We start from the raw sequence: 144179 nt of genomic DNA, 5'->3' as shown, positions 1-144179 counted from the left end.
TACTCACTGAAGATGTCTACCATAGAAAATATCTGCAAAGACCTGAAAGGACTTGATTGATTTTCAAAATCGGTCAAAACTTGTTCAAAATTTTGATCCCAAGGTTTACTCTAGCCACATCTTTTCTTTACACAGATGGCCCTTCTGTTCAACTGAGAAACAAATTTGGCAAGGAAGGAAAATATATTAAAACTCAATATATATTTTAACAGTTTTTAATGTTATTTGCTAACTGTGCCTACTTACCAAAATAAATTTGTAGGGTAATAACATTGAGACAAAACCAAGAAAATCACAGTTGGAAGCAAAAAAAGGAGGTCTCCAGTAGAGAGGTATTACTTCCTCTAAGTCAAAATGCTTTACTGTGAAGACTTACAACTTCCACCCACTTTTGAAACAAAACTCCCAGCAATCCCTGATGATAAGCAAAATGTCAGAACAGGGGCATACCACTGAACAAATGACAAGCCCAGGAAAAGAGGGCACCACCAGTACAATTTGGAATAGATGGAAATGCTCACAGTAGTAGCCCTTAAATTTATTGAAAAACACGTTTCTTTACAATACTACACTGTAAGAGAATAGTTTTCTTTCCCAAAGATTCCTAATTTCACAAGTACTAGTTTCCTCCCCTGGCACCGGTTATTTGTATGAATTTTTACATATACAGTACTCTGGTTTGCACTTCTTTGTTTTGTAAGAAGTTGGAGATGAAAAGTCTTTTGAAATCATTTCACTGCCAGAAGAGACTGACCGATGAGAGCACGAGCTTGGCAACATACCAGAGGAGAAAAACCTTGTTTGAGGACACAGAGAATCATGTGCATGTGCGACAGCAATCCAACCGAGATTTTATTAGTGGCAACATACAGATTTATTGCTGTGCAGCTGAGAACAGGTACTTGAGAAGAGTCTTTCCGAGTACGTCAGCCAGCGCTCACTGTGAATTGTGGGTTTCTTGTTAGGATGGCTGGTTCAGGCTCACTAAGATAAGCTCACCGGGTGGCCAACCCTACCTGGAGATTATCTAAACAACTATCCCAAGTAATACATCTACTGTAATTGAAAAGAACTGGAACAACTGAACTTCTGCTGCCTCTCTTGGATCAAACCTTCAAGAAAAACTTCACAAAACCAGTTTTCCACTGTAAGCAAAAAGATGATTCCAAATCACTACCTGCCTCACAGATCTGCTGAGAACCTGGGGATAAGGACTGATAAGCAGACAGAGTTTATTTCCCTTATTATCAGAAATGGGAAATAAGGCAAGTTGGAAAGGATATATGCCTTAAAAGGGAACCATGTTTGGAATGCCTTGAGTACAGGCTCCACGAGAGCACTCAGAATTGGCACTCTGAGCTAAACAAAACTCAAACTATTAGTCTGCTCTGAAAACTGAAACTGATGTGCTTTAGTCTAAAAATTAAAATACCACACAGTCTGCAGGACAAAGCTGAAATGTATCAGCAAATCTCTTTATAACTCTTAAGCATTTTAAGATTTTAAAAATTAACTGCTTATCCCATGCTTTATCTGAAGGAGACACGCCATTTCATGAGACCTATGCATATTCCTATATACACCTAACTAGTAGGATTTCTCTAGAAAATACTATTTGTAATAGTTAGGAATGCTAGTGTGCATCTGTTCCTTGTTCCTCTTTTGCTTTGCAGTGTTTTCAATAACAGACTATATCTGAATTCAATTTCCTGCTTCCACTGATCTCCTTGGTACTCAGAGAACCAAAGTCACCACTGAAATCTTGGCAGAGGCCAAGCTTTAAGGTGGAGTAATTCATCAGTAATGCAACCCATTAGAATTGCAGATAAACTGCTTAAGTGCTGGATACATTTATGCAAGTTGTATATGAGAACTGTTTGTCATTGATTTATCCTTTGCCAACCAGTTAAGCCTTCTGGAACAAAACACAGATTTCAAAAAGCTACTATCACTCCATTCAGCAACGCAACGCCTGTGAGTGAGAGTCAATGCTGCTTTTACAGGCGTTCTTCATTACCCTGAAAGGAACACGGCTTATTGGTAGGGAGAATTTTTACTGTTTATTTTTTATTTACTTTTATTTCATTTCTTGACTTCACAAAAACATTAACTCATTGAATTTTTGAAGTCAAAACCACTGATGAAAGGGTATCACCCTTTACTCTACTCTATAAAGGGCTGCCTGCCGCCCTCCAAAGGCGCTGCTCCAAATTAAAAGATGATTAGGCTCTCTAAGGTGACCTTGTGAAATAGCAGTAATGTGTTTACTTTCTCTGCCTTCCAAATCAACCTTGCTCGATTTAGAAGTAAAGAAAAAATGGTTTTCCTAATTGCCAGCCCTGAAAACTCAGTTTTCTGAGACTCCAACGGAGTCTTTCAGGCTTGTGCATCAGCAACAATACAGACAGGGAAACAGTTAACGATTCTCAATGAAGATAGCAAATAGTTAATGATTCTGGGAGCTACCTGCAAGCAGAATAGACTCCAGCTCACTCATCCACAGCTGTGCTGAATCTGCAAGGCTGGCAAATAAAAAGCAGTAAAAGGTTATTTTTGTCACCAAAACTATCAGGCATAATTCAAAACACACAGATACTTCAGAGCTGCTCTGCAAGAAAGTGACTTGTCTGCAGCTTAATTTCATACAGCAATAAACCAAAGCTTTTTCTCTGCCTTTTTCCTGAAACGGCACCCATCGTAGGAGATATTTGTTAGCATGGGCAGCAACTCACGAAATCCTCCCTGGGATGTGAGGCCGATTGGTTTTATTTTAGTGGAGTTCAACATGATCCCTAACAGTTGACTTCAGTCATGGCCAGTGCAATTGGCTCCCTATAATTGGGAAAATCTTGAATTCCCCTACAGAGCAAAAGACTAACCTGCATTCCCAGCAGGCTCAGAAAAGATTACCAAGAACCAGCATTCTTCCACCTGAGAAAAGAGAGCTAGAGGAACACAGCACTGAGTCACTAGTTAATCTCCTACTGAGACAGGAGCAGAAGTAGTCATTGTCAAATCTGCTTTCTACCATCATGCTTTGGCCATCACAAAACTGTCCCTAAAAGAACTTACTTGGCTGAAACTGCAAAGTTGAAAGCGCAGCATTGATGGTCCTGCACTCCCAAACACTGCTAGCAATCCCTGGGGACTCTGCACTCGCTGGACAATGGTAGCTGCCATCGTCCAGAATAAATCATCTTTAAATTACAGCCATTTTCCATCTACACATCAAAAGTCACAGGAGTATCTTTTCCACGACACCACTTATCTACTGTTGTCCCATGCTGCTCCGAAGAGCAGGAGACGAGCCTCCCTTCACAGTTGAGAGCTCGCCACTGATGAGTGGAAACTAAAATTGTAGTAGTCGTTAAGCTGGGAAAAATATATTCATTTTAAGAGATAAATATGACAATGCTTATTCCACCTTTTTCTACATAACACTCATTTAGTTACTCCTAACAAGATGCATGTTTCTTGCTCATGCACATACTCTTCCACATTCAAATACAGCCCCAGTCCGATTCCAAACTTGTGCTTGTGTCAGTGGGCTGTGGTGTGTTTTAAGACTGGTCATCTTTAACCAAGCCTGCTCAAGAGGGAATACGCTCTACATTTCTATATTCTCTATAGGTGGAAAAAAAGCATTTCCAACAAAAGAAATGTATACTTTTGCTTTTGTTGCCAAGGTCTGAAATGAAAGGTCACATGGAATGCAGCATGTGGAGCAAAATAAGGTACATCAGCTCGATTTTTTCATTTTGGTAACTAGAACAAAATTCACATACACACCAGTTTTGTTTTGTGGTTTTTTGTTTTGTTTTGTTTGTTTGTTTGGGGTTTTTTTAAATTTAACTAACAATCTGCTCAATTTTAGAGAAGGCTACCAAAGCGATCCAACTATAACACCTCTGATTGGTGGCATCCTCCTGAGCCCAGGTGCAAGTCAGAAGCAGACCTGGCCATTCATTTCCTCTTTATTTTCAGGTAAGCAGGCTGATCTGCCTAACTTTATTCACCACCCTTGGGAGGTGTTCCTCTGCTGCCTCGGTTTTAGGATGCCAAGAGGCAGCCTCTGTGAAGAGATCAATTTCCATACAGATAAAGGAAAGAAAGAAGTTCTCCTGGGGGGTAGTTCAGAGCAGGACCCGTAACTGGGCCCTCGGAATACCACTTCTGATAAAGCTCTTTCCCCCCACTGAGTAATCAGGGAGAGCAGAAAGGCTAACTTCTTAAATTATGTCCCTTAAATTAGGCAGTTTTAGTATCTTCTTATGGCTGAAATAGAACATTTTGGGTTTTGTAGCTTTTCCTGATTTTTTTATCCTTGAATTCAATCAAAACCAATCTATTTGCATAAAAAGCCTATTTGAAAATAACTAGCTAGAAGTGCCAAATTGCCAGCCCTGGAGGTGAAGCATTTTTTATGAGCAGTATGGAGTTCTCATGAGCAGAGGCAATGGAAAACTGTCAGCATAGTCACACTTTCAGTACACTTCATACATGCCTGCCATGTAAAGACCACCTAAAGCGATGGGAGGGAAGGATTAGTTTCAGTACTCTCCAAAATGGTATAATCTCTTCTAAAAATGGTAAAATAGGTGTAAACGTGTATTAGCATGGACTGCCCTTTATCAGGAACTAGCAAAACGTATTTTGATTCATTTTCCATAGAATTCTAACTGGTAATTAAGTTCACAGAGACCACAAGGTATGTAATATAACTTCTGACCGTTACCACCCTGAAATGTATCAGAAAAACAGGGAACTTACGGTAGAAACTTTTGGTAACTCAAGGCTGCTTTTTGGATTGCCAGAGTGAAGAATAAATGCAGTAACTTTATGGGAAAATAACAACCACTATGTACTTAACATTAGTTCATGTGCAGTTTCAGACTTGAGAATATCCTCATCCGGCAAAAGCAATTAAATACGTGCTTAACTTTAAGCAATCCCACTGGAATCTACTATAGCTGAAAAGTAAGCAATAATCACGAGGCAAAATGTTGCTCCTCATTCTGAAAGAATATTTCTATAACTGGATGTACTAAATGAGGCAAAGGAAGAATTTCATTGTGAATTTCTCACTGTTGAAATTATTTGCCTAATATTTGAACGATTTGTTTAAGTGAAGTGTGTGTGTAGGTATCTCTGTGCAAGAGGACGAAAAATGCCTTGCTTTCATCCTGGAACCCATTTGCTCACAAGTTGAAAACCCCAGAGTTTCTGGAAAGTGAAGCATGGGTTATGAGAGACCTCTGAATGACAACAAAATTAGTGGTAAGAAAAGTATTTTGCAATTATCTTTCTCGAGTACATTCCTAATTCTGATTCTTGGTCATCTTAAAGCCCACCCACTGACACCCTTGGCTTTTCCTCATATATCAGCTCTTCTGAGAAACAGTTGTTTTGTTGCACATTATCCTGTTCAGCCGTGGTTTGGTACAACCACTGCCTTTTTCACAGCACAGCCAAGACAAACACCAAGCATCTCTTTTGCTTTTCCGTGATAGAATTACTGGATGAAGAATTGGGGACACAGTGTATGGACATCTTATTTAAATAATGGATAAAGGAAGGTCCCTGTGATGGATGAGGTGCTCAGTGGACTAGCTTCCCTAATAACTCACTAAACCCAAAGAGCTCATGATTTTTTTTCCTCACAGAGCTCATAAAACCATGCATAACTCTCTATTTCAGGTGCTTTGAGAATGAACCACTGGAGGGTTGATAGAGGGTGGTAAATTGATGTTTCTCTCATAGGAGTTTTCTGATAATAGCAAGTGTAGAGAATATTTAGGATTACAGAAAGGTTTCTAGTCTGGGTTATATGAGATGATTAGAGTCAGCAATTTTTATGCGCTGAACAGATCATTCACCCAGGCAGTAAGGTTGGTGAGAACTGAGAGAATCAAAGATCATTCTTTTGGCTGCTGCTTGGACACAGCTGAGGTCAGGCCTATAGCACAATGCCCATTTTGACAGCATAGTAACAACAGCTACATCCTTGCAAGACATGTACCTTCTACTTGGCATCACAAGACTCCTCCCAGCTGCCTCTGGGCAGCCAACGTTGGTGTCTGTAACTCAGCGACAGTAGTGAACAGGGTCAGCACCACCAGCAGTCTGAAACAAAGGACGACTTTGTCATTATTCAGAAATTACATTTATAATAGAAAACTGAGAATCACACTTGTGCAGATTCTTATGAGTCATAAATCAGGTCCAGAGCATCACAGTCAGATGCTACCATGGTGGCTTGATCTTGCAAGTGGGCATAGCAAGTTCATGACCTTTGCTGCCTTCCCTGTCTGTCCAGGCAATGGAAAACTCCTCTTTGAAAGAAAAGTGACAACAGTCTGATAAGCAGTTTAGGATTTTGAGTTACTAGTAATCACGCATACTGCTAACAAAAAAGACACAGGGCAACCACCTTAAAGGCAAGAGTGCTTAGGGTTAAAGCTCCTCACACGTGCCAGACCTGCTGTTCCTGCTACAGCAACACACATCCTGGGGCTTCCTCCCTCCCCTTCCCCTTTTATCGTATTTTAAAAGGTACTAAGTCTGTTAATTAGTGTTGAAGAGACCATGCAAGCTAGCTGAAAGCAGCTTTTCTGCCACTGATCACTCACAAGCTATTAGGCCTGACATTTCCTTCAGCACAGTATTCCTTTGATTAATGCAGCTGCACAATTATTTTTTTTCAAAATTTGTGTAATACTCTCCCATGACAGGAATTGATTTATAAATATAAGACAAAGATTAAGAAGCGGTGGACTTTCAGTAGAGGGGAAAAAAGGTGTAACAATGTTCACAGCCACAGTCCGGGAGGCTGTTACACTGGCTGTGAATCTCGGGCAGCTTATTACTGACTAAGGTAATAGCAAGGATCTCTCAAAATGCAGAGAGGGGTCAGCTGCGCTTTCCTGTGATGGGGGCCTGTTGTTAAAAATGCTCAGAGGCCAGGAGAAGCATTTTACTTGTGGCAGATCACGTGCAGCAATTCTTCTTATCGACTGGACTACGAGGAAATGGTAACTGGTGTGGCAGATGCCTTGTGGCAACAAAGGCAGTCAGAAAGCAGCAGGCTGTGCCTCAGGCTCGCACCACCTTGTGCATCCTCACTCCCTCTCCCCTCCTGTGTACTGCCATCTCTCTCTTCTCCCATCTTGTTCTCTCAGACCCCTACCAAATGCTAGGGTCCTGTAACCATCAGAGGTCCTTCTTTTTCTGATAGTTAAACCAGGTCTTCAAAATTAACTACGGGTCTCTCTAAACCAAATTTCACATCAACCCTTAGCACACTGCCATACAAATCATGTCTTTATGAGCCATATATTCACATCCTGTTTTGTCCTACTGCTGCCTTTCCAGTGGCAAAGTGGGAGGAAGAGGACTGCCCTACCCACTGCGGTCATGCTACAACTCACAACAGGATCAGGATTCTGGCTTCTGTCCCTCCCTGCTGAAGTTCTTCTCTCTCTTTTTCTTTTGCCTTTCTGACTTGGGCTCAGCATAAAAAGGCGTACAAAGGCTGCCTCCTTGTCTTATCCCTTGAACAACCTCCCAGCTCTCTCTTATGTGAGACTGCCAACACTTCTTCAAAGGACTTGCATAAAAATAAACCCCGTCTTCAGAGTTTCAATCTGAATTATTGAAAATAAGTTGCTATTTTTTATTTATGTTGTTGTTCTCTGCTGAGTCAAGCTGCCTCCAGCTGTCTATCCCAAAGCTCAATGTATGCTCCAGCCTCCTTTGAGCAAAACAGATTTTCTTGTGTTCATGCTTATATACATGAAATGTAACAGAAACTTCACAGTTATTCTGCACTTTGTAGTTTCAAGTCTGAATGAATTTGCCGTATGAAACATTCAACCAGAGGGCTTTGGTCTGGATTTTTAATTTTCAGCTTTTTTTGGCAAAAAGGCACCACCCTCTCTCCATGTAAACATGATCCCTTCTCCAAAATCAACAACTGGAGATGTTGGACTGAAAAGTGGAACACTTGTTTGGTTGTTGTTGCCAAAGTTTCCTGTATGGGTCATAGTAAAACCAGAACCTTCTGACAACTCTGCTTGGGGTTTTTGAGAAAATATATCATACGTGACCTCACAGTATGCTTGTGACCATCTGTCCTTCTGCTCTCGTTCCTTCCTTTCCTCAAAGTATATTTTTAATCCATTACCAAGTTTTAATATAAGCAGTTCCAAAAAGTTGTATGAAAAAGGCAGCCACATAGAAGAGGGACTTCTTAGCTTTAAGTCTTAGACCCCAAAGAATTTTCTTTCCTACATACTAAAGCTATATAATCCACTATACTCCTTAAAAGCTATAAAACCCACTCACTCCTTAACACACAGAAAATTCAGTCCACACCAAGGATCAACCATGGGACCCAATTTTAACAGACTAAAACACTTCACTAGACCCACTGTTCATTGAGTTATCTGTCTGAGAAAGGCCATACTATGTCTGACTGGTGGGTACATCTGGCAACCAGGGGTATTCCCTTGCGGGAGACAGCTTCAAACTCCTTTTACTTCAGTCCTAAAAATTAAACCTATGTCTTCCCTGTCCACACAGGGTACCCTTGCCACCAGACTTCTAGCTACTCTTTTGCTACAGTGTCTGTCATTTTCATTTGCTTCTGGACCTGTGTAATTTCCTAGACACTAAGAACTTCCCTGAAAGGTTTCAGTTTCAGAGAATCAGCTTTTTCTCATGAAAAATGGCACTGACGGAAATTTTTCTGCCCACTCTCACATTGGATAACCTTCAGCAACTCAACCCACCTCTTTGTTTCTCCATCTTGAAACAGGGTAATATTACTGACCTCTTTCTTATAACCTTCTCTGAGATCTATGGACGAAAACATTGTGTAAGAGCAAAGTATCATTATTATTTATTATTCTAAGCATCACAGAGATGATAAAGGAAAAACAAAACACTAACTATGATATTCACTGAGGTAACAAAAAAAAGCCATTCCTAGCAACACTTCAACTGTTACAGCTCAGCCTTTTTTATTTATTTTTTTTTTCCTTTGGGTAGCTATCTAAAGTGTTGATATAATTCTCCAACAGAAAAACTGAAAAAAATATCACATAAAGTTACATAGGCGAAATAAACAGGAAAAAAAATAATATTTTGTAAGCATACAGACAGCCACTGATACTTCTGTCTCACAATAAGATTTTTGTTTCCGGCATTGTCTTGACCACACAAAGAATCAGTCTTGAAAAATATCTCCATATTGCAAATACAATATCCAGAAATTTACACTTTAGCGGTAAAATTCCTTGGTATCTCAGAATAAAACTTGAATTCTAGTAAGAAGAGCAAATTAAGCACTCAGTATCTTGCCACTCATATCATCAGCAAAAAATTCACACAGAACAACTTTTTATGGAATAAATTTCCATCTCAATAACCTATCTATGCATTTAAATATCATTCAGCAAAGATTACCACCCAAAGATATTTTTCCCCACATTTCAGTGAGATTGTAAAATTTTACATGGCACAGAAGTGTTCAAGACATAAAAAAAAAAAATTCCTCCCCTTTCTGTGGATAGCTCTGGAGATACAAAAATGCCACCTAGGCTCGTAGCAAGGCCGCTTTCTAAACACGGGTCCTATCAGGCTGCAGGGCCTGTAGTCAGAGAGACTGAGAGCTTCTCTGTAGCACCACTCTGTTAGAAAGGGTTAGATTTCTCCATTACTTACAAGGAACTATTTTTCCAGTAATTGTTCATCTACTGTGTTAAATTCTCTGGAAGATGAGCTCTGGCAAATGTTGTTGTAGTGATTTAAACCAGTCCCTCTTCTCACTAACTGTACCTGTCCTCACACCCTGTGCTGGGATTGTAGTGTGACTCCAGAGATGCTCCCTGTGTGGGAAACACCAGCACCAGCCCCAGCTGCTCCGTTTGAAACCTAAACTTAACTGAAATCAACAAGGGCAGCTTCCCACTCAATGCCCAGACTGTGAAGTGAACCAGAGAAGGTACAAGTGCAAGTCCCTATAGCCAGGTTGGCTAGGATGGAACTGGGACCTCAGGAAGAAAGGCACAAAAGTGTGGTGACATTTGAAGGCCCCAGCGTTTGGCGACATCAAGATAGATCAACTAGGTAAGATTGTGGCTGAGCGCCGACAAGCCCGTTGGTTTGAGATACCAAAGAAAGCACATACCTTCAAATCTCAAGAGAAAAGGCCTACTGCACTTGGCACAATCCTGACTTCCTCTGGAACAGGACAGAGACTCCACTTTACAATAGTACTTTATGTCATATTTCCTTGGTGTTTCATGACGATCAGGACTTAAACGTATGAACTCTTTCCTGTTGTAAAACCTTTGCGCAGAGCTGTTGCCAAAAAAGGTGCCCAAGTGCTTGCAAAAAGAACAGGAAGTTACATGTATCAAAATCCATTTTGTATGTACAAAGTTCCAGCTTACACGTCAATGTAAATATAGAAAGCGAGAACACCTAGCAAGTCAGGAAAGAAGAGTATTGTATTCACTGACACCCAGGCTGCTGCACTAGGTTTTGTCCTGATCTTCCTCTTCCCCACAGTTCCACCATCTTTCAATTACCCAAGTACCAAAGTATAAAAATCCCTTCCAGAATCAAGAGAAATATGACAAATTATGTCTTCTTTGCTACATCTCCCATTTCCAGTCTTTTTCAATTAAGAGGCAATATAGCATGACCATAAAAATTATCACAGGCTCCTAAAAGATCCACTTGCCTTTGGAAAGAGCCTTTAAAATGTTCAATAATTTCTGTCAGAGTGTTCAAAAGTCATTTAAAGCCTTTGGAAAAGAGTCAAACTCTGTGCCTGGGAGATTTCTGTAATGGAAAGAACAGCAAAACACGGGTTCCGTAATAGCACATGGACTCTTGGGAGATTAAACAATCAGCTACTTTGTCAACTCAAAACAAATTTCCTCTGCTTTTTTCTGCGTTTGTTGGTTTCAAGGTGATAACTTATTATTTAATAAAATGCAATTAGAGCATTTTGTGTAGGAAGTTCCAGATCCCTAAAAAAACTGCGTAGGAGCTGCCGAATCTTCACACGGAGATTAATTCGTAGGGAGGGGAAATGAAAGTTAGCCATCCTGCCAGCCTCTAAATAGTTTCATACTATCTACAAACTGAACGCATCTGCTTGTGCTACGCTGGGAGTTACTTGAATACCTTGGGCACAGCGTAGTTCATTTAGAGACTTATTTCTAGCTACCTATCCTTTCTCCCTAAGTGGCTGCTTCATAGAGTAGAGCCACGCATAGAAAGAAAGGTATCTAAATGCAATGACCCTCCTAGCAAAAGACGTCGATCACAGTCACAAAATAGGTCTCTGATGAGCAGCAGCATTAAGATGACATTATTGGGGCATGTATCTGGGCTTTCAATACCTTCAAATATGTTACTGAATTTCATTTGTCAGAAAAGCCGTATCTCCAGCTCTCAAACACGAGCGCAAGTATTTCCTTCTCTCAAGCAGGTTAGTCTGTTTCATCATTTCCATTCCATTCTGGGAAGACAGATAAAGAGAAGATGAATGAGACACTGAACTTTTGCGAAGTTCAGAAGTAATTCAGGGTCAATTTCTATCTATTTAAGGGGGGGTGTGTGTGTTTGTTTCCTTGTGTTGTTGGGGGGGGGGTTGTGTGGTGTTTGTTGTTGAGGTTTTTTTATTTTTTCTCTTGTTGTTGTTTTCTTGGGGTAGCTGTTGGGTTTTTTTGTTTGTTTGTTTTAAAATATTGTTTAAGTTGGTTTATCCAGGCCTAAACAAATCATGAAGTTTAGTCTGTCTCTTCTGGGTGTCTTTCTAGCAAATGTTCTCACTTTCTTTGGTAACTTATTGCAGCCTTCAGTCTCTAATTAGGCATGCAATCTGGTTTTTGCATATATAAACAGTTTCCATTCACATTAACTGGATCCATATTTGCAGAATCAGAGATGAAATGCAACCATTAGCTGTCTGGTTTTTGCTGGTTATGCTCATTCAGCATTTGTTGTCTGCAAGGCTGCTCTGGCATGCTAATGCTGATTCAAGGGATCAAAGCACTGCAACTTTTTTCTTCTTTTTTTTTTTTTTTTAAATTCAAAGCTTGTCTAGTGCCATTTCTCTATACAGCTTTTTACCCTGCACTATATCCCTGCAAGACAGAGACACAAATATTTGGAAGGTTTACAGGGCTGTGTATGTTTGTTCTTGTACAACCAAACTGATTGGGCTGCGAAGTCTGGTGCCTTTTCTTCATTAACCAGCACAAATGGGGAGAGATTAGTTAGTACAAAGAGACAAGCGCGGCAGAAGTAATTAAAACAAAGCACCTCATGCTGATCAAAGCTTATAGAAGGAAAGAGGGCAAAGTTATAGCACAGTAAGGATAAACTACCACAAAGCTGTGAAAACCAGATACAGGAAAAATAGTCACGATCCAGAAGACTTGCTTCCACTACAGGGACGTGTGTCTGAGGTAGCTTCTTAAAACAGTGCTGCTGTCAACTACAGAGACTGTGACTTGGCTACGTGTCTTTTATCATCACTTTTTGCATAGTGATCTGATTTTCCTCTCTCTCAAACTGGCAAGAAAAACTATTCAAAGCTGTTTTTTGGGGGGGTGGAGGGGAGTTCCTCCATGGTTATGTCTTTGAGGATGAACAAACAGCATCTTCCCAATGGTTCTGACAAGTGCAGTGACAGGGTATTCTTAGCCCACACTGACCTTACTTTAAATCACAGAGCCAGAGAGTATTAAAAGGACTACTCCATCGCCACAATGTCACTATGAAAACACAACTGTATTTTTGTTATAACCAGAAGGCCCTGAAAGTCATTGTTTCTTCTGAACTCTGCACTAATTTGCCACCATTAAAACTCAAACACAGTTTCAGATGCTTTATTTTTGTAGCCACCAAAGTATTCTCTGGGTGCTTTACTGTCCTCTCACAGGCTTCCCAATGTAATTTCACTTGCTCTGTGTTACCAGTATCCACCATTGCTCTGTAAGAGCAAGACCTAGCACTTCTCTTCATACTGTGGAACCAAACTGCACTTGTCAGGCTGTCTGGATAGATGGGTTTCATATACCCAAATGCCTTGCAGGGGGTAGAATACGACTCGCTCTACCTCCCTCTTCTCTACAGTGCAATGGATGATGGACTTGGCTGACAAATGCACAGATGACGAATAAGAAGGCGAGATAAAAACACACCAGTGGTGGTATACAGTCTCAAAAAACAATCATGGAGCTAACTACAGATTTCAAACTACTACTTTTTCAACATTTCTGTAAATTACCTAATTTTTCCAAATATCAGAAGACATTCCAGGAAAGATTTATACACCCATTGCCAGACAGTCTTAGAATATATACATATATACACACATACATAGACACATATATGTACACATAACTTTCCCTACAAATTTGCCATCATTTTATCCTTTGCCCACCATAACTACTTTTACAGAAAATACCATTTAAATTTGTTGTTTAGAGATTGTGTAATGTACAAATAAGAATAAAAGGCCAAACTGAAACGCAACATCTACTCCATATGCATGAAACACCATAGTCCCCGGGATACTTGGCATCTCTAACCCTCTGACCATGTCACAAAGCTTCAAGGACACTCCTACACCACAGTGTTGTAGGAGAATTTCAGAAAAGCTGCCCTTAACCTGCTTGCAGAACTCAAGTAAAATACCATCACAAGGCCCAAAACCATATCCAAGCACTATGCAACATACTATAACCTCCTACTGAAATAACCAAACAGCCTTAGACACAGCTAACACAACCACTACCACTCTGCCAATTTGGCAAATAAAGGACACTCTCTCTACACTGCTTCTCCTTTATATCTTTAGATTAATCAAGGCTACAAGAATCATCAGCTCGATTCTTCAAAGCCTAATGACAAGAAATTTTTCAGACTCTCACACTGGCAGGTGTCGGTCCCAGACAGAATGAGTCAGTAGCTTAATCCTTTACCTTTTCCTAGGGCTTTACAACACATGACCCACAATATAGTCCTCACAGAGTTGGTTTAGAATATCCAGGTCTCCTGAGCTTGTTTTAGTTATGTTACTGCTGTATGGCTGTAATTCTCAGGATATTAACTTCTCTGGAAATGGCAATGCTCAGCTGCACTGCTATAGTTGTCTTTCCCCCATCGAACATTGATGGTCAGTAAGATCCAAACCTCTGATAAGAGTTGCAAGGAGACAAAAGAAAAAAAAAAGGGGGGGTAGTGGGAATAATCACCAACATTTACAAGTGCTGCTCTGAGTAACCTTTTGCCTTTGAGAAGAGCAACCACACCTTTGAGAGTGAATAGTGAGGTATTTTGAGATGCTTGCTACTACATAGAATTAGTTTTAAGGCTGCATTCAAAAGAAAGGAAGGGGTCTAAAGTGACAAGTAACTTGAGAAGAGCAGAAGTCATAACAGAGAAAACTAGAGAGAATCTAATAGGAGAACTAGAAATAGAAATTAGAAATTTAATAGCTAGACTAAAAAAAAGAATCTAAAGAGGAATGAAAAGAGGAATGTAGCAAAGGAAAGTGGGCAAAGAGATGGGCAAGTTAGGGTTAATAAAATATTCAGAAAGGGTTCGTTTTTATCACTAGTAAATTATGAAAAAATGCAAGTGAGCCAAAATGTAGAAATGGAAGTAAATATACATGCGAAGTACTGACTGTCTGCTAAACCACATACTACTATGTTACAGAGCAAAAGCTAAGAGTGATATAGCTCTTGCTCATCAAGCACATGAACTACCCTATCTGTACATTACACCAATACACTATATTTTGATCTGTTGCACCCCAGGTAGAAACCTGCTACAAACAAAGAAATGATCCTGTTTGAATATTTTATCGGTGAAATATGAGCTTTTGGGGGGCTTTCCATAACATTCAAATCTTAATTTCAAATTTATTCTAGCTTTGATTCAAGTGCAGTGCCAGAGCACTTGCAAAACTATCACATTAGCAACGAGGCTTCTGCCTACCAAAATCTCTGAAGAATATTTATTTAATGCAATAAACCACAGCCTCCCCATATCCTCCTCTCATACTTTCTCCTTTATGTCCAAGTGAAAAACAGTGAGGCAGAGGATTATAAGGCCTGCTTTATCAGGAACATTCCTTCTGATCCCCTTTCTCAAAATTCTTACTGTAATAAGTTATCTCAGTGGTTGTTTTTTTTGTTTTTTCTTTTCTTTGCAGAGACATGTGTGGTACACAGCTACAGGACCTGCATACGTACTTCAGCATTTGCCTGCTGTCTCTTTCTGTCTCCATGATGTATGTGACTCCACTGCTGAGGACACTGATGATCCCCACAGTGATTGTCAAGTACTAATCTCCAGAGCAGGAACAGTTACAGTGATAGGAAGGACCTGGAGCTTGAGTACTTTTCTCTTTTACATGGCTCCCGTCTTCATCTTTCCAGGCACAAACAGCCTCGCTCCATCTTCTTTACAGCCTGCCTTCAGGTATTTGCACACATTTATGAGATCCCTCAAGCCTTCTCTTCTCCAGGTTTAACAGTCCCAGCGCTCTCAGCCTTTCCTCACAGGAGAGATGCTCCAGTCCCTTCACCACCTTCGTCACGCTTTGCTGCCACTCTCCCCAGTGAGTCCATGCCTCCTTTGCACTGGGGAGCCCAGAAGTGGACACGGTACTCCAGGCATGCCCTCTCCAGCCCTCACCTCCCTCCACCTGCTGACAACACTCCTCCTAACCAGCCCAAGATACCCTTAGCCGCTTTTGCCAGGAGGGCACGTTCCTTGTTCATCTTCAACTTGGTCCACACCGGGAACCCCAGGGCCTTTTCTGCCGAGCTTCTTTCCAGCTACTCAGCCCCCAGCACATACTGAAACTGAAAGGAACACTTCTCAGGATTTGCCTGGAGGTTATTATCACTGTTTAAAATTCAAGTCAATTTTCAAAGAAGTGCTGAGTATTAGATCTGACAGAAAAGCTTTAATATTTTTGAAGATTTTCTGTGCAAACTTAGTTTTCCATGTAAAGCCAAGACCTTTTGGAGAATTTCTTAAATAGAGAAGCCTATCACTTTAGAAGGGTTAACAAGAATTAGGATCCATGTTCAAGTCTCTCCAGTCCTTACCACAGACTTATGACCTTTTGGATTTCTTACTACCCAGGTGAAAGCCCTGACCACAGGAGTCCCGATGGTCACATTTTGCCCCGGCATAAGCACACACTGTCTCACAAACTATGCCAGACACAAGGAACTCCACGCAAAGGTCCCTAAAACCCAACACATTCTTAGGGAAGCTCTCCTAACCCACTCTAATCAGCATCACCTGAGATCCTGCCTGATAGATAATCAACATTTTATTATTTACCATAACTACCCAGTATAAACGACCCAACGAAAGGAAAAGAATCCCCAATTGCAAATTACATTAAACCACAATAAAAATCTCCTATCAAAGTCATTATCTGAACCACTGATGCAGTGAAGTGCACGACACACCTGATCTGTAAAAGGAATTTGTTTAGCCAGCAGGATTTCAAGTCTTTAAGAAAATAGCATCAGCAGGAAGAGTCTCGTAATTTAAATCCCAATGTAGAAGAATCTCAGATCCCAAGTAAACATTTTGACAACAATTAGTTAAATTCAAAGAGGCAGGAATACTTAACGCATAGGACTCCAACCATTTTTCTGCCTCTTAATAGCACAGAAGACTTTTAAAAGAGTTTTTTCCTTGCACTAATTCAATCAAGTAATTTAATAGTTTCATTTAGTCAGACCCCATAAATGTAACGCTCATGAATGTACAGTTCCTTTTCTCTCCTTTGCTATTCAAAGCATCGCCAGATTTCACTGCAGAGCTTCATGAAAGCAGCGAGATGCACAGAAGAAAATATACTCAACTTAAAATGATAAATGCTCGTCCAGAGCAACTGCATTTCCTGTTCATTGTTCCCCCTATATATTAAGCTTATTGCTCTCATTTTATCAAAATAGAAATTCTGTCACTGCAAACATAGTCTTAAAGTCTACAGCTGCCAAACTTGAAAATGTGTCTTGTCAATATATTAAACACGTATGTACACAACACATTAAAAAACTCCAGCCAAGCCACTGGGCTTTATATTTCTTTACTCATTGTTTCTCTATAACAAATGTGCTCTGGAAAATTGAAGTATAAATAAGGACGTGCAACTACCAACACCAATAGTGATTTACAATAAATAGCAAAAATGAGAGGTTCTCTCCGTATTTGCATCCAGCAGACTTAACCACTTAAGAAATCTGTTGTGCTCCTAACAGATCAGGCGCAGTCACAGGGAGGTCTGCTTACAGGTTATTGCATCATAAAATGATTAAAAAGCCCCCAGAAAAGTACCTGCGTTTGGGAGTTTGATTAAAATGTAACGGCAAGCATCTTTTAAAATACCTTTTCATTTTTCAATTAGGATCCCATACTTCTGCACTAAAGATGGGTGAATTTTCTGGAAGTCTGGAATTACCTTTCGGGTAATTGCTTATTTACCAGTACCAGAAGCAGATACAATATTGCACACATCTCCATGAAACCAATCATGGAGTCTCTCCATTGACTTCAGTTAACTTGGGCTTAAAACTTAAGCAACATTGGATACATTTCTGTGCAGAGTACAGGATTCTCTGCCTGACTTGAAGCCCTGAAGATGAGCGTTTCAGCATCAGTTTTGCATGCTTTCCAACCCAGGTCTGCTGAAGCAAGCTAATACACGCACTTGGAAATTTTCAAAACTATTTTGAGCTTTGGATCGAAATATCTTGGTCTCATTTTTTCCAGCTAAAAAATAACAACTGAAAGGTATTTGCACAAGTGGCTACCTTTTCTGAGGGGAACAGAAATGGGAAGTTATGTGTGAGGCAAATTAAGAAGGGGCAATGTTAGCACAATTACCTGGAGGTCTGTGATTTGGCCAGACAAGGCTGAAAGTCAGGAAAGTCTACACAGCACCTGCCCCTTATAACAGACTTGCCTCCAGCAGCAGATGTGGTACCTCACTCTTCCAAGTTATAAACTTCACCCATGCATTTTTCAAAGGAAGTAAAACCAACTATTTTATTGACGTAATACATGAGAGAATGGTCTGAGGAATCCAATACGCTATTGAAAGATGACTATTATTGAAGATCCCAGCAGTTCAACTAGATACTTTTCAGAAATGGATCTTGAAACTGCTCATCCCTGCCCCTTTATTCTTTAAGCGCCCATTGATTGAAAGTATAATGTGCATCCTTAAGCACAAAGGGTTAATTACTGTGTACCACCATTACTTAAAATAATTCCAGTAGAAAAGGCAGCTGTAATAGCCTATTGTGTACTTACTTTCAAGAAGTCTGAGCACATTTTCTTTAGCAACCATAGCAACTTTAATGTTCCTGGCAAACAAAGAAATAATTGCCCTTGCAGTCATTGGAATCAACAGTGTGCAGACAATGAAAAAAACAACTAGCAAAAGTATCCATTTCAGCCTACTTAAACTACAACAAATTCGCCAAACTTAAGGTACAGTCAACTTCAGCAACAAAACCTGGCAATCCTTTCTCTTGCTCTCTCTTTCTTTCATTTTATTAGGTAAAATATAGCTAAAATTTCTGTGAAAAAGCAAGGCCTTACAAGTACATGCAGGCATTTTAAAAGCAACCTCTCCATATATTCTAAGAGTCAGAGACAGGTATAGGAAAACACAAAAGGAAGACAGAAAAACAGAGAAAACAGAGGAAAACTTAAAGAGCGAAATCTTCTGAAATAAGCCTCTCCACAGCACTTTCTATAGAAGTGTTTGTTGGTGGGTAGCTTGGGAAGTATTCCTGCTTGTTCACAGAAATAAGAAACCCCCTTAAATGTGGGATTAATTCTAAGGAAATTCACAAACCCCACCAAGCAGTTCAGAGAAAACAGGAACAGGCTGCCCCTGTGGTAGGACAAATGTTTGCGCAATATTATGGAAATAATAATAAATAATAATCATTCCCAGGTTTTCTTGGTTTTATTCTCTTGCTCTGCAAACTTAGAAATGATGGAGAAAACAAATGTTCAGCTCTTCATTAATTCATTTGCAGGGATTCGTCCAGCCAAATCACAATATACAGACTGAGAAGACAGAATATAGTTGTCTCCCATAGAAATGCCAACAGCGCAGAGCTATGAGCTCAGCAGAGAGAACTTGATATGTACTACGGAAATTCAATGGAAAACCAGGCTTCTCCTACCACTGTGAGTCTTCGATTCAGCCAATGCCTCTGATTAGTATTTTCCCCAGTTTTACCTCAGATGACCTTCTTTCGCTGAGGATGAAGAGCAACCATTCTGCCGTGTTAGCAAGAAGTGCCCTGCTTGATAACGATACTCCATAAGAAATCGCTTCTTGATCCCGACAGGATCAGAGGGCAGTGAGGGTCAAATACGCTTTATTCATACACAAGGTCAATGGTCAAGCAGACTGTTACCTCCAAGTCACTGGTAAACTCAAATCCAATGCATAAACAAGGCTTTTTATACAAAGGAGAAATGGGCTTGAAGAAGTGAACATCGGTAAGAAGAGAAATAATTTCATTTCTTGGGGGAAGCAATTGTGTGTAAATTATCTCTCTTGTACAATTAAACATGTTTTTTTTTCTTAGCATGCTAATGTAAAAGGATGGACAACCTAACAAAATGGTTCGCAGAGGGAATGGGAAATAATACAGCTTATTGTATTTCAGATTAGCTATGCTTTCACAAAAAGACTGCTCCAGCATGCTGAACAAAACACCATTCCCTTGTGGATTAGGTAGGAGAAATTACCTTTTCAGGTTTTAATTTTAAACTTAAATTTATGAAACACTAATCCGTGCTCCATTAAAGATAGCATTTGCCAGTATAGCTAGCAAAGCAGGAATGCTTATGAGCTTTCAGAAGTGTATTTTTTTAGAGGAGAAAAATGATTAGAGTCAGCCTTTTCTACTGTTCACATTTGGCAACACTCCAAAAAGGAACTGGCATAAGAAACTGCACAATCTGTTCTCCTTAAATCAGCAAGAGATTTTGCTTTTTTCTTATTCTTCAGAATATAGGGACTTTTTGCAAGGGGAAGGAACAAAGTAGAAGTTAGAGCACTCTTTTTTTTTTTTTTTAATATACATCCAGATATAACCATGGATAGATTAAAGACCTTCCATGCCCAGTAGCCCAACCCCGCCTGGCTGATACTGGAGTACGTCACAGAACAACAACTACATGGGCAGGATAAATGTAGTGTTATTTCCCCAAAATACCCTTTCAGTCTCCAGCAAATTGCAGTTCAAAGATTTCTGGAGCTAGCAGCATTGTCTTGATATTTACAAGTTCTCAGAGGATTTGTCGCATTGCTTTTCTGAACGCGTGTAAACTTTCAACATTCAGAAAATTCTATGTGTTGTGTGATCAACTACTGCTTTTTATCAGTGCTGAACTGACCACCTGCTGATTCCATTTGCTGTCCTTTATTGCATCGGAGGAGAAAAAAAAGTGAACAAACTGTTCCCTGCTTCTGCCTCTCCATTATATTCTCTCTCAGACACCTCTTTTCTAACCTGAACAATCTTTCTTTGTATCATTGATTGTGTAGAAGTTTCAGGACCTTCTTAACACCCTCCTATGTATCTTTTCCAGTTATACACAGAAGCCTATTTCAATATTGAGGAGAGAGACCCAGGAATAGGCACAGTATTCTGGGTGGTTTCGATTTGCTCTGTCTTCCATAATATACCAAGCATATTATTTCGTTTTTAGGATAGTGCCGCGAATTGAGCTAATATTTTTACCCCACCATCGAGCAGGATGCTAAAATCTGATTCCTAATTGGAAACAGACAGCTCAGAAGCCATCATTTGGTATGTACAGGTGGGATTATTTTTCCTCTCACATGCATCACGTTACATTTATCTACACAGAGTTTCATCTGCCATTTCTTCCACTCAATGACTTCAGCTCATAAGATCTCTCTGCAATTCTTTGCAGTTGGCCTTTGTCATTAATATCTTGATATTCTTAGGATTGTCAATAAACTGTCATGTATATATTCACTCAATTTTCAATATTATTTTGGCCATGATAATTTTCAAGATTATATGTTGATCATCACCAACTCAAATACAAGCTTCTCTCTATCGACCCAAATACTTCTCCACTTTGAAAACTGATCACCCATTTCTATGTTCTTTCCACTTTTTAAACAATTATTTATCCATGTAAGAACAAGGATACGCAACTTATGGCAGCTCAGTGGGCATCTTCATTCCCTGAAGCCCCATTAGTGAAGGATAACTGTCAAGCACCTTCTCAATTTTAAATTAATCTGCACCATTGGGATTGCTCTTATCCACTTGCTTTTTTGCCTACTCAAAAACAATTTGACAAATTTGTGAGGCATAACTTCCCTTCACAAAAGTTATGCTAATTCTTCATCCTTTTGAACCCATTTCTGCAGAGTGATCTCCTTCAGAGCCTTGTCAGCGCTTCTCCTGATCACAGGGTCAATAGTTGATGTGCACTGATACAGGTTCAGCTTGCTCATGACACCCCAACTAAACAGCAACAAAATTAGAAAGACAAAACACTGCAAGCACTTAAAGAGGAAAAAACAAACAGCAATTAGAGTCTTCCAATGAGACACAAAGAAGGGAAAAAAAAAAAAGTAAATCAATAATGTTTTCTCTTTCTACTATGGCTTAAGCCCAGCTACACTTTTGTGTACTACACGCTCATTAGTCACAAGTCTTTGATCTTAACTAATAAACACAGGCATAGAATAGCTGAGTATTTAAAGGATCCAATTGGCTTCCCTGTAGCAGTGGTGATGATATTTGTCACTATTACCATAGAAACTGAGTCAACAATAATAGTACTTGCAAATAATATCTCACCTAAATACACTGTTATGCTATTCACAATCAATATTTGCAAAATAGCTGACAATGACCATCATGCTGGACAATTTCACTGGAACAAGAGGCTGGAGAAATTTACTCTTCTGAGATGATTGATATTTTAATGAGCATAGTCAAAACTAAGTATTTATCTGCAAATATATGTTTCTCAAACACATCTAGAAATTATTTCTGTATTTTTATGACATGATTAAGTAGCCTCAGTTTGCTAGTACTTGCCCACAAATCTATGATGAACAGCTGTTCAAAGAATGTTTAGAGAGGTTATTCTCCACTTAATTATTGTAGTGGCATGGAATTAGAACTCAACTATTTAATTTTATTTGATTTGCCATTGATTTTAAAATATTTAACTGGTTAAGCACCTTATTATCTCCCCCAAGCAATACAACCCCAGTTAAAGATTACTTAAAAGGGGAAGTATCTACTTCAAGATGCAACAGAGAATGTACAGAACAGATTGTTTGTGTCTCCATTTAATTACTGCTTAGATTTTTAACTCAATACATAACTCAAAATATTCATGCCTGCATATCAGAATTCAGAGAACTAGACAGCCCCAGACAAGATATATGGTTTGGTTGTTGTTTTTTTTTTCCTGAGGTACAATAGCAGTCAGATAAGGAGCTCCTTGAAATATTGTTGTTCTTTCCCCCGAATACCAGAGAGAACATATGAAGTCCCAGTAAAGTTTTCTAATTTCCTTTAAATGTTGTGTCTCTCACTTTTCCCCCCACTTCTGAATAATTCCCTCAGTGTTTAAAATGCATCACTCATCTTTTTAATAGCACCAACTGAAGGATTCATATAGACTGTTGCAGAAGAGCCTCTGTAAAAGAGATGCTGGGGAGCAAGTGAGCTGCTGATAATGGTCTTATCTCAATGCTTTGGAGTTTATGCTGAGGTTTTAGCATACCTTACAAAGGTTAGTCGAATCACCCATCTTACAGTTTGGGCTGCTGGACTGATGCGGCTGCAAGGCAGTTATCTTCTCTGTACCAGGATCGGAATGGTAGCTTTTGGCAACAGCACAACAGAGGCATTTGTTAAACAAACACATATCTGAAGCACAGTCAGTAAAAGTAAGTCTCTAGCTTAGCTTAACTGGCTTTGGAAGCGAACCGAGACAAACTGAATTAAAGTGCAGTTAATCATGTGAGAGAGCCTCCACAAAAGGATTAATGTGAAGTAACTATTCCAATGCAGAAGGTAATTCAGATTATTCCTTTTTGCTTGTGTCCTCCCCACAATGAAGCAGCCGTTTATAAATCAACCACCCTATCCTCCACTCAGCTAGACTTTCAAGAATATCTGGTTTAGAAACACAAATAATTCCATCGACTCCAATAACGCCACCCATGTGCTTAAAGGTGTTCACCTCTAAATGAACTAAATCAGGCCTTTTACTTATTTTGCATACTTTTCTCCTCCCCTTGGCAACAGGAACTTCTACATTAGTATTCAAAGAACCTAGAGTAAGGTAGCTGTGTATTTAAGTGTTCCACTCTACGGAACACTATTCATATCTTGTATTATTACCACCATACTCAAAAACTTGTACTTTTGAGAGAAAAGCTCTAGTCAAAACAGAAATTAGGGTTTCACACAGAGATTACTAGGAGAGATCCTTTGGTCTGTGTTGTGAGACAGTCTGATCAGACCCTTGCAGCCTTTCCTTCTGGCCTCAAATCTCCAGGAAATCGCTGGAAAACAGTTATTGTTTTAATCACAATTTTCAATTTAAATAAACAGTCAACCTTAGAGCAACGGCCGTACAGTAAGGATATAGCATTCCTTAAACTCTTCCATTAATAATATCTGTTAGAAACCAGAGGAAACAAGCCTGTGCGTTTTGTGCAACATTAAATTAGAAGTATCAAAATGTCTCCAGCTTCTTTTGGGTTTGCTTTTGCAAAGCTGGAGAGGAAAGTTTATCCAGTATTTATAACTTTAAAATGTATCTACTCAATGAAGAGTGTGAATCCAGAAAGAATTCTAAATGCCAAAGACCAGGTATTTTTTTTTTTAGTGAAAGAGAAATCAGCCTGTCCAAACCCTACTGGAAGACACTGTTTTTAATAGTCCTGTGGCACATGGTAGTACTCTAATGGATCTTCCAGTTGCCCATGTGGCCAATCAGCCCGAGCTTTTAATCATCGGACTGGATTGGTGCTCATCCTACATTGGCAGCCCTCGGACTCCCCTGGAGCCTGAGTGTCTGAGGGCACGGGCTGAAGTTGCAGCTGTAACACTAATATATTGCAAAACCATCTGTGCAGTCTCACAGCAACTGTTCATCTAAACATCTTCAAAATGTAATGCTGATGAGTCTTCTCACTTCTGCTCAGTAGGTGATGAGAGAGCACTTTACCCCAAACTGTGGCCCAGATGTATTGGACACTAAATGGATTACTTTTATTTTGATTTCATTTTAGGGTAAGAAATTAGAAAAGCTACCCTTTTCAACGGATCAGCTCACTCATCTGTTGGCTGCCATGGCATTTGCTGTGTTGCTCCTTCTAGTCACTCCCCAACACTGAGCTACTACAGGGTCATTCATAAACCTTCAAGGAATCTTCAGAACACAGGTCACTTTGCTTATTTTGAGAGTGAATTTTCTATCTGCATTGGAAAATTCCTGTACTTTCCCTACCACCTTCTCTCTGTCCCTCCCGGTTTCCAGAACTGACCTGGTTATTGTGCTATCTGTAAAAAAGACAGGAAGTCACCGTTTCACTGACTGACATCTCTGTTCTCTCCTGATATTGCCTGAACAATTTCATTCTCATGTACATACTTATCTTCCTATTGCATGTAATTGTGTGTCTATCTAAGTGGTTAATGCAAGTGTAATTATGCCAATTTCCAGCCTGACAAATTATTCCAGTGATACAGGTCAGTGGCTCTCCTATTCCTCCTCTTCACTGAGCTGATCGTTATAAACTCACCCTGGAGACCGTTAAGCTTGAGGAGAGCAAAAGTAAACCAGGCAGCAACTAAACCAGAAACTATGGGCAGCACAAAGAGCTGGGGAGGCTGGCAAAGCAGTTCACATCATCAGGAGCAGGTGATGGTTGCACAGTGGGGCTCCATTTTATGAAATATTTGATTAATTCATTTTCACTCCACTTGCTGTTCCTACTTACTCTAAACCTCAGAGCTTGTTCTGCTTCTTTGGTTTTCCTTTTAATTGTGGAGTAGAAGGTGAGAAAGTAGTACATTGTTTGTGCAACTAGAAATAGATGGGTTATCTATCTGAACGCTAGAAACATGCAGTTTAAGCACCAGCAAAAGGATGCTATATTTAGACTTCCTTCTTTATCTAGTGAGACAGTAGAGGCTCCAGAGGAGTGTTTTGTGGGAGCTGGGCAGAAAAAACAAGAAAATTGGGCCACAGGAAAAGCAAGATCGTAGAGTTCAATGGCATGTGGAAAACCTCCATGGAGAATTTACCTCATATACATGATGTTTACCAACACCTCATGGAGCTTAGAAACAGCCAGTGCCACAGCTCCAACAACAGAGGTAATTTTCAGTGCAGAAACGACCATATGCCAGTGCACAGACTGAAAGGTAGATACATACAGTAAGAGCTCAGACTGAGCACTGCCAGCCATGGAGAATTCCAAGTACAGCCTAGTACTCATCTGTCAACAGCTTAATGGCAACTACCTGTTCCAGATAAGAACAACCCACCCAGCTAGCTGAAGAAACATCTCTTTTTGCAAACAAGCTGTTTAGACAGGCCTTCCTGCAGTCCCCTGCCAGAATGGGATGAAGATAGCTGAGGGAGCATTAGAGCTTCTTTTATTTCTCTTGACCATTTCAGGTTTCTTTCTTTCAAGGGAATTCCAAGGAATTCCCTCTATAGATGACACCCAGTGCTTTCTGACAAAAATCAAGCAATTCCTTGACTTGCGCTGAAGATAGATGCAGTCCTGCACTCAAAAGCTCAACAGAGAGAATAGGAAGTAAAATAGAACAGCATTATAAAAACAAATTTGTAATGAAAATCCCCAAACACTAGTTTTAAACCTCTCTGCACTCCTGGGGATACAAGAAGTCACGTCACAGAAGAGAAATAAATAGCATTCTTCCTCAGCAAGGCAGTTCCAAACACTTTCCCAGACCCTCAACTATTCACTTTTCCACCTGGAAAGTAATAACCTGTAACAGCGAAAGGCTAAAAATCCGTACATGGATCCATTTCTGGTAACCACATCAGAGTTGCAAAAGGAGCACCGGAACTTACAGTGTGCTCCACTGATCCTCACTTTCTATTCAGATGACCTGTTTAATTAATAATCAGAGCTTGTTTCTTATGAGGTCTAAAGGTCCCATCTAAAAGCAGAGCCTATTTGTGCTCAATAACGTGAAAATACCTAGACAGATGTGCCAGCTGTGATACCCCTCAGCAGGAATGGTTAGCTTGATCAGAGAGGTTAAAGTATGCCAGTGACTCAAGCCAGGTGGTATGCAAGGGAGCAAAGTGGCTGTCATTCATATCTGCTCACCTTTAACGGCTCAGATCATAGAGAATGATAGAATCACAGAATAGTTTGGGTGGCAAGGGACTTTTTTAAAGGTCATATAGTCCAACCCCCCTGCAATGAACAGGGACATCTCCAACTAGATCAGGTTGCTCAGAGCCCCGTCCAACCTGACCCTGAATGTTTCCAGGGATGGGGCATCTACTACCTCTCTGGGTAGTCTGTGCCAGTGTTTAACCACTCTCATTGTAAAAAATTTCTTCCTTATACAAGGTCTGATTCTGTCCTCTTCTAGTTGAAAACCATTACCCCTTGTCCTATTGCTACAGGTCCTGACAAAAAGTTTGTCCCCATCTCTCTTATAAGCCCCCTTTAAGCATTGAAATGCCACAATAAGGTCTCCCCGGAGCCTTCTCTTCTCCAGGCTGAACAACCCCAACTCCCTCAGCACAGCTTCACAGCAGAGGTGCTCCAGCCCTTTGATCGTTTTTGTGGCCCTCCTCTGGACCTGCTCCAGCAGGTCCATGTCTTTCCTGTACCAAGAGCCCCAGAGCTGGACACAGGACTCCAGGTGGGGTCTCACCAGAGCAGAGTAGAGGGGCAGAATCACCTCCCTCACCCTGCTGGCCACACTTCTTTTGATGCAGACCAGGATACAGTTGGCTTTCTGGGCTGCAAGTGCATGTTGTCACTCTATATAACTAGTAGCCATCCACAGGCATGAAATCACTAAATGCTGGGGCAATTTACGCCAATGCATCATTCATGCTCCAAACGTTTCATAAATTAAGTAGTCAAGACCAAAAAAAAAAGTTATCCTCGCTAGAGCAATGAGGGCCAGGAAAAGTGACATAATATATTGCCATCACATCACACAGAGTCCACCAGAGATATGGAAACTGATGCCAGATTTCTGGGGGCCCCAACCCAGTGCCTTACAGCATGGGACCCCTTTTCCCTCACAACAGCCTGTCACCTGTGAATTACAGCAAGTCATTGCAGTTCCACATGAGGGGTAGGGTATGTGTAAGTGATGTATCAGGAAGAGTCATTAGGTTTTTGTAAGTCACTTGGCACAGAACTCAAGACTACCTAAACCATGCAGACTCAGATAATTTCCCTTAACCTAATAAATCTTTTCCACAAGAGAACGCACAAATGTGTACAGTGAATAAGAATGTGCCAAGTAAATTGCATTTGTTTTCCTCAGACTAAGATAGCAGAGAAATATTTAGAGCTGATTGTAGACCCTGGGTTAGTCTGGGTGCAGGTTTATCAGATGAGCCACTTTGGTTCTTCTGGATACCAGAAGACCTTTGAGTCTACTCCCTTCCCAGTCAAGAATATCTAGAAAGGCATCATGATATCATTTCAGAATTCATGGGAAGAAATGTATTTTCCTCCTCTTGTAAACTTGTAAGGTCCAAACAACCAATTATACCTGATGTCAGAATTTAACAACAGGTGTGACAAAACCAGTTCATCTCAAAAGCAAGAACACCTTAAGACGACAATCTGTTTCTAATTCGAGTTCAGATTTAATACACACATTTTTCATTTTCCCACATGGAGTAAGATGCCACAGGAAAAAAAAAAAAGTCTCTCACACACACAGTATTTGAATTTTGGAATTGGAAGCTTGCCACATTTTCATTTGCAGTAAGAAAAGTAACAGCAAGATAACATCTAGCATGTTTGAGCAGTTTTAGATGCAGTAGGTAAGGAAATCTTTAGTCAGACATGAGAGTCTGGAAGCATAAGCAATGATCATGTATTTGGAGCTGAAGGTTTTGACTTTCATTCCCAACTGTTGGTAAGATACTGCTTTATGACAGACAGCGTGTTAGAAAAGGCAACTCCAAGATATCCGTAGGCACTACAGGGACACAGAAAGTAGCATAATCAGGTCAAGCGTAAGAAGTTCTCTCCCTTTCTGAAGTGATGAATGGGATCGCAGCCCTTGTTTTGGGAAAGGCTCAAAGTTCTGAAGTCCATGTCCCAAAAGTTATCACAATTCAGCCTGAGAAAAAGTTCAGAGACATCGCTCAGGTGTTCCTACCCTGACCCAAAAGACAAAGCAGACCAATGCAATTCCTTTTTCTGCTGCTACTATTTCTAGCACTTTGCAAGAAAAGAACATGCCCCATCTGTGTTCACTTACAGAAACAAGAGAAACCACTACAGATGACAATGACAAGATGCCCCAAACTACCAAGGAACATAGATACATAAGAAAGTAAACCCTAATACCATTTACCTAATATCCCACCTTTTGTCAAAACACACATTACTGTATTTTTTCTGAGCTTGCAGCCTCATCCAAGACACTGACTGGGAGAATACAGAAAAACATCTAAACTAATAGTTTCCTTCAAAGCCAAAAATCCTATTAACACTAATGTAAAATGCCCAACAGACAACCAAAAATCAGAACACAGTAGGTCTATCACGTGCTTTCTTGGATAAACCCATAAGAATGAGGGCAACATTACAGACAAGATCATTAAAAGCAGAGTGCCAGGCCCTCTGGCCCCTGGCCAACAGCGCAACTAAGTGATAGGCTACGGTTTACTGCGAAACAATTAGGTTAAGTTTTATGGAGGACTGCCCCAGAGCAAAGCCTTTCCTACCCCAAGAAGAGAGACAGAGAATGTACAACTGCTACACTAACTCTGGGGAAAGTGACACTGCACTAATGGGTTTTGCTGAATGCAAATGAAATGGCAGGATAAATCTGCTGGAAGAAAAATTTTCTAACTCTGCGCTGATAAGGGCTTAGTGATTTAAACCCTCATCAGAAGGACAACCACTGAGGTCTTCAATTGCCTGTTTGGAAATAAATTGAGGAAGCTGTGATTTACAGAGATCCCAAAACTTGTCTGTTTGGGGTTTGTGTTTTTGTTTTGGGGGTTTGCTATTTTGGGTTGGGGTTTTTTGCTTGGTTGGGTTTTTGTTGTTGGTGGTGGGTTTTTTGGTTTTGGGGTTTTCTTTTTCATTTTTTTAAAGCTATTAAGAATTCCATTTTATTGGTTATAAAATAAAGTTTGGGACATTTTTTCTTCCTTAGGTCTGATACTATGTGACTGGCATTTTTTGTTTATTTCTTTGCTTGTGTTTATCTCTTCCTCCAAGAGAACCACAGCCATACCTTACTCTTTACCCAGCCTTGCCTTGCAACCTAGTATTTATAGCATTTATATCCTAACCTTTTATACCAGCAACTGTTGAGCTGTCTCTCTACCCTTTACTTGACTGTATTATATGCAGTGAGAACAGGGTGGACCTCATAAGTATTATATGCTCAGTAAAAAAAATAAAATTCACAGCTTTTTTTATTTGTCATGTGTCTCATTTTACCATCCTATGTCACATGCAATGATTTGTGCGTTTCTTATTTTTTGATTCAAAACTGCTTAAAGTTAATCCACTGATGTTACTCCCCACTGCCAGATAACTAATGGGTCTAATTCGCAGAGCACATCTGCTGAGTACATTGATGTTCTTCACAGGGAAAAAGGGTTTCTATGAGGTTAGTTTTCTGACAGTTTAGCTCTTGGAACTAAGCACCGCTGCACATGTAAGACAGGATCTCACCTGGAGGAAGGGGGGAAGAAGCAGATAGCTACTCATTAGACCAGGTCTGTGATCAATCTGCATCTCTCACAACAGCTTTACTGGAGACACAAGGTTTCAGGAAGACTTCAGGGCACCTCCTGAAGGGACCTGGTCACTGAAACTTTAGCTTTGCACTGTTGCGGCTCAGAACGCCACCTTCTTCCTGTTTGATGTGTCACAGTCATCACATGGAAGACAGAAAAATGGCCAAAGAGACACTCTGAAAAGTACAAATACTTTGGTGGTATGACCTTGCTTATGAATAGAACTTAATAGACAGACTGTAACTGCCTGATTCCAAATGCCACTTGTATTAGCAGGAATGGGAAATAAATGGGATCTAACAGTCTCGTAAGATTACATTTGCACATAAGGCTTGGCATAAGAGATAACTCAGTGGGATTTTCTTTCTAAACTACATATGAACTTTGATTAAGCAAATGAAAATCTTAAATCTAAGCTTCTTTAAGAGCAAACTGGGAAAAGGTTGACATGAGGAGCTACCAACAAAGTTGCTGTTGCTAACGCATTAGCAGACAGAGCACCAGTGGCTGAGAGCGTCATCATAAAACGTTTCTTAAAGCCATTTGCACAATGAAAGCACTAGATAGTGTTTTATAGAGTCTGCTTTTCTCCCTGCTCTCATGAATCACTGAATGGCTGCCACTCCAGGAAGCCATTCCAAAGTGGTTTACTCTTCTGAGTAAAGCCAGGCTACCACCAGGACAACCTTCTTCTTTCTGTATTTCTCCTTTCTCCTCTTCTTCCTTCTCACTCATTGCTTTGCCTCTTGTTATATGAAAATCAGATTTTATGTTTTATTATTATAGACGTTACCTTGGAAAACTGCTAGATGGTGCTAGAATATATACATATGCAATACTATGTTAATGGAGTGGCTTAGGCTACAATCCCCATCCCTAGATGCACACAGAGACTCAGCTGTAATCACATCAGGTCCCAGGTCAAGGAGACGAACTGACCTGTATGCTGCTCAGTAAGAACGTGCAGGTCACCATTCTACACACACGTAAAGCAAGCATGCAACTCTGTGGATTTTATATTCCTAAATGCAAGCCATCCTGCATAAAAAGAGCATCTTCCAGACACTGTTATGTTCTTTCTCAATGCAAATATTTTTGGAAGAAAATAAAAAGAAGAGGAAACAGGAGAAGGGAAAAAAACCAAAACAAACAGCCAAACAGAAAAAAAATCATCTCCAAAGCAGATCTACAGCAAAAGAGAATTTTGTCAACAGATACGCAACTTGTCTGCGACTCATGTTACCATTCTAACTGATGTCAGCAGCTTTGGAGTGGCTTGTGTGGGGAAGTTTAAACACGATATATCATAAATATATGTGATTATAAGTGAGAGATGCAGTTAAAAAGTAGCTCCATAACATACAGAGGAACACAGAATTACTCTGGAGCAACTGGGATTACGCAGCACAGACTTTGTCCATAATCTACTAGAGCTTTTATATGAAAAACCCCCAAACCATTTAAAAATGGTATTAATATACTTGATTCTTAACACTAATGGGTAAGCACGTGGACGCTGAGGGAAAAGAGAGCCCCAAGCAGACTAAGCCCAGCTTTAATTACCGTTAATCTGCAGAGACATTCGCATCAGAAATATCACCCTGGCATTTTCCTGTTTACCAGCTGCAGATCAAGCTCTGTAACATTTAATCTTTGTAAGTACTTGCCCTTTGAAAACCTTGCTTTCACTCAACAAATCACCTTCTCTGCTCACACTGCACAGCAGTTTCTGCCAGCCTCCCCCCGACTCGTCCCCCCCAAAGAGAGCCAGGGACTGCTCCTGCTTATCCCCTCTCCCCCTTTTGCAGTTTTTCCTTCCTGGGGTCCCACACCAGCGTTGGGGGTATCAGCTTTACCCTGACAAACGAGAACCCTGGGAGCCAGGGCAGTCATGGCCACACTCCTAGTGGTGGCCTCTGTATCTGGAAAAACAATGAGAATTTGCCCAGTAGAACTGTATGACTGTCATTAAAGACAAAGTGCCCAAGGAGCTGTCGAGATCCAAACAACATGTGGACCAGCCTAGTAGCACGCAAGCCACTTCAGGAGATCTAGAGCTACTTTGTTCCAAGATAAAAAGCAAAGTTAGCACCACCTCACTTTAATAAACCTACACTTAAGCATACAGCAAGCACCAATGACCACACTGGAACAATGTTTATCCTTTAGGCTAGCAACATCTGAGAAGGCTAATACCTCTTTGCATTCAATTTTGCCAAGCTACTGCATCCAATAAGTTTTAGGATAAATGGATTTTTTTTTTCCAGCTTCTTATGTATGGGAGAATAACACAAATTTAAGAGTTATTCAACAGAAAATTTCAGAGCACCAGGTGCCCCTGAAATCTTTCAGAATAAAAGGTAAAATAAGAACAGAAATGATAAAGCTAATTCACTTCTCAGAAATAACAGTCTTGGTTAATTGTGCAAGATTAATCCCTTTTCTCCAGGCAAGTAAGCCTTTATCACATACCTCCTTTCTCTTCTGCTCCTTCAGACCCATAGGTAACCAAACCTACCTCCAGAAGACTGCTAGAAGTTTCAGTTATGCTGCATGCTTTCCAAGACCAAAATTACATGGAACCAATTTTCCCATGACCTCTTGTTTTCCAATATGCTATTTCTACATTTTTGAAGAAACCACATATAATCATGATAAAAACACCTCTGAATACCAATTTCTATAGGTATTTCAACTTGAGCTTTTTAGCAGGCTGTGTGACATTATTCCTTTTTCCCAGAAAATTAACAACATCTCTTATATTTCATGTTGAAAGTACAAAAAAAAATTGATAAAAATCATTGTTGCCCTGTTGCTACTTAGACCAAGTTGAGCATTTGCTCTTTGCACTAAACACAAAAAAACAGAATGGTAAGAAAAAGCCCATAAGATTGGCACATTTTATCAAAAAACACAATTGCGAACAGAACTTCTGATCAAAAAGCATCTCAGGAGTATAGCACCCTTATTAGCTTTATTGACACTGTGACATTATTACTAATCTGCAAAACACCAATTATGAAGGATTTTAATTATTTTTCCTCTGTAAAAATACAGAAATCATTTGTTCAAGCAAGTCAAATTGAGGACTCAGGTCTTTATTTAGCAAAAGATTCAAGCATACTTCCAGCTCTTTACCTGTAATTGTTTTTGCAGTAATGCTGTATCGGCCCCTATCAGGCAATGTCAGTTTCCCATAGTTACTTTTTAGATAAATGACTGTACCCTGAGAGAGAAGCTCCTTTTAAATACAGCAGAGAGCACTGAAGTAGCAATAAAATGTCCAAATTCAGACAACTATAGCCTCTGGATGGTCAACAGAACTTTTTAGAGACTATGAATCCCCAGGTCACACAGCTAATGAAATCAGTACTTCATTGCCTGCTTTTCCAAATCGACAACCAAATCAGCAGAGGAAGTTCAGGTGGCAACTAGTAGAAAAAAATCAAGCTCATCTAGCACTCATCAAATGAAGACTCTGTTATTCCCAAAACAGTCTTCATATAAGGTTAATTCAGCATTAATGTCAACGTATTCATATTTCACTCCTTTCAGTCAATTCTGCCTGATATATATCATTACCTCAACATCAGCTAAGCACAACATCTCTTGCTCCCACACATCTGCACACCCTGTGGCTATGCTTTTTCCATGGCAATTAAAATAAAATTAGTAAAAAATTCATTTTGCCGCAGCTGAGTCTCTCTGTCCTGCTCCAGTCTATTCCTCCTTGCAGCTTCTTTTAGTAAAAAGTGTGACATGGATTAAACAGCAGTACTAGGCTGCAAACATTATGTTCCGCTAGACCCTACATTTATGCTCAGGTTCTGCTGGCTCAGAAGCTTACTATCTTATAGAAGACTGGGTACTTCCTTTGTTGCACAAAGCAGCTCTCGCCACAAAGCTCTCTAGAAGCCCATCATGAGCTGGGAGATGCTGTCTTGCAGGGAGCAGAGAACTGGCTATATCACCTGGCACCAGGTGGTGCTTAATTGGAGCTGCCTTACCAGGAATGCTTCTGCCTGGAGCTCAGCAGAGGCTGGCCTGGCCCTGGGCAAAGCCAGAGTTCCCTTGTCTGAACAAACACATCGGGAGCCCTGCTGAGTTTGGAACCCACCTCTTCCCTCATCCCATTTTGAGCACCAGCTTCCAACTCTCTTTTCCAGACCACACAAAGAGACTTGTTTTCTCAGGTCACCACCCTCTAAATCCTACCTCTCCACCCACCCTGCAGACCTGCTGGTCAGAATTACTTATTACTGGGCAATATGTGACCACAGGTCTTTCAAGTATCTGACAAAAGATGAAATATCCAAACATGAAGTCTGGCTCTCTTGTTTTCTTGTGTGGAAACAGCATGTGTTTTTACCCACGGACAGTAGTAAAAAGACTAGGCAAGAAAGAATGTCATGTGTTTTAACTAAAATTGTCTTACTCTGGTGCTCTAGCCACAAACATGCTTACTGCCTTACCGCTAAACCTTATCTTGCTGACAAAAGTTTCCATAATAGCCACAGGATACACAATGGGAAGCACATGGTCTGAATGTTACTAAAGGGTTACTGAAAGGCCAAATAGTCTCCTCCAAGTACTGACTTGGAAATAAAAGCCTGAACTGCAGGAAGAATGATGGAAAGGAGTGTCCAAGGTATGTAGGAGCATCCCGAGTACCTGTGAGTATCCAAGGCTGGGAGGACATGCAGAGAGGTAACAAGGATGTATATACTGAGAGGAATGGAAGGCTGCAAGCCACTCACAGTGAGAAAGTGTAGTCTCCCTTGCACGGGAGAGAGATCCCACTAGGGCTCTGGGCTACACCAAGAGGACAGGCCTGAACTATTCTAGGTGTCCTTACCCTCAAAAGGAGGAAGAGCATCTGGAAGCACACAGGCAGTAACCAGGATGGCTGCAGACTGGAGAGGAGCCCCAGTCCAGGCACAAGCACTAACTTACCACAATTGATGCCCTGCCACACACGCACATCCCTTTTCCCTCTCCCTTGGGAAAGGTAAGAGAACTCATCAATACAGAAATTAATTTGGCAATAACCTTGAGTGGCTTCGGGAAATTCTTTTCCTTGCCTAACGACTATAGAGAGATGTTTTGCACTGGGTTTTCATGTAATCTAAGTGTTTGCTATTTAAACAAAAAATAATCTTACAGAGCCTCTAACTACCTCAGACTGAGTCCCCCCACAATTACAAAAGTGATTGTGTTTGAATAGCTGGCTTTCTCCTTCACTGCTCTGCTTCTCTCCACTCTGGTGACTTCTACTGGGAAATCATGTCTTGGACATCACGGGTAGCTGCTTCAGGAGTTATTGGATTGTCAAAAACTCAGTATCTCAGCCTTACTGCTAGTACTAGTAAGGGCAGAAGAGAAATGGACTGTTACAAAGAAGGGCACTTGTTTAGATACCTTTGAGAGCCCTTATGCACACTGGAAAAGTCTATCAGCACTGGTAACTAGGAGTCACTTAACCTTTGACTGTTTCACACAATCAAATTTCATGATTTATTGGGTTGCCACTGTAGAAATAATTAAGACAGACAGTGTAGGAAATAATAATTTACACTGGCATGTCTGCAATCTCAGGTTCTCAATATGTTCTACAACTGTTAATGACAAATACGCAAAAGACAATGGGGTACGTGTTTAAGTATGATTAATGGTACAGTCCTTGCCAGTACATAAATGTCATGGGCAGAGGATGACACCATCAAAACCGAACAGAGAAGGGAGAATGCTGGGGGTAACGGAATGCACTTCTCTTGTTTTACAGATGTTACTTGCTTAGTTTCACTTTAAGCAGGAACAAAAGGCATGAGGCTGTTATAATTTCATGCAAGCTTGCAAAGTTGAGTGTCCTTATAAAAAGAGCAATTATACACACACTTTAAGCACGAAGCAGCACAATAATTAAATGAGTAATTACCTTCCCACTTTTAAGCTGTCATGCAATTAAACTTAATTAAACATTCTCTATACTTCACTAATCTTATACAAACAGAAGAAGGTAAGAAGGGTGTGGTAAAGAAAGGGCATTTGGCAGAAAGTTGAGCCTATTATTCTGCCTATAATAAAAAATACCACCATAGAGTCAGCACTGGACTCTCACATAATTGCCTTGTTCCTAGTCAGGATATAACCTGGCCTGAGCTGCAAGACAAACAATAGACTGAGACAATACAATATCATTTAATTTGATGTAGCATTCTTATATGTAACATTGCAAAATGCTCTTCAGAAGACACGATTTAAAGGAAAGGAAAATGCTGGCATTTTAGAGCAGAGGGAGTTAACTCCATACAGAAAGACCAGTGCAAATGTGAAACAAAACCTTTAATGTAAACAACAAGCCCAAGGTTTCTCTTTTCCCCAGCAGAGACACAACAGAGGAAGAGCCCAAATAAGACATAGGAATTTTGTTGACAGGGAGACAAGACAGCTATGGTGCAAGAACAATTGTGAACTTGCTCCTAGCCTGGTCTGAAATTCAATGAGCTTTGTAAGGGCACAGCCCACATACCACTGCTAATTATTTATTCATTCACAGATAGGCTGTCTCTAGCTGCATGTTATTCTTATGTTAAGTGATAAAATTAAGAGAAAAATAAATCCTCTCAAGTAACAAGAATTCTGTCTTCCATCACTCCTGGAGGCAAAGGACAAAAATAAAGGTACCGAAATAGGTACATCTAGAAGCAAAGCCTGACCACGCTCACTCTGCAAACACAATGTTTGTTAACTCCAGGTGTCCTCAGATTCTGGCCCACCCTCATACCTACATGCGTGCACATGCCTTTTTCCTCTTTTTCTCTTCTACTGAGTCCTGGTTCCGAATGCTACAGAACCAATTTGAGCACATCTGAGCAAAATGTAGCTGGGAACATCAATTTTTCCATTTTCCACCCTCTTCTGTTCAAGCATCCAGAGCAGTTCCACAGAACTAAAACCTGTCATTAATATTAGGCAGAGGGGGTTTAAATATGGATTGAGCCCACAGCACAAAGATGGGACACAAGCAGGATGCTTGAAAATAAATGTTGTTGTCAAACAATATTAGGTGTCATTATGGAAAAACGCGGGGGAAAAAAATAACAATATTGAGCAGCATTTCAAAACACTGAGTATGACTGAGTGCTGAGAAGCCTGAAAAACAGATGAAAAATACTGCGCCACACACCCCCTCCTGCTGCCCCACACAAAACAACTTTTTATTTATTTGCCATTGCCTGATGATAAACCACAAGTGCGGTTAAAATATATCAAGTAAAGTTTAAAATTGTGTTTGGTTCTCTTTCCACCTCCCACAGCAAATTAAAAAAATTATACTTTGATAAAGTCTAAAACATAAATTGTCATCCACATATTTGGACAAGAAAAGCTTAGGGAGAACATGAAGCACGTGCTATTACAAGGGTGTTTCCCCACCATTAAAATCTAAATAAATATGCAAAAGTGAACGATTTTTCATCCGTTCTTCTTAGTATTAACTTCAACTAAAAACACAAGCAAGGGTGTTTTCAGGATATCTAACAGCCAGAGTCTGTTCCCAGCATCCCAACACAACTCCAATACACAATACCACTGCTATTGCCTACGTGCCCCTGCCTGGCACCCAGCTGATGAGGCCATTCCTCCAGCACCCTTGCTGCATGGCTGATTTACAAGCCGAGGACACTGGATCCAGTCCCAGCTGCTGCACAACTGCAGGGAGCCTCCAGGAGCCTCCAGCCTCTGCCATTTAACCCAGCCTGACAAGTTCCAACTGATGTTTTATTTCTGGCCTGGGACGTTGTATCATTTTGTTAATGGATTGGAAGTCAACAGTCCTCTATAGCTGACAACCGTTAAGTGCTGTGTGATTTAAATTCACAATCAGCAGCATAGAAATGGTGTTAAAGTTATGGTTTCTGCTATATGATTGATCCATTGTCCCACCCATACCAGCACATCCAAAAAGAAATCCCAGCAGACCGGAACTCGTCCACAACTAATATGCACTTTGCTTTCTATGATTTAGGCTCTGGTTTGGAATTACTGATTTTTTACTTCCCTCACACCGTTTGTTTTGTTTCTACATTTTTCTCTTAGATTTGGCTATGTTACCTTAACTCCTCCTGCTGCTTTCTGACACAGATCCAGCACAGCTCCTTCCAGCCCCATGAGCATTACTATCATCTGCTGCTGAGGAGCTCTGTTCAGATGGACAGCTGCCACATTACCTTGTCTATGGGAGCAAAGGAAAGAGTCATATGAGACTAACTTGCAAAGAGGAACCCTCAAGGCAGTGCTGTGGAAAAGCAAGGTGAACTAACCCCCGCCATTCTGCACTGCTTGTCACACCCAGCCCAACTCATTTAAAGTTAGCTTTAGCACATCCGGAAAGGATGCGAGAGAGATCGTTTCCACACCATGATTTCCTTTTTGCATGGCTTCCATGGTTATCCTGACATATTTTACTACATATCTGCAAATATCAGAAAAACCACCCTCCTTCTGGACTTAGTGTGAAATGAGGCTGAGGCACAGGCAGCAGGGGGTTGTGTTTAAGGCGGAGGTGGCTGCCACAGGGATGTGCTTAACTCTAGGGGAGGGTGGTTGCCTCTTGCTGGTAGGAGCTAAAAGTATAGCAGGACTTGTTATTTGATGGGTTTCAAGGAGCACTTTGATTTATATCAGCCAATTTTGCACCACCACTAAAATATTTGCACAATGAACGGTTGGAGCCTGCTCACACTAGACTCGGCAGCATGCTTCCGTCTCTGCAATAGTTGTTTCCTCAGAAGGCGTAAGCAGGCTTCATTAAAGATAGCAGTGTTTTTCATCAACTGGGCTTTCCATACTGGTTCTCCAAAAGGCACAGAAACTACCAATGTGTGGTTAGGTTGTATAGCACAACTGTGGGAAATCTAGAAGCAAAAAAATATATCAAAAGTTAGTTTGGGAGGAATCTAGAGCTCTTCCAGTGCAACTTCCCATTCAATGCAAGGTCCTCTAAGGTCACGTTAGTTAGCTGAGCTTGCTTTCAGTGTAACCTATTCCAATATTTCATCACCCTTATGACCAATTTTTCTTTCCTAACACCTAATGAGAATTTCCCTTGTTGCAATTTGTCTCTAATGCCTTTCATCCTGTCATTAAACGCCTCCAGGAAGACATTGGGTCTGTCCTTTGTACACTCTCCCTGCCATTAGATTGCAATATGATCATCTTCTCATAGCCTTCTCTTCTCCAGGCTGGAAAAACCCAGCTCTCAGTCTCTCCTGTTCCAGCCACCAACCAGCTTGACGGAAACTGTGGGTTTGCCTCTGAGGAATACTCAATCCATGAACAGAGCAGGATCTCTGTGAGGCTTTGCTCACTCTTTGCTGCGTATCTCTTATAGCCTTTTCATCCAAAAGCTTTTCTTAAGACTCTCTGGCTTTCAAGATAACAGAGCCTTAGCTTCTTATGGAAAAAGACAGTGCTTCTGGGTTGAGTTCATAGCAAGACAGACCATTAGTGAAATAACCACATTGCCACTTCCATCTTCAGGGTGCAACTGCCATTCCACCACGGTCTTGCCTCTAATGTGCCTCTTTTCCATTGCACATGTAGGCAAGCCCTTGGACTGTGCTGTCCTTGTGACAGCTCAACAGACAACCTCAGCTCTAATCGCTAGCTAAAGAGCTGCAATTACCTACCTTACACTGGAAAACCATTGCAACTTCACAATTAATAACTGCACTAAACATCGAGTGAGAAAATGCGCAGACACGGATATGCCCAGTTTGAAACAGTCATGCTACCACATTAACTTATAGAAAAACAGAGTAATAAAGACCCCTTCTGGCTTCACTCACATGGAGTGACACGACGTCATGATCTGGCCTCAGCTGGGAACAAAGAACCAGTGGCTGCTCTCTCACCCCACCATGGCCATGGGGGAGAATCGAAAGAAAAAGGCAAAACTCGTGGGTTGAGACAAAGGCAGTTTAACAGAACAGAAAAGGGAAGAGGAAAACAGTAACACAGAGAGGAATGTACAAACACCATCCCTGCACCCTTGCTCACTGACAGGACCCAGGACACCCCAGTCTGGTCCAAGCAGCCACTTCCTGGCCCCTCCCCGGTAGCTCCCGGCATCCTCTCTCATGCAGTCCCATTTCCAAAGCTATGAAAGTAGCATTAAGCTCTCACACACTCTCCAGTAAACCCAGAATTCCGTTGCAGCGGTTCCCCATCATGATCATCAGACTACGGTAAGATACAGAAAGGCAACCTCAGGCACAGAGCAGTTTCACAGCCAAAAGCAACTCTCAAAGCAAATGGGGGCCACTGCTGAACACGTGTTAGAGGCCCATGTGCTTTAAGAGCACATGGGAGCTGAAAGCTGTTTCAAGCAAGACACAACAAAGAAATGCTGAAGAGCCAACTGAGGCAAGAAAAGAGAATATTTTGGGAAGCTTCCAACAAAAAGCTGTAGACAAGCAAAACTCCCTAGTGCCTCCTGTGGCCACTGGGATGTTAAGTGACCGTTGTCTCCACCTGCCATAGAAGCGTGGGCATCTGCAGACAATGAGTACTCATCAACATCAATTCATTAACTTGGAATTAAGGACATTGTTCATCACAGCAGCATAAATGCTAAAGCATGAGAGAAATTGTGCATTCGGCAGCATTTGCACTGATCAGAAAACAGGTTTAAGCTGCAAACAACTGTCTGTGAAAGGACTGGCACAGGTCAAAGGCCAAAGCAGCAGATGGACCCAGGTCTCATACAGCAAAGCAGATTCATTACTGACCCAGGCTCCATTCTTAATCACTTAAGACAGTAATCTAAAAGGTGGCAGATTTGGTCTATCACAGTCCTAATACTCTAAGGCAGCCACTCCACAGCTAAGATTTAAATTCAAGGGAACAGTTCAAAACGCTGTTAAGGCTTTTATTCAGTTGGTAGCTTTTCACGATCTAAAACTAATCAGCAAGCCTGGATCCCCGAGCATAATTTGGTCAGTTTAGTTTACAGACACAAAACTCAGGGAAAACAGAGAGCATGGCCTAAGGACTAGCAAAATAAGCTCTGGAAAAGGGAAAGTAGACCCATGCATCCAAAGCCATTTCAGAGATGTGTCTGACAATGCCCATATGTGCTGTCAGCCCTGACACATGGTTCAGCCATGACAGTTGTGGCAGCAGCTAAAAGCACGGTAACAGGTACTTCCTGGAGTGGAGAATGTACTATGGCCCATTCATGCCATAGTACATATCTTGCAACATATCCAGGACTAAACAGCAGAGTCAAATGAGAAGCAGATCTATGCAGCTCACACGGAAAGTTAGTTTTACGTAATTGTTCCTCAGGGTGATGCAGTGATAATGGCCAAGTTGTAAAGCCCTACCTTCTGGTTTGGTTGGATGCTCAGCTCTAAGGCTCTCAACTCCCCCCCCACAGAGAGTAAACAACAATCTCTTCTTGTGAATGGAAGAGCACATCATCAGTAACTTGCTTTTAAGGGGTGATAACTTGAATACTAAAAATGACCATTTCCTGTTTTGACGCTTTATCCTTATTCAGGCATATTACTTTGACACATTATTAAGTCTTGTTTTGTACCCACAATCAAGCTATGTGAAACCTAAGAACAGCAACAACACATTCGTCTTTAATAAATGTGCATGATTGGTAGACAAAAAAACCCTACTATATCTCCTGTCTTACCACTCTTTATAGAAGTCCTCCTCATGATTTCAGAATGGCAACAAATATACAGTGTACCCCACTGCTAACATCTGAAAAGGTCTGATTTGTGGTCCAGAAATACTGCAAATTTTATATCTATATCTATTTTATATCTATTAGTAACTAAAGTGCATCAGCATCCTCATCCTCTAATTGTCTCTGGTTTTGAAAGGATATAACATCTTACTTCCATAAGTTCTGTGAGGTCGATGAGCAGAATGAACTGTATACACATGAAAATATATCATCAAGTAAGACGGAATGAGCTTCTAGCATTTGTTGCACTCCAGGACTGAGAACAATAACAAAAATCAAACATAGACATCACTGGAAGTACCTGAGCATTCAAAATCCAAAAGGAAATCAGTGAGTAGCTTTCAGAGATGAGAAGGTCACACAGTGTCAATTGCAAGATTCGAACTGTCAAAAGGGAACTGGCCACTGATGAATCACACACAAACATGAGAAGATTCATAATATCAAGCAGAGGAAAAATCCTATAAACATTTACTAGCACTTTGCAGACTGCTTTGATTATCTTCTGTTGATAAGTACACGTCACACAGGTTTAATTTAGTTATGTTGCAATTAAGATGTCAAAAGCAGCCTCTGAAATGGACATCTATGAACTTTTTCAATAGTCTAATTAGGATTACAAAACAAGGCATACATCACAATGCAATGTAAGTCTCAGTCAGCTAAAAGCAGTAGCTGGCTGGAACTGAGATGGCATTACTTATTTTTTTTTAACAACTTGGAGAGAAATCCCCTAGGAAGCATTTCAACCTGGAATTTTAAGGTAATTCTTTTAAAAACACTTAGCAAATTAAAATATTTAGAGAGAAATTCTTCAGCGAAGTCATCTGTCCTACTTGACCCTTTCACATAAAATCCTAGTGGATCTATTCAAGTGCTGCTACAATCAAGTTACTCCATTCTAACAAGGCACGCATTTAGCCTGTAAATGTTCTTCCCCTAGAAAAATTTTCATCCAGCTTATACCAAGAAACAGTCTCTCTACCATTCATCCTGTAGCTGAGGTTCCCTCCCCTTCACTTTGTATTTGGCTAAAACACTTTCCAGTTAGAAAACCAACCTGAAAGCAAATCCATATTCAGTTGTTTTGAAGAGTGAAGATCAAAGATTGCCCAACAAGTAGTTGCTAGGACTACATCTACCTGGATAAACTCATGTCATGCAATCTCTTCCCACAGCGACTGCACCAATGCTGGCCCTGCAAATTTGCTATTTTCGGTAGAACAAAGAATGATGGCCATGCTAATACATTAGTACCACCAAGGCACTCAAGGCAAGGCTCAGTAGGCAGGCAGTTTGTGTACTAAACACGCTGTCACAGTTGCTGCTACTGTGCACAGGGACAATCCTGGAACACCACATGCCTAGAATTTAACTTCCCTTGACCTTTGCAGGTTTTCAAGTTCAGGATTTAGCTGCTTGGCTCCATCAGGAACAGCAAGAAGTGAGCAGTTAAAATCCCTAAAAAGGCTTTGAAGGCTACTTGTGAAGCATTCCCATGCCTCTCTGCAATCCAGAGGCTGGCGGGAGGGAGGGAAGGCCGAGGAATAGGGGAGCAGTTAGAGTAGGAAAGGGGACAGGAGGAACACAAGAGCAAAGTTTGGCTCTTACAAAACCACCAGCTCAAAAAAAGACCTTGAGGAAGAGTTTGGCAGCTCTGCTTCATGCTTTATTACACAGGGCCCTATTCTTCTGCTAAGCTTCCCAGATGTGGGAAAAGGTACTGAAACTTCCAAAGCAGCAGCCTATTCTGGTCTTCAAAGACAGATTAATTTGGGGGTTTTGCCAGCTTTTTGCCCACTGCATCATGCATTTTTACAGTTGGCCTGTGAAACTGCCTAAGCCTCTGCCAAAGCAGGGTGGATCCTCCAAACATCTCTGGCAGCAACTCAGCAGCTGGAAGTCCTGCAGCACATCTTGGCTAAGGCTGTTCTGGGATCTTGCTCCAGAGGCAGGTAAGAGCAGGGAGGAATGTCTTCCAATCCAACGTTTTTCAAACCCCAGAGAGGTGATGTGCCTTTTTAACAGGGTTGTTATCTCAGATATAGATATGCCTCTACACTCCCGGGCAATGCCTGCATTCTTCCTCTCACTGCCTTAGAGCCTCATTTGCCTCTGGTCAGTACAGCTCAATTATTTTCTTAGCCTCTTTGCAGATCAATTGTCCTGATTGATGCAGACTTCTGGATGCTAGGAACAAACTTAAAAAATTTGCATTGAAGGATGAATTCAGGTTCATTGTTATGGAAACATGTTCCCAGAAAGATCGCAGCAGAGACCCCACCACGGCCACTCCTGCAAAGATGGTTGGTTATTCTCTCAGTTGTTCAAGGACCTGCTGAGAAGGCCAGTAATGATTCCCAACAACACAGTAGCATTTTGAACCAGCAAGCTACAGGTCCTACAGACACGGGGAATTTGTTTGCATCTGATATAAGAAGGAAAGAAAACCACCAAAATATGCCAAATGAGACAAGTTTCACAGCCATTTTAGAGCAAAAAGCCCAAACTTGTACTTGTTGACTTAACAGCTATGCAAACCAAAGGAAGTAGAGTACTAGAGCTTTGCTTAGAGAACAGATAAAGGAAATCCAGTCAAAAAGGGGAGAATTAGAGATCTAAGACCTAAGCAGCATTGCCTCAATAAACATACAAAGCACTCATTTTGCCCTAATAGTGCTGGTGCAGATGTCACTGATCAGAACCCATTTACAGATGTTTTTGTTAAACACAAACCTGTGCAACTAAAAGCAAATCCCTGTTTGAACAGTAATAAAGAGAAACCACGTCCCGGTCCCACACAATTACCAGCCAGCACAATGCACAGGGTGACTAGACCAAGCCAGTTTATGAGGCAGTCAGAGGATTTGCTGATGTACCTCACTAAAGAGCCTGGCTCAGCACAGGCTGATGGGCTAGAGGTAAGGGATGTTTCCCCCGTCACTTCTCCAGGTATCAGATGACAGTAATTTTCCCTCGCAGTGCAGTGGGCTACTCACAAAGGAATGGAAGGTGTAGGGCACTTGTAAGCTACGTTTGGTCTCTCTCCAGATTTACTATTGCACAGCCTTTTCTGCAAAAGTCAGCAAGGAGCAGGATCTGGAATTTCTGTCCCCAGTGACGATTAACCATAGCAGCTGCTCCTCCCAGTTTATAGCTCCAGCAGATATCGCAAGACAAGGGACAACACAGTGTTCCGCACAATCTTCAGGAAACAACTGGTAGAAGAGGAAGGATAACATAATACTGTTATTGGCATTGGCCAAACTGTACAGAGAAATAATGGTAGCACTGATTCTGCAGCCCTCCTTATACTTGATTCTGAAGCTCCCCAGATGTGTTTCAAGACAAGACCCTGGCAACAAGCTCCATGGAAAGCCCAGGAGGCAGACAGTAATTTCATATTCTGCAGAGGGGCTGGAAAGGGTAAGGTGAGCAAGACCTGAACTGTCAGAATTACAGAAGTGCTGAATCATGTTCAGCGAGACCAGCCGTGCTGCATCTCCACACCAGAGGAAAAAACATGTGAGATCACCTAACAGATTACACAGGCAACAGCTTTCTAATTCTGAGTGCTCTGCATTGCAGTCTTAACAATGAGGGGAGGAAGTTACTGGGTTTATTTTAGTTATTGTTTTAGTAGGCACTTTCTCATTGCCAAGGAAATATATACATGTATTTAAATAAAGGATGCCCTCCCCTCCACAAATGCATAAGCTTTATGTCACTAGAGTGGCAATCTCAGATACTTAGAGATAGAATGAAAGATCTAGGATCTCTCAACATACTTAATGAGGTCAGGCTTTTTCCCCCTGGTTAGACAGGGAGAGTGTGTCTAACAGCTGCAAAGCCTCACTGGCTATTCATAGTGTCATGTAAAGCTCTGACCTACAGAAGCTGTAAAAGGAAACTAGCTGCTTCGCTGTATAAATCTTCACCATCAAAGCAGAGCTCAAATTGACAGGTTCCAGTTGATCTCCCTCCCCAGTCTCCATTAATTACAAGGTCTTTTAATTACTACATGCATGCAAGGGGTGGAAACAACTCAGCTGCTCCTCCAGGATTTAATTACCAAGCTCACACCAACCGCAACCCAGCTTGGCCCAGTGCAGCAGGAGCTGCTTGCTCTCACAAAATTCTGTTCGCCAACAGAGCAGCCTCTCCCTGCTGCGGTCAACCCAGAACACCAGCTCCTGGTGGAAGTGGGGAGAAGATCTCCTACCTGCCTTTTCCTCTTCCCATTCAGGCAAGAGGTGGGCACAGCTGGTCACCCACACAACTAGCGCCCTGTTGATGGCAAAGAAAAATCTTTGCAACCTTCTGGATGGGCAAGGTCCGTATTGATTCTCTCCCCCCCACTTCTTAGATTCTTTCCTTATAACTCCCCTGAAAGGTACAATACAATGTTCAAGACTCAAATGACTCATGAATGAGCCTGACTTCCAACAGCGTGCTTTTTTTCCTCCTAAAATACACCCATGGCTGATGTCTCAGGTGGACTTGAGCAAGAACAGACACATTGATGGCAGCTCAGAACCCTGAAATCGGTTATACTTGGGTGGGTGGCACAGAGGAACTCATGACATCTCCAGGCCAGTAGCCATTTTGCTATAGGTGGTTGGGCCCAGAAATATCCCTGGTGGGTCCAGCTGCCCTGAGGCAACAAACGGTCTATAAAAACTGCTAAACAGTGGAGAAGGGGGACCAACTCAGTCCACATCAAACATAGCAATGCATCCAGAAACAAGAATGCAAATAACTTCATTTTCATCTTTACAGCATGCTCTTGCATACCCTGCAGTCTGCAAGAACAGCCAGCAGTAACAAAGCCCAAAGAAAAGGCAGGGAATAATTTGGATTGAAAAAAGCAAGCCAGCACTGCTCAGCCCCTCTGAAGAGTGCATCCAGTCCAACTGCAGTTCTGTTGAGAAAATATTGTTCTGCAAACATTCAAAATGAGCTTCAGGTAGCAGCTTTATGGATCTCAAAATGCAACACAGTAAACAGCATGTACAGAAACCACTACAGTCTATCAGGAAGGACATTAAGACCTTCTGGTCGAGGAACTTCAGCAAACACTTAATCAGCCTGAATTTATGATCTGATCCTTCAGTTCCCTGCTCCAGAAGTTACTAGCCCTTGGCTTCTTCATACAAGCTGTGCTCATTCCTGAGTATGGCTTTTGGAAAAGACAGAAGGGAACTCAGCTGAGCACCAGCTCTAAACTCTCAGTTGGTGGTTTACTTACTGTTTTCTATTAATTCTTTTAAAAAAAATAATATTAATGCACAAGAGAGGAGGAGAATGAGCAATAAAGGCTGCTAAAAGAATAATTTGGAGCTGTGAACAGAGATCAATAAATAAATTGGAGCTCTGTTCAGTCAACACTTCCCAGAGCTGAGGAGAATTAAAAACCACACATCTGTCTCCCAATCATTCAAATGGGAAGTGAAGGACAATCATAGGGCAAAAGTTATCCAAAGAAAGTGGATGTTCCTGGACCACCTTTTATGGCTGATCATATAGCAATTAACTTACAAATAAAATAACCCCAAAGTCACTATATTATAAACCATTCGTTCTGGTTTTACAAAGCAGCAGACCCCTCTCCTCATTGATCATCCCAGCACAGTTAGTATTTGATTCATGAAGCTGTGCCTCAGGTTGCCAAGAACAGAGCTGCTCCTTAATTAACAATAATGAGCACTAGCTGAGGAGCCTCACACTTATCAGACCCTAAAGGAGCACCAGCTGAAGCAGGAATCTCAGTGGGCAACTTTTATTCAGCCAGAAGCAGAAGCACAAAGAGATTAGTAAGAGATAGTGTTTACAAGATGCATTAATCATCTTTGATGTTCATGCATAATATCACCAGCATTGTCAAAAATAACACCTTTTGGGGGTTTAGCAAAGCATTTGGTACCACAGCCCATGAAACTACCTGAAAGTGATTGCATCCATAAGTCTAACAGCCACAACTTGATAATTATCCATCAGACAGTAAAGGCACAAATTCATTGTAGCTGAGAAATAAGATGCATTTGTTTCACTGTGGCAGATTCTTGTGGAAAGTAGGAAAAATGAGGCCATTGCATGAGCAAATAACATGATGCAATATCATTTACACGCTAATAAAGAGTGAAAGACTATTGAATGCTCACATAAGGCAGGAATTATTCTGCTTTCAGGTTTAAGAGACCAAACATCAGCTATATTGCATACACCAGATCACTTGTTTGCAGAATTAAATCCACTAAAGCACAGGTGGCTGATGTAGGGGTCAGAATTTTGCCACCCCCATCCCCAGAGATACACCAGCAAAAGGTCCAAGTTTGCCACCGAGTCTGACATTCAGCAGTCTGCTTGGCTCAAAGAGTGCTGGCACCCAAACAGGGAAAAGTAGCATCTTCTAATCAGGGCACTCATGTTGGTAAGCTCTTCAAGAGCCCATGAGGCCCTACTTAACTTGTGGTGAAATAAATACAAATGTCACCTGAACGATCAATGCTGTCAAAAGTAAAAGGAAGCTGTACTGTCTTCCATAGAGCATCTGAAGCACCAGGTCAAGAAAATGAAAACCATTTTCTTTTTCAGAACTGAGTAATTTTTTTTTTATTCCTGTTATTTAGACGGGGAAAGTAACGGCCATTCAGAAGTACCAAGAAACCTTTTGTACCTTTCAAACCCCGCATGAATCACACCCACGTACAGTAACACACACTGCAAATCCTTTCCAAGAATCTGGTTATCCTAGTCTGGTTCGATACCAGGTGCTTCAACTGTACATTTTAGCTTACAAACTTCTGCACAAAGCATCATGGGCAGCAGGAATCCCCAGGACCACTAGCAGCTGTTTATTTACAGCCCTATGTGCACATGGTTTTTTTTCCTTTTTATTTTCTTCCCCCTACCTCCCCCCTTTCTCTTGAGAGCACCAAGACTTGTCACTCTCACCCTCAGAAGCACTCCAGTGTACCACCCAGCTCTCCCAAAGCAGCTGACTTAAATGGCCGATGGCACACATGCTAAATGGCTGTGGGAGCCATAGAAGCACAAAATTCAAGAGAGACCCCTGGGTTGCGGGAGTGAGTTTCCTGTAATCCCTGGCACTTTTACTGCTGGTCACATTCAGCATCACAAGATTTGTCAGGTCAATCGTGACAGGTGGTCGTTGCAACCACCGGAAAGCAAAAGTACTAGGGTGCATCCAACCTAAACTTAACAACTGCTGAACAGGCACATAAGAAATTCTGCAGGACATCCAACACCTGGGCAAGCAGCCAGATATTTGCATGTACCTTCCATCATGGTAGGAAGGCACCTTGGCTTTGTGCAGAAAAAAAATAAAAATATCCCAAAACAACTAAAGAGCCCAAGGAACCAAACCAACCAACACATGTTTGAATAAATGGCCTATTCTTGGAAATGGTCTGTTTGACCCAGGGCCGTTACTTTCCAAAAAAAGAAAAGAAAAAAAACCCCACAGCTCTGCACATAGCTATCAGCAGCTGGGCCAGCTGCTATTGGATTCAGGGCTGTGCATTTCCAGCAGAGCTCACTCAGGTTCCCTACCACGGCAGAAGGCTCCACTGCAGCTAGTCAGAACACAGGCAAGTGCCAAAGGTGTTCTGAGAGGTCACGCATGTTTTAATGCAGCAAGTTAAAGGAAGAAAACAGAGGTGGAACCCTTATCAAAGCTGCAGCTTCAAAGAGACTTATAAATAGCTGAATTAAAATTAATTCAGACAGTGTTTGCTTTGTTTCTCCACAAAACAATCCAAATGGCAAAGCTGAGGAGAACTAATTATTCCCATACCTTTGATAGCACAGAGGCTGACAATATGGCTTTAGACAGCAAGGAAAAACATCTCTGAGGAGCAAACTCAGGACTGAAAAGTGATTTCCTTGGTTCCTCTAGTAAGAGGTTAATTTATTGTCAGTGTGTACTCTGCTGTGTCCTCCGTAGTTACATGATGAAAAGACAAACTCAGTAACGCCCATGGGTCACTATGGAAGAGAGAAACAAGGAAATAGTTACCAATAATCAAACAAATAAATGCCAAGACCAATCTAGGAGTGACAGGAAAAGACGGTAAAATGATGTGGAGATCACAAGTTTGTCTAAGTTAATTGTCTGCAGATAGCTTTTTAAAAGAGAGAAAGGGAAAAGATTCAGAATTCTTTAAGTTACTGGGTTGATGCACTTATATTTAATTACAAGTAAAAGGATTCCACATATGTAAACAGCTAGGGGAACTGTGGAGATGCAAGGCAGGCAAGAGTCTGTACATGTATGAAAACATTCGGGGGCGGGGGAGTGGTGCGCAGGGAAACAGGCAAAGGATAAACCTGGTATGGTCATGTCTGCAGAGCTGCAGAATGCCAACTGTTTCCCTCCTCTATTCTCCCAACTTGGACAAGGCAGATCAGGTGGAACTGGAGATGTCAGTGAAGAAGAGACAACCTTCTGAAAATAGGGTCAAAATACTTCAGCAGATGGAACTGAATCTTTTCTTCCAGACCCTGCACCAGTATCACTTTGAGTATGATACAGTTGGCAAGCCAGTAAATATTAAAATGAATTTTCTACTGCCCCATTTTCTTTTTTTTTTTTGTTAGAAAATACATCCATATACATACAGTGATGTTCCAGCTTGGCTAGGTACCTCCTGCATCCATATGCGTCCTTTAAAAGTTCAAAAAGAATTGCTTTTGAGCTCTGCCCTGTTGTCTGTGATTCATTTTGCAAGGCCAGAAAAGGGAAATAGAGAGAAACAAAAGGCACATATGCCGGAACATGATGGCGGTTAACAGGTACCTAAACCAGCACCAACCTGAGCTGAGTTATTTTTTCAGCTACCATGCCTTGTCATTTATATGGAACAGGCATAGTCATTAACATAGTGGCTCTGCTTCTGGTCTTGAAAGTTACTGCAGTCTCAGGCAAGTCTGCAGCATATTCTGTTGCATGGCAAACAAGCTGATTGCGTGGCCAGTGCTTCCTCCAAGAGATGTTACAAGATTTGATGTAACAGCTTTCTCATACAGCTTCAGGAACGTAGCTTCCTTTTGGCCTCCAACAGCTACTGGCAAACCTTTCAGAATGGCATAATTCAGCACTACCTTCCTGTTCTTCATGCTTAAGTGGTACGTACCAACAATAACTCATATTATAGCCTCTGTGGAACACAGGAGAAAAAGCAGTCATTGCTTTTAAAAAGAGAGACCACAAAACTCCCTCTGCTGGATTCAGTCCGAAAAAATGAATTATTCTTCAGTAATGGTGCAAAGCACTACTATCCTGAGAAGATCACTCAGATGTGGCAATAGAAACCATGTTTGCCAAGTACCATGCTGTATTGCTATGGAGCTTTCACCCAAGGTGTAAAGCCTTGATTGCTTACTGTTAAAATTGATACCAGTTTTTCAGAGAAGAGAGGCCAGGAAAAATTTTCTGAATAAGCATTAAAAAGCAAAAGTCGTACAAGAACGTAGTGACCAGCTAACATGAACTCAATTGACTTGAAGGTTCAAAGGGAAATTTCCAAACAGTTGCACTTTAGGGGTCATTAAGAATCTTTTCCTTGTGTACTGGAACAGAACTGCAAGAAAACATGGTTGAGCCCAAGGTTTCCCTGAGCTACAACTCAAACAAGCAAGTTGCAATGTAAAGCCAAGGTCTAACACATCACTAATTTCATTCCCTGAAAAATTGCTTGCTTGTATCTATTCTAATTCAGGGCAGTAACATGTAATTCATAACAACTTCTAACCTTAATTCATACTCGCTCTACTTGTAGAAATGTTATCTTTAAATTAATATGATCGCAACAGGCCTCATGTTTCATAAAAATAAAATGCAAATAATTGAGTTTCGTCCCCGAGTTTGTTCCACATTAAATATTCTTACAGGATTTCAGTGCATTCTCAGTGGTAAGCAAATTAAGCCATGTTCTCAAACATGTTGGTATGCCAAAAAATCCTGCTCTGCAGACTGGAAGGCTTACTGCAGCGGGGCTGCTCGCTGCTATAGCCTCCACGTATCAAAGTGCAGATCCTAACAGCCGAGACTGATGGGCAATGAAACATGGTATGCAAATGAGTGACCGCTTCCATTACTGATGGTCTGAGGAGCAAGTGTTACCTGCTGGGTACTAAATTCAAGAAACCTTAGGAGTAATTTTTTTTTAAAGATGTAACAGAAGTATGCTCAAGAAATCAGGCTCATTTAAAGCATGCTGAAAACTGAGAACGCAATAGCATTAGTGATTTCTGATTATTTAATCTATGCTATATACCATAAATTTGATGCACAATTAGACAGGAAAGAAAACACGTGTACGTTCTCCCTGAGTAATTTTCCAGGGGTGACCACGAGCACAGCAAATTGTTGCAGCGTAGTGAAGAGAACACCTCTTCCCAGGCAGGCAGGATTTTCTCTGCAGGGTATGTTTGTGCACTGAAAGAGCAGTTAAAGATTTCTACAAGGGCTTGGAGTTGCAAACACATTTGCACGTTTAGTCTTTATCTCCTGTATCCCTTGTGGATTTCCAACCTGAGCAGTCAGTGAGCCGAATGATAAATACAGCCAGCTGAAACAAGACAAGCCTGTCACAGAGACTAAGCAGGGAAAACAACTAAATTATTCCAGTTCAAGTTAGACCCATGCTTCAGTTGAGGTTATCGATGCCTGGTTTACTTCCTCCACCTCCAAACAGATGATTGCTGCTTTTAATGGAACAATGTTGCTCCTGCTCGCTGAAAATAATAAATCAGTATAGCTCAGTTTGAGGCTGGCCCATCAAAGCAAACAGGACAGGGTGAGGAGACGAATGGTCTGTATGCTGCTCAAAAAGACATAGCCCCACCTATGCCTAGGAAGGTGTTTTGACATAGAGAGAAATTACATATACAGAAATCAGATGGTTATAAACGTGCAGTCTTTCGGCTGCTTGCATTGCACTGCCCTCTGCTGTTCACAGGAGCAAAAGTCCAGCCTTCTGGCTGCATTAAAATGGGGTGGAGGAAGGGCAAGAACAGAAGTTTTCGCTATCAAAACAGATGAAAATATGAGTTATCTTTTAAGTTGATCTGAAGAGGGAAAGGGAGTAGACGGAAGTATTTTTTTCCATGGGATTTTTCCTAGACAAAGCATGTCATCTTGCTTGCTTTTATTCACCCACTTTCTATGCATTTACAATTGGAATAGTAACACTTAATTCTTGTCCTTTTCTCAGTAGAGCTCAGTGCTTTACCAAGGACGTGCATACTATTAGACCTTGTTATTTACCCTGGAGACACTGACAAAAATGCGTTTGCTAAGGCCTGTGCAATTGGTACTCGGTTCAGAGCAGTTAGCATCATGTAATGACCCTTACGTACAGAACAGCTGAGAAGCCCTTCTGTAACTCTTATCCTGTGACCATTAGCATGTATCTAACGCCTCTCCTCAAATTTCTTAGTGTGTACCTACGCTAGCCACATTCTAGGATAAGACTCTAGAAGACATACATCCACAGGTGATGCAGTGTTCCGTGTCAGCAGTGTAAGAGATGCGATTTCACACTGCAGTGAGAAAATAACCTCCACAACCCTTTCTCTCCTTTCAAAGAAATAATTTGTAGGAAATCAGACAGTATTACGTAACAGAATAACAACTGTCAAAGACAATCTCTTGAGAAAATTAACACCCTCAAAGCAGCTCAAAAATGTGTCATTAGAAGCATGTTTTAAAGGGAATACATATTTTGCATATATAAATGCAAAATACAAATACACAGTATTTTTTCAGTACGCGGCGTGTCCCAGAAATGCCAGACACAGAGCTTTCAACAGCCGTTAATATAATGCACACACACAGACCTTAACTAACTCTTTTGAAGTAAGAAATTGAACACCAGCATAAAATGCACGGGAGTATTATTAGTAGAGAGCTTGTGTATCATTAAGCTTCCCTGCATTGGTAATACCAAATCTGCCACAGTTTATAAGCATATGGTTTAAACATCATAGACTTTCTAGAAACATAAGTTCAGATCCTGGCAGGATCAACTCAGCTTGACAACCTTCTGCTGTGCATCTTGCAGCAATAACTGCTTGGCTACTACTGTTTGATACAAGATCTTGCACAAACGGCTCGCACCTGTGACTGGGGGCTTCTAGGTTGCTACCTGAGTACAAAAAAAAAAATAAAATAACACAGCAACAACCCACAGAAATTACAGAGCAGAACTTGAGAGGGTTTATAAACCAGGACTGAACTCAGAGCTGCCTGTAGCAGCCTGAACAACCCAGAAGGTGGTTGCTCAAATCACTTTGACAAAGGTGAGTGGAATTTAAATAAAAAAAGTATCCCGTAAACTCACAACTTTTTGTATAAACTTAACATACACCTTTGGGATCCTCCAGGAAGATGGGAACACAGGTTCCTACTACACCATGATACTGACAATGTACTATTTGGGATACGTATTCCCATGAGAACTTCCTCGCAGGGCTTCAGAGAACTTGTCCACTGTGCTGCATGTAACTCACACAGAGAAACTGTTCCCTCTCATTTATACTTCATGAATTCCTGCAAATAACTGTTGTGGAGCCCTAATAAGATGGAATTCCATTGGATCTCATAATAACAAAATAGCTCCAAATAAAGTCCACAAAACTTGCCCTGCAAGGAATTCCTTTAAGATTTTTTTTAAATTTTATTTTATTTTAAAATTGAGCTTTGTATATAGCTCAGGCTTTTGAAAACTCCTAAGGAGGCAGAGGCAGCGAGATTAATATAATATTCCAGAAAATATGGGAGAATTTGTTTCCTCAGGGAATTTTTATCATGCTGTCAGCATAGAAACTTGCAAGTCTGGACTTTGCTAACACTGGTATTATTCTAATTTTATATGAAGAAACTAAGGCACAGAGATTAAAGGTAGCCTGGGATTAGTATGGTTTGTCAAACTCAGTAGCAATTAAAATGGAGTAAAGAGTTGTAGGAATTGGGGGGCTTTTATATTACTATGCACTGAAATCTATCAGCCTAAGTGATCCAAGTCTTTAAAGGCTCCTATGCTTTATATGCATAAACTTCTGATTTAGCTGAGTTAGTGGTATTTACCATCCCCGGACTCAGCACTGCGTGTGCACAAAAGCTGTTCTATACTGATGATCATAAGGGAAATTTACACCGGCTGATTTTCAAGGGTGTCTCTCTCTCTAACTGTAGCACCCAAGACAATGATGTATCAGGTCTCTTCAGAATAAAATCTAAACAATTGTTTTGATTGGAGATGTATTAGGAGAACCACATTCTATCACAACATGAAGCTCAATTGAAAGCTAAATGTTTCTCCCAAATTGCTGCATTTCTATGGAATTTTCTGAAAAAAAGTAAAGTAACCTTTGGAGAATCCTATCTCCAAAACTGTTTTTAAATGCCTGTCAGCTTGGGCTATTTCAGAGGCTAGCATTGAATAGGCTTTAAAAACCAACCTCTATCATAAAATTCTTTCAACAATTTAAGTGATTTTCAGAGGCTGTGACGGAGGGAAGCATTTTATTATTTAAAGAGCTTTGAAGTTTTCAGATTTTGTTCTGCTTTAAGAATGATTTTTAATTTAGTTATTCCAAATCAGAGTTCCTGGACTGTTATGCAAGGCAATTACTTCTGCCTTTAGCTGCCCATCAGGAACTCCCACTGTGTTCCGTGAGGACTCGGAGCAAGCACGCAGACCTACCCCATGTATTGTACTAGACCTGAGGACTCTTACTGCCTGTGGTTTCACAGAAAACAATTAGAACTAACAGAAAATCCCCTTCTTACCTTTCAGACTGACTGATGAGCATTAAATACTTGAGTAACTAATTTTTAGAGTTGTGGCATTGATGTCCTCTGCTAAAAGCCAACAGTCATTTGAAAGAGCAGCTAATATTCATAACCTATGGAAAGAAGCAACCACAAAAATCTGGTTGATCTTATGCACGCACCAGTATTAACTAGTCTAGTTCAGCTACATTCAGTTGTGCTCATAAAAATAAACCATTCCTATACAAGGAAAGGTGCCAAAGGTGTTGATTCTGGGTTGCAAGCGTCAGACATTTCTCCTCATCTAAGACTTTCTCCTCACATATAATATTCTGCCTGATGACAGTAAAGCAGATCTCTTCCAGCGTCAGGAGAATATCACTCTCAGTCCAGTCAGTAGAACATCGCTCATCACTGCCACAAGGCCTTTGCCTCTGGATGGGTGAGGGCAGAGAAGACAGGGAAGCTGTGACTTACAGCTTTTAGGAACACTACATAGTCATTGCATCAGCCCTTTAACGTCTGATGATCGCACCGATAGGATTAGACATCGCTGTAACAGTCTTGTCCATCAAGCAAAGAACACACTTACCCAGCAGAACTGCAAGGCAGGAGGATCCACAGTACGTAACCACCTTTTTGGGTCTCAGTTGAGGACGGTACCTAAAACACGTGTTTGAATTTGGAAACCCTATACAGGGGTTCCCCCCGCCCCCAAAACCTGTGAAAGTCTTCAAAGATCATCTTGAAGCTCAAAATAAAACCTAGGGTTAAGGATTACAAGCTTCTATCCGCAGTATTTTTTAAGTGTTCTAACTTCAAACTGCAGGATTCTCCCTTTACCCATCCCCAAATTTTGATTAAAATTTCAAACTTGAACTTCCATCTACTGAAACAGGTCGGATGAAATCAGTGGAGCAGATTTCCCTTTTTCTCAAGGATAATAAACCATTCAAACCATGGGCAAATTACTAATACATAATTAGGAGCTATTTACGACTGTTTACATGTATGCATACATTATATTGATCTGGACTCCTGTGGGGGACTAACTTTCTCAAAGTAATCTCTTACAATAATAATTTTTAACTAGTCAATTACATAAGAAAACTATGAAACACTCTTCTCTCCTCAACTCTGCGTTAGAGGTGAGATAACATACCTTTAAAAACTTGCCACACCAGTCCTTGTTCATCTGTAAACAATACAATAAAACTCTTAGCTTTTCTATGCCTCTTTTTCCCCCCCTTTTCTTTTTCTTGAATAAAGAAACGTCATGCTAAAAGCCTGCAAGTCTGTTGGAGAAAGACAATTCAATGAGAAAACACTGTAAGGATAAGCATAATCTTTCCTTCCCCCACAATTTCTTGTCTGAAGTCCTATAATTCTGCACAATGACTTCACATACATGAAGTGAACAGTCAGGAGAAATAGATACTTATTAGAATTATGACTTTTATTTTTATTCACTAGAGCAACATTGAGGAAAGATTTTTTTACATACAGGTTTTTAAATCAACTTTACAAGCAAATTCCAATATACAGTATTTACTCCGGCCTGGGTTAAAAAACAAAAACAACAAAGCAGATAGTAAGGGTACCTCTTGTTTTAGCTAGTATTGAATTTAAGATTTCACTGACACTGGAATTATACTGTTTTTATTGTGGTGCTTTTACAATTAAGTAGGCAGTGAGCAGCTTTACCACAACAGTGACTGAATTTCCTTGATAGCATAGTTGTAAGATTACTATACTGAGACCTACCACCAGGATCATGTATTAAGTCCACTCTGCTCAGAAAAAGCCACTATAACGAGATAAGGAATAGTTATGGAAACCCAATTCAAGAACAGATTTCCATTTGCATGGCGAGAAAATGTCCATATTAAGAGGATTATGTGCTGTGCAAAACCAGAAATACTTCCCCCCCAACATGCAACCTACCCGAGTATGACACTTTAGAATGTGCATATGGTTGTGACATGCAAACAAATTAAATCACGCAAATGGTATTCAGTTTTCTAGCATCATTACAACAAATCAGCCTTTAGATCAAAGATGAAATAAATTTTACTGACCTATGATGCAGTCTAGTTGCTGTGTCTAGTCTCACTGCTATGCGACAAAGTTGAGGAACCCATTTTTTGGGATTTGTATGAAAAATTCAGGACTGTTTTGGATTTTCAGGGCCTTTGATTATTTCCAGAAAGTCTAAGAGATAATATTGCACTTCTTTTCTCAAACAAAAACATACGCTGGGTACATTATTCTTTAAGGGCTATGCTAGTCCTAGGGAAGTTTTGCCGTTGGCCTTGATTGGCAGTAGGAAGCACAAGCTTCAGGGATGGGGAAAGTAATAATCTGGCTGCATCATCAGCGTTAAAATTCCACGGTTAAATTAAAGTCATTGCACAACAGAAACTCAGTACACTATATGAATATTTTTAAACATGCTAGAGTGCATATTGATTCTGTGAAAGTGATGTGAAGATACCTTGGAAACAGCAACACTAGCAGGGAAATTAGTTTCAAACAAAAGCCACACACAGCAGGAGGCATCTAGATTATTTTAGGCACAACTCCAAGCAATAAAGCTCATTTAAAGTGCAATTCTCTTTTTCTTTTGTGTTTATTCACTTGTTAAAACACGTAATTGCCTCTGTACACACACACTGAACAGTAGTTTAATACTTTCGTGAATATTGCACAAAAGAACGAGCAATCAAAAACAAACAAAAAAATAGCAAGAAACCAGTTTTAGAAACCTAAAAAAAAAAACAAACCCTGAAGATATCAAATCCTTTAATTTATGTATTTAGGATAATCTGCACCAATACTGATATATCTGCACCTTCCATAAGGTAGATGCATTACCCGAAAATACTTACTTAATCCCATTTGACAAGCTCTACACAGTGCCCTCTTATCCATCTCCCCCCAACCCTTGTCCTTCGCTGAAGTGAAGCTTCAAGCTTCACGTCACTCCTTCTCTTCCAGTTGCCCATCTACTGACAGGCTTTGTTCATACTCTGGACTTACTATACATGCAACAGAGCCTTCCCTGGTAAAGTCTGAAGAGCCAAAAGATGTAGTTGTCTTTAGAGGGATGCGAGGTTAGCAGCTGAATACAAATACAATTCAGGTTAGCATCTGTCTCATCCGTCATCAAATCCTGCTGTTTCCAGCTGGATGTCTCACTAATCTGTCAGAACAAAATGGGGAAATGCTATAACAAAGAATATAATCTATTTATAATCCTTTAACACAGGAAAAAAATGCTACAGAATAATAGATTTTTGTTCTTCCGGAAAAAAATAGTATTAAGAACTTTTTTTTTTTAAATGAAAACCCTGATGATCTCTTTGCTTCTTTCCTTAATTTTCAGTGAAGGTGCAGATAGATAGATATCTATACTTTTAAATGTAAACATAAAAATTTTAACATCACTCAATCAGGCTGGTGATAGCTCCAGAATAAGAAGCAATAGAACTCATGGTGAAATATCTCTGTCAATAGCATTAAGTGAAAAATAATCTTTTTACACAAAATTATACAATTAAAATAAAATCAGCTCCTCTTCAAGGAAAGTAAACTTAAAAAAACCACCTTTGATAGAAATCTATATGGACCGGAAAACAAACCAGGAATCTGATCATTCCCTCAGCAGTTTTTAAACTCCTGAGAAACACAGTTAGCTGCCAGGAGCTAGTTTTGGGGAAAGAAAAAGTCAGTTTTATTTTCTTATCAAGAGTAAATGCTTACACTGAAGGCTGTCTAATTCAATGCTTTTCAAGGAAAGAAAGAATTTTTCCTGGAGAATAATTGTTACAGTGATCTTGAATCGTAGCTATTTTGATCCTATATCAACTGTAACAATTAATGTTACCCTTGTTACTTCTTGCTTACATTGTCTTTGCCCCAGTTAACAGGAAGTCCTGCAGGTCTCCTATTTCAGATTGATATACGCAGTTCTGAAATAGAACCTCCCCCCTACCCATTTCACCCCCCAACCTTTTCATTTTTCCATTTCAATGTCAGCTAAAAGAATTTAGTGTGACAAATCCAAAAACTTTCTTGGACATTATTTATGTACTGAAAAATTCAGGTGAGACTACTATATATTTTATTTCCTTCTCCCATCCAACCAAGGTATCCATCAGGATACCCCTAGTTAAAGGGCTTACAATACAAACCTTGATTATTGAACTTAATTATGAAATGTCTATACCTATTCACTTTAATTCTCTCAAGGAAAATACTATAATATGTCAACGTCCTATAGCCAGAGCCTAGAACAAACTACTACTACATTTCGTTTTACTGACATATGCTGTTCAGGAACAGATTTTGAGCAAAGTAATTGTACCAGCCCTTTGCTGCTGATTTTGAAACCAATTCAAGAACAGAAAAAAAACAAACCCAAGTAGTAACATCCAAGAGACAGTGATAGGAAACAAGGGAAGAACTGGAGACAGGACATATTAAGTTTTTGGAAAGCTTCACTGGATATGTATACATTTAACTCACAGCACATGTCATGGTCCCATAGTTGCACCATGATGGGCCTATATTTCCAGACCACTTTCAGAAAAAATACTTCTCCTAGAGAGCAGAAAAATGTTTGTTTTTTTTTTTTTTTCTTTATTTCCCCAAAAAGCTCCTTCCCAGTTATCATGCACTTCTTTAGAAATTACACCCAAAAAAAAATTACAAAAAACCCAAAACCAAAATACACATCTCTGAAAAACTCTTTAAGAGTACCAGCTCTGGATTAGGACATAATAGGATTGCTCAAAGCAAATAAGTGGGGTTAATTAATTATCTTTTTTTTTTTTTAAAAATAGTTGCTTTTTAATACAAGCTTTATTCTGTAAAATAGTTTCAAATCCTTACACATATGGCAAAGTTTGTGCAAAATTTCAAGTCAGGTACTTCAGAGTCTTTCAATATTAAACAGAAATCAATAAATACAAGTAGTACAATAAAAGTTAAAAACTATTAATTAAAATGCATGTTGTGCAACGTCAACATAGGTGTTATGGACCCCTTATTCCCAGAGGCTCCCTACTTACCAATTCATAAGAGCCTGTATTGGAAGGTTTTGCACAAGTATCCTTAGCACTGCATTTCAAGAATCTACCTGGTAATGTGTCTATTCAACACAATAAAAACATACCACAATCTTAACAAATGATGACGTTTAAGAGAGAAGAGTCAATTCACCCTGTGAAATCTGCTTATTGTCTGTGAACAGTGAGAATGGGATAAATAAAGAACAGAGCAACTTCAGATTACAGCAAAACAAAACAAACACAACCCACCCAACCCATCAGATTAAATAACATTAAATATGTCAGTCTTGAGATAATGATAAATACAAGTATTTTTGCATAGGCCTCTGGAATACAGAGTCAGAATTATGGCCAGTAAAACATCTGCTAGTAAGTCTAATTTTCCACCACTTTAACCTAACGAGTACTCAGAATCAAGAAGTTAAACCGAATAGTAATTTCATTGTCTAATAGCTCAAACAGAGGTAAGAAATGATTTCTGCCATCCTGAAATATATAGTGCAGCATTGTGCTATTCGTGGTCACCACAGACTTCAGTATTTGCTTAATTACTAAGATCGCTGGGTAATACAACCTTTAATACCGACATACAATTAATGAAACACTCTCAAGAGAAGCTGCACAGCTCAAAACATGAGCCTCAGAATGTAACAGAATGGAGTATGCAAACACTAAAGAAAGATGATATTGTTAATATTCACTCAGGATTTGCAGGCTGTAGACAGAGCAGCCTGAAAGGCAGCCAGCACATAGGAAGTGGTTTAATGTATGGCATCATTCCGTGAGATGTAGGTACGTTCTCAATGCGTCTTTGGTTTAGGGAGGCGGGAATGCCGATTAGAGGGCACGCTATCCCCAGAATGCAAACCGGTATTCTGTGTTTGCATGGTTTCCTTTCTCTGTACCAGTGGCTTTGGGATGTTGCTCTTCAAACAGGTGTTTTGCGGCTCTGCAGATACTGGTGTGGATTTCTGACTGCTTGTTTGCTTAGACTTAACAAAGGACATAGTTGGCGGGCGAAGTTTAGACACTTTCTGACTCTGTTTACCCTTTAGGTTATCCTGACCAGATGTTGGCTGTAGCTGAGTCGAACTACTTGACGGTAGAAGGTCACGTTCCTTGGAAGCAGCGGAATGATTTGCAGATCGTGCGAGAACGGCCATCGTAGGAGGCACTAAAGCATTTGGGGGCTTCGCGATTCTTAAAGTCTTTGGCTGAGAAGCCTGGTTCGTGAATGAGGGTTGACCTTTCACAGCTACTTCAGTCTGCACCTCTCTAGCATCAGCTCGTGTAGAGGTCTGAAAACAGGAACGAGACGGTAATGAACCTTCTTTATTACTAGTCACCTTTCCAGGGTCTTCAGTATTTTTATTTTTCAAATTTTCCAAATATGATGCGTTTCCATCTTTTCTGTTTAACTGTATACTCGTTAAAGAGTTTACATCATTCAGGCTATTTATGAGAGAGACATTTGCAGCATTTTGATTCTGATGATTGCTATTTTCATGCAGACCATGTTTCGGATATTCACTGTGGGCCTCGATATGTGGCATTTTTATTAGTTTTCCCTGGGCGAGGTCTGTGGAACGGGGAAGGCTGCTGGAAGGCTGTAGTACTTGAGGCTGTTAAAGAGAAAAGAATAATACAATAACATATTAGGAAAAGAAAATACCAGATAATATTCTGAATCCAGTGTGCGCTGACTGGATGCTTGAAAAGGGCTGTATATCAGGTTTTCTTAAATCAAAACTTTGACAAAATAGGATGGTTCATGGGACATGTACAAATGTAACTTGTAACTTAAGTGGAAAAAATTATACCAGCACTGAAATACACAACAACATAAAGACAAAAAAGAAACCGATTAGCTTAAAGAAACATGAAAAAGGCATGGTTGATGGTTTCACCTAAATCTGCAGCACAGCATAAGAAAGGCACATGAGTACTGATTAATTCTGATTCAAGTGCTTAATGAATAAATGCAGCAGCTATCAGACGCTATCAGACTGTATCCATCTTTTAACTTCTATTCCCTGCATACTCAAGCTAACTATCTCAAACCTTTTATCAATGTTATATACCATACAGGCAGGAAAGGAGTTTAATGGACCATGTGAATTTACAGAGCATCCTCCTCACCTTACTGAGGTCAAAAAATTTGATACAGGTGTGTTGTAATGAGGTTAGTGACTAGACTCAGGTAACCGTTTCATCTTTATTTCAAACGGGCTAATAAAGAAACCATCCTCAACAAAGCAGAACAGCAGAGTACATGTGAAGCTAGAGATCATCTATCATAGACACTGATAACCAAGGGATAAAGATAACTTAATGAAGATTTTCCATTTTATCAGAAGATATAATCTGATCATACATGTATCAGAGAAGATAACTGGCAGTACCTCTTCTGGGCCATTTCTATTTTCTCTTTGCTCTTCCCTGTAAAAAGACTTCAAAGATTAATGTATGCACTAGCTTCTCAAACACATCCTAGACCTGCAACTTCTATACAGATCTTGGAAGAATTAGTAAAAATTCCGCAATTCATGGCAAAACCCAAAACCTATACAAAATTGAACTACAGTTTTAGCAAATTTCAGGTTTGGATGATTTTCTCATTTTCTTTATAAAGGAGGGGAACTGAACTATTACAAACTAGTCTTATCCCTAGCTACTTGAATTCTTACCGACTAATAGATTGCATGTACATAGTAAACAGGCTTATGATATTTGTTTACTAGTGAAATATAGTCGATAAAAAAGAAGCAACATTTGTCTTTAAGGGATTTGACTAAAATGTCACTCCAGTGACTCTCTTGAATTATTCACAACTTCTAAATGAGGAAGCCAATTATTTTTCTGGTCTTTTTAGTTCTTAGAATCAGCAGGAAGAACGTAATGATAGCTGTGCATGACAGAGTCCTGTTATATTTCTAGGACAATAGCACGTCTCAGGATTCTTTATGCTTTTCATCTTTTCCCTGCCAGGATTACTACTGAAAACTGAATCCTCAAAATTCCTCATTGAGAAAAAAAAAAAAGTAACAGTAATATCAAGGTTTCTCAATCTAATTTTGATTTACTAGCTGTTTTTGCCTTTAGAATATACTGGTTCTACCTGTAAGCAGAGGCAACATCTAAGCTGGACCAGTGACATCAGCAAGTGATAGACAGGTAAGAGCAAATGGGTTGAGCAGTCTGAATACAATTGTTTTGGAAACAGGGAGAGGAGAAAAAAAAACCCAAACACAGAAAAGCCTTCAAAATGGTGTCAAATGAGTATCAAAACATTTTTCCTTACGTGACCAAAACTAGCTTAACTTTGTGAAGCCTTCTTAACCAAGCAATCCTACAGGAAGGAAGCACTAAACACAATTAGTAATTCAATACATTAAGAGAGTTGCAGCTTAAAAAAATGAATCCTTTAGAATATTTTTGTCATTTTTCAGTGTTTATGCAATGGGTTACAGAAGTCGTTATCTGTCAGCTTAGGAGCTGACAGATAGATGTTAACCAAAGTGATTTATTGATTTGAGGCCTCACCTGCAAAAACAAAACTGAAAAAAAATGAATGCAGAAACCAAAGGAATATATACCTGATTGCCATACAAATACTTCAGCAAATAGTCCAGATTTTCTAATCCTACCTGAATTCAAAAATTAGTACCTTTATAGCAAACAGTATTGTGTCAAATTCTAAGATGTAAAAATAATAGCCAGAAAAAGTTTTCCCCTCATCTTTGAAGGGTTTCTAAATACCCCTCTTTAAAAATACAGATAAATATCTAATCTAAGCATTATAAATCCTAACTTTATATCAAATAATCCTAGTTAGACTAATCAGCAAAATGAAAACTTTCTAAGTTACAGAAGAATCTAAGTTTGTATGGAAAGTTGAGTAAACAGAAAAACATCTGAAACAGCAAAGCAAGCTTTTGATAATGCTATTTCGAGGTCTTTTGACAAAAACTAGGTAATATTTGGGCTTTACCATTTGGACAATTTTGCATTTTTACATATAGAAATGCATGTTTTCCTCATTATCCTTCATAACCTAAAAACTTCTGAGTAGCTTAATATCCAGAAAGTTAGCAATTCAAAGGTGGAAAACAGCTGCAAGTTCAAAATTATGAGGACACTAAAACTATGGCATCATCTTTGCTATGTTGTTTTAAATATTGTACTGTTTTCTAATTTTGTATTTCTACTTAGTCAAAGTCTGTCCAATTATGATGATTACAGATTTTAATCTCTTCAAATTGCTACATGCACTAACATTCAAGATGACACTGAAAGCAGAAAAAAAACACCCCACTTGCAAAATATGCAAGTAACAGTTCACAAGGCTTCTAACACTGAAAACTGCATTATCTTCATCCACAGCTGACATCTTTGCCTTACACACAAGCTTTCCATTTACTAGGGAAGTCTTAATAAACTATGACCACATTATTAGTCAAAAAAACAGACAGCAGAAGGACCAGTATTTGGTGAATTCCATCACAAGAAGGAGGGGGGAACAGAAAGATGAAGAAGCATTCCACCTTCTAGGAATAGTAATTTATTTCATGGAAATCTTTGAAAAAAGTTTGTCATCTGCATTGCTTTGAGTGCACTTATGATATTTCAGACCATGACTTGGTGTACACGGTCATGCCAACCAGACTTCTGTTTTTGTCCCATAAACAAAATTCAGGTGGATAAACACCTACATACCTTTGGGATGCCCCTAAAATATGAAGTTGGACTTTAAAATACCTCTAATACAATGTAACTGTAGACAGAATTAGTCCTCCCCAGAATGAAAGTATATTAGACAAAATGCTTTGTGCTCTTGTTTGCACAAACAGACAAGAGTTTTCTGTACCAGGAAGAGCTCAAGAACTTCAAACGCTTGCATGTATTGGTGCACCAATCAAAATTAACGTGGCTCCCTGCCACATTAGCTTAAGATATTTTCCCTTGTTTCTCTCAAGTAAATCTGGCTGTTACATCACCCAAAGAAAAATGACAACATCTCCACAAAGGGGATTGTCATTACTCAACAGTTATTGAGCCACTGAGATTGCATTAGCTCTGTGTTGGAAGACTGAGACGAGTATGTTATACTGATAAAGTTAAATCAGTGTGGTCATGACAGTAGTAGTCATTGCAATATCACTACTTTAAAATTCCCTTCAGGTTTGCTTTGGTTCTTCTCTATCTCTAACCTCAATCCCCATCTTGATCACCTATATCATACTTCTGTAGAATGAAAGAAAGACATTTTCTCCCTGCAGTATTTTGAGGAACGAGGGAAGTGAAGCAATGAGAAATCCGAGAACTGCATGCACATCTCCGATAGACATGCATCATGCATAGGGCGAGAAAACCAAGAGTGAAAATGCGTGAGGGGGAGATGGGAAGAAATCTGAAGTTGTACTGTACCACGCTTTATCACAGAAGTAATGGACTAACTTCTCAACTCCTTGCCAATGGCATAATGGGAAAGCAGAGACAAGAAAAAGACAAGGACAATGATGTCAGAGGACTAAGACAAAACAACGAGCAATTGCCGTGACAGAACTGCAACTTTTCACCATTTAAATTGCAATTACCATGTCCCCCATTCATTTTTAATCCACCTTCCAGAAACAAAGGTAGCAACAGCGTTTAAGTAATGCAGTACAAATAATAGTTATAACAAGACCTGCACAGAATACGTTTGCCCTTCTAACTTCAAGTCTTTTAACACAGTTCAACTCTTGCTCTTCAAATACTGTTTAGAGCTGTAATGACAATTTGTGCGTGATTACAACTCTAGACATTAAAAATATTTGTATCCATGCACATATATGTTAGATACCTAACAATGAACAACAATGTCATAAGATACACTTGCATTACATATGTTGCCCATACTGTTTAGTAATCCATCTTCCTAGCAACTCGCTCACGAGCCGAAGAGACTCCAAACTACCATGGGTTCTTTTTCGGGGGGTGGGGGTGGAGGGAAGGGACACAAACCGTGCTACGTGAGGTTTTCATTTTCTGATCAGTTTTGACAACCCTTATCTCACTGCCTTGGCACAGGATAAGCTGGCATTTCACAGGCATTCATTTGAAGACACAGCCTTGCTGAAAGGCTACACTGGAAAGTTTTCATTTTTTAGCTCTGGAAACCATCAAGATTTCACACCTTTAATCTGTAGCATTTGCCAATACCTTCATTTCAGATGATTTTTTTTTCCTTCCTTTTAGCTAGCCATATTATACCCATATTTCAACATTGTAAAATAGGATTCCACAATATGGAGTATGACTTCAAATAATGAAAAAAAAAAACCACCCTGATTTTTTTATCTTTTTTAAAACCACCATTCACCACAGCGTGGAGGTAGTAAAATAACTGGTAATGTGGCATAGCGTTATGTTTTTCTGCATAGTCTATATAGAAACCCCAACTTAAAGAAAAATACTGTCTCATAGAAAAGTTACTGAAAGTAATATATAAGTACATCAAAGCAGGCATTTCATTCATAAATACAGATACATGTGTAACAAACAGAAAAATACGGCCACATGTAAAAGTTTTGCTTGCAAATATATACTTAGGTACAAGAGACATTTCTCTTGTAGTCCAATCTGCAACTACCCAACTTGGGAGAATGGAATTTTTCCTAAAAGACACTTCTTCATATAGCTGAACACTCATTTCTCAGAGCAAAAATAAATACCTATAAAGAACAGTAATGTAATGATTCCAGGACATTTTTAATAATTTGTCACTCTCTTAACATGAGTCAGAGAACTTCCAAGATAATATTTTGAAGCAACTTTGTTCTGCTAACACCAACACTTTTTACACCCTACAAAGACACTGAATTGGTCAATAAAGGTTTGGAAACCTTTCATGGTGTTAAGCAACATACCCTTGTTTAAAAAAAAAAAAACAACACAAAAACATGAAAAAAAAAAAAAAAACCTGGACCTGGTTTATAGTCAATGTGCATACAGCAGCTTTTGTGCTAGTGATAAAAAGCTATGTGTCACCTGCTAGAATTGCTTACATTACCTTTATTTGTAATGCTTACATAGAAAAAGTCTATTTACTATTTCTGTGAAGTGCACAGTAAGCAGAGATGTAAACAACTGCAAAGCTTGAGTAACCAAGCAGTTTTCATCTGCATTTGTGTGGAGAAGCACTTGGGGCTAGGAGCCTAGACAAAGTGGGATAATATTCTTGTATTACAAGAGTTCATAACTGGTTCACCAACAATGTGCATTCTAAATACTGTGTTTCTAGAGCTGCATCATTAAAGCTCCAGAATACAAACGCAAACGTTTTAAGAAAGCTATGTCATCAAATTATATCCTATAACCAATAGAAAAATAAAGGACCATTACATAAAAGCTGAGTTCAAAACACATATGGGAGTTACAGGAATAAAAAACATACAATTTTGTTCATAAGATGACAAAAGTCAATGCACTATTACGAAAGTATTTATGAAATACAAAATGCTGAATTGTTTCTAAGGCTGTTGAAACAACATAAAGTTAATAAAGGTGAAAGTATTAAAAATTAATTCTCATTAAAAGTGCAAAATATACACCCAATTCTAAAGTGTGTTAAAGAGCAAGGATATGGTAAGTTCATAGGGCGAGTTAAGCATTAGGTATGCTAACATCATAACTAGTGCTAATAGAGAACTGTAAGCATATGATAGTATTGTAATGTTGTGTAGCAGGGATGTATCTGTCCTGTACAGCAGCAGTAAAATTATATTACAGTATATAAACAACTAAATATGAAAAGTTTACGGATTTATAGCCTCATAATCTACAGTACTTGTAAGTTATCTATGTATCAAATCAGCTATCATCAACATAGTGAAGAAACCTGCAGTATTCACAAGCGCAGATGATATTTTGGGTTCGGGATCCAGAAGTTAGAGAAGAAGTGCTTGAATTCCAAAATCTCCAGACAGAAAACACAGGCAAACAAAGACTGAGACTACTTCACGTTCCCACCACCTTCTCTATATTATTGCAAAAGAACACTAACATTGACTTTTTAAGGCTGCTTTCTTGTTCTCAGTGGTGAAACTCAGCTCACCACTTGCCTCGAAACACCACAATTTGGCATTCTATACTAGCTCAAAAACCAGCAGACCTTAAACCACTGAACCAAGGGAAGAGGTAGTGTGGGGAAAGAAGGATGCTAGTGATAATTCCAGTACTGTTTTACTTTATGGGACTCTTCACACAACAATAAATCTGTGATTTTGGCAAGAGTGTCAGTAAAAATGTAAACCTCCTAATTTATACTGTATTTTTATTCTCAGTATTGATCTTTTGATCAAACCTAAGACTTAAAGAAAAAGGCTAGGAACACTCAGTTATAGGAAACATTTATTTTCCTAAGCAATAGGTTAATTATAATTTAGGTTAATTAGTCAAGGGCCAGTTTTCATCTACTTTATTTCCTTTACCAGAAATTCCTAGAATTTAATGTATAAAATGTATACAAAAACCCCAACCTGCTTTAGTCATGGAAATTCGCTAGGGAATCCCTGAATAAGAAGGTGCTCGTGTTAGTGGGGCTCAAAGAACTGGTAAGAGATTAGCAAAGTTTTCTTCTTCAACCAAGCAGTCACTGTGAACGATGTGACACCAGAGGCACACATCTGGCAGCTCAGACACCATCCTCCCATTCTGACTCTCCCATCAGTCAGCCTACAAAGATGTGAGATTTATATGCTCCTCAGGTCTAAACCTGAACTTTTTAAACTCAGATTCTCTGTTGACAGGACAGCAAGATATCCGGCCTGTGCCACCGCTGGCCCTCTACCCAGAAACAGAGGACATGATGATCAGCTTTAGGGGTTCTACATTCATTACACACACATAGAATCCCACAGCAAACACCATAGGAAAATGAAGCACATCCCTCCATCGCATAGAGAAAAGCCTACGAAACAGGCTGTGCATTCCTGATGAGTTGTTTAAACGAAGATTGTCACAGAAATGCCAAGAGAGTATTTGAAACACAATGTACAAAATATTTTACAAGATTTTTTTTCTTGTAATTGAAATAAATTAGGATTATTGCAATCGGAAATGTAAGCAAGCTTAGTTTTCCAAGGTGCAGCTTACTCTTCACATCGCCATTGGCCCTGAAAATCTTATTTTGTTTCATAGTTTTACTTTTTCCTTTATTTCTTGTTCAAATACGCTCTTGGGCATTGCTAGGCAGTCAAACACACTGTAATCTTCAAATTACAGTACACTTTAAAAATATAACTTTAGCTTTATGAACTAGTTATATTTCTTTGAACAATTAATCTGTTTATAACGCAATACCAAAGCACAAAATAAGACTTACCATTTCTCTATGTCTACGTAAGCATACAGTTTTAAAAATCAGCAATTGTCTTTTGTTTTGCAGATCCAAGCCAAGAGAACAAATGCATCTTATAACAGCCCACACTGTAGCTAGCACATAAGGAATGTTAACAAGTCATGCAAGTTTTGCAACAGCCACTTCAATGTATTAGAAGCCTTTTTACAACAAATACCAAGAGGGGAGGAAAAAAAAAAAAAATTAGTTTCAGGGAAGCCATTCTAAAAAGTTAAAAAAAAACTTCTCGTGAGAGGCAATGAAAACAACACTTTCTCACCAACATTTTTTATGTACATCCACAATGTATTTAAGTAAATACATCCACATATGCACACATGCAGACTTATGAGCGAACAGAACACATACACAAACAGGGTAGTGTATTACAGCCATGAAAAAGAAAGGGAAAATGTGGCAAGCAAGATTTATGTTAAGACAAGACTGGAAACAAGGGCCTACTCAGGTTTGCCTGAAGAACTGCTGAAGTAAATCAGCTTTTAATGACTATTATAAAGCTGTAAGTTGTAGCTGCTTATACGCTGGCTGAAAGAAGCATTTTGGTTAGCCACAGACTATTGTGGATGCCTGTAAATCTGCCTGAGGAAGGAGGATACTACGAAATGAACAGTGCGTGCAAAGGGGAAGCTTCTACTGGAACACGGTGAGGGAGATGAGTGAGAGGTACAGACTCACTCTGTCTGCGGTGCGGTGGAACAGTCCGAGGGATGCCCTGGAATGAGCCCTGCCAGGGAGAGAAGGAGGGAGCAGAATACCCACCCTGTGCAGAAAGAGAGAGGGGGAGAAGTATAATAAAAAAGAGAACAGGGAAAAACAAGACACCAAAAAGCCACACCATTCTTTTTCTTTTTTCCCCCAGAAAGGTATCATTATATTTCCCAGTTGTTCTACTTTGTAAAGGCAAACGCTACATGCTACTAAAGCCAGAGGAAAAATGACATTATGATGCCCTAAACTAATCAGAAACCTTACAAAATACCTCCATTTTTATTCCAGATATATGTACATATTTCTGCTAAAGATGTTTTTAAGGGAAAAGTATAGGAGCAGAGCTTTTCATGTTCAAAATACATGCTAAAAATTGTATTTTTACAGCTTTCAAAAGCGTTTTTAAAATGCCTCACCAAGCAGTAAGTCGCTTAATACTAATCTACTGGAAACGACACAGCTTTCCTTTACAACAAAAAAATTCTAATGCATAGAAACAGATTTTCTAGTATATCCTGGTGCTTTAGAGTCCATTGCACTCATATTTTGATAGTATTATTAAATCTGAAAGAGGAGAGGTGCGTATCTGTTTTCCTTGCACTTTGCTCTTGGAGCTTAAGCCTTGCATTACAGGATCAGAGGACTGTGCATGTCAAAGCCATGCAAGGTTTGCCTCTCTGATGTTTCCCATCCCACAGAAGTCACATTCTGGTTGCTGCACTCTCAAAACAAGGAAGTAATTTTATGCAGTCTGTCATTTTCTCCATACCCTTACCTTTATAAGAAATCTGTCCAAGCTGGAACTGCCCTCTTAAATGAGATATTCTTAATTTCCTATGTCGGCAAGACAAGTTCAAATCTTTACAACTCCTTTACATTTAGCAGCTGAAAACTTCTCAGTTTATGACTTCTGGAATATTAGTGCTACCGGTAATGATTGCCATTGCCTCCTGGCTACCAGTAACCAGCAGATGTCAAGAACAACCAGTTGTAGCTACTCTTTCAGACAGCAGGCACAACATATCTGAACAAACATCCGTATCAAAGAAAACAGGAACACAGTTTGCCCCTTCTCTCTAGTTTCTCCCCCGGCATATCTGCTGCAGATCATAATGCCAGAGCTGGACAAACAATTAAGTAATACTTTATTTCCATGCTTCTTCTAAAAGGATGTTAAGCATCACACTATTTCTATAAAGAAATATTTTGCTTTTATTTATCCTCGCAGAATTTTAAACACTTCCCTGACATTCCAGTTATTCTAGTCAGATTTTATCCACCACTATTCCAAGTTTCAGTGCTGCTAACATGTAACTTAACACATGCATTTAGTCGTCTTCGAATTTCCTAGCCAGAATATTTTAAAACTAGAACAAGAAATAAAGAAAAAAAACCTGACAAGACTTCTTTCTTCCTCTTCAGAAGCTGAGATAAAAGAATTATTGGAGCAAAATCCAAGGAAAAAAAATGAAAGAAGTTCTCTAATCTGATTATCTCTAGATGAAGGTATTGATTACCTAACATGTTCTTACAGTCTTCCATCAGTAGTCATTAACGTCAACACAATTTGTAGACTGCTGCGTGAAAGAAGTACTAGCTTCAGCCAAGTAGCGTGACAAAATAATGTAATATGTTGCATCAGCTGAATAGGTATTAAATACAGAAATATTCCTGGGAACAAGATTAATCAATCAATGAGTGATGAGCCATTAACAAAACCTTTGTATTTTCACAGCACGGTACAAAAGAACACTTCATTTTTCAGGCTTGTTCACATTTCATCCTAAATTGTATGGAACAACAACAACAAAAAATTCTTTCAATTTTCTAAACATAACTGAATCTCCAGATAGTAAAAAGCACAGTATCATCAGGCATAGGTCTCATCTTGTAGAGACTTGTTTGAGTTGGCAATGGGCTTTTTCCAGACGACTTTGAAATTTTTAATGCATTAAATGAAGAAGGGAGGTGAGAATTTTATATCCTCTCCCTTCCTCTCTCTCAAAAGAGAGATTAAGGCAAGTACAAGCCAGCTGAGCTACATAACAATTATGGTACTATTGTAAAAGCAAAGATATATTTAGATGTCTTGATACATTGCAGTAATTCTAAAGCATCCATATTAGCACTTCAAAGCACAGCACTAAGTACAGTCTTCACAATAATTCTTCGTGGTATTTAATCATTAGTCTGCCAGGGTAAATGAAGAAAGTGCAAATAACTTCCTCAGTATTTTGCCCACTAAACTGAACTGCTCTGCTGGCACTGTTCAGCCCCCTTCTCCCAAATGCTGGAGAACATTCTATAGTCCAAAAAGAACTAGCTTTTCCTCTGACAGCAGCCTTGAGAGTTTACAGTACTCCACACAGGCAAATCTCAAATAAGTGTCGTATTTCTTATTTATGAAAAAATCATAACAAGCATTGTTTAATTGTTCATCAAATAAAGAAATTAAAATTAACATCAATTGAACCAAATTAGGACCAGGAAATTCAGCACTGGGAATTTACTAAGATGGGTATTATGAATTAAACTGATTTTACACGTGATAACGGTTGTACTGATCCCATACGTATATCACATTAAGAGATAAGTATCTGCAAATAAGCCTGGCTTATGAAAAGATTGATTTTCTTTTAACAGTATTTTACAAAACTCTAGTAAATTTACAAGGCTTTCTCCTTTAAACAAGCACTCACATCAACCCCTTCTATTAGTCAAATGTGTGCTGAAGTTCCCAAGAAATCCAAAGAATAGGAAAAAAGAAACACACGCTAATAAGCACATCTCCTCAGACATGGTACATAATATACAGAAAATGTGTGAGTTTCCCACTAAATACAGGGGAGAAGAAAAACCTGAATCACAATTTATTTTATGCTTGGTTATTAAAAAGTCTATAAAAATCATAAGCAAACAATGCTAGAATTTAAAGATAAGAACGTGACTTACCTCAGCTTCTATTAAAAAACCCCAAACGTTTGATAGGATTCTTCTGGGTTCTGAAGCCTAAGTCTGATGCAAGTCCTTCCACTTGCACTTTGATGTTAGACAACAGTCAGAACAGTTCCTCCCCCTGGCTGTTATGTGCATCTGGCTACTAAACTTAAATCCCATTCCTTTCATTTCCCTGATACTGGAATTGTGAAATAGCAAAAGCATCCCAAAAGAGAAGTGATTCAGAATTTTAAACACCAGGCAAAACAGGAGACTCAGGAGTGAAAAAATAAGAGCAGCTGAAATAATGCAGCCTACAAACCAGAACAAAGTGATGAATGTTCTTCAGAGATCCAGATGAATTGTACAATGGCTGCTATACACTTTATGAAGTTCTGACCCTAACTGCATTGGAAAACCTGTTTGGTTTGTTGGGGTTTTTTTGGTTTTTTGTTTTTTTTGTTTTGTTTTTAAAGGCTACTATGAGGATATTAAGGCCAGAGTTTTCCATTGCTATGGAGAGACCTCAACCTTAGAATAAGCAGTCACGTGAACAATTGCTTCTGCCAGAAAAGGATAAGAGAAATATTTCTAAGCTATTGCTGCACAGTAGTTTTAGGCCAACAGCCAAATATTCCAGCTCTTTTCCCAAGGATACACCAATATCCAAAACTGCTACTGCTTTAAAAAGTATTTTCTGCTGCAGAAACACAAATACAGGGAAAGATCCATTTTTACGCATACAACTGGAGCCTTCGAGCACTTCCAAGAAGAGATGATTTTTGCTGCGTCTCACCTAGCATTGCCAGTTGTCTCATACAAACTCAGAGCTCCACATCATGAGCAAACCTAGAATGACACACTTCAAGCATCAATGCAAACGAAATGTTTCAGCAGCAGTCTCCTCTTGGTAGCCTAGCACCCAGAAAGAGATTATGAATGAGCAGTTCTGACACACAATAGTCTTTTTGAAAATATTCAGGTCAAAAAACCCACCCCAAAATAAAACAGTCTTATGTGCTGGTTTACAGAAAGCCAACAAGAATTGCCCGTGAAAGGTTTAAAGGACATCTCTTCTGTGCGTGTGCCTACGCATTGTGCACTGTTACTGTAACAGAGCAAGAAACAGGCACAACACGACGATCTAATCCAGCCATGGTACTTTTCCACCAAGAATGTACATTATAATGGATCAGCAAGTGAACCGAGAGTACTGCACAAGAGAAACCTGGGCCCAAAGTGAAGATAAACACAAATAGAGCGACTAGGCTTCAAAACCTGGAAGTTTAAATTCATAATGGCAGAGTCAAAGAATATAGAAACTTTAAGGCCAAGGTAGGAGATGACTCAGAGACAACAGTAAACAAAGACAGCCAAAGTATTATGAAGGTTCATCAAAACAATTGATGTGAAAGGCTTTGGAATGACAAACTGGAACAATACTCAAATAGAAGGCAAAGAGTATCTCTCAGTGCAGAAGCAGAGAACAGATGTTGCAAAGAACAAGAATATCCATGCTCCCAGGCAAACTGCATTTTCTCTTGCCATTTTACTAGAGACAAGAATGAATTTGTACACACAATCCGGAAGCAAAACTTATTCTCATCGCTGTGTACTATTTCGAGACCAAGGAGAAGAATCGGCTTTTACTGTACACTATCTACTGTTGCAGGGCGCGGAAGAGCACCCATGACTGAGGAGGAGTTGTGTTATGCTGAGGAACTGGACCTCAGGGGCCAGAATCCTTTACGGATCTTCATCTCTATTCAGGCTTTGTAGTTTGCTTGCTGGTCTTTCACTTCTCAGCATCTGCAAACAACCTTTCCAGTTTGAAAAGCCAAATCATTTGTCAACATAAACTTGACATCTAACCCCTTTACCCTCAAAATCTTAAAAAAAGTCAGCGTTTAGTATTACAGAAACAATGCTGCAAAGCCAGCGAGACAAGTGTGGCAATGGATACTTGCATTTTTCTTCTTTGTAAGTTCTGTCCATCAACATTAATTTCTTCAGGTAATTTTATGTTCAATACCTTCTTCCAGGTTTTGGGGTTGTCATTCCCTCCCCCCCCCAAGATAGTTAAATGATAGGCATAAATTAACTGGAAGTGAATTCAGTATAAGAGATCTATGAGAAATCCTTCTACAAATGTCATGGTCTACCCGTCAGTGAATACTTGTACAAGCCTTTATCCTGAGGATGGCTAACCAAAAATAATGTTTCCGTCTAAGTTATCATTGTCTATACAAACAGTCAGAAATTACATACAGTAGTTTTGAACATACTGTCAGGCCACTGCTTACACGAAACACCACGTAGCAGACACAGTGTCTAGGCAATAGGTTAATTCTTAATATGGCTAATTTTCAAAACACTTATTTTCAGCCACTAAGTTTTATTACATGGAGTACTAAGTTCCAAGGATCAACCCAAAGTTACATAGCTTCCATTTATGTTTATATTTACATTTAAATAGTAAAAAAATCCTAAAAAAAATCCCCTATGTGGTCTCTAAAGAGAATAACGCCAGACAGGTTTATAATCACATCAGGATGGGCCATTTCTTAGAAAAATCTGGTAATAAAAAAACAGATAAGAACATGACTTTCTAAAAAGAATATGTTTAATGATATTCACTTGCCTGTTTACTGGGAGAATGATGAAGTGATCAGAAATACTAGCTATTTCAAATGGACAGTGGAACGGCAATAAATTGTTGCAATTCATGTCGTCTTAAATTCCTAACTGAAATCTTTTAATAGCCAATTTCCACTCTCACTATTTCCTAGTTTATTGTAGCATCTATTCTTTAGGAAACTCTACATTAACAATGTTTGTTAAGCATGTTTCTGGAAGCATTTAAAGTATTTCTTGAAACGGTAAATTACTGTGTGCTGCTAGACTATTATTTATGCTTTAGGAATCAATACTAGTATCAGTTCTGCTAGAATTTGTGAACTGTCAGAATAATCTGGAAAGTTACGATGATCTAAAAGCAATTTCCTGATATTCACCATCATTTAAACAGACCAAGAGGTCAACACTTACAGGAAATAATGAAACAGCTAAATATTTATCAACTTTGATAACTTTTAACAAGCTTAAAGGAGCAAAAAAAACCTTATGCCTTAAAAGAGTTGTACTCTCATTGACAAGATTTCAATTATAATTTGTTTTTTAAAAGATGTAGTCTACATAAGAACTTTATCATTTCATAAACATTAACTACATTTCATGGTTCACACCATGTTTAGGACCAATAAAACTGATTTCTACGAGCCTATGCTCTCAGTTGAAGATCATTACATTAAACTGAACAGGAATTTTAATAAAGCAGAACAATTATTCTGACTTTTTTTAGTAAGAATACATTTTACTCATGTGTCTCATGCTATTTCCATTTATCATAGTCCTGCCTCAAGAAAACAGAGCCAATTGCCTCCCCCTTCTATGGGAAGTGACATTTTACATCATCAGGCTCCGAATCAACAATGATTTCATGCCAAGGCATTTTCTACAATTATACTTCTATTAAGCCATGCAAGGAAGCACACAAATGCATGTTAGCAGAAGAACTATTAAATCAGGAAGTTGAAGTCTGATCATTAGAACTGGAACTTGGGTACAACAGCAAGACTATCGTCCCCCTTTACGAAATCCCACCTTAAGGAGCTCGTATCAATTGGTGTTTGCTTACAGAAAGCCTCCATGTAACTTACAAATATGCAAAGGAGTAGACATTTGAAGAACCATTCTGCACAAAACTTTTCAGCTACCATTTACAAAGATAAGTTCCTGAAAAGCAGTGTATTTTGAAAATGTGTCAATACCTCATGGATTTTCTTAATTCCTTTATCAATTTTCATGAGAATCTTTACATGTAGATAAAAACACTGAAATGTTTATAACACACATCTAGTGACCACAGGTCTACACACGTATGTATGTGTATCGCACATGTATCCATATACAAATATACACACTCTCAACCACGAATAGAGGTCCTTTTTCCTTTTTTTTTTTTTTAAAAATAATATTCTCCCTTAACCCAAATTTTCTCATGACCAAAAAAGTGTCTTTTTGAACAAAACTACTGAATAACTTAGAAACGTATTTCAACACAATCAAAACAGACAGTTGGGCTAAATGACTACTTTTACCTGAGATGCCAACTCACATTTGCTATCTTTTCCAATATCTTTGCCTTACCACTGAGCACTGGTTGCTCAAGCTAAAGCTTCTGCAGTTAGCAACTGATTTACAATAGTCACTGATTTGTTTCTGAATTTCTGTGGAAAGTGACAGGGGAAAAAAAAAAAAAGGAACATGGAAGCAACAATAGCCACAACACAAGAGGTCAAAAACACTAAAGTAACAGGAAAAAAAAAAAAAAAAAACACAAACGGGATAAACATCAAAGACATTACACGTATTTTCTGGAACAGAGGTGTCAGAGAAAACTAAAAGCTACTTAAGGTTATGACCTTTTTTATACTGGGTTCTTATCAGACAGAAGTCGGTTGGAAAGCATGGCCTCAACAGGATAAAGCTGTTTGCTAGCAACTGGTGAACATACAGGGTGGTGATATTTCTACCCTAGCTCTATATAACTAAAAGAGTAATTTTAGAAGGGGAGTAAGGGGGATTTATCTTTATTACAATCTTACATCAAGGCTGGGTAAAATAAAGAAATAAAAAATATAACCCATTTTAAACCTTTTAAAGAAATCTTAGGATTATCTCGCTAGAGCAGTAGCTTCAAGATCCAAAGACTATTTGCTGGTGACTGACAAAAGCCTTGTCTATCATTCAAAGGTAATTCCTTATTATTATATAATATCAAATGTTGTCCCTCCCCCATCTTACGTATTCTGTTACTGTTCCATAAAGAATGTAAGTTTTATATAATGGAAGAAAATGTGATTCATGCAACAACATATGGGAATGAAGATGTCCTTTGTCAAAGTGATTTTCACCCAATGATTTTTTGAATGAGTTGAGTTCTTCAAATAAATGATAAAACTAGAATTTATTTTTTTATTCAAAAAGATTAACTTTTGTTTTTACACTTATGGACTGAAACTTAGAATACACTGTTGCTTTTCTCAACAAATGTGAGAACACCAACAATGAAACTTCAACCAGGAAAAAAAAAACCAAACCACAGATACCTATGATAAGATATACAGCTTGTACTGCTTGTAACTTAAATAGTGCAAAGGGTGATTATTTTAAGAAGAGACGTCTAAAATTTAATTACTTATTTTAAAAGAAATGTTTATAATAAATGTTTAAATAAAAGGGTTGCAAAAGACATAAGGAATGCACAGCAGGAAGGATACCACTCTCACATACAGCACAATGTCTTAAACAAGACCAACTTGTGTGACAGCAAAAGTAATAGAACTGGGGAATGAAATGCAGAAAGTTATAACCAAGAAGGACTGGCACTTTTACTCACAGAACTCCTCCTCCAGGAGGTTTGCGTAAATTTATCAGCATAAGCACACGTTGCCCCTGTAGGTTTCTGACTGTCCTTCTGGCAGTTACATCTAGTGTCCTTAATCACCCCCAAAAAGAAAAAGAAAGGAGGATTTGTTAGAAAATAATTAAGCCTCTTGAAAAGCACAGTCAAGGCCCTGTGTTCAAATATCATGCATTACTTGACAGTAGAGAATCATAGAATCGTCTAGGTTGAAAGGGACCTTTAAGATCAAGTCCAACCATTAATCCTAACACTGCAAAACCATCACTAAACCATGTCCTTAAGCAGCATATCTACCCATCTTTTAATACCTCCAGGGATGGTGATTCAACCCCTTCCCTGGGCACAACACAATTAAACTGTAGAAATTAGTATTTACAGTGCTGCACAACCATCTCTTTTCCCAAAGTATATTTAGAAATAACCTATAATAAATGTTAACTTTTGGAAACATTTTTCAATTTACTTAAATTTCTGAAGAAACACATTCTTTAAGTCACCTTTCAATAATAAAAAAAATATAAGTTTTACTCATCTTTATGGCAGAGCTCCTTAGCTGCAACAAAGTTTTCAGTTACTACAGAAATTAGGTATATGACCTAGCAGGGAAGGAGAGAGTTCCTTAAAGAAATCTTTGAAGGCTGATGGCAAGAGTGAAAAAAAAAAAATTACTTATTGCAAACTACTGATAGACAAGACAATTTGTTTTGGTATGCTGTGATGTGCAATCTTCTTGTTTAAGAAGCAGAGCAGAAAGCCAAATCTTAACCTCTCATTTTTGTTTTAGAGGGAATGATCACACGCTAGACAGGGAGAAGATGAAGACCACACATCAGTTTCAGTATGTATTCAGTTCAGTATGAGCATATGTACAAATGCACATGCTAAACATTTCATTAGAGATTATAGTCACACAAGACTGATATCAGTCAGTGACTATATATCATCCGGCCATGATAAATACAGTGTGCCCCTCTTGGCATGTCATCTATCCTGCCTTTAAGATCCTGCTGTGGCTTGAAAACGTGGGGCTATTTTACAGTGTTACAACAGGTGAATTTACCAGAACCGAATGCAGAGATATGCATGGCAAAAGCTAAAGTTAACTTAAAACAAGAACAAAAGCAAAAACGCATATGTAACTTTTGCCTGAGGACTTCTGTGTCCACTTGAACCTGATTTATGATGAAAGTGCCCCCCACAACTTTCATGCCTTTGGCCAATTTAATCTTACTATTCAATATGCTTTGTTTCGTTTGGGTTTTTTTTAATGAATCAATTTTGAATACTACCTTGCTCAGCTTTAAATTCCACGGTGGAATTCTTTATTAAACTAATGGACAGTAGGGGAAAGGAAAGGGAGAAAAAACCAACAAAAAAGCTTCAAAGCAGAATGACAAGCCCAAAACTTCTTAATTTTTGAAATACTTTAAGCATAAAATGCCTTATCTTTGCTCACTGTTATTTCTGAACAGCTTCTAGAATTATGTTCAAAGTGTTTATTTTGGAAATGAAAGACATTTAACAATTGTATAAACATCCTTGCTTAGTGCTACACAGAAATCATGCCTGGCCTACAGAATTAAAGATCCCAGGTGTAGAGCTGCAAACAGAGTAGAAGATGTAGAATCAGTCTAACTGAACCTCTACAGACCCATGAGTCAGGTGGGTCTAAAAGAACCCAAATCTACCTTTGTTATAAAGGAAGTGTAGGAAAAAAAAAATTCAGACATCTAGCCCTCTTAAAGCCTTCATAAGAATTACCCATTGAAGTTAACACTCTACAGTGCATACTTGGGGTTTTGTTAAACGTTCAGCGTTATACTTACAAGTTGATGCTCTAATTTGTTGATTGTTTCATCCTTTTTCTTCAGTTCATCTTTAAGCTGTCTGATCTCATTCAGCAGATCGTCCACCTGCAACAGAAAACCTCTTATTGCCCACTGTTCTATAAGGGCTACATAAACCTAAATCAACACCTCTATACAGGACAGATTACATCAGATGTTCATGGAGGACTGGCAGTAGCAGACGCTTTCCTCCTCTTATTCGCATGGTGAGATGGGCTGCAGGCATGCAACCTAAAGCATAAGGATGCTTGACTAGAAGTCTAAGAAACAGAGTTGGCCTGACCCACTAAATTTTCAGGGTCGGTCAGTCAGTCAACTGTATTTTTGATGTAGTAATTCATCTGTTGTACAAGCAACTGATATCATGCAGACAAACATCCTTAGCCATCAAATACTACCTATATTCCTCTTTAACCTTTAAGCTTCACTGTTTCTTGTTGTTGGATAGGTGAACTGCTATTTAAAAAATCATTAGCACAAAATCACAGAAACAAGAAAAAAGACATTTAGAAACATAAGCATAACTATGTTTACTGAATGCGAACAGCACAACTGATTTGAATACATCCTACTAAAAACTGAAGACTTAAAATAATTATGCAAAGTTCAGAGACTAAAAAAAAATTGGTAAATGTGCAAGAGTTTTTTTTTTTAAAATAACTTTTCATCACAAGATAGTTTTAATGTATTTTATAACTGTGCCATTATAGCTAGGCCATAAATCAAGGGGCATACTTCCATTTAGTAGTGTACATCTACTACTCCAGTTTCACTGAAGGTGTTATTACTTACTGCTTTAGGACAACAGCCAGACTGATTTGTGCAATTTTTCAAACCATATACCAGTATCAATTAAAGAAGTGACAATTCAGTGTCAGTTAAACCTAGCACTTTTTTGTTACAAAGTTAAAGCAATACTTTTCCCTCTACGAATTAAGACTAAGATTCTAAGATTTTGAGGGAGATGACTGTAGGACAAGCACAACAAATACATCAGACAACAATGAAAGAGAAAAGAAGGCATAAATGTTAACAACGTAGATACCAGGGTTGATAAAGGATGATGCATATGGATCTACAGCTTTGGCAAACCTTTTAAACCCTGAAACCAAGATTTGGACAGACAACCTTCAAAGAGGAATAAGATTTTAAGTGTTCTTCCCTTTCAAGAAGTATAATCTCATTTTATCTTCAGCAAGTATGGTTCCCCTCCCCTAAGTGCAGGAATAGAGAACTTTATACTGGTTTTACAGTAAGAGCCTCGAGCAACGTTATAAAACCTTATCACCATAGAAAGCACATTACAAGTCTGATCAGAAAGGATGATACTTTTTGGAATATCCATTGTGATTGCTTCTTCCTTTAGTACCCATTCTAAAACAATAAACACATCTTTGACTTTGTGGGGTTCATGTTGTTTTTAAGTTACATCTGCAATACCTACATTATCTCAGGGAAAGCTTACTTTAGATGAAAGATATTTTAAACTGAAGTCAACAATAAGTATAATGAAACAGCGCAAGTAATTCAATAAGTATGGTATGATTACACTTCAAAGCAAAAATTGCCTTTTCAAATTCTAACACTTATCAAGCAGGCAGAAAGTTCTGAAAGAAGTTACTCTACTGCTGTTAATTCCCCCATGACTGCTACAAATGCCTAAAGGCAAAGTTATTTTAATTATTTAAACAGTGCTAGCATTTGTAAGTGTGTATTTTAAAAGGTCAAATAAACCCTTCCATTCTAACAAAACTGAAAAGACAAAGTACATAAATATTTGCTAGGTTTGCATTTAAATAGATGAAAGAAGCAAGAAACACTACTTCACAGTGACACAAAGTTTTTGGTTTGTGTTTTTTAAACACAAACAGGTTTATATCTCTTATTCTGTAGAGTAAATCAGTGTCATTTACCTTAAAAGTTGACTCAGGTTCTTGTGGTTCTGGACTTGACGGAACCGAGAGCGGGATGTCTTGGAGCGACACATTTTCATCATTCTATCAGAGAACAAAAACAAGAACAAAAGCTCAAATTACTTGCTGAAACAATTCCCTTGTAGACTTGCTTTCAAGGATGGAGTCACACCACCTCTCTGCCGAACCTGTTACAACATCTGACCTCTCTCACTGGGAATTTTCTTCCCACCCCCGCCCCCAATAGGAAAGCCTCCCTTCCTGCAGCATGTGTACAGTGCCCACGTAAGGCAACAGCCTCCCCCTCCTCACAAAGCTGTAGGAACAGCTACAGCTATGTCAGAGTGTGTGGATTTTGAGCAAAGATCTGGTAAAAATTGGCCACTGTTCAAATGTGTTACATCAGGAAACTTTTAAAAATCACAGAGCTTTTAACTACAGACAGTTATATTTCATTTCCATCACCTAGATGTAATTTTATATCTTGCAGGTTTTGGTATTGTTTTGGTGGGGGTTTTTGGTTTGGGGTTTGGTTTTTCATGTTTTTCTTTGTGGTTTTTTGTTGTTGTTGGGGTTTGTTTGGTTTTTTTTTAACCATTTCTTGGTGTTGTTTGTTTTTTTTTTAAGTGACTATTACTTGTGAGAGCAGTCGAATTTCAAGACTTCTCACTCCTTAACAGAGCAAGTATTTCAGCTTACACTGTCCAACAGGCAGTTGTATTCAATTCACAAGTAGCTGCTTGTCCCTTCTGGGCTGATCGCCAGCAAGTGCCAGGCTGATGAAGCAGCAGTTTACACTTTATGTTATGACCAAGTTTTAATACAGTGTTTTGAAATCTTTTTGCACAATAATATAATAAAGAAACAAACGGTATTTAATCTACAACATTTCTAAAATGCTAGAGGAAATGAGCAGCAATGAACAGACTTCAACATTTGTTATTTTAAACAACTACACAATCAAATACATGCTTTCACAAGACATGGCACATCAGACGGTCACAGTTATAATTATGAAGGAGTAATCATGGGAATGGAAAAACAGAAAACAAGACAAACTACTTCAAGCAAAGCATCTTGCACAGCTTTTAAAAGCTCTATCACTGATACCTCTGGTATGCCTTTTACTTCCATTAAAATGCATATAAGTGAAGCAATAAAACATTCTACAACAGCAGACTATGACCTAATTGCAAAGAAAGTTAATATGTCACATATTCTCTGGCAATCTAAATCAAGTACTCCAGCCATATGCCATACCTAATTAATATTCACTAGCAAAGCAAGAACTAAGTTCATTTGCATCAATTCCCTTACCACCGTCTTAATTATCTTAATACATATAATGAACACAGTGCAACCGGGGGGGGGGGGGGGAAGTTCTAAAAGTATCAGTGGGAACTCAAGCGTCCCGATTTACACAAATGCTAGGATTCATCTATTAAACTTTTTTTTTTTTGCTTTTTCTTGCTCATCATGTTGCTAAAATGAGACGGGGGAAAAAAGAAAAATCAGCAAAATAAGGCTATCCACGTACAAAAAAAACCCCAAAAGAGATTAAAATTAGGAAAAAGACAATAGAATTAGCAAAACAAATGGTACTTATTATATCCACATGCTATTTTTGTTAGCCAAAAAATTGATGTTACAATATCAAATTCCACAAACTTGGAAAGAACATATAATTTTAACCTTTAGGTAAAATTACAATAAGCTTTATAAAGCTTATCATCACATTGCAATAGGCAATATAAAAAAACTGCTAGCTCTTGGTTTTTACCTGACTAAAATTTCTACAATAGTAGAAAACATTATTTATTATAATATAATCATGTCTTTGGAGCAGTTGGACTAGACTCATTTGTGCCAAATGTAAAAGATGCTTACAAAAAACAGTAAGTCAGGATCGTTTGTTAGCCATATCAAACACAAATGCATGGAAAATAAAGTTCTACTTGGAAACACAAGCAGCAATAAAACATTTTACTAATTGCCTTTGCAGAACATTGCTTTGGAAAAATAGCAGTATTAGAAAGAAAAAATAATTACAAATATTATCAACTATTTCCTAAATTTAACAACTCAACAAACAACTCAAATCTAATACACTCTGGCAAGCCTGCTGCATTATTTCAAACATTATTGTCAGTTTAGGCGTGAAAATAACCTGCAGTATGTAAACTGACAGAGGACTAATGTTGCAGATATTCACATTTAACTAGTTATGTAGGGACAGTCTTCAGTTATAGGTTCATTATTTTAACCAAATTCCTATATGATTATTTTAACCAAATTCCTATATATACATATATATATATTTGCATGCAATGTTTAATCAAGAATACGCTCAAGAAACAGTCAAGTACTACGGCAGCGACTGATCATTTCACAGTCCTTTTCCTGTTGCTATGAGTATCAGCCATCCCTTTGAATTGCTACCTGCCTACAGTGATTTTCAACTCAGGCACATTTACTGGAAATTTTTTGGTCGACTTAAGAGCATACACTTCAGTTTTTGGCCTGTTTTGGGTAGTCCCTATATAATAAACTGAGGTAATTCACATGCCTCAAAATATTTTTTTGTAGCAGCTTGTAAAATTACAGCAAACCTGGAGTCAAAAGCCAATACAAAATACCCCAGCAAGACTTAGAAAATCACTGTAAGTTTACCAATAGCTACATAAAGAGAACAGATGGTTGTGGTGGAAGAAAAAAAAAAAAACAAAAAACACACAAACTCTTTTAGAATACTCAAAGACTAAAACATAGCTCTGAAAAAAACCTTAACAAAACTTTTTGAGGACAAACCACATCTCTAACAACATTTTAGTACTTATCAGCATAGTGCCTGTACAACAAATCCAGAAGATTAAAGCTTGACAGCCAGGACTATCAAAGTAGCCCCTCATGCTAAATATTATTTCAGATTCATATTTCTTTTCAAAGCGTATGTGCTGAGAAACTTAATACCACCTTAAAGCTCTTAAAAGCTAATTTACTACAGACCCACTGATTTTATTGTTTTAAGATGAACTCAGTGAGAGTTACAGATACAGTTCTGAAATGTACATGTAGCTAAAATACATAACAATCCTTTCTTCCCTAAGTGTTAACACCGTCATGCACCTTACATCTCTGGACAATTAGTTTTCTACACATCAAACGTTTTTACATACTCACTCCCAAATGTTACAGCCTAACTGAAGCACTTACTTATATTCTCGAGTCTGCATCTGTCATTTTTAATCCAACTCAAGAATATGAGCTAAAGGTTATGGGAATAACCCTCCACCCCAGCTGTCACAGGTACACCACAATTCACCCCAATACAAACAGCCACAAATTGAAACCTGTATTCTTGAGTGGCTGTACTTAATATGCTCTCATGCCAACGTTTTACAAGGGTGAAATATTTATTATAAATGACACACAAATCCCCGTGCTTGCTTTACCTTACAAATTCCTAAAGGACTGACTTATTGCTTTCGGTAAACAGAATATTAAACATTCATTTTCATTTAGTAACAGATGATTATTTATGAAGAAGTGTATCAAATACAAGTATTTAGTCAAGAAAGGCCTAATAAAAAACCTTCCCACCTTTCTAACCCGCTGTGCTGATTATACACAGCAGCAGTTCACCGACTATAGACTGTTGGGCTTTGAACTCTGCAGTATTTCTGCTGATAAACAGTTCAGCAGCTCAATAACGCGACATTGGCTTGTATTTGCTCCTATCCTCTCAGCAGAAAAAATACAACCAAAAGAAAAGTCACACTCTCTGACTAAATACACAATGGTAGTCCCTGGAACATATTTCAATTTTATAAACATGCACCTTCTATACAGCATATAGTCAGGGTAACTGTTCTCACTGTCTGTCCTTTCCATCTTTCCTTTTCCTTTCCTTTCTTTGAGTGGTATTACTTGCAGACTTTATTTTACATGTGTTTTTAGCTAAAGGAAAATGTAGAACTTCTAGAAATATAGAAGAGACGAGATTAAGGGTATTCTCTCTCAGAAGAAAGCTCACATATTTCCTCAGAGAAAGATACAAAGCTCAAGCTTAAAGACAATAGTTGGTTTCATTATACTAACATATTTTAAATTCTTCTGTCACAAAAATCAAGCCATTAGAAGCAAATGCATTTTCAGCAATTATCTTGTGGTTCCCTAACAGCATATGCTGCCTTTTAACATGCAGGATTTTAAAAGAATATACTACTAATAGCATACTAATAATTTCATCTTGAGAATTCTTCCAACATTCCAGCATCTACAGTTCATTAAGAAGTTGAAAAATGCTAAACAAACATTTCTAAAGTTTATCAAGGGTTATTAAAGCTTTATTGAGGTCTAGCCTTTGATTCACAATTCCAAGTTTCTTTGGTACAAATTACTCATTTAAATAGTCTCCTTTGCTAACAGCATGTTTATAAAGATGCAAACGAAAATTCACTAAGTGTCCATCAGGTAGAGGGTGCTATTTACCTGCTGACTACTTCGCATTTTGAGTGTAGTTTCATTCAAATATCACTACAAATGAGTGTAATATAGTTTCCACTGCCCACTCTCCCAGACTGTTACAGTGACAGTTCAACAGCTAATCAACTGTTTAAGCTTTAAATTTGCCAATTTTATTTTGCTATTGTTTGTTGATTTCTTTGGTTCTGTTTCTTTCAAGCACAGTTAAGTACTGGGGTGAAGTATTTGTGGCTAAAAAAAGTGCAATTTATACAACTTAATCCATGACAGAAAGAAACCTTCGTATTTCATTAAATCTGTTTATTCCTTGTCTTCAGGCTTCTTATAACAAAGATAAATCTCTCTTACAGATCTCACCAGGTACAAAAAGAAAAGAACACAATGAATATGTACTTCAAAGGTACACAAGGGACTTAATCTAAAGCCTCAGCAAAAATATATCGGTGCATTTAACAATGTTGCACTACAGACTTCATTTTTTCATTCATACAAATGGGATAGTCATATCTGATAAGTTACAACGCAGATTTGTGCTTGAAAAATAGAATTTCTTTTCCATTCATTAAAAATGTTTCTTTTCGATTTATCTTTCATAAAACCTGCCTTCCCCAGAAATAAGGGCTTCAAAGTTCTTACAGTTCTGTGAACCGCTTCAAGTTTCAGTCTTCCTTAAAACATCAGTAAGTGCTTATCTGAGATAAGACAGGGTGGTTTCAAACCATTGCTGCCAGTCTTGAGAAGAGGTTACTACAGAGGATGGTCAATCCCTGCCTAGATCAAAGGCTCCAGGGCATCAGAAATAGTACAGTTCTAATTTAAATATGGATGTTCTAACACATTAGCTCTGTAGCCTCGACCTAGAGCAGCTAGACAAATGTCTAGCTCAGCTGGGGAGAGATACAGCCTAAAAACTAGAAAGGTCTTAAAACATTCATTTTCTACAATATAATTCAACAGATAACTGAGAAAAACAGGTAGATGTTGACTAAGGTAATACTTGAAGGAAACTAGATGGTTCTCTGCTTTAAAACTGTTGGTCAGATGCATACATATAAATATAAACTGTAAAACTCAGTTATTAAGCTGAGTTGTTTATGATCAATGTTTGAACTCCCTTCCCTCAGCCCAGCATTGCTTCAGAACTTGTTATAGTTTGGGATATCAAATGATAACATACACAACCAGGGAGGAAACATTGAGCTTAAGAGCCGTACTTTGATGTGCAGTCTCTGAAAATTTCTGAAACTCCTTGATTTTTAAGAAATTGAGGAGGAGGAGGAAGAAATTTTTTTAAGATCAGAAGAAAATTACTATTAAGCATGCAAATGAAGTACTTAGTCAATGTTTAAGAGCCATTAACATTTAAGTGTCAATTATTACTAGAGTTAGACTTCCAAAGCATTTTCTTCTTACACTACAAAGTTAGTGCTCCAGTTAAGCATTAACTGAGAACATTCACCAGTAGTTCAACATCTTCCTGTAAATGATTACAACTGCATCTAGTGCAAGAAGAATGTACATTTTTCACTCCATATAAGCTAGTATAACATCACTGCAAAATCAGAGTATGTTATACTTACTACAGTAAAAATTTTTAAAAACCCTGCATGAGATGGAAATCTCTTCCTGATGTCGCTATCTGAAGACACACCAAGATGGCGGTATGTGAGGAAGAAGCAGACGGCGTGTGTACTGCCGGTGTTGTTAGCCTGGGCACATGGAGTTCAGAAAAGGCTAGACTACTCAAATAACTACTTTTTTCTCCCCCCCCAAGCAGAACTGGGAACACAACACCAAACCCATGCTGTTGCAGCTATGCTGCTAGTAATATTCGAGATAATTTATACACGGTTACGTGAGCTACAGTCACAGCAATGAATCCAGTACAGCACATTAAGTCTCCATAGGAATCTGCTAGGTATACACTCATCACATGCTATGTTCTACAGTAAGCCACACTACAGTTGATTAGATAATTGTATAAAATTGAATTTAATTAGTACATCTTACTATAACTGTTCCTGTGAGACCTCACGCATAAGACCTGACCAAAGCTGTATTTCTACCTATCCAAATTAAATAATATTGCTAAAAATTATAACTGGAACAAGGTAACACTCATACATTTAAAAGCATAATATAGGTGAAGCAAATAGATAAGAACTTCTGCTTCCTTTACTAAAGCTAGCGTTTGAAAGGAGCTGACTTTGTATCTTGCTTTTTTACATTTTGTAAGAAAAGGCCTGTCTCATGACCCAGACTGAGATCAAGCCCTAGTTCAGCGTTCAGACTGCTAAAGTTCATGTAATTGTTTTCAAAATTATATTTCTGTTCTTTACAATAAGTGAAAAAGAATTGCAATATATTTTTAGTCATTTCTGTTAGTATAAAGCTCAGTATTTTCAGGAAAAATTTCAACACTTAAAAATAAAGAAAAAATATTTCATACAAGTTTTACTCTAATTGTTTAGCAAATAAAGGTAGTAAAAGTCCGAAGATTTCCCCTCTGTAGCAGGTTAATTTACTTTAACATTACTATTCATATTGTTTCATTAAAAGGCTGGAATACACACAGGAGAGTTGAATAAACATTCAGAACTCCAGTGATGAGTTTTGGAAGCAGCAAGTCAAAACAAGGGGCAGTTAGGTCAGGAAAATATAGAGAAGCATGCCTGATAAAGTTTGAAGGGAATAATATTTGTTATTACAAAATTCACTATTACAGGGACAGGGAGAAGATGAAGCCTCTAGCAAGAGAATAGCAGCAAACTTTGAAGAACTTTCTTCTGTGAGTTGACGTTTTTTTGAAAACCTTAATCTGAGCTACTTGCGGCTAGGCTTGTGTTCGGTAACCTTTTAGAAAAGTCTGGCTATTATAAACTAGATCAAGATTTAAAAGACAATACACTGCAGGACCACACACTGTTTGACTATAACATGCATGCCTTTACACAATGAACTACACATACACAGAGCACCTATCTAGTTGCTCAATTGTCCTTGTGTTAAAGGCATTGAAAGCTCTGGATAAAAAGTTCCCTGCTATCTCATGTACTAATTGCATGCTTGAGGCTGTTGGGAGGCACAGTTTACGCACTCCACTACTCAGACATTGAGTTCTAAGAACGCACCTTCCCGCTCTGACACTACGTATTTTTGTTACAATTGTATTTCTGGTTTTGTCAGTGGAAAAGCATCTCCAGTATTCTCAGTTACCACAGGAAGCAAATGCATTTCTAAAAGGCACAGTCATACCCTTGAATTAGCCCCAAGGTTGATTTGCTTTTTGTTTTGCTGTGTTTTGTTTTAGTATCTTATTTTTAGGGCACAAACTTCTTTCCATTACATTATCCTGTTAGAAATGAGCAGCAGTAAATCTAGTATTAAAGAGATCATACGGATACTTTTCAGTGTTAATCTCTACATGCCTCCATAGAAAGTCTCATGGACTTTTGTCTTTACGGCAGCAAAGGAAGTTTTGTATGTGAAATGCCATACTTCTGCCAAGTCATCCAGCAGTTTACCAACTCCCACAGTTTGTCAAGTTCTGAGGTGAAATGAAAAAGCTCCTTAAAAGCTTTATGACAATTCAGTGACTTCATACACTAGAAAGGTTAAATTTGAGCACTTCCAACAGGGATGACCCAGTAGGATTTGCTAAGCTTCTTGTCAAAACACACAGAGAACATGAAAAGAATGAGGAAAACAAAGCCTTAAGAAAAAGCTATTAGCATTGACTCGCTGAATGCAAGTTTGATCAATGGGATCGATTTTTATTTTTTCTTTTTTACTCACATCTTTAAGATCTTATTAAATAAAAGCTTGTCTTCACATCCACTGTTTTGTGGTTTTTTTAATTTAGCATTATTTCCTCAGAGAAGCAGAATAACAGTATTTAATATTTTTTGCAGTCAGTAAAGTGCTAAAAAAAGGTAGAAGTAATACTATTTTAAAGGGCAATAAAAAGTGCACGCTTTCTTGAACGCTATAATTCAATGTATAAAGGAAATGACAATAACCTAATAAGGCCAAACAGAACATTAGCCCATCTAGGCTCATTCTCCAATATGCTTTACTGCTTTTGTTCCATTTAAACAGCTCACCTGGTGTAGTAATCTCTTCAGTTTCAACAACTGAGTTTTTACAGCTGTGCAGTCTTGGACCATATGCCGAAGGGTCATTTCATCAAGCATCACAGTAGTGTCCGGTAAGCCCACCAGCTGTCTAGGAGCCTGGTAAAAATTTGGTGCTCCATAGCTTTCAAAGTGACCAATAGGAGATTCTAAGTAGTTTGATCCCCTAAAAAAAACCCAAACACAACCAAAAAAAACACAGTGAAGATAAGCTAGTGCTAGAGAGCATTTAGTAAGAAAAGAAGTATTGTGTAACATGGGCTATACTCACATACTGTGGCATACAGCAGAAAATAAATAAATCAGAAAATGTCAATACTTTTGCACTTAAATGCTGGGCTTTCCTTCCCTCTTGCATAAATCTCTCGCAGACTAACAACTACAGTACCCTAAAACCAGTTTGTTCATCAGGATTTCTATAAACTCTGTCATTCCAGCTAGCCTATAAGAACTATAGGATTACATTTAATTTAAAAAACAAAATAAGTAAAAAGCTGTCCAAACTTTCAAAATGCAAGTAATAAGACAGTGTAATATTTTTCCATGCAACACATACAGTTATTTAGCAAGTGTTTATAATATCATATAAACACAAGTAAAAAAAATATTTGTATTAAAAACCGTGACAGAAACAAGTTTGAAAATAAATTATTTTAAATGTCAGTGGTGTACCCACTGAGACATTCTAATTATAGACATACAACTATTCTGAAAATGTCTTGTACTCGTTATCGCTTGAGACCCTTTAATGCTGAAAGAGATTTCTCATCACAGTATTTTAATTGTTTGGGAGAAAAAGAGACAAGTCCTTTACCTGTTCAAATCATTTTTACCATGGATATAGTGATCAGTATGGCCGAGATGATAGTGATCCTGTGTATTCCATCGTTGCTGGGGTGCTCTTTTCCAGAATCCTTCCTGATGTTGCCTAGCATTTCTGTCTTGTCTATCATAACGGCTCATATTTTCACATTCCTCTACAGAGAGCATAAAGTAAAAAAAAAAAAATTATGAAATTTGTTCATAAGACCTTGTAAATAAGATATTTACTATGTGCTGGTAACAGATGCAGAGTAAAATCTGTGGGGTTTTACTGATCTAAAAAAGTATGCATTATAGACCTGTCAAGCAGACCTCTATCATGATATCACATTTTTACTAGAATATAAACTTGTTACAAAAGTAAGAGTAACCTGTAGCAGAAACTACAGAATTCAGCCTTAACATTATTTTATGGTTGAAGTAGGAAATCATTGGGAGAAGAAAAAGCTATGGGGAAGAAAAACTCAGAAGTAACATTTTCCTATCTTACTGACAGTATCTTCAGGCCTTTAAAAGAGTTCAAACACCACACAAACACAGAAGGACGACATTTTAGAAAAAGGCCAGTACTTCATTCCAAAACAGAACAGTTTCATTACTTACAATACATATATATCTCATCCTGTTCATCTTGCTTGTTTTTAAACTTGATAGACATTTAATCTTTATTTACCTGGACAGCAAGCATGATTTAAAACAAGCAAACAAAATAATCTCTTTAAAACGCTAACTTCTGCAAAGCAAAGCAGATTCCACAAACTTCTTAAGGGAACAAAAGCTATATTTGGCAGCAGCTTCTAAACCACTAGAAACAAAGCCAAAACAACTGCTATCTGTGCCGTCAGAGGAAAAAAAGAAAAAAAAAAGTCATAAACTGCTATTCTGCCATCACACTTTCTCCTTCACTTACCCAAGGAGTTTTTTTCCTCACATTGTCAGTCCTTTGCTAGGAGAATATCTCTACACAAGAGAACATTGTTTTATTCGGCTGCCTACTCAGACTTAGTTGCGCATAAGACGCTCATAAACAGGCCTGCCTTCCTTCCTGCCCAGTTCCCAGCCTGCGTGTTGTTGGGAAGTGAGCCCAGTTTTACCCTGTGATTTAAAACTGCCATCCTCACTCCCTGCATACTTGTTGAGCTAGAACTCTTTCTATAAATAGCGTCCAAGCGGCATCCCAGACTCCAAAGTGAAACAAGGAGAGTTTCTGGAGACCTGGAAAGTCTTAAGAGGCTGACGTCAGTGAAGTTACACATAATTACGAAAAAAGTGTTGGCAAAAAGTGCTGTTAAATATTATAGCAAATACTCATACCTACACTTCAGTTTTTATCACCTAGTTCAACAACCAAAAAATTAGGTAAAAAAAATAAACTTGTTGACCTAAAGTAACAGAAGATTTCTTTTCCTTTAGAAGCGTCCTTCTACAGCTCCTAACACATGAAAATTCAAGTGGGTCTATTCAAAATAAGCCCTCAATGAGTTTATAAGTAATTTTATTATGATGATTTTCAGCTTTGGAAAATTGAGAGACTGAGTAAAGACACACGGATATTAACAAACAAATTTTGCTTTTTCAGGTGGTCATGTTTACTTGAGAAAAAGCCTGGAGGTGGCTTTTGAATTCTTTTCAGATCCTCTTTGCTAAAAATTCAGTGGTTTCAAGGTAAGAAGTGATTAGAGCAGAGATACCCAGTTTATGCCACATTAATTTTATATTGAAGCCCAGCTTTTAAAAAATGCCAAAAATAATAGTAATTAGCCAATATTGATCTCAAGCAGTACGTTTGTCTTCCTGAATCAGCAGCTTACACAGCAGATTGTCAGTCTCACAAAACCTATTCCAGCTACACAAACATTATTGATACTTAGCTGTAGAAGTGGGAGTAGATTTAAGATTATTGTATCAATGCAATTAAGAAAGCAGGGAATTAAAAACTGTATTTGTGTCTGGATTAAATGGCAAACGTTAACTTTTTACAATTTTGTGGCAAACATTCATCTTTAAAATGCATGTATTTTTAACAGTTTTTAAATTAAGATTTTGAAATGGAATTACTGATGCAGATGCAGTGCATGTTTTATAAAACATATATGTTTTATAAACAAGGAACTTTATGAGAAATTGATATACCCTTTAAAGTTGTTTCTTAGTTTTTCCCAACAGAATTAGAATTACCCTTATTGAAAGGATGTCCTCTAGGCTTGGACTGTTATCCATTCTGGAAAATTAAAAAGAGTAAAAAATAAAAACTGTACACCTATTTGGGCTGAAAGGTTGAATACTAGCACTATTGTGAATAAGTACCTTTCACAAAAATACTTTGGAAAACTTATTCTGAGATTTGAAAGATTAAGTACTGCACTTCATATGTGCACACTGTTAAAACATGATATGCCACCACTGTGGTAGATGGAACATTATCTATGTATTTATTGTTATTTGGCTTCATATCTAACATACATGCAGGAGTCTTTACCCAAAGAATTCAAAGGTACTCTCAAAAAACTGATTTTCCCCAAACTTTAGCAGGCAGCCAAACAGTACACAAAACAAGGAAAGCCTTTTTTCTTTCAGTGCCTGTTTGTACAGCGTAGGGCATTACAAAGGTCCACATTCAATGTTTCTGTTCATATGAAGATAATATTAGCCTCCACTGAACTTGCAGGTAAAGACAATACCCATATTCACATGATAGTGAAAATTCTTATGAGTAGGTCAGGAATGACCAAAGGCAAATGCCTCAAACTTTTCCAGGCCGGGATGTGAAAAAGCGTGGTAACAATTTGCCTTACCTAGTTTGTTTTAGTCTGTATTTGTATTATTTTAGTGACATCTAGGTGCCACTATCCTCTCCGTGAAAAGTTTGCCAGCATCCTCACTGACAACAAGAGTGCATAAAAGACATCTTGAAAAAACACATCTTAAATCTTAAGGCTTCTGTTACCCTGAGTTGTATAAAATCTATTAGGAGATATTGTCACTTCGTAGAAGAAAACAAATAATTATCTCAAAATGACTTACATTGTCATTCCCCAAAGCTGCAAAATGCTGTTTCAATGTTTTCAAATATAGTTGAAGCATGAGACTGAAGGACTAACTTAAAAGTTTTGTTCTACAAAAGTAATTTAAAGAAACAAACAGTGCGTAACAAGGCTGCATTTTTACAAGAGGCAGTACATTTCTAACTTTAGAATTCTTCAAATACATGTTCTGGGGGAACAGAAATATCACCACTTCCTGCATTTCAGAAAATAAAGATTTGTTACTTAGAGAAAAAAATTATTTGAAGAGTACATTGGCTTATTAAAGCAGAAGTCAGAACACAATGCAACTCAAAAATCTCAAAAAGCCCATACTGCAGTTTCATAAGAAGATTGCTTGGCTAAATTACTAACCTTTGTCATGAGGTGGGTCCTCAGGCAGGTCCACATCAAGCATGAGATCATCATCTTCAAGATCACACGAGTCAAGATTATTCAAGATATCCTGCAAGAAAGAAAGTGTGAGATATAGCTGCTTTCCTGATATTTCTTTTACCCTACTGTCATGAAAAGTTTACTTCAAAGCTTTGTTACATTTGCATTGTCCACATATCCGCTGTTATCAGCGCCCTCCTCTCTTTAGAGGACAAGATCAACCTTACTTGAGACTATCTATACAAACAACAGTCATCACACCTCTAGTAATACGATACAATAACAATGCTAGATGAAAAAATATAGATTAAAACCTTTTTCTGCCTGATGTCTACAGAATACTACAAAGATTTTCCTGTTCATTAATATCCTGCATTCTCCCCAATTTTGGAAGCATTTTAAAACTAAGTTACTTTGCTCACTTAGAATTCAAAAACAGCTTTGTGAAGAGAAGATGTTAAATCACCTTATTTTAGCTCTCATATCATACTATTGTAATATCATTGAAAGGAAGAGGGGAGGGAAACATGTTATCTTGACTTTTTGGGCCAACAAAACTTAAGATATACTACTATCAGCACTAAGCTCTGCTGCCTTTTGGCTTTAAGACCGTGGTTCATATATAAAGTTATTTCTAGAGGGACTAACAAACCTTCATGTTGTATGGGTGTACTAAAAGTATAAGAAAAGTGTAATAAATTGTATACATAATACGTAATATTCTATTACTAGTCAGTCAGGTATATTAAAGGAAAAGGACTGTAGTGTGGGCAAGTCAAACCAGTGTTAAGACAGAAACCGACCCCTCATCCTTTAAGAATACCAACAGTAGGAAAAACTGAGGAGGTGAAGGCTCGGGAACATTCAGGTTCCCGAGCAGTCACATGCTGTTAGCACCAGGCTACTGAAAAGCCACAACAGGCAACACAGGGCAGTACTTGATTTAAGAACCCAGACTCTGTTTCACTTCATTAATCAAAGAAAGCTAAGCTTATTAATACCAAGTGATCATAACACAAAGTCGGTCTAAGGAAACTGCTAATGGTTATACAGCTCTAACTCTTCAGCTCTGTTTTCTCGCGTCCCACAAATAGAAGCCATGGCTTTAAGGACCAAGATCAGACTACAGCACTTCACATCTGCCTCTCTTCTAAGAGCAAACATGTAGATTTTTCTTTGGTTTAACAGCTACACCTAAAGATGATTCATGGGACCAATACTTAAAAGTTTACCAAATATTAAATAAAATACCTGTTTTACTAATTATTTCTCACTGGATAAAGCGATCATTAAATACTTAACTGAATACTTGCATACAGACTATGAATACACTGCAAAACAATATTCGCTTAGAAAGTATCCCTTTGCCAGCTACCATTTATTAGATTTGCTTTGTCAGAGATGTAGAGGTAAAGAAGAACATTACTAGGCATTTATCTAAACTGTTGCTCCAACTGTTCTTCAGCAGTCTTCCAATAGTGTTCACAAAGGACTACTATATTTTATTACAAGTCGTGGAAAAAGCCAAGTATATTTTAAGATTTTTTTAATTTTTTGTGTGAAACAGAACATTAAACATTTTACATTTCTGCAGGGGAAGTTATTTATTGACTTAGGAGGGAGAGTATGAGATGAAAATAGTTAATATGCACTTTTCAAAACGTGAGCAATAAAAAGGAAATATTGAATACTTGAGCCAGAACCACCTGTTTTTATTTCCAATTCCTACCTGAATTATTTTGTTTACATATAGTACCCTAAGTATTTCCAGGAAAAAAAAGAAAAACCTACATATCAGGGCATTGTGAATAATAATAAAACCAACTATGGAAAAGCTTCACAGAGAAACAGAAGCCATTTATAGGAAATGTGGATTTAACATTTGGGAGGAACAAACTGCCTGTATATATTTACTTCTTTTTGTTTCCATTAATTTACATTTTTCCAGGAACTAGAAGATTTTTAACTAACATGTATTTTTTAAATAATTCTGAAAAATGCAGGTGTGTTTGAGCGCCTGCTTTGGTTTGTTAGTCGATAAATTGTTTTTATGCCATGCTTTGATCTTCCACATTAGTATGAACAAGCATTATTTTATTCTACTGTGAGAAACTTAATGAGCGTGATAAGTAAGTTACAAACAGTGGCCACAAACACATAAGAAAGTTGAAAACAATTGTCATCGCCGTGCAAAGTCATTAAAAAAGCCCAATATAAAAATGTAGTATGTCAGAGTGCTAACTAATAAACCAGATAAGCCACTTTACTATCTTTGTATCAGAACTTCAGAAGTCTAATGATGTCAGAGAAGGTCAGCATTTGAGATGCCAAACATACTTTTCTGTCAACAGCACATTTTATTATGTTTCCCTAATTATACATTCCTGCACCACGCTGAGGCAACTCCATGCTAGAAAACACAGCTGTGAATATAAAGCCTTTGTAATAGCTGGGCCATGTGTGAATTCACTTTGAGGATTTCCCAGTGCTATCTACTTGGGAAACATAATATCAAAGTAGATGTCAGCAACGTCATCTTGAAATACCTGTAAGATAAAGTGCAGGTTTCATCATCACATTAGTGCACATAGAACCTGTATTTACTGACCTCCATTGTTACTACTGTATAATGAACTGGAGCTCATTATACAGTACATGGCAGTGACATTGTTAATAATGTGTACCCAGAAGTTATCATCATGAAGCAGTTCTGGGCAACAAACTCAATGAGAACATGAAATAAACAAAAAGTTCTTCAAAGGTGCATCAACTACAACCCTACAGAATATTACACTTCAGCAACTATTGAAAGTTACAGTAAGAGAAGAATCCTATTTTATTTGTATAGTTAAAAAGAATAACGCATATTAAAAGGGGGATGTAACTTCACAAGGCTGATTTAGCACTAGATTTTCAAGATGGTACAACCTAGAAAGAGATTAAGTTTGGGACTGTGAAATCCCAAATCAAACTACAATGCTGTCCCCAAGCTCTCCCTCCAGAAGGGTTTTCAACTGAACACAGGCAGCAGGGCTTTCTTCTCTTGATGCAATACAGCAGGAAAAGCATTAAGTGAGAAACAGATGATCTATGACCACTGGGGTAAGAGCTGAATAAGCCAAGAACCCCACAGCAGGAACACTCATATTGAATAAGGAAATGGGAAAAGACTAAGAAAAAAAGGCAAGGGTAAGGCTGGCAAATGATTACACCACATTCAGCAAGTTTACTTCGATGTTCCTCAAATTCTTTCTGTAGGGAATGCCCTCAGGTCCTATGTCTTACCAAAGGTTAATCAAGCACACACTTACAACTCACCTACAACAGCTTGGGGGTTTTGCCTAATTTGTTGGATGCACAGCATTCATAATTTCTTCCTCAAGAGACATAACGATATTAAGTTCCTAAGACCAATGGTTTGAAGACTGAGGTACTGTAGAGCAGCTACGTTTGCTGAAGCTGAACAAGTTTGAAGTTCAATATAAATTATCTCCATCAAAATGAACTGGAGTAGCAAAATATTCATTTTAAAGAGATCAGTTTCTAAGAATTCCTCATGCTACATACATCATAAGGTTCCACTGAAGAGCAGCATTTTTCAGTCCACCAACTTAAGTTCAACTTTGTTAACAGCTAGACCTAGGCAAGAGGTCTGATTCTCATCTTTCCCATTTCTTGAGCTAAGTATATAACGCAAATCAAAATAAATTACAGTGTGCCCAAATTAGAAGAAGGATAGAGGTCTACATTTCCTCTCAATTATTAAATGCAAAAGATGTGGACCAGTGAAAGCTTATGACACAATGTATATTACACTGGAATTAGAAAAAAAAGAAAATAAAAAGGAAGAAGTCGGGCACTGGGTTAGTACCGAAATACAACTCAATTCCAGATAAGCAACCCACAACCAAATTATTTTGGAGAGTGTTCAGAGAACTGAGAAGAGCCTGAGCTCAAACTGCCAATTCAGTAGCCATGCCAAGGAATGCTGTCTTGCTTGGAATGCAATTGCATTGAGGGAGTCATTAGGAATGTTTTACTTTTTTCGTTCAAGATCTCAGACCTCATTCATTTGTTCTACCTTTAGAAAGTCGGCTGTTAAAGGAAAATAACTATTTTTGTTACTCATTTAGTAAGTTAAGTCTTGCTTCCAACAATTATCATGCACTTCTGAAATTAGCAGAAAAAGTGCATGTGAGCTTTTACTTCCATTAAGTATTCCATAGCGACTACTGAAATTGAATACACATAAAAATTTATTCAGTTTGATTTACTCTACATTTTGATTCTAGCAAGCCTATATGCACAGTTTCTTTGGTCTTTTAATTTCTTGCTCAAAAAAGACCTTATGATCAATGCATGATCATTTCATATGAAAGATTGCAACTCCTTAAAAGTTTCAAGCAACAAAAATATTAAAAGGATGGATATCACCACTTTGGGGAGAAAAACAGAACTATAGAAAGCACACCTACAAACTCAAAGTCTGGTAGCAGAAGATCATGTGTCATCTATAGCAGTATATAAATACCTTTCTGGCATGCCTCATTTTGATGTTAGTATTCACGTAATACTTTCCCAGGTTACTGACAATGCATTTATAGAAGCTTTATCTGACATTAAGGTAATTAATTTAGTAAAAACTTTACTGTTAAAACTGGTTGGATATTATGAAATGTAAACATGCAAGGCTATTGCCAGTGTTTATTTTCAAAGTTGTTTACTGAAAGAACACAGCAGTAATCACGGGTCTCTTTGTTGAATGACAGCACATTATAGCACATTCCATTATTTAGTTATACTTTAATCTCTTTGTAAACACCTACCATCAGCAGGTTAAAATCAGACTTCAGACATGTAGTTAGTTATTCTTACAGTACCATGCTGTATTCCTTTTGATGAAAATGTACCAGACCAAGTATCAGTAACAGGATAGACTATTCCAGATGGAAGGGACCTACAACCAACTCAGGGCTGACCAAAAGTTAAAGTATGTTTATTAAGGGCATTGTCCAAATGCCTCTTAAGCACTGACAGGCTTAAGGCATTGACCACCTCTCTAGGAAACCTGTTCCAGTGTGTGATCACCCTCTCTGTAAAGAAATGCTTCCTGATGTCCAGTCTGAACCTCCCCTGGTACAGCTTTGAGCCATTCCCACGCATCCTATTGCTGGATACCAGGAAGAAGAGAAAAGCACTCTAATGACCACGATGAAATCAAGGTTAGTTTATGACTTCCATTAGTTAAAGGTGCTTTACTTATTTTGAACGTTGTTAGTCTTTATGGCCAAATTTTAGGCTTCATTTTTCTATGTCTACCTCAAGCTGATTTCAGATTTTCAATAAGAGTAAACAGTTTCTCAGAAACTGTTGAAAGGTGAAGCAAAGTCACTTGTTCACATAAAACTTTGTCTTCAGTTTTTACGTTGAAAAGATCTCACAGACACATCCTGAAAGCAAGCTTCACATCTAAATTTCTCGGACAGTTCTCTGAAATTGAGATCCTACTTTGGGACAAATTTGGGCATAGATAACAAACTTAGAAACTACTGAGAAACCAATTAACATAGCAATTTAAGTAGTGGCTTAAAGAATGACACTTAAAACATCCCTCTGAATAGAAATCCATCAGAACCTCCAAGATACCAGAATTACTTTTACAGGTCTTTTGGATAATCACTATGAGAAAAAGATTTTTAAAACACAATCTTATATTGAAAAACAAAACAAAACGAACAAGCCTTAGAAAAACTAGCACCCTCTATTATAACATACTTCTCTGTAAACTTAGAAAAGCAGCTGTCAAAGTCACTAAATCATTGAAAGCAGACACATGTCCTTGTGATGTTCCACAAAAAAAAAAAAGGGAAAAAAGTCAAACATCCTGGTCAGGTGTCACCTCCATTCTTTTTCTACTACCAAAAGAGTAGTAAATAAAACCTTTGGTGTGTATGTTAGCATGACAATGAAGCCACGATACTGTGTTTAACATGAGTCTGATGCTATGGCAATGAATATATTACTACAAATTTAGCAATGCTGACTTGGCCTAATAACACACAGGAGAAAAGAGTAATCAGAGTAAGTTCTCTTGGAGGGGAATAAAAAAAAAAAAAAAAGCCTCTTGAAACAACAGAGGATGTAGCGGCTGACACTGGGATAGAAAACTCAATTTCTAGTCCAATGGTTCAGGCTGCAAGGAGTACCTGATAGTTTCAAGTTATTCAGTTGACTCATCCAGCAGTGGGAGTCTTCATGTTAGTCTGCAGCATCAATAGGACAGAACAATCCTTGTATCAAAGCGCAATCCAACAGACCCTTCTAATGTACAAGAGGACCCTTTAGAACAGGATATGGTAGTATATTGTACCACTAGTTGTATTTTTTTTATTGCAACAATCTGAGTTTCAGAATTTCCCCATCCTATCCCTTAGCAACAAAAAGACAAAGCTCTTTTTGAGGTCACGTTATTCACAAAAACGTTGATAAGATAAACAGGCATTGTACCTTTTGTCAAAAATTTCCTCAAGTCCACCAGGCTTACGAATTACACAGTAAGCAACGCCTCTTCTACCTTATAATTTCTGAAGTTAAGAAAAACATCACAATACAGCCTTGACACACATCTCAGCAACCCAACTGCATAAAGTCCTATTGCTATAAGAACCAGCAAAGATGGGGCTAAATAGGAGGCCAGTTACAGGATACCAAGCTTTGAGGATTTACTGCGAAAAAGTATTAAAAAGAGCCTGAAGACTACAAAACCAAATAGAAGTTAATGCATGGGATGCTACTTCTGGACAACTGAAAAACATCACAAAATAACAGACAGCTTTCAAACCACTTTTGTGAGGAGAAACCTGGGTATGTTTCCTTAGAACATCAGAAAATACCTACTCTCAAACTGAACCTGGCCAATATAGTTTTGCTTTGTCTAAACTGGAAGGTGTAGCTGTGATGCATCAGAAAGGCAAATAATCCAAAAAACTAGTGGAGAAGAACTAAAGCCTTTGCAAAAATTCCTCCACCGTTTGAATTCTTGTTGACAAAAAGCATCAATGGAAAAAACGCGTAAAGTTATCCTTTCCTCATACATAAAAATATACACTAGACTTGTTTCAGTTATAATACAATGGTTGTTCTTAGACTATATTTTCATTACATATAAAAGTGTATCCAAATATTTTTATTTAAAAAAAAAAATCAATAATCCTGCCAGTATGGTAGAAATATCTACAAAGAAATCTTACATGAACATAGACAACACTATTCTAAACCCTTATATTAGTTATTCATATCGATTCTCTTTGTATGATCTGCAGCTAACACAAAAAAGTATTAAGGCACCAGAGTATCCCAGGTGAAATGTACTACTACTTTCTCATTAGTAGTTCTGTCTCTGCAGTTGTTAAGATCTCCCATCTGGATGCTTCTGATATGACATTTGAACACTACAGTCAACGTGTGGTTGTACTTTCAGAACAGAATGCCTTTTATTGTCTACACAAGTTCATTCACCTGACTGAAAGCAGGGATCAATGCAACAAGTTGGCATAATTTTGGAAGAATAACAATATACTGTGTTTATAAGATTCTCTATGCCTTCGTATCTGAAATGAGAAGAAACTGTGCCCTTTTGCATCTGAAAGCGATTAATGTCTCTGTAGTGTCAAGGTGTGTTATGAGTCTTATGCTGGTGGGGAAAAAAGACCACAAAAAAGTTAACAAGCAGAAGACAAGCATGAGTAAAGGGGAGAACTAGGGATAAATCTGCCCAAAAAAACCTCAAGGGAAGTGAAGAGTTTGAAGGTAATACAGAAACTAACAAAGTATCATTTCAGGTACTTGAAGAATCAAAAAAAAAAAAAGGATGTAGTCTTTAAAAACAAACACTGAACAGACTGGGTTAATTAGTCATCTGGAGGGCAGCTAAAGAATAACTGCAAGAGTCAGTCAAATACGATGCAAGGCTGACAGAGAAGAGAAAAAGACTTCCAGGGCCTTTTTCAATGTTGTTTTCAGCATTTGACAACACCCCCGATAGAGATAGGGAAGAGATAAACAAACAGGAATTCAATACAAGTCTGCAAAAAGGCAACGTTAAATAAGACTTGAACAGAACTGTTAAGTGAAGGCAGAAAACAGAGACAGAAGACTTCTTTCACTTTGAGAAGACAGTGGGCATCCAGGAAGGCACATTCCGTACTACAGGGCTAAAGAGAAAAACCCCGTGGCAAACAACGATGTAAGAACAGAGGAAACCACACAGGGAAGAGAAAGGACAGAACTCTGAGGGGTACTAAAAACAGGATAGGAAAGGAGCTATTTTAAACAATGTACATTGCAAGTCACATTAAAGATAATTAAGCCCAACATCCAAACATGTATTTATTTCATCATTTTGTTTATGCTCTGTAAAAGAGGGTTGCCGTGACAACAAATGCAACAAGAACTTTGTTCTGAAAATCCAAGACTTTTTATGTTTAACCATTGGCTACAACATTTTTTGAAAATGATTCAATATTCTTGAAAATATTGAGAGGCATTGTATGTTCCAACTAGGTTTACTGAAAGTAGATAGGAAATATTAGGTTAAGTTATTACCCACCATACCTCAAGAAGTAGCTATACTTCTCTGTAAGAAATCTGAAATTCAATAGCATGATGAACGGAGAGGAAGAAAACCAGAAATATTAACCATTCTGTGGAGACTTCGCCAGTCCGTTAGCAACAGCACTTTCTAAATGCACAGCACAAGTTAAATCCCAGAGCCACAAAAAGCATTCCTCCACTGCCATCTAGCCTCCAGTAATGAACCTACAAAAAAAGAAACTGAACTGGGGGGAGAAGCATTCTGCCCATCTTCCTGCAGAATTCCAGCAAAATTTAAGAATGTTTTATAATATTTTTTTTTTTTTTAATTTTTGCTCTTAAGTAGAAAGTTTCTGATTTGCTATAGAGGACAATAATAGAAAGCCATCAAGAGTAAGCATAAATAGTAACACAGAAGTAGCAGAGGCAGAAGAAAAGCAGTCCCTTCTACCCATTACTTCCAGCCTGTTTTCAGAAAAGTCTACCGGTATCAGAAGTTCACAGTTAGTCTGCCTACACATAATGGAGTATTTTACACTATAAAACAGTATGTAATTGCTATGGATACTCTTAACTGGCAAAAATAATTGTGAATGACTCTTACTCCGCTGATTTGCACTTGTATTAATAGTGCGAGGTTCAGCTTAAAGGAAAATAGGGAGGCTTCAAGTAACTCCCAGCTGAGAAAGGAACCAAACCATAAGCTCAAAATTCAGCAGAACAGCATGGTCAGGGCTGCTACCAGGAGGTCAATTAAGTTTCCTCCCTGTAAAAAGTTTTAGTTATATCCTAGCTAAGTTTTTGGCATAATCTGAATATGACTTGTTACACAGCATTAATGTGTTCTACTCTTATACAGTCAGCTTAATATACTTGTTTCTAAATAAAAACAAAACAATCCTCAAACACCTCCTAGCTAGTTTGAGTAATTCTATTTTGACCAACCTCTAAACGAACTGCTAACAACACAGGAAGCATCCTGTCACTTACTTGCACTGTTGCAAGAATACATTCTCACCACATTATCCTGATACATGGTATCAGATTGCAGTTAGTATCAATATGCCCTGGATGCATTGTTAACTGCTCTTGAAAAGAAAAGATGTCCAAGGACCCACATTTAGAGCTGTGGGTAAAGTAAGACTGAAACGGGTGTACGCATTTCATCCAGAGAGACCAAAGCTGTGTATACTACAAAAACAATTCACCTCAACATGTTTAAGGCACTGCCCCTCCCCTAAACCAATGTTCCCATAGCTTATTAGGACACAATTTTAGGTAAAAATGAAAAGTAATAGGAAACTGTGTGCCAATCTAGCTGGTTTTAATCAAGTTATCTGTAAAATGTTCAGAAACCCAGTTAGATGGGTTAGACGTATGTCTCAATTTGTTTATATATATATTTTTAAGATTGCTTTTCTTGTTTATACTGATAACTTTGAAAAATATTCCAACTTTGAGACTACTGTTCTCTTTGGGCACACGGTTACCCGCTCAGTATGGTTTGAAGATTTCCTAGGAGTAAGGAAAGCAACATTTGAGACTTCATGTAACTGTATTGCTGAGTTTAAGTAAACTAGAGTAATTCTGAAGTCCTTCTGTTATTGAGAGTGATGCTACTTGGTAGAATAAAGAAAAAAAATTGAAAAGGAATAGCTATAAGCTCACACTAAATGTAACACTGGCTATGCAGGTACCAACTCACACAGGAAAAGTCACTTAGAAGCTTATGAAATAAAAGTACTAATTTCTACCAGTATTTATTGTCAAATTTCACACAGCACCATATCAGCTGCTGCTCTCTCCCCCACACAAATTCAAAGCTATCATTAATGGCTACCACAAATGAAACACCGGAGTAGGAGTGAAGTTGCCTTACTTGATTTTACCAGCCAAAACAGCATGAGAAGATTTACTGTGTCAGTTCTGAATCAAGCAGCTCTCAAAGGCATATATGCTTTCCCATCCCAAAGGAAAAAAAGGTAATTTGCCATAAAAGCTTGTTCATGAAATGTCATGCCTCTCAAACCAACATCACAAGAGGTTTGTGCACTGCAATATAGCTATATAACCTCTTAATAATATTTGACAGCAGGGGACATGTACATCACACAAGACAGACAGAACCACTATTTCATTAAGTAATTCGGTTCCTCAGTGCCTCCCATTGCTGTAAGAGTTAAGCTCTGAGGCTGAAGACTAGAGCAGTGGTGGGAGGGTAGACAGTGGCTATTTTCACTCTGAAGGCAGCACCTCTGAAATCAGCCTCTGCTTTCGTGACATTTCCTTTCTCTGCCATGAGCAGAAAATGGTCTGTCAGGAAACTCCACCAAAAGCACATTGAGGAACCATGCTAACAGAACACACTGAAACAAGTTTGTACTCTTAGCTCCCTATTAAAACAAGTAGTAATATAGACCGAGTTCTACATAGCAGTTGCACAGTTTTCTACTAAAAGCTTAACTGTGGAAATGTTCATTAAGGATGCTCTCCCACAAATTTAGCATGTCCACAAATATTATCTATTGATAACGGAGACTAAATGCAAAAAGCTGACACTGACTTTTGAGGCTTTGAAATCAGAAACAAGAAATCTAATAGCTTTCCAAATATACATTTTTAGGCATAAGAAAGTTTTTTAGAAAATGAGAGTATGATAAAGAAATGTTAGAAGACAAGTTAGAACAGTACGATTCAAGTGAGCCAGCATCATTTTTGTCAGATTCTGGAACACAGCATGGACAAAAGACAAAAGACATCTGGACAAAAGAGCATGGAACTCTGACATGACCTTAACAGCTTAAGCAGAGGTTAGCAGCAACACCAGCATCAGGTAAATGGTACACAGATGCACGCCAATGAAAAACACCTTCCAAGGCTGACATCTGCATTAGATTCCAATTCCAGAATCACTGTATTTCTGAGCAGGAAGTTTGAGCCACTTTATACATTTTAGAAAACAGAATAAGACAAAGCTCTTGCACATGGACACCCTAAGCAGAAATGGCAGCTTACCAAGCTGCATACATACCAACAACGTATTTCCAAAAACTCATTTTATATCACAAGTAAAATTCAGACCTGGTGTTTGCCACTTTCTAGAATGCATCAGTAAAAGCTAGAAATCTCACAGAAGCCTTCCTGGGCTACTCCAGTGTCTCCTGACAAGAAAAATATTGGCCTACAAACCCAAAAGTCAGGCTTTCGGCTAAAGGAGTGTGAAGGACCAATGAATTATTCAGTCTGTCCTGCAAGACAGTGTTTCTTTGGTGACAAATGCAACAAATGAAAATTCTCCAGTATGCTGGGCACAGACAGAAACGTGTAAGGAGGTACAACGCAAATAGCAAACCCTCTGGGTTTGTTCTTAGTCCCTTCCTAGGAGGTTCACAGATACTTTTTTGTTTGCTACAGTGTGTCCGCATCCAATTACACAGACGTGACAGTGAGAATTTCAATTCTTGCCCACACAGATCCACATGCCTGCATAAGATTATTTCTGAAGTGCCTTTATCATTGGTTTGTTTGAATACTTTCTAGTTAATAAGCAGATAAAAATCACCTCCCCCTATGCTAGTACCACATTCTCACAGTCAGTCTCATTACCCTGACACACTAATGAATTCTAGTATCTATTCACATACCTATAGGGAGAGATTGGCTAGTTTCCTCCTCTGTGGTCCAGTTATGTTGCAACTGTGGCTAGATAAACTTCGAAGCAGCAAGAAAGACTAAAATGTCTGGGGTCTCACAGGCTTGTTAGGCAGCATCTTCAGGTGCCAAAAAAGGACCAGCTACCTCAAAATCAAAATTAATATCGGTATGACGAGATCCCCCAAGATTAGGGTCATTATACTTAATTAAATATTATTATACCACAGGAATAACGCCTTCTCCTTCCTTTCAACCTCACTCCTTCACTAAAGTGCTGAGCATCTAGATTCACGTAGCAGAAATTTTGAAGTCTGCAACTAGTTGTCACCATACCAACTTCTCTAACAAAGAAATAAATTTTAAAAAAAAACCAAACCACCACAAAGTTAAAACTGTGTCTTTATTAATGTCATAATGAATTCAAGTCAGAATGGCACTGACCAAGGGGAAACCATCCTTTGGTTTCAGGCACAGAACAAATTCAGACTCTTCTTAAGGAAATGCCCAATTGAAGTACACAAACTACTTTGAGGAGCTATCATAGGAGCTCACAATACAATTAATTCTCTGTATTAGTGTAACATTTTGTTAGTCATAAGACACATTATAACAAAGGAGGAAATGCAATTAGTCATCAACACTGCTAATCCGAGTACAGACTGTCAAAAAAAAAATACAAGCGTGTTTTTTTAATGATGTCCTCTGTTTTGAGAAAGATCTTTATTGTTCTTTGCTGAATCACATTAAGATTTTTGAGACAAAGATTTTAATCCATATCAAGATGCAGGTACAGTCTGCATAAAGACCAGAACTGCCAATGAAAGTAAGGTTTATGCAATAATATAGTCCAGAAAAGCAGTGCTGTTTCAGAAACTTAACAGGCAACTCCCACATACTCACATATATGAAAACTTACTCATTTAACCTTTGAAGAACAGAAGTACACTTTCTTAGGGAAAAGACCAGGAAATATTATTCTGAAATGAACTCTGAATTGGCTGCACATTATCAGTTTCAATCAACACCTCTGCTAATACCCAACAAAGTAGCACGACATTTGCTTTTCACATTTTTGATGTTCTAACTCTACCCATTGTTTCCTTCCATTAAAACAGAAAGCCAGCTCAACTACACTTCCTCTATCACACATCAATCAGCCAAACAAAAGCATAAAGAGCATACAACATGTGAAAAAAAATAAAGGAAGATGTGCTTTGAAGAAAGACTCCACATTTGTGGGAAAGAGATGGAACAGGGTCTGGGAAGAAGCCACATCAGCACATTTCTGCACTGCTTAAATCAGAACTGTGACACACCGGGAACAAATCATAAGAAATCCTTCCTCTTGAAGAATCTAAATTTGAGCATGAGGGATGAGTATATCAATAAAGTAATAAATACTGATAACACTAACCATTACTATCCATTTTTAATTCATGCATCATTGTAAAAAGCAACAAATAGACTCCATAAGACTCACTCAAGGTTACAAAGTGTGGCAGATCAGCAGTTGGGATCTCTTTACTCATAGATCATTAAGCTATTTTCTATTCTAATAGCAAGTACACTCAATCCATCAGTGAACAGGAACATTCAATTTATTCTGTTTCTTATTGGGTAAAGAGCTGAATGGCGTGCAAGTCTTTCCTGACTGGAACATCTCCGCTAATGGAGACTCTTAATATCAACTTGCAGACAGAAAAGCAAATACAAGAATGGGAAGAAAAAAAAGCCTTAGATGCTGGAAATCTAGAGGTTTAAGTAATGGCTTACATAAAGATACCATGAAAATCTAAATAAATTTAAGCATCTTTATTTCAATGATAAAATTATATGTATATATATTCTTTCATATGAAAAGGCAGATTTTACATCAAAGCAGTTATTTTTTTAACTTTTTTTACATTTACCTTCACCATCTTAAAATCTTCAGACATTTCACTTGCAGTATGAAAAGCAGAAAAAAGAATCAAATTTCAACTACCTCATTAGATGGAAACTGCTTTTTATGTGTGCTTCTTGTAACTAGCTTGCACCTGAAAGGCTCATTTCAAGGCTGCTCTTTTTAGAAAGTTATAGAAAAAAAAAGAAATGCCTGCGTCAAGAAAAGACACATACTTAGCTTCACTACGCCCTGTTAAATGGATGAAAATAAAGCACAAGACCTTCCGAATACTCTGTATGGAATGCCTCAATAAACCAACCACTAATGCTTATGAGAAATTTCATAAGAATGCAACTCATTTTCAGTGTACTACTTAAACTGTATTCAAGTCTGTAAACACTGCTTTTAATTCAGAAAGATTTTGTGCTGAAAATGCTTACAGTGGCTGTTATACAGTGCTGCTAGCACAGTATGGAGACTCAATATTTACTTGTTTGAAATTAGCATTGTACTGTTTTCAAAATAATTTCAGCACTTCTATCATAGTATTACATAGTTCCATCAAAAAGCCACACTGGGCAGGAGATATCTTATCTCAAATGGTAACTTCTAAGGTATTCACACTTCAAAGTCTCCCAAATACTGCTTTAAAAACAAGACAATCCTTATACATCTGAATAGTTGTTTTATTCCACACTTTTACACTATCTTAAGCTTACCTGCACTTGGATTTTTATTACAGCTGTAACAAAACGGTCCAAAAGTTAAAAAGCCCAGCTACTCATGGAACAAGAACTATGGCTTTGGCATTAAGCTGCCAAAGAGAATGTACAACTAAAGAAGGCAGAAGACAATACCTAGAACACTTCACTCTACAGAAGTAAATGTATTAGAAACACACACATTACAAGTCTGAATGCACATAATAAATTACTCACTTGAGAAATCAAACTGTCAATTTAAAGCTTACTATAAAGTCATTTTGAGAAGTAAATTATTTAAAAAAATTAAGGTAATTAACACTAAGTTATTGTAAATAACTAAATTACTGTAAGTAATTAGCAATTGAACTAAACAATGCTATTTTAGCAAGCTTATTTTCTCTTTCTCTAAGAAGCAGAGCATATTTCAGCATACTTCACTGTGAGTACTTATGCCTCTCGAACCAGAAAGCATTCTGCCCAGGCTCAAAAAGTAATACAGAATTGCTCTTTCCCAAGTTTCAATCACAAACGGGAAAATATACAACAAAACGAAAGAGTCTTATGAGATTTCAAAAATTACCCAGGAAGATGACAAATATTTCACTTTCCAGATAAAATTCTGGCCACATGTCAATAAATGACAGAACAGGTTCGTTCCAATGAGATTCAGATTTCATCCCAAGAGCAATTAAATTCTCAGCAAAGCAGCTAAAACCCATCTGTCTCTTCAAGCCAGTTTTCAATTATTCCATAATCTTATATCCTTATAATTACATTGATGCTCACTCTATATATACCCAAAATACTGGTTTTATTTACTTTAGTAAAAGTGAACACAACAAACATTCATATTGTTACTACAGTAAAAAGGGGTCAGAGGACTCGATCTCTTTTGTCTTTTTCTAAGAGAAGGTCTTGATCTGACCAGATAATACAGAGAACACTCATAAAAGTTTCCTGTCTAAACCTATTTGCCCAAATGAAATTGGTTTTAAAGAAAAAAAAATAAAACACAAAACACAAACACACCACAACTTGTTCACTAGAGAGTATTAGAGAAAAAAGTCAAAGCTAGTAGAATATCAGTTTGAATTTTTACTTCTTGCAAACTATTATGCACTAGAATATTGTAGTGTCTTTAAAAAAGCACATACCTCAGAACAGTTCACACAATAACAACTGTATCATCTACCCTATTCTTAATGTAAATAAGAACTTTGACTTTACAAAAATATTCAAAGCTTCACTCTGAAAAAATATGTATTAAAGCTTGCATTTCTCATGTGTCTACTTAATATTAAGGACAGGAGAAAACAAAACAGCTCAAACCTTGCTACAGCAAGAGTGCTACACTATTAGTTAAGCAAACGAGCGATGAGACTCCAGTTAGGATGCATGTTTTAGGCTACATTGCTTATATGTATGTTGAACAGTATTTCCAGACAAAAATTAATGAAAGCAAAAGTGTAGCAAGGTTGATATACTATAGTCCAAGTTCTCATTCCAAGGAATAGGGGAAAAAAAATTTGTTTCCTGCCCTCTGAAGTAAAATGACTTTAGTCCTAAGCAGCTATTTCAAAGATCACTGTAGAAGTTAGACATTCTGTCCTTCAGATGCACAACTACCAGACTTCCACTGAGGGAATGCTGACCCTCAGCTGCTAACTGAACAGCCACAAGCAAGCAGAATACTAATGCAGTCTCTCCCTTCAGTAAAACAGAATTCATCTATAGGAACCAAAACATCTTAAAAGTCTTGATTTCAGCTTGGATCTGTAAAGTTTTTTGGTTTAATGAAGACAGTTATATTACAATCATGAGCACAATCCAAACCTAGAGACATAGAAAAAGCGCAGATCCACGTTAAGGTTTTTTTTTTTGTTTCCCTTTCCTTCTGTAATCTAACTCTTAATTTTGTTTGCAAGGCTTTGTTGTTTTTAAATAATTGTAATCTAAGCTTCATTTATAACTACTTACTCAGTGTTAGTGAAATGAAGAGACATTTTAATTATAACCTTTAACTTGGTTGCTGGCCCAAAATTGGCTAGCAATAGAATTGATGAAAGCCTGTATTTGAGAAAAAAAAACAAATCAAAACACGAAACAACAACCAACCAACAACCAAAGGAAAAAACAAACCAACCTAAAAAACCCCCACAAACAAAACAGAGTAGAAGTTGTACCTCACATTGTTGAGCAGCTTTCCACCATGAAACAGTAGAGCAACTAGATGCTAAAATAAGTAGCTGAAACATAGGACATAAGCAAACAGTACAACTAAACTTTAAGTGAGAATACATAGGGACAAATATTGTCTATGTCACTAATTTACAGAGTCATCACAACTGCTCTGCTAAGCATCACTCATCTCACACAGCACTGAGCAGAAATAGCATTCACTGATTTGGTGCTCTGCAGTAAAGACCAGTTGTTGAAAGAAGTAAGGAATACCAATGAAATGAATGCTTAAAAACATTTGCAGGAGTTCATTTCTTAGCACGTTAACCGATGGTAAGCCTTCAAAACTGGAAATGAAACAAAAGTAGGGACAGTGGAATAAGTTATTTTCTGCTACACACTTAGAGAATAAAAACATCTTCATCCTGACAAGGTCTCAAAAAACCCATGCAAATCGTACTTAGCTGTAAGTCCCCATGGCACGGTCTTACGAGAGGTTATTTAGATTTGTATAACTTTTAAACCTCCAACAATGGATTGCATGTTTTCTCCATAGCTGTTGGCTCAGTTAGCGAAGGACAGAAGGACTGTCCTACAAGAGGCCAAATTTATTTTATCTTCCCTTCCCTGCTTATGTCCTTAAAACCAAGCTCTACTGAGAATAGCAGAGATTCTTCCTTTTCTGGGGGAAGAAAAGCAAGTAAAAGACTGAATAGCCAGCAAGCTCCTTCCATTGTCTTCCTATTCCGGTTGCCATTCCAGAAGCCTTGTTAAAATCACCTCTGCAAAAGCTGCGTTTTTAAAGATGGTCAAAACACTTTTAATCTAAGATCACCCAATAAGGGCTGCACTGCCATCTATAGAAGAGTTATCAAAAAGCATTTAATATTTGTTGTTGATACTAAGGATGATACAGCTTAAAAGACTAACAATACAACAGCGGGATGGAAATTAAGAAAAAAAGGGGGAATTTTACACTAAACCCCACCAATTACTCACCATCTAAATACCTGAATTGTTATTCAGCTACGTTGTTTCCACTCATCCCAGCCTGATGCCACAGAAACTCCAGAAGCAACTATCTGCTTTGGATATTTCCCTGGAAATATTAATTCCAAGGGATAGTCAGGCTGGCATTAGCTCAAGCACTCAAAATTCTTAAATCTGACTGTTGGATTGTGACACACAAATATAAACTACTTTTACCCTCACCATATTAGAGGATAGAAGCCACGTAATTTGATCACATATCTCCCAGCAATCAAAACGTGATATGCTGACTAATCACAGTAATTATTCTCAATGCCTTCAGTTCTATTTTTTTTAACCCATCTTTATATTCATTACCTGCAGAGAAAAGGAAAAACATGGAACAAAAGCTTATATTAACCTACGCAAGAACATAATTCTTCAGAAATAACAAAAAAACGTGTCAGAAATTCTTCTGCGTATTCAGATTGAAAATGATCAGTTTTTAATCTTTAGGTTAAAGAAATCAGTTATACCATGTTTTCTACCAAAACAAACAAGCACAGGGGAAAAAAAAAAACCAACAAAAAACCAACAACACCCCCCCCCAACCCCCACACTAAATGGCAATTCAACAAACATTGCACAGTTACCACTTCCCCTCAAAAAACCAAGCTGACTGAAAATATATTTCTGCCTTATACACATAAAAGATGTATTACTGATGTTTCTCTCATTTAAGATAAAAATTCACAGTACAGTAAGCACTGTAATTCCGGAACAGCATTAACAGGATAAAAATCAAAATAGGTGGAAAAAACACAACTTTATAGGTTCAGCAGTCTTACAACCTCCTCCGTCTCTCCACTTCCTCAAAACCTAGTAAGCTCATTCTTCCATTTTTAAGCCTTCTCCAAAAGCTATTTACTTTCAATAAAGGAAGAAATAAACCAAAATAATGAACCAAAATACCAAAAGTTTCCAATGTACCTCTGCTCCACAAGGCTTACAACAGCTTCCATCAGTCAGAACACAGATTGACTATCAATTCATACACATGCACAAATTACTGCATGGAGGTCACATGTATCAAAAACCTAGATACATAGTTCAAAAGCATGGGGAAGCAGTGTCTTTCATTTGCTTGATAAATTACACTGTATGTATCAAAAATATCCATATTTAAAATTTACCAAGGACAAAGTTTAAAAACTTCCTTTTTTTTCCCTGGCATGTGTATTCATGTGTCTGGGGAAAAGGTTGGTTGTTTTTGCAGTGGCCTACATTAAACATTTTTGTCCCCTATAAACACCAATAAAGCCACACAGCTCATACTGGAAGAGTCTCAAACTGCTTTTCCAAGCTGGCCACAATTACCACGAAAAGTTAATAACCATTTTCTAAACTCTTTTAAGCACTACATCCCAACGTTATAATTTAAGACAGAAAGCAAACAATACCACAAGCAGCTAAAAAGATACCAGGAATTTGTATGTAATTACACATAAAAATATAATTACATAGCTATGCCCAATTTTTCAGGAGAAATCTCTGCTTTTCTGCTCGGGCTACAGCAGACAACCCTACTAAAATAAGAAATCAAAGTCTGAGTAGGTGCCACAAAACCCCGTCCAAGTCCAAAACTAGTATTTTCCTCATGCCCACTGAAATCCCAAGGTTGGCTCCGACCTCAGCTGAGAGTCACAGCACTGCAACAACTCTCCATCCATTCTTTAGATTGAATGATGTTTCTTGCAAATCAGTTACAACTTCAGCAATAAGAAAAAGGTTGTCATGCATGTTGTGTAGTACACTTGAGACATACAAAGAGTCCTGCTAGAGTGAGCTACTACAGTCAGGTTATCTACCTTAAAGATTCTATGCTTGAACAAACTGAGAAATCAAAACTTCAGTTCAAAAGGGTCCCATATGTATAGAGTATAGAAACAAGGTGATGGAAGTAGTCAGATAGGCGATAGCTATTTTCGTACGTTTTCACTCCTAGGTTTAAAGATTCGTAGGAGATATTTAACCTATCATTTGCAGAAATTAATTCCTTTATTCTTCATGAGCACTACCATGAGATTGCATAAGGAAGGACCTGTTCTCTCCTAACTTGAGAATAAGGAAAAAGAATAACGTATGTAAACAGCCTAATCAAAGTCACCTGTCCAGAAACAGGAGTTCCTAAACAAGAAGTTTCAAAAAGCTATCAACTACAGAGAAAAGAGGAAACAATTATGAAGTAAAAAAATAAATTAATTCTGTTTTTAAAACATAGTTAATAAGCAATAAACTCAAAACACTAATTATGCAAATTATGGATGCAAATACGTACTATGCTGTTCATTTCTGAAGACTCATAACTTCCACATGGATGGACACTCCCAATAGGTTCCAACCCTTCTTCATCCCACATATACGTGCCATCAGAGCTGTCAGATGGAGAAAGCTCAAAAGAGGACCCAGCTCTGTAATTCACCTCCGGAGAAATCACGTTCTCAGAAGTATGCTTCGTGCTTTCGCTGTTGTCATCCACTGCTTAAAGAAAACAGGAATAGTTAAGATCCCAAAACCAATCCAATATTACAAAAATAACAGTTAAGATGCATATAATTGGTGCGTTAACTTTTCTGAAACTGTACTGTAACAGAAATATTTGAAAGCATTCGACAGTATTGTTCACTCAGCCTAGAGGGGAAAAAAGCTCAAGCTGGTTTGGTAGCTACAACTAAGTATCCTTCTAAACTACACCTTTGTTAGCCTTTTACACTGCACTAATTCACCCATTGTGAAAGCTACCTTCTAGAATTCTGTATCTTTTTATCATATTACATAGTGGGTCCAAACATAGATCCTTTGGATCCAAACTTTCAACTGTAACTTCTCTCAAAACGAATGTGTACTACGAGAAGCCCATCAGAGACTTGAAAACGTGGCTTTTAAAAACATCTGCTGTCTCCTCCACCAGTCTTTAAATAATTAATATAGCATGCATCTGGAAAAACAGCTCTCCCCCTCCCCCTCCAAAAAATGGCATTCCTATTTATAATGTAACTGATTTAATTACATGCCCTACACTTATTCCCATGACACAGAAGCAGTTACAGCAGTTCTAGGCCTACAGAGGCAGGGTTGGGGGGAGAAATTTTCTTAAACGATCACCAGCCCAGAGAAATTAATAGCAAAGCAAGGATATGAGGAAGCCCACAACCATATCGCAAGCGTGGTTAAAGGAGGTGTCATTCATTCTTATCCTGAAGAAAGAGCTCTTCAAAGTCAGGCTTGGGAAAGATAACTATCATGCAGAAAAAGCACTGTAACAAAATAAATGGGCCTGCATAGAGCCAAGTTCCATCCTGAAACAATTCACAAGCAATGGGCAGTTATATAGAACAACTTAATTACAGTTTCAGAATCTTGATTTAGTACCTAGAATTTCAAACAGAACATAACAAAGTATTTACCAGACACGTTTATATCAAGCCAGTCATCAGCATTACAGCAAGATCCTCCACTTCCCTTGAGGGAAGTGAATGGCTCGATGGATGTTACGCTCCCATGCTCTAACTCTTGAAGGCTGCTCTCCTTTTGCTGTATTTGTATAGTTCTGTTTGGATCTTCTATATCTATGAAATCATCACTGAAGTCTTCACTCAAGTCATTTTTTTCAGAGGATGACAAAGAAGATATAGATATTTCATCTCCATCATCGCTCATACACATGACTTTTGACCCATGTTTTCCCATACTTTCATGCAGGCCCTCATCAGATTCTGTTCTTTGAGCACTGCTCTCTATAACACTGTTTTTCTCAATTGCTCTTGTAATATTTGTTGAAATTTCAGAGTTCTCCACGATGCATGTGTCAGAAGTTGTACTTTTGCTGCCATCCACAACGATATTTCCAGCAAATCGCTGCCTGGTAGGCTTCAGCAGAGAAGGCCGACTTAATCTGTATCCAAAAGAAGGTGCTGACCCAGATCCATTCGACAGTGGGGGCTTCTTTGAAGGAGCTGACACACCAGAGTAGGTCCTGGTAAATCCATACTTCATAGGTTCATTTCCATTGGGTACATCCAACTGACGTGCATTTCTTGACAACAAAGTTGACCTCTGAGATGTCCTGGCAGCTAGATTTTGACTATGATAAGGCCTTGTAAGATCCACAGCTTTATTAAAGGAATGTGACCTGGTTAAAGATGCAGTGGGAAGGAAAGAATTCTGAATGGAATGTGAAAAACTTTGCGACCTTACCATTTTTTCACAGGAAAAAGCCCTAGTATTGTCTGTAGATTGAGCCAGACTTTCACCTGAACTTGTCCGTGTGGCACTGGAATTAGCTCTAGGTCTCTGCAAACCTACCATGGGCCTATTTCCATAAAATCCATTTAAATGTGATTTTGGAGCATTGAGTCCGGAATATGAGGTCCTTCCTGACAGGGTACCTTTGGCAAATTTTGCTGAACTAGAGAGTCCAGACAAAGACTTTGGGTTTAATTCCTCAGTAGAAGATACAAACATATTGGTTTGCTTTGCTGCTTTTGATGCAACCGAAGCAGTATTGTTCAAACCCACCCTGAGCACATCATTACCCAATGCTCCTTGAGACTGAGAACACTTCTCAGAATCAATTAATTTTTCATTAGAGTTATGTTTAGAGTCAGTCTCTCTCCCACTTTGATCATGAAGTTGGTATTTATTTGATTTTTTCCAGTTGAAAGAAAAGGAAGACATGCGAACAGTGCCATTGTGCTTGCCGAAATTTTTACCACCATTATTCCCTGCTAAACTAACAGCCGTCCCATTTGGCGTAGGTTGCAAAACACTTCCTAAAGTTTTCGTTCCATATTTCGGTAGCCTGGAAACCAAGGATGTCCTGATTTGATTTTTTTCTTCCATGAGCTATTGGGCACATTGGTCCTTAAACGGTGCTTGAATCTAAGGAAAAGAAAAAAAGAATATCAGACCTGAACCACACATTAGACAACATAATTTTATATACATTTGCATCTATGTTTACCACATTCCTGGGCTTAACTATACCATGGTGATACAAAGTAACCCAGACAAACTTTGTGAACCACAGAAGTATCTGTCACTAGGAGCTACTTGGCAGTAATATATTATTCAGGTCACACCTCCCTCGCCCAACTTTCATTAGTTAAATAAACTGCCATTTTTTTTGTTCTTCCTTTTGAAATCTATAAAATAAGCTTAAAAAGGGATTGGGGCTTTGTTTCCCCATTTACCTTATTTGAGCAAACTGAATTTTTCAATTGTGTTACAATTATTAAGTTAAACACTTAAGACAGCAATGTAAAACCTTACGAACTATAACAAAGTCTGACAAAAAGCTATTTTTTTTTTAAATTTTTTTTTGTCAGTTTCCACAATGCCTATGTGATGAGATACAAAATAATCACTCATCATCCTCCTTCACCACAGCATTTTTTTTCCATATCTTATTGATATTCCTAATTCAAGAGGAACATTCCTAGCCATTTTTTACTCTTTGTATGGAAACTGTAGTCTATTTTGGTCATCATCTTATTCATGTAGAAGACTTGCAGTACAGGGCAACAGTTGCGTAAGGTCAGTGTTAGTAAGCAAATTTAAAAGTTTTAATTCTGTGCAGTGATACATGAAGACATAACTCTAGCTAAAAAAGTATGAGATAAAAACATAATTATAGCATTCATACAGTCCCTTATATCTTGAATTTCCCTCCCATCCACCTGATTTGGAATACAGGGACTCCACTGCAGCCTTTAATGAAGATTTGTTGTATCTCAACTTATAGTCATGTCATTTTGGGCAATTTTATATCGCATTCACTTTATAAAGCCGTACCTGCTTTACAGGCATATCTTTGCCTCAAAAAAATTTTTGCCTTGAGAATTTCAACCTCTTTGCTTTGATATACCGCTTTTTGTTTCTTCCACTCTCACCTACATACCCGTCCTACTATTTGGACAACAATTTATGCCTCTATCACCCTTTTGTACAGTACTTAGTCTGTTGTTTTGCCTGGCTATACAATACAAACAACTCATCTAAATGCTATTATTAAAGACTTGCAAATAAGATAATAAGGCCTTGAGAAGTCTCCAAGTTTCAATGTTGCATCTTAAGACAAGTTTTACTCTTATGTTAAATTCTGCATTTGCAAGACCAGATTTCTGTTTTTTCAAGACAGTTGTAAAAGGATATCTTGCTTTTGCCACCCAGTGGTCTTACAACAGTGTAAAGACACAGAATTTCAGTCATTCACATGTCATTCCCTGAAACTATTAGCTGTGTTTCTCTTTTCACAGACCTACACGTAACGTAGCTGGCAGGACTGAAAAAAACCCTGAATTTTTCTTAAACCATAGCAATCATGATGAGAATCAACACACAGCAAGCAACATTATACTTACTCAAGGTACAGAAAATACCTTGTGTAACCACAGCAAGCATTACCTTGAAGTGAGTCACTCCCCAAGCTGCAAGACCTCACTAAGAAACACTTAAGATAAAAATCAAAGTGGCATTAAATTCATGCAAACTGAAGTACCCTTAGGATTTTGTAAATGAATAGGATGCCCCACAGCTGTACTTCTGGAAGTAGATCTTCATTAAAAAGATACAAAGAGAAACATACTCAGAGACATGGCTTTTTAGGGGGTCTTACGGGTAGTGAAAATATCAGAATCCACATCCTACAACTGGTAGAGCACATTTCCATTTGGAAACGCACAAATCCAGAGTTTTCAAATACCAAGTGCAGTCTTGCACACTGGAGACATAATCCTCACCTAGGCGTAATGAAGAGGCACAAAAGTATTTCCCCCCAGCAACAGCAAAACATTAAACTCTTTATGTATAATATGTGCCTGTATGTGAATTTATGTATCTAACATTAGACTTATCTCAAAAACACTATAACCAACACCGTCGACTAAGAAGAGCGTTCACAGCATCTCATTCATGTATCTGTACCCATAGTAAAGAAACTTGCCTACTGTTTACCTGTGTTTCTTACAAATGAAAAAAATCATTATTCTTTAATATCAAAGATAATTACTTTATGTCAAATATATGGAGTAGAGGCAATAAAGTACACTTTTTTAAAAAAGAAAACTTCCATGCATAAAAAATGGCCTTTAACATCATAATGAATTCATTCACAGCAAGAATCATACTGCAGATCTATCAAAAGATAATCCAACTCCAACAAAAAGGCTCAAGTCTTGTAAAGAAACCTTCCAAATTAAAAAAGTTCAATTAGAAAGCTGCTAATTTAACTTTCATGCTTTATAGATAATTCCCATTCACATCTGTCTACCATCTCTTAGGTGACTGCAAAATTTAAATGAGGCCATTTAATTAGATTACTTTAATCCTCCATCAAGTGCTGCAAATTAAACTTGAAAAGACCTTTCAGTTTGCTAGGAAGGGTGCTTGCTCATTTATCCTTAATTAGGGAAGGACAAAACATTATTTTCAAGAAAACTGTACTGATTGCTTAAAACACTTGAGATAATTAAATTAAAAGACGAGCAATACTTGTCTGTCTTTTATTAACTGTAACTACTGTGTCACCTTTTCAATTCGAGGTTGCATTTGTTTCCTTGAAATACAATGCCACAGGAAAAAAAACCACCCAAAACTCAACAGTATCACGTCTGGCAGATGTTACTTTTCCCATAAAATGGGAAATTTTCTTATGAAGTTCTCTTAAACATCCTCAATATTGATATATATTTACTACTAGAAATTACACTACCCTAACAATGAAATCCCCTTATCAAGAAGCACAATACCTGCAAGTTACAGTATGATTTCTGCATCCCACAAAACTCAGGTTCAATACATTTTAAGTCGTATTCTGCTATATTATAAAGAAATTCAAACTATTTTGAGACTTCAGCAGTCTATGGATTTTTTAAAACAGACATTTGGGCAAAGGAGTCATACATGCTTTGCCTCGGGAAACACATTATCTAGTGCACACAAGCCTAATCGGGAATTAAGCTAATTATAGAGAGCCTAGTCTTACATAATGATCCAGGGAAAAGGAATTAAAACTTACAGACCCTCCCTGAAGTATAATCTGAATTAACTGGAAAGCTGCTACATCCTTACCTTCAAGGATATTCAAGATCCTGGTGATAAGCAAAAGGATATTCACTCTCACTCTTTGTGCTTTCTGTATAGGATTATTTACACCTCAACAAGATCCTCCAATGTTAGCTTCAACTAGCAAACACAACATTCACTTTTATTTCACTCACAGTCTGTTTCAACAACACTAGGAAGACCATTTCCTATATATTAGCTTCTCAGCAAAGTTTAGTTTTGCATCTGAGACTCCACCCTGCAAGTTGTGGAATGATTATTAGAGCAGAAGACAGCTTAAGGTTCATACATTTCAATGTTGGGGCAATGTAAAGTATTGTGATCCCTATGATCTATGCCATCAGAGAGCTAACAGCATTTTCAAGTACCAAACAGATTACTACAAGTGGGACCAAATCCCCCTCCTATTGTCATAGCAGTGTGGAATAAACAGCTGCCGAATGAAACATTTCTGACAGACTGGTGACAGACGAGAGCAATTCTGTGGAACTATTGCTATGCCAACAGTTACAGATGTATGTTTCATTCTTCTTTGCAATTTAAAAGCCACCTAAACAGAACTACTGAGTAGCTAACTTGAGATGCTCTTCAGAGTGCTACTTCCTCCCCAGGGTGAAGAATTTTTTTCTTGAGGCAGAGACAAACATAAGTTTGTGTAACAGGATTGTGCTGGAAAACGAAGGTAGTCAACACCTCCTTACTACTCCTGGATAACAAAAACGGTACTTTCCTGTAGGTCTGTAAGAAGCTGGCAGCTACAGCAGCACACAAGCTTCCTTACCTAACCAGAAACATTATGTCCATCGGTGTCCATATATTAGCAAACACCAATTATTAATGGTATCTGGTGTAGGCAGACTGACAGAACAACTGCTACGAAGTTCTGTGAATAAATTAATTATTCATATTTCTGCCATCATGTGCTAGATGTTACTGAAGCCAATGAAGTTTAATGACCATATTTGCCAAGCCAGACCTTATACTCCTATTATTTGCCTTCTGCAGAAGGCCTAAGAATTAAGATACTACCTAATTCTACTTGTTCGGCTCAGTGACAGGTGATCTAAAGCAGCAGTTTACCAATATTCATGCATATTTATCTTGCCAACTCTACAGTGCTAGAATTTCAAGGGCCCTTCATTCTTTTTCCTAGAAACCAAAAGCACTTTTCTAGTATGCAAACAGCACAGAGCAAAAAGCTTACTTGGCTACAGCACTACATCAGGGCTGAGAAAAGACCTGTTAACTACTGCCCAAGCAGCACAGAAAATGAGTGAAGCCTACCCTTGGGAACTGAAGAGCAAGTGGCAGGCAACAAGTGGATGGTTTGAGGCAGGCACAGTCTACTACCTCAAGTAACAATTATATCCTGTTTTCTGCACCACACTTCTAACGGGAGAGCCCTGCTGAAATATGAGACAAAACCAGCTCTTCAGGGTGCTACGGACATGCTTCACAACAGGTGCTCTTAACTTCACACTGCTTTTCATGATAACTAAGATGCCCTCCACACACAAAAAAAAACACCCCAAAGCCTTGCCAATTTGAAAAAAAGATTGTTGTTTACTTGTAATTATCATCTGCTGAATCTACATATACCACACGGCCTTTGTGAATTTAAGTGCAGGTGTATTTCAACTCTGTCCACTGTGCATCGCTTATAAAAAACAACCTCTGTACAGCTCTGGGTTTTAACACCACAACTTTTAGTTATCTATTTTTCTATTCAGGACACGAAGAAAGCAGAACTTTCTTAGTGAAACTTAGGCATACCATAAGAACTACTTTTCATGAAAGTGTACTTAAAAAATGCTTTAGGGCAGTTATGTGAAAATATCTTATTTCCACCAGCATAGGGAGGTACTGTTGCAGGAGGCCCCTGCAACAGATGCAGCAAAAGGCTTCTTTAGCAAGTACTTCAGAACACCACAAGACATGTAGCACGGCTGCAAGTTAATTTTCAGCTTTAAGAGGACCACGGGAGCTTAACAGAATGAAAGAAACTGGCAGGAGATCTAGCTAGCAAACACCTGCTCTGAGCAGGACAAGCCCTGAGGAATTAAAGAAGATGAATCCTGAGGAAATTGTGCATGTTGTATGAATTAAGTGGAATCAGAATACAACTAGAAATTCTGATGGCTCCAAGATGGAAGTGCTGAGTATTTACAACTGTCGCATATGCTTTTGTGTTATTTACCCTGCACAGACGGGCTCCAGTTCAGTCAAAAAAGCTGCCTTCTCTCAACTCCAAGAAGCAGTAAGATTTATCAGCTCTGCAGTAAAATCCTCCAAGCCTGCCATCCTTGTCCTCTCTTCAATGTCTCCAAAACAACTCTGTTCTTGAATCATTTCCCAGTGCTTTATGAAGGCATCCATGAATTTTAGTGTCTCTCCCTCTCCTATGTCCAAACTGCACAGTGATAAGTACTAGCATCCTTGACAGTCTGCCTTTTGAAGGTACCACAGTCACAGAGTAAGAAATTCCAAGACACTTAATGCTTATTCTGTTTCTCTGAAATCATTTTGTTCTTCTGTGTTCGAAGTTGTAAGATTCTGTTTCCAGATCTCAGAGAGCTTAGAGGTAAGTCCTTTTCTATTCTTCTTCCCTCACGCTTAGGTACGCTTATGTTCTACCCACTTGTAAAATTTGGTCTATCAAACACCAAGCAAACCAGTTATCCAAGCTGCTGTTGTGCTGAATTTTATTTACTGTCGTGCTGAATTTTATTTACCGTCAGTCAGAATGCACTAGGGTCAAGGAATATAAGCAGAGCATGATAATGAATAGAGATAAAGGGAGGAGAGAATAAGTGAAGAGATTGGGGCTTCTGTATTTCTAACATTGAACAGTATCTTTAGCAAATACAGCAAAAAGATATGACATTCCTTGCAATCTTTAAAAGCATTGTTGTTATTCATCAGAATACGGTTTGTTAATGCTTTGTAAGGCTAGAGGACACAAGCACTTACTGGAGAAAAGGAAACAGGGAAATGCAGCTCTATTTTGTAGAGGAAAGCTACCAGAATACTCCCAGAATCAAAAACTCCATTCACATCCCTTAGGGCCACACTCTCAATTCACTCTGCCATTAATGCATTGAATATCAGGCAACGCAAGTAACAAAAAATGGGCTAAGTGCTATCTGCCCAGAAATGTATGCTTTGTAATAGTTTGACCGCTTGTGCTTTGCATATTAGTAAAATAGAGACTATACATTTTAAACCCCATTTTTACATCAAACCTTACCAAAAGGTTGAAGCAAAACAGGATTTGAGTTATCATAAAACCCTAAATTTTATTTAAAAAAATTTACAAGTAAGACCTATGCTAAGTTTTCTCAAATAAGTAAATTTGCCCTGATTTTTGGCATTCTTACATGACTAATAAGGCAGAAAGCAGTCAAGGTCCAGATGCTTAGCCAGCTGCAGCAAGAGAGCAGCTCCAGTACAAAGAAAAGAAGATGGATGAAGATACTTGAGGGCTTGGACATATTACTGCCAATAGAAGAGAATATCGGTGCCTGCAAAAAGGAAGAAATAGACTTGAAACAGTGCACTTGCATGTTCCTCTTAAATGTTTACATTGTTATAGTTCATTCATAAATGAGACATGAAATGCAGTGACACTTACTCTTTTCTGCGTTAGTGCTGACAGCCTAACTGTTCTCAGGGACTGAGGTCAGCTAGCAATTGAAATAAAGCATTGCAGAGGCACAACTCTCTGAAGCTGCCAATCATCTGATGGACCCTCTTGGAGGAAGTCATCAACTCCCTCCTTCAAAAGATCTACTCTTCTTGACACAGCAGAGATAAAGCACAGGTCTACTCTGTCAAATTTCTGCAAAGTGCCTTTAGTTAGAGCTAAAGGTGGCTCAGTCACTGACAGACATGTGACTTTCCTTAAGTTTGCTTTTGTGCACTCTTCTTATCATTCATCCAAATGTAGCAGAGTCGTACCTTGTTAAATCTGAACTAGCGATGTCAACTCTGCACCTGCAAAACCAACTCTTCAAAACACAAGATCCAGAACACAGCAAGGCTTTCACTGGAAATCCAGAGAGCACAAGGCACAGCTGACAAAAACACCACATTAGGCATGCTGACCCCAAGAACAGCTTTCAAAGCACTGTAAGACGTGGTCGGGATACACTGTAATAAATCAGAAGCAGAAACAACTGACATAATCATGACTGATATACTTAGCTTCAACACAGAAACAATTCTGCTAGAAGGAATTAAATTATGTGGATTACTTCATTTGTTATGTTACACAAGGAACAGCTTTCTGTTAACAGCACCAATTCAACAGATTCAACCTTAGTGAGCACATCATGTAGACCAAGCTTCTTCAGTAGAGTAGCTTAACAGCTCTTAAACTGCAAAAGATGTATTGTTCTCAAAATCTTTGGTCGTGGAGAGATACAAAAAGCCTTTATTTGCTTCAATTCTTTGATGACATTCACTTTAAATTGTCACCAAATTTGCAAGGATAATAAACAAAAGGGAAAACCAGACTAAGAAGAGACATACGCTGTCTGTCTGCCTTAAAGATCTAATGCTCTGCAACCTAAAGACAAAGTTGAACAGCTACAGTGAATAAAAGAACTAAACTATCATATTACTCAAGCATTATTAACACACACACACAGAAGTACTGGGACTATAAAGCACTTCTATATCTAGGTTACTCTCCTATGCTGTCTTAACACTTGCATGTATTTGACAAGATTGCTATCCTGGAAGATGGCCCATGATTGTGTATATGAAAGTGCATGTGTACATGTATAGAATCATAGAATGGTTTGGGTTGGAAGGGACCTTAAAGATCATCTAGTTCCAACCCCCCTGCCATGGGCAGGGACACCTCCCACTAGATCAGGTTGCTCAGAGCCCCATCCAGCCTGGCCTTGAACACCTCCAGGGATGGGGCTTCCACCACACCTCTGGGCAACCTGTTCCAGTGTCTCACCACCCTCATGGTGAAGAACTTCTTCCTAACGTCCAGTCTGAATCGACCCATCTCTAGTTTTAATCCATTCCCTCTGGTCCTACCATTACCTGACACCCTAAAAAGTCCCTCACCAGCTTTCTTGTAGGCCCCCTTAAGATACTGGTAGGCCACTATAAGGTCTCCTCAGAGCCTTCTTTTCTCCAGACTGAACAACCCCAACTCTCTCAGACTGTCCTCATAGGAGAGGTGCTCCAGCCCTCTGATCATCCTCGTAGCCCTTCTCTGGACACGTTCCAGCACGTCCATATCTCTCTTGTAGTAGGGGCTCCAGAATTGGACTCCAGGTGGGGTCTCACGAGAGTGGAGTAGAGGGGGAGAATCGCCTCCCTCAAGCTGCTAGCCACGCTTCTCCTGATGCGGCCCAGGATACGATTGGCTTTCTGGGCTGCTGGTGCACACTGATGGCTCACGTTGAGCCTCCCGTCTACGAGCATCCCCAAATCCTTTTCTTCAGGGCTGCTCTCAAGCCAGTCGCTGCCCAGCCTATATCAGTGCTTGGGATTGCCCCTGGTCTTTCCCATTTGACGTAGATAGCTGCCTTTCAGAAAGGTTTTAAAGGCAAATTAAATTCTATGCTGTAGTTAAGATTGACTGAACAATCCCAAACATCAATTGCAGCCTAGAACCCAAGCTTTCTAGAGGTGAAGTGGCAGATCGCAATCTCTCCTTTCAAAAACTTTGTGATTATGTCAGTATGAAAGCAACTGAGAGCAGAAACAGATCACTGCTTTTGCTGATGGTATTATTCCTTCAGCAACAACATTTCATGTTGGTAATTTCAATCTTTCTCAATTTATTCTTACAGAACAGATTAATCTGTCTCCGAGTTCAGACATAAAAGCAACTCTGCAAACAAGCAGGAATTATCTGCTGTTGTCTGGCAAATATTTCACTGAAAATAGAAGAGCCTCCCTTTTCCCTCGGAACTATCCACTGTCACCAAAAGATTCAAACACACCACTCCTGTCTCTAATTCTACTAGGAAAGACTTAACTTCACCATTGATTCAGTAACAAACTAAAGTGTCAGCTTCCAGTTACCCTTTTGTGCTACTCGAGTAACGCACGCTACCTGGAGCAGGATTTTCTTGCTGATAAGAACAAGCAGGCTGGCAACCAAGTGAAACTTTGAATACAACTGATTATAGATGGAAATATCACTTTTTAGACTTTTGTCCATTGTACTCCTACAGTTTGTTTATTCATCTGATGCATCTTCTCCATATAAGATCACTGAGCTATCTTGAGCTAAACCCCTCTTATGGTGGTAACAAACAGATATTGTTCAATACATTTTTGTAGTGATTATATAATGACTAGTGACAAAAACAATACTACCTGCCTGAACCACCACTGAACACTTTATTTATGTTAGTAATTTAAGATTAAGAATTCCCATTAGTTTAGATCTGCTACAAGGCTGTGCTTACCACCAATACATAAGATTATTTTTTCCCCTCCAGTCACACATGCTTATTCTTTCTACTGCTGCCTGAATAAGAATTCTAGTTATAAATTAAGCTGAATGACAAGCAGAGATAATTGAAGGAGACTGCATGTAATTCATTGACTCACTGGTACTGAGATAACTTCAGTAAGCCTGAAGAGGTTCACAGGTGATAATTGAGCAAGACTAGACAAGAAACATCAGTAGGAATCCAGAAGAAAATAGTTTGGGGAATTTATTTCCCACCTATTGCCAATGCTATTTTAACATAGTTTTTGTCAGATCACAACCTTAAGAAAAGAACATGTCAAACCACTGCTACAGATTTATTTTTTTTTTTAAATCATATTGTTAAGTCAGCCACTGCTGGATTAAAAAAAAAAAAAAAAACTAGAAAAAGGACTGACAAAGAAAATCCCTAAAACTTCTCTCATGAAAAAGAGAAAGTGAACCCTGGATAAGCTTGAAATATTACATAAATCATAGTATTTCTCTGGGTTTGGATCATGAGATTCAACTGTCCAGATTCAATTCCACAGCTCAGCCATACAGTTTCAGCAGCCAATCTTATTTTAAAGGTGATGAATAAAAAGTCACATTGTCTCCTGTGGTAGCCTTAAAAAAAAAAAAAAACCACACCAAAAACACACACACCACACTGGGAAGAGGATGAACAGGGCAAACACAGAATGTGAATTCCTCAACCTTCAACTACTTTCAATTCACAGGATTTCTTGAAAACACTATGTGGTTTGTTTATGAACCCTCCACCGATCTCTCCTCCACTATCTTGTCCAACCTGTCCTCGAGACCCCAAATGTTTTCCATCCACCGCTGCCTTAAGCAAGGAGTTCCAGAGTCCTCCTAATAATTCTTTTAAAGATTATTTCATAGCCTTGCACAGATTTCTGAGGAAAACTACTTGTTAACTCCCTACACTGCAAGAACTGGCCACCGATTTCTGCCCTCCTTGCTACCAAACATATCAGTTATATCAATCGGTTTGTTTCATATCTATGTGCTTTCAAGAAGATACTGAACTACTTGGATTCTTTGAAGTGAAGTTTGACTTCAACGTCCACCCTTAACCAAAAATACCGCAGCCAGGTACTAGCGTATTATAGCTTTCAGTTGAAACTTTCTTATTTTTGAACCACATCTTCAAAGTGCCACTTTCTTGCTATTGAATTTCATTTCACTAGTGCTGGACACTTACAGCTTACAGTCTATGATACCATGGTTATAAATCAGTTCCCAGTCTCAAAACTAAATGCTCTAAAAATATTCCAGTTCCAAACAACTTTGCAAGTTTGCCACAGCATAACAAACATCAACATGTTTTTAACCACAGACTGGCAGCCTCCTGTAAGTATTTAAAGTGTGTTTTGTATTTTCTTACTGATTTTTTGATACATGAACATAAACAGTTATATCTGAGTGCACCTATCAAGGCCAGTTTTCTACAGTGTAGAAGACACAGATAGTTGTTATCCTTACACATTTGCAACTGAAAAAAAAAAGGGTTCTCAAAGAAACTGACGTGTAACTTCAGTTACTAGTGACAGTTTGTCCATAGGATCAGTTTCTTCCACACTACCTTACAGAATTACACAGAGACAGTCATCTATGCTCACATTTTACTTGAATTTAAAGAAGTTGATACATATGATTTGTTTTGTTTAATCAAGATCTCAAATTTAGTCATGGTAAAGAGTTATTTTTATGAACTACCATTTCAGAGAGCTCTCATGACTGAAAGATTTACACAGAGAGGGATTAGGATTTATTTTTTTATTTTATTTAAACTGTTTACTGATGGACAATGCTCTGAAGGACGAAGGATTCTGCTCCTTTCCTCAAGTCTCCTGCTACTAAGAGCAGTAGCTTTGACCTTACCGAGTTTCTACCTACGCAAGTTTGCCTTACTGAGATGAAGGTTAGTTAAAAGTCATAGCTTCCCTCAAGTCATCAAAAATACTGATCCACAAGTTTATCTAATAATTTCATCATATAAAATCAGAAAAATGCATTTAAATAAAACCTATCTTTAATATGATTCACAAAAGGAACATGAGCTGAAGTACCATATAAATTCACGTTTGAATCTCTATACCAATCTAGAAGAGACTCTTGAATCTCCAGCTCAAAGTACACGTGATATTGAGTCAAGAGAACCTAGGATATTCAATTCTCCCATGACACACCACTTAACTTGTGCTCTGTGTGTCACAAGCCATCTGGGCTAATTAGGCTAAAAGCATAGGAGTTCTTTTGCTTCAGGGAGAAAATTAAGAAATTGTTTGCAAATTAAGGGTTATTCCAGATCTATAACTTGTTCAACCACCACATAAAAGTAAAACCTTATCAGCCATTTTCCTCTGGCTAAGAAGCCAAGCCTCCTTGCAGCGAGAACCTTGCCAACATTAACCATACTTCTGCTTCAATCAAAGCCATTAAAATGCACTCTGCAGAAGACTACCTCAACTCATCACAGACTAAGTGCTCATGAAAATCCCAACAATCTGCAGTGAAAAAGGCATTTTATTGAGAACTTGTGACACCAGTTCCCCGCATGACCAGGGATAAGCATCCCCCACCCTGAGTAGACTTTCTTGCTTCACTTACTATAGGATATTATCAGCAGAACTGCTCCAGCTGAATCCTCCCTTTAGAAAAGATAGAGAATAGCTGGCGAGCAAAGTCCAGATCTCTGCAAATCAAGCTACTTTTGATCAAGGAGGAAACAATATTCTCAGAATGTCTTCCAAAAGCATCTTTTTGATAGAAGTTTAAGAGTGAGCTGGAGTATGTGTCCCAGAGGTACGAAGAAATGCAAAGACCTACACTGACTAGCTGAACTTCATCTTTGGAATAATTATTTTAATGCTGTTGGGATTTTATTGTAACATACATGCATTCAGGTATCCAAAGATTTACATAAGCTTTTTTTATTGCTCCAATTGAAACACAATACAGGATTTTAAACCTAATTATCAAAAGCACCATTAGTATTTTGATCTTCTTAGTATCCCTGTTGGCACAGAGTTTAACCCTGTCTGAAAGCTTCTAATTAAGAAAACGGTACTTCTGTTTACACTTCCAGACAGTGGCTAGAAGTGCTGCAACTGGCTACCTTTTATTCCTTCATCTCTTCCATTTTCAGTGATCCGCACTTTCTAACACTTTTAGGCAAGCAACATTCATCTGAAGACTGATGGCATAATGGCTTTTTATCTAAAGAGCCAGTGCCAACACTTCTTTGTAACTGGTTTATTCCAAATAACCAATCCCTCTTAAAGGATGATCAGGTCCAAAAGTAATAGGTTTTACTCCAGCAAGCTTTTACATGAACGGTTCCATTAAACAGGATTACTCATTAGTATAACAATATGTTAAATGAGATCATTATGTTAACTGAGATCATTACTATTCATTTTTTTCTACATTGATATACATTGTTACTTCAGTTCAGAAACACAAGGTGTTGCAGTGGTCAAAAATGTAAATACAGAAATCTTCTAAACCTGAAACATTTCTACTGTTTAAATAGCTTTACGATTAGAAGACAATACTCAGCAGTTTTTGGAACCCAAACATTGGGATTTCAATAACGAAAAGTACTAACTGAAGCAAAGATTAAACTTTGACTTTATATATTTATATATATAAAGCGCCTATCATCATATTGATAAACATTCTTCGGAACCACTCTGACAGCATTTTTTCTACTGCAAGTCGTACATTCACGTAGCTCCTTGGTTAGCATTTAGGTAGCTGGTTGCTACTAATGTTCCGTTTGTTACCCTCTTCAGCTTGGAGGCATTACATTCAAAATGGACCCACAGAATTTAGAGTTATGTGATCATTATACGCATGAGAAAATATATGCCAAATTTCATTCAGTATCACCAAAAAAATGTAAATATTTACTGCCTCACACTAATAGGATGAAGTTTTGTATTTTCGAATACTCCAGAAGAGATATTTTTAAAGTTTCAGAGAATAGTTAAAGCAGTTCTCAATTCTAAGAACATAACAAAACAAGACCTCAGATCCAACTTCATTTCGCTTTTAATACCTTTGTAACGAAAAATTATATTCTGCATCAAATGCAGGCTCAAAGCCCACAAACACCAGGAATAAATCTGCTACAAATATGAAGCACCAATCCTAAAAGTTGAACCAATTCCCCTGAACAGTGGTAAACATCTTTATATGATGTACCAGATCTACAAGCCTTACCTTGGTTTGTTGTCTGGCCTGGGCACTAATGCTCTGCTACAGCATAAAGTTCCCATTCAGTTTTGCTTTCTTTAACTGAAGATAAACAGCTCGACTTCCTTCTACTCAAAGTTAAAGGCTGAAGTTGCCTACGTTTCATTGCGTGTCAAAGTACATTTGACAGAACGCGATGTTAACAGCGGGCTCTGGATGATGAAAGCAAAGTCTGAGTGTCATTACAGCAAAATCACAACGTACATAACATTTCTTTGCTGTTATAAGCCAAATCTGAATAGATTATAGCTAAAGTAGATATCCCACCATTATTTTTTGCTTATTTATTTTTAGGCTGTTGTCTTTCAGCAATCACATACTGGGCACTTTTGCTTCTTCCCCTTTTTGGGGATAAAAGAGATCTTTGCGACCAAGGCCTTCAGCAGCTGTTTCCTAATACACCTGCAGGTATGCCTCAACCAACAGAGAATTAAAAGACGCATAAACCACTGCAAAGCGGGAGACGAGGGCGGCACACGGCGACAGGCCCGCCGTGACACACCACCTTTCACCCCCGGGACCAGTGCAGCGGACCCAGCCCCGGACTCCGCCGCCCAAGCCGGCCCCGCTGCCAGCGCCCCGGAGGCCGACCCTGCGGCGGGGCCGCCGGCGGCGCCGCGGGAGCCTCGGCTGACATTCAGGCCGCTCCAAAGGTGAAGGCTGCGCCCGACGGGAGCCCGCCCGACCCTCCGCCGCTCTTCCCGGTCCCCTGCGGCCTGCCACGCCGCGGCATCCCCCAGCCCCGGCGGGGGGCAACGGCCGCTCCCCTCCACCCACCCCCCGCCTTACAGCGAGGAGACCCCCAGTGAGAGGAAGGGGGCGCACGGGGATGGCGGGGCGGCACACATCCCCTCCCCACCGCCGCACTCACCGCCGGGCCGGGCGCGGGCCGGCGCCGTCCCCTCCTCGGGCAGGGCCCCGCCGCTCTGCGCCCTCAGGTACCGCCCGCCCCGCCCCGCCCGGCCCCGCCCCGCCCCGCGGTGGGAGGGGCGGCGCCTCTCGCCTCACCCTGACGTCAGCGCCGCGCGGGCGGTGCGCGCGTCCCGGCTGTTGGGCCACGCCTCGCCGGCCGTTAGGCGCCGTGCGAACCGCCCCCCGCCCAACCGTTCTTGTGAGGCGGCGGAGGGCAGCGAGGGGAGTGACATGGCGGCCGACCGGCCTTCTCACAGCCCCCGCCTCCCCTGCGCCCGCTCCGCTAGCGACATGGCGGCTCAGCCGCGCCCGCCGGGCCGCCTCGGCGCTGTGTCACGCCTGACTCTGCACGCCATGGGTCCTGCGAGCCCCACTGGCTGCATCTCCCAGTCTGCCCTAGTGAGCCCTTTGACCGATGCAAATGAAAATCTAGGTGTTAAAAAGTGTTAACGGAAATAGGCCTGTGAGTGTCCTGGCTCAGGGACACAGAGAGTACTCCCAGGGGAAAGAGGCCTCACAAATGTCCCAACTGCGTGAAAAGCCTGGAAGGACTCTCACAGCCAGCAGCGCAATGCAAACCCATGGGTGAGTGGGCTGTCTCTGTGCTGGCGCTGGCGGAAGGGCTTGCAAGTTTAATTTCCTCGAATTTTCTGCCTGTGCCAGTAATCGGAAGGCGCTGACCGAGTATCAAAAACTGCGAGGTTCAGGAAGTTATTTGCCTGTGGTTACGTGAGTTGGTTCAGGATTGTTTCACTGACTCGGTATTTATACCCCAGTGCCGCCTGCACGCTTGCTTGGGGGTTGTGTTTCTGCATCTCCCGTGCTTCAGGATCTTCACATACGTGCTGCCTTCACGTACCTGCTGCATCTGTATTGCTGTGCTTCAGATTTTCAAAGTTTCATTTTCCTCAAAAGTTTTGACTGCCAATATTTCTGAACTTTTGCCTGCCTGCTTCACCGCGCCAGCCGGAGGCAGAAAGCCGTCTGGTAGCTTCAAGCTATGTTCATGAAGAAATAAAAACCGCCCTGTAGTTGATAAGCATCATTTGCCGCAGCCTCTTGACTAGCAGTCGGGCGTGCTGCCAGGGTGTGAGACCTGCGCACAGATGTCAGCCCAGGCACTGTGAGTGCCTCCTCACCTTTCGAGGCACAGGGCGTGAAGACTCCAGTACATTTGCCCCATAGATAGCAGAAAGGCCTCTTTTTAAAAATAAGGAACGACAACTGAAGCTTTTGTGCGTCTTTTTGCCTGCGCTTAAATGTATCAGCCACATTAATGCACTTATTCTTAGAACAATCTGAAGCATAATTACTCCCTTGTGGTACAGGAAGAAAGAAAAAAAAAAGGCAAGCAGAGATTAAATATCTCATGCAGAGCTAAAGAGATAGCAAAGCCAGGAAATGAACTCAGATTTCCTGAGTCAGGCGTCACTGCTTTAACCACACAGTCATCCTTCCTTTCAGTCATTCTTAGCTCCTGAGCATTAATGTAAACATCAACTTCTGCATTAGCATAGATTTGATTTTTCCCTACTTTGTTCATCAGAACGATTTTACTGTTCCCACTGAAATTTCTTCCAACTAACTTTCTTCTCCATTTCCTTCCCAAAAGTAAAAGAAGTTATATTACAGACTCACTGGGAGGGTGAAATGATATTACAAGATGCACTGGGGGAGTCTTAAATTTCCCACTGCCTTTCTGCAGGCGCTGGCAGGTATTTCTTCAATCCTGATACGCTAAGCATCAGCTCACAAAGCGATTGTGGAGCTTCCATGGCACATCTCTTAGTCAGATACCCAAATGGACAGTGGAGGAGATCAAGGAACAAATTGTTCCCTGTCATCGTACTTTTCGGCTAGATCAGAGGACTAGGAATGCTTGTGCCAATACAAGGGAGGCACGTAAGCTATCTGTACTGACCTGGAAGTGGTGGTATAACCACCTTTTTTAACTCCAGCTCATACTTTTACTATCCAAAACTGATTATGAAACAGAATTCTAAAAGAAAAGTACATATATAAAAGAAGAAAACAACCTGGTGATATTTTAGGACAGATTTGAGAGCCTCCACTATCTGTTCAGACATTTAACAGATTTCCACAATGCTTATATGGCCTCAAGATCAAGATGCAGTCTTCAAGCAGAATGCATAATTTTTGAAAAATAACTTCAAAAAGGGGAAGCATTACATGCACAACTCCAACTTCTGACTACTTAACTCAAAAGATAGTCTTAGCACTCCTACTGACAGACTACAGACTGAGATCTAGCTATGATCAAGTGCGGTATCTTTTCTTATCAGTTTAATATTTGATATGTCTTCAGGTTGAGGACTTTATATTCCATTGATTTCATACTAAATTGAGTTAAATGGACTTTATATTACACGGGGAGATGGACGTAGAAGCTTGTTTTATCCACTTCATTCGCTGGCCTGACATTTTGCTGCCTCCAAAAACCAGAGACACGGCAATGGGTAACACTGACCACCCAGAGAAGAGCGTAAGAGCTGGATGAGCAGATAGCAATATTCACACAAATATTCTCCCAGCCCCCAGCAGTTTGCAGGCCAGGGGCTTCATGAGCCAAGGACACACTTTCCCCAAAATTCAGTGAAGAATGAGCAGCTTTGGTGCAGGGAGTGCTAGGGAGGCCTAGTTTTCATAGTAATAGTTGAACAGGCGTTTTGAGAGTATCCAGCCATAACCTTGCTGGCTTCCTTAGTTTCAACTGACTTCCAGATAGGTAATGGTAATGAGATAGGTGTAAACAACCGGCCACACGGTGTGAACCTTGTTGATGATTGTAAATAAGCCTGTTTTTCAGTCAGTATTGGTATCATAGACCGGCTTCAAGGGGAAACCCTGTTCGTTCTTTCAACATTGTATTGGTTTCCATTTCATGTATTTCTGCAAACTGGAAGTTCATGCTTTTCCCTCATTCCAGTGGAAAATGAAAGGAGGATTGTTCAAATTTGCCCTCTCTTTGTTCTACACTCTTTACAAAATCTGAACTTGGTATTTCCTATCCCCTACGTTACAATGAACCTGCGTTAGTCTGCTGGTGCTAAAGCCAGCCTCAAAGCGAGGACAATCATCTCCTTCCTCACACCACTTCATAAAAATAATCTTTGCCATGATGTTCACCAAAAAAATTCCTTGCTGTGTACCTCATATGCTGTGACTGCTGCTAACTAATCTGTTCGCAAGAATTTCATTTTTCCACATGCATCCACGTTCTGTTACTGTATTCAAATATTTTCTACTTATACTCTGATGTTATATTATCCAATACATAAACCATATTTTATCTGTTTGCATTTTTTCTACTTGAAAAGGGCTAAGCAGTTAGGTACCGCCATTTTTTCCATATATAAATAATAATTTATTCATCGTGGACATTCGCAAAAACCTGTAGCCTGGACTGTCACTATCTCACAAACATGCAAAAAAAGGAAAACAGAAGTTAGAATTAGAGAGCCTATGCTTCTTGGGGTATAGTTGGACTTTTGATTAAATATATTACAGGGCGCACGCAGTTGGGTGGTTAGGAGTTGAAATTCTTCATTTCAAAATGTCTCGTTCTGTAAAATTTATTCATTGACAGGTATCAAAAACTGAACTGCCATCTGTTTTCTTAATCTGTGTCTCTACAAATCATTCTTCCATTAAGGAATACATCCTTTTTATTTTCCAAGTTTCAATTTGACACTAGAGATTCACTGTCTCCAGAATTACCTATTTAATTATCAACTTATTGTACTTTTTAAACTATAAAAGTAACTTCATTTTTGTACTAGCTTAAAATACAAACTAAAATGAGTATTACAAGTTGATGAACTTGTTTGCTGAGTTAACAAAGCAAGAAAACAATGGGCTAATGTCACATACAAAAATACTTACGTGACTGTGCTCTTGTGTGTATATATTTACTATTTCCATGCATGGTGTCCACAGGTAACTAAACTTTGTACCATTCTGCAATAAATAATTGCATAAGAATAAAATAATTAATGGGAAATTCTGCTTGGTGCAGGCTGAGGTCTTTACAATGGTTCATCATCACTGCATCTACTTTTATGTATGTTTGGGAAAACAGAGAGATGAGCTCAAACTCATGCTGCTGAAATATGTGGTAACCTAGTCCCGTTTAAGACTTAGTCTTGTATTTTTCTTAATTACTTGAAAAAGAATCCAAATTAAGTTACTAGAGCATTTGATATCTTTTCAGGCATTAATGATATCTACTGCTTTCTAAAGAATATTTAGGTACTGTATAAAGAGAATAATATTTAAGTGAAGGACTGTTCATTACCATTTGGCAACTGCTTCGTTATTTCAGTAATTGGCTCAGACATCTACCTTGGATGTGCAAAGACAATGTTGCTGTATTTATGGTTTTGGCAAGTGAATTGACCCTTCTTACCCTTCTCCTTTCGGAAAAGGTTTTTTTGGTCTTAAGTCAAACTCTTTTTCTGAACATTGCTTAAAGAATACCTAAATACCAGTCCAGGATGTGTGTTTTTAAATGTGTTGCTCTGCGGCTGGCACTGAACGTTCTGAGGTTCAGAGATGCTCAGAATGCATTACACTCTCCATTCATGCTGTTACACAGGCCTAAACTACTCTCTTATTTTCAGTATTTCTCATGTAAATGAACAAGTGGGCAGAAAGCTTTCCTCTCTGTCCCTCTCTCTGAAGGCAGGTGTGCCAAATGTGAGTTAAACCCACATAGATGAAGATCACATGCTGACCGTTACCCTTTCTTTACTCTGGCAGAGGTGTGGTAGAAGTAGCCTGGACCAGTTCAGTGAAATCTGCTGTTAAAACCTGCCTGGGGCCATCTTGACACCTTGCTGCTGCTGTCACTCTTTCTCCTAAGGGCTAACCAGCCGTGGTGCTTCAAAACAATACGTTAGTCTAAATAATTTAGAACTGCTTGGACTAGTTAAACTACTTAAACAGTCTGGTTAAAGCAACTTTGTAAAATACTGCCTATTTTTTTCAGCACGTCTTCAATGGCCATATTCCTCCATTACATCTCACCTTTACAAACACAGAAAAGCATTTCTAAATGGTGATAAAAATCATATTGCACATTTCTAAAATCCAAATACACGGTCCTTCCTTTCTTTTTAAGCATGTGCTCCTTAGTACCTAACAGTTCAAATGAATTAGTGTATATTTAATTTAAGTCTGATACAGTTTCTTCTTTATTTTTTATTGCAATTTAATTTGTATTCACATAGACTGAATGCCCAAAGGAATACAAATGCCTAACATTTCCATTAAGCCAGTGGGATTTTTCAGGATTCTGAAACATAAATTAAAAGTGTTGTTTCAGCTTGATTTACAGGTATGGAAATTATTTCCTTTTGTATAATTTAAAATTATTCTAAATCACGCTGGATAAACATTTTTACTGTATTTTATAACTGAAAGGTTGAATGATAATCTCAGAACTCAAAAACCAGCCTTCTACTAGTGACACTGTTATGGAAGTTTATCTAGTGTGTTTGGGATTTTTCTTTTAATCCAATCTGTGAAGTCATCATTGAGTTACACAACAGAAAAAATAACAGACTTATGTTTCTAATAATGGCCTTTAACAGAATGAGAAGAGTTGACTGGAATTCAATGAAATCTCATCAGAAGTGAGTAAAAACTTTAAAAGATATTTGGCGTCCTATGGCTTATCTTTATGTAAACGTTGTTACAAATGATCCTGTTTTAAATGAATGCTAATCCTAAAGTGATTGATGTGGATAATTTGTATTTTTGCTAATTTTGTTATTTAATAAGATTTCAAAGACTACAATCCTTAAAATGTTTAACAAAGACGAAATGCAGCCTTTCTTGTTTGTACAGGTAGTGTCCTCTGTTTTACAATGTCATCACAGTTTTTAATACTGAGATTTGCAGAAGTAATAATCTGTTTATAATCAGCACGCTATGCAGTGGATAGTGTAGCATAGAGCTACACATATTAAGAAATAAAATGTAAAAGGAAAGAAGGTGTATAGGAAAAGAATACATGCAGTAAGAGCGTCACACTTATGTATTTGTTTTCATTTGACTGCTCGAAGTTCAGCATTGATATTAACATTCATCCACAGGGAAGACTGTCAACATCACTCAGCAGCTGGAAGCAAAGAACTAAACATGATGCCTTTGAGTCTTGTTCAAAAAATATTTAGAAATGGCGAAAGACACCTGGATGGTGTGGTGACCGAAGATTTCTACATGCTGTTAGCACTCAAATAAAGGCAATATACGGAGTGCCATTGTTCATTTATACCCCCACTGATGAGTCTATTCCTTGAACTGAGACACACCAGTTTGGTTCTAGGCAAACTCGGTGTTACCCTCCCTGCTGGCATTGCCAGTCATTTACCAGCCCTAACAATGGTTTGATTATATGATGGTCCACCAAAACTCTTTTAAAATAGAAGTCCTGCATTACCCCCCCATCTCTTTCATTGTAACACTTTCTATTTTGCTTTAGAAAGTTTAAGGAGCGTACAAAATTACCTTTATGAGCTAATAATTTTGTTTCTTTACAAAACTGTTTTTACTAATGACAGATATTCTGTAATATGGCGAGAGACTATATAAGAAACCTAAGATAGACATAGTAATAGATTAATCCCACCTTTCTTTCTTAGGAAAAATTCCCATTGACTAATGAATTATATGAAAGAGGATGTAATAACTGAATGTATTACATGAGATGCTTATGCGTACTATAAGGAGGCATTAATGATGAAAATATGTCCTCTGATCAATTTAATTGTCTACTTAGCAGTGCAGATAGATAACAGAGATCATGGCAATGAAAACAAAGAGATCCTGCACTGTAGCTGAATGTCACAGATTTTGGCCACAGCAACCTGAAGTGGTGAGGTGACCACTGCCCCTGGAGAGGTACAAGAGCAGCTCAGACTCTCTCCTGAGAAATGCAGACCACATGCTGCCTCCCCGAGCGTGGTTCATCTCCAGCCCGCTCAGATGTCCCCGCTGGCTGGGCACCATGGGATGGTCCTGAGCAGTTCCCAGAGCAGCTGTATGTTGTGCAGGATTCCCGCTTACCAGAATCCAGCACAGGGGATACTTCTCACTTGCTGAGATGAAACCTTAATTTATTCTCATTCATCTCATCCCAGAGAGAATCCCTCTAAGAGGAATCAGACATTTTCTGAGTCTGGACTCATAGCTGGAGCAGACTGCAGAGAGGAATTAACTCAAAGTTATATTGTTTCCATGAATACTACTTCAATCATATTATTCTTACATATGCAAATAATTAGTTTCAATTAACTTAGAGTCTTAAAGAAAAATACAAACAGACTGCTCCAGTAGCAAACAGCGCTTTCAAAATACAGTTCATGACTTTCAAGACAGTTTATTCCATGTGTATATTTGACCCTAATCTTTCTTTTCTGCACATGTGAAAGCATCAGAAGATAAAAAATGAAAGCTGAAATTCCATTTTTCAGTGATTAGATTACATTTTCAGTATTAAATGGCAATGAAAAACAAAGAGCTCAAAGCTGCTGATTAAAAGATGCAGTTGTTTTTCCTTGTTTTGTGCACATGGCAGTAGCACGTGCACTAGGAAAAGAGTTGACCTTATCCAAAATTATGTATGTGACCAATCTAGCCAGTAGCTCAGTAATTAACTGAACGTTTCAGAGCTCCCCAGGAACATCAAGGACAGTAACACTGTACACTCAAAATCACAGCTGCCTGGGAAAATGATGAAATATTACCTCAGAAAATGTTTTATAAGGATTTTGCTTCTCTTCTATGCTTACTCCCTCCCTCCTTTTTTATTAACTCTAGTTATTCAGGAACGCAATGCTTATCTATGCACGTGTGTATACATAAAAATATATTTATATAAAATGTAACTTTTACATATACCCTGATATACATGTATGTGTTATATATCTACAAAAAAGGCAGAAAGGAGGATCCAGGAAACTATAGGCCTGTCAGTCTGACCTCGGTAGCAGGGAAGGTCATGGAGCAGATCATCTTGAGTGCCATTACATCTCATATAATGGACAAGCAGGGGATCAGGCCTAGTCAGCATGGGTTTAGGAAAGGCAGGTCCTGCCTGACGAACCTGATCTCCTTCTATGACAAGGTGACCCGATTATTGGATGAGGGAAAGGCTGCGGACATTGTCTACCTAGACTTTCGAAAAGCATTTGACACTGTTCCCCATAGAATTCTCATGGGAAAACTGGCGGCTCATGGCCTGGATGAGCATATAATCTGCTGGATCAAGCACTGGCTGGATGGATGGTCCCAAAGAGTGGTGGTCAATGGCGTTAAATCCAGCTGGCGGCCAGTCACAAGTGGTGTCCCTCAGGGCTCGGTGTTGGGACCATTTCTGTTCAACATCTTTATTGATGACCTTGATAAGGACATAGACTGTATCATCAGCAAGTTTGCAGATGACACGAAGCTAAGCGGGAGTGTTGATCTACATGAGGATAGGGAGGCTCTACAGAGAGTCTTGGATAGATTGGATCGATGGGCCAATGCTAACGGTGTGAGCTTCAACAAGGCCAAGTGCCAGGTCCTGCACTTGGGCCACAACAACCCCATGCATCGCTACAGGCTTGGGGAAGTGTGGCTGGAGAGCTGCCTGGCAGAAAAGGACCTGGGGGTTCTAATTGACAAGCAACTGAATACGAGCCAGCAGTGTGCCCAGGTTGCCAAGAAAGCCCATGGCATCCTGGCTTGTATTAGAAATAGCGTGACCAGCAGAAGTAGGGAGGTGATTGTCCCCGTGTACTCAGCACTGGTGAGGCCACACCTTGAGTATTGTGTCCAGTTTTGGGCACCTCAATATGAGAGAGATATCGAGGTGCTGGAACAAGTGCAGAGGAGGGCAACGAAGCTGGTGAAGGGCCTGCAGAATAAATCTTACGAGGAGCCATTGAAGGAGCTGGGACTGTTTAGTTTGAGGAAGAGGAGGCTGAGGGGAGACCTCATCGGTCTCTGCAACTACTTGAAAGGACACTGTAGAGAGGTTGGTGCTGGTCTCTTCTTACAGGTCATTAGCGATAGAACAAGAGGGAATGGCTTCAAGCTGCAACAGGGTAGGTTTAGGCTGGACATTAGGAAAAAATTCTTCCCAGAAGGAGTGGTCAGACAGTGGAATAGGCTGCCCAGGGAGGTGGTGGAGTCACCATCCCTGAATGTGTTTAAGAGTCATTTAGATGTGGTGTTAAGGGATATGGTGTAAGGGAGAACTTTGTAGAGTGGAGATGATGGTTGGACTCGATGATCCCAAGGGTCTTTTCCAACCTAAATGATTTTATGATTCTATGATTCTATATGTATGTATGTGTATATATATGTGTGTGTGTATAAACAAAGTTGTTCTAGGCATTGAGAATCACCTGGAGAACGGAAGTGGGTAATTAGATGATTCCTAAGTAGTGCCCCTGGGCTGTTGGAGCTAAAGCGTACACACACAGGTGGCCAGTGGTGGCCCCTCCAAGGCAGCTGGTTCTCCCCTCTCAGCACAGGTGGAGAATAAGCCATCACTCTGTCTCCAGGGTCCTTCGTCGACACTGAATCTTTCTGGAAACGGTTTTCAAAGTGAGATGTAGTTCAGTTGCGATGAGTGTTAAGTACTTTCTTCCCTGCCAAGTAAGAAAGCTGGGTTCTCACAAAGACAAAATAGAAATTTTATTCTTATAAGCTGGTGCCTGCCTCTGATTCACCGACATCTGAAGACATTATCCCCAGAGATGCTGACAGTTTCCTGAAATCCTGGCACCAGAGATTGAATCGCTGCTCTATCTAGTTAGGCACCTCGCAAGGTTCTGCTGTGCTTTTAAACCAGGAGATGTTGGAGGCGTTTTTCTCTGGGTTAATAATTACTAACTGCAGCAAGTTTGAAAGAGAGCGAACTGTTTTAGAAATGCATGCAATAAATAATAACGGATATGCTTTAGATGGTTGTCACAAGGCTCAAGGACAAATTCTAAATAACATGACTCTGGCATTTTAATGGCTAAAAATATGTCTTCAGTCTACATTGTGAAATAGAAAATGCTGGGGGACAAAAAGTTACATACAAAATTACAAGTGAGTAAAACCACTGCTCTTTCAGTCTCACTATAAAGGAAGCTATGAAAAATATTTTGTGCTCTAGTTCCTTTGAAATCAAGGAACTCCTGGTGCTCTGCAAACACAAATGTATCCTCAGAATATGTTTTAATAGAGTTAAGGCTACTTCTAATTAATTTTAAGTAAACTGAGGTACATATAGGTGCCAGGATTAAACTGGCAAGCTATTGGCAGAGACAAAACTGGAATCCACCATTCCTCACTGATGGATCAGTAGGTTTAGGACTGAACCATGCGATAACCTGTATGAAACTCTATCCCATACCAAACTGGCATAGAGAAAGAACATAAATTCCAATATACAGAGTGTAAGAAAGCTTTAACAGTAATAACTGCGAGTAAATTAAGAAATATTTGTGGATATTTACCTAAATGTTGGT

General features: G+C 38.7%; 1 protein-coding gene and 1 pseudogene across 11 annotated transcripts; one reads left to right on the top strand and one right to left on the bottom strand.

Annotated features, from left to right (window-relative positions):
* Positions 1 to 60161: 60161 nt before the first annotated feature.
* Positions 60162 to 133722, bottom strand: CCSER2 (coiled-coil serine rich protein 2). Of its 11 annotated transcripts, none has more exons than XM_074590082.1 (12): positions 133607 to 133710; positions 132703 to 132887; positions 117347 to 118820; positions 116218 to 116417; positions 95877 to 95967; positions 92471 to 92633; positions 91627 to 91822; positions 83039 to 83122; positions 81105 to 81191; positions 79252 to 79350; positions 70821 to 70905; positions 60162 to 62364 (listed from the first exon to the last, which is right to left on the bottom strand). In XM_074590082.1, exons 3-12 carry the CDS (start codon positions 118779 to 118781, stop codon positions 62270 to 62272), a joined length of 2535 nt encoding a protein of 844 aa, XP_074446183.1. In that variant the 5' UTR covers positions 118782 to 118820; positions 132703 to 132887; positions 133607 to 133710; the 3' UTR covers positions 60162 to 62269. The 11 variants fall into 11 exon arrangements, with proteins under 11 accessions (XP_074446183.1, XP_074446180.1, XP_074446181.1 ...); XM_074590078.1 differs by lacking the exon at positions 132703 to 132887 and adding an exon at positions 66170 to 66209 and having other exon boundaries at positions 60318 to 62364; positions 116218 to 116420; positions 133607 to 133722; XM_074590081.1 differs by lacking the exon at positions 132703 to 132887 and adding an exon at positions 66170 to 66209 and having other exon boundaries at positions 60318 to 62364; positions 133607 to 133692.
* Positions 133723 to 135910: 2188 nt separating this feature from the next.
* LOC141745898 (U2 spliceosomal RNA) lies at positions 135911 to 136010 on the top strand (annotated as a pseudogene).
* The last annotated feature ends 8169 nt before the right edge of the window (positions 136011 to 144179 follow it).

This window comes from Larus michahellis, chromosome 6 (genome assembly GCF_964199755.1).
Source record: "Larus michahellis chromosome 6, bLarMic1.1, whole genome shotgun sequence".
In the NCBI taxonomy this organism is placed as follows: Eukaryota; Metazoa; Chordata; class Aves; order Charadriiformes; family Laridae; genus Larus; species Larus michahellis.
Note: the sequence above shows the minus strand (reverse complement) of the source record. Positions and strands in the feature narration are given on the sequence as shown.

Bases quoted from the DNA above. Each gene is read 5' to 3' on its own strand.
- CCSER2 (XM_074590072.1), bottom strand. From the start codon at position 118,781: ATGGAAGAAAAAAATCAAATCAGGACATCCTTGGTTTCCAGGCTACCG. The intron at 91,823-92,470 runs GTAAAGGACTTG...GGTTTTTTTTAG, and splicing joins GGTAAAAATGATTTGAACAG to GGGATCAAACTACTTAGAAT. The intron at 81,192-83,038 runs GTAAATGACACT...TTTCTGTTGCAG, and splicing joins AACCTGAGTCAACTTTTAAG to GTGGACGATCTGCTGAATGA.